Source organism: Mesoplodon bidens (genome assembly GCF_964165515.1).
Source record: "Mesoplodon bidens genome assembly, chromosome: 8".
NCBI classification, from domain to species: Eukaryota; Metazoa; Chordata; class Mammalia; order Artiodactyla; family Ziphiidae; genus Mesoplodon; species Mesoplodon bidens.
Genome location: NC_138165.1, coordinates 62,698,616 through 62,842,794, shown reverse-complemented (window position 1 = coordinate 62,842,794; position 144,179 = coordinate 62,698,616). Strand labels below are relative to the sequence as shown.

At 35.8% G+C, this 144,179-nt stretch overlaps 2 protein-coding genes across 4 annotated transcripts in view; one reads left to right on the top strand and one right to left on the bottom strand.

Moving 5' to 3' along the window:
• The window catches only part of DUSP19 (dual specificity phosphatase 19), a 20,165-nt gene extending 15,645 nt beyond the window's left edge, over positions 1-4,520 (bottom strand). For both annotated transcript variants that reach the window (XM_081242383.1, XM_081242384.1), the window contains exon 1: positions 4,127-4,520. In XM_081242383.1, coding sequence (XP_081098509.1) covers positions 4,127-4,352 — 226 coding nt within the window. In that variant the 5' untranslated portion in view covers positions 4,353-4,520. The remainder of the gene's footprint in view (positions 1-4,126) is intronic.
• Positions 4,521-29,693: 25,173 nt separating this feature from the next.
• On the top strand, positions 29,694-127,585 carry NCKAP1 (NCK associated protein 1). 2 transcript variants are annotated; one of them, XM_081242314.1, is made up of 31 exons: positions 29,694-29,922; positions 46,378-46,488; positions 64,787-64,879; positions 65,075-65,131; positions 65,862-66,004; positions 66,092-66,182; positions 68,817-68,954; positions 69,774-69,822; positions 73,634-73,790; positions 76,811-76,867; positions 79,061-79,157; positions 79,539-79,645; positions 80,375-80,507; positions 82,928-83,009; positions 84,968-85,026; positions 91,220-91,365; positions 93,468-93,600; positions 98,005-98,124; positions 98,767-98,906; positions 99,768-99,899; positions 102,215-102,433; positions 102,623-102,753; positions 102,990-103,087; positions 110,728-110,821; positions 116,331-116,413; positions 116,865-116,945; positions 119,174-119,267; positions 121,741-121,857; positions 122,447-122,556; positions 123,647-123,736; positions 127,442-127,585. In XM_081242314.1, exons 1-31 carry the CDS (start codon positions 29,815-29,817, stop codon positions 127,568-127,570), a joined length of 3,399 nt encoding a protein of 1,132 aa, XP_081098440.1. In that variant the 5' UTR covers positions 29,694-29,814; the 3' UTR covers positions 127,571-127,585. The 2 variants fall into 2 exon arrangements, with proteins under 2 accessions (XP_081098440.1, XP_081098441.1); XM_081242315.1 differs by lacking the exon at positions 127,442-127,585 and adding an exon at positions 124,973-125,893.
• Positions 127,586-144,179: the final 16,594 nt, after the last annotated feature.

Sequence of the window (144,179 nt, the reverse complement as noted above, 5' to 3'; positions counted from 1 at the left end):
ACTTGGCAAATGACTCTAGGTAATAAGCAAGGTTATTATACACGAGAACAACTAGTTAAAATAAAGTGAGTGACACAACTGAAAAAATAGGGCATTTATTATATTAAGATTTCAAGTATTTTACTTTCTTGAATTAGATTCCATTTCTATAAACAACAGTTTTCTCACCTTATCCACCTGGGAAATCTGCCAGCTTCTACTATGTGATTTTAGGTAGGTGGAAGGCCAGCAAGTATGCTGGTTGGCCAATATTCTCTTGGTAATACGAAGCTCACAGGCTCCTTACTGAGTCTACATTCAACTTTACTTAAAAGTTAGCCTATCAAAATATTAACATGGACGGTGGATATGTAATTGTCTGTTATAGTGTAGTCTGTAATTTTTTACACATTTGAAATACTTCATAATTTAAAACTAATTTATCAGTTTTCTGTAGGAAGTCCTATTCATCTCCAGGGGGAGAAATGGGTTCAAATCAGTTAACTGAAATTTGGTGGTTTAATATGCATATTATCTTTTAAAGAATAATTCTACACTGCCTATTTCTTAAAATAGCAAAAAAAAAAAAAAAGAAACATGCATGAATGAAATTCTTTCTTTTTTTACCCAAAACTGTCATTATTATATTTATCAAACCTGTATACTTTCATTATTTCCATTAAATACACACACACACCAAACAGAACAGGTTGGTTATATTCCAGAGTTGGCTGCTATATTTTGAAAATGACTTCCAGAATATGAACATATTGATACAAATTTAGTGTTCTTGAGACCAAAAATCAACTTGTATCACTGCCTTTTCAAACAATAGGAAAATTACATGAGTGTTAATAGTGTGGGGGAATAATTTTAGTCAGCACAAATGGACTTCAGGTAATTGGCTTGTATGTTTCATCTAATACTTGGTAGTATTCAGTTAATTCACATTAATTCTCTCTAAATTCTAGATATAAATATCAACTTTTCTCCAATTTTAAATGATTGCTTTGTGTTTCAGTCTTGCGTTAAAATTTTGTTGGAAAAACACATCATTAAAAGGAATAAATCATTATAACAATGTGTTATTTAAACCTTTGTTTTGAAAAAGTAGAATGTTATCCTTTTATAAACTATCTTAATCAAGATTTTAAAACAAATATCAATTATAATAATTTTATGATTTTAACAGTGGCAACATGAACCTATAATTGTGTTAAACTTAATAGAACTGAATAGCAAATCAATTTTAACAGTATGGCAATTTTTTAAATAACAGAAAAAGAAGTTGATGAATAGGACTACAGCTAAAGAAAGAAGTCTAATAATAATAATAAATTACAGTTATATTTTACATTGACACAAACCACTAATATTCAAGACCTTGGCCAAGAATTATTAAGGAAATATTATAGATGAAGTAACTGATTTAGAAAGTATATTACGTGCTACTGGAGTTGGGACTTCTAACAAGTTCAATGTGTTGCAATCATAATATATGTATCATAAAAAATAGACTACATAAGATCTCCAGAATCCTGTTTCTATTTTAAGGGATCTTTTTTTATGAAAATACTAAATACTGCATAAATTCTGGTACAGCATGTCCTGATTTACAAATCTCTATTTTCATCATTAAAAAATTAAACAAAAAAATTATTACTGAAATAAACCAAAAAGATATTATTACATTACTGAAAAGGGAAATAAATAATATTCCAAAGAGAAATGTTTTGAGAAAATTTGTAGGAGTGAACATTCATAAATGGATAGAAATAGGAGCATAAATTCCTATAAGGATAAGGTAAAATAATACTTGTGAAAGAATTTTACAAAATAAAGAGCTTTACAAATTTAATGTATTATTTGCCTCCTAAAAATACTGGGCTTCCAGGATATCAGAAATCCTCTACAACCTTATAAAGGATCCCAAGATTTTCACCTAGAATTGAAGCAAAGATCTCAAAATGTCACCAGTTGGGACTTCTTAACAGGATGGATACAACAAGAAATAATTGTACCTTTTTACCCAAGAGAAATGGAATTTTTCACTTTTACAGATCAAGTTGGATATAAGAAAAGTCCTAGTGATTTTTGTTGTAAAAATATAATTTGAAAAACCTAGGACAAAAATATTCACTGACTAAGGTCTTTTATCAACTTGTTAGGTAGTTCAAGGGCCTATGTAAGATTTTTGAAATGCAAAAGCTTGGGTGAATTTATGAGCTAACTAAAAAAGACATTATATTTTGACAGCTTTCTATTTTCTTTATTTCCCGCCCAAAACAAAACTTAATTTCATGTAGTGCTCGGTGGGAGCAGTGTTGCTTTGAACAGATGAAGGAAGCTCTTTGAGGCAACCTAGAAACAACCCCTGCATCATTCACGTGGAAGAACTTTAGATGTAACCATCCATAGGGCCCTCGGAATAAGTCGCTTGTAACTGGGCAGAAGAAGGTCTATCTACCTCTCAGAAGAAAGGAGGTTGTACCTGATGAAATTATCCCATTTCCTGGTCCAAAGAGGCGACCATATAAGGACTAGTCTCAGAAGTCCCTCCCAGCACTCGCTCAAGATCCTGGAAGGGCTCCAATGCCAATCTGAGAACACTACCTTGATCAGCTCACTTTGCATAAGTCTAGATAAAAAAATAAGCGAAGTTCATGAAAACTCTGAAAGGGTGAATGATATTTTTAAATTCTACCATAGTTATTTTAAACCATTATTACTACAATGGAAGCCAAATAACCAAAACATGTGCCTTGATATTATTTCCTCTTCTAGAAATGTGCAAATCCTGGGTGCACCTTCCAGACTAGCTAAATGACCCACTTCATTTTTTCACGGGGCTGCAGAAACTAATAGGATATATTTATTTGGTGAAAAGACAGGTCATGTAACAATTCATATAATACATAATACAATAACAACTCATATGTATACTGCAATTGATATGTTTCAAAAACCTTTTCCAACTTCAGGACAACCCTATAAGATAAGCACATACTGTTACTTCAGCTTTACAGATGGTTTTTTTTGGAGGACCAAAGAGAATAAATGACTTTCACTAGCTCATCTAGTTATATGTAGAGCATGGCTAAAAGCCTGGACTCCCTGAGTCAGTCTATGTAACAATGGAGAGCAGGAGTGTATCAGACTTGAGCTTGTGCAAGTTACTTAACCAATCTTAAGTCCAGTTCCCATCTGTAAAATGGAGCTGATGATCCCTGCTTCACAGAGTTTTTAAAAGGAGTGAGATGCTATGTGCACTCCACATAATACCTGGTCATTTCTAACACCCAATTCAGTGCTCTTTTTACTCAGGAGGGGCTTGGCTGTATAAATACTAACAAATCACTGATTTTTCCAAGTCTTAATTTCTCTATTCACAATGAAAAATAATTCAAACCTACTTAAAACACTGTTGACTATTTTTTAAGAATACCATATCATATTCTTGCCAAGCTAACAAGTTTGTACTTTTATAACTGTGCTTCATTTGTTATTTGTGGATTATGCTTTGTATAGGGAATCTGTATTTTCCATAATACAAGAAACCATAAACCATCAGATTCACAGCTATAAAATATCAGTCCACCTTCTCCTTAACACTCCAAAAACAGACACCATGAACAGATGTGGCCACAGGAGGCATGCACTCCATATGGTTTGCAACCCCAGAGCAGGCAAAAAAACATTTGCCTTTTGAAGTAGTAACTTTTCTGTAACTTCAACCCCTGTCACTTGTAGTTTTGCCTAATAAAAGCATTCTTTTTACTTTGATAATCTTTAAGGCTATATCCTTTTATTATCCAAGAAAATACAACATCAATGTGTTATCCTCCAGAGAAGTTATTAAAACAGGAAGAAAGCTTTTAGAAAATTCAAATACCAGGTGCTTTGTGTTACTAGAATCTATGTCTCTTATTTATTTAGTGGAGCAGAAACATCCCTGACTAGCTAGTGTAGCTAGCTAGTGTAAGTTCCATATCCATATTCCATTTCCAAAAGGAAATGTTTCCAAAAGGAAACATTTCAATTTTCCAGCAGTTTAGCTGATAGTACAGACTATTATTATTAGGGAAGAAAACGTTAACTAATATAGTTAAATGAACTCAATAACTTAGTGGCAAATCAATATACTCACCCAGGAGCAACCATGGCTTAATAACACCAACTTGCAGGTCCAAGCTAAGGTCCTGCACATAACCACATCCTTCCCCACTGCTCGGCTCTACTTCTTCCACAACATGAATTCTGGCATCTTTCCATGTTTCTATAATTTTCTTTCCAGTTAGCGTTGTCACCCTGGTGCATTGCTTCCTGAGATTATTCCGGGAGAATGCCTTAATTTCCTGGTTAAGGGAGTGCATTACATGAGCAGTGGCTAAGAACAAACACAAGCAAATCCAGCCAGCACAGTGAACGACCGAACTTCTAGTCTCTTAATGTTCAAGTAACAAATGCAGCCTCAGTGGTTCACTGTCCTGCAGGTAACTGTATCAGCCACACGCCGGGAGTCACGAGGGTCCAGCTACGTTTTTCCCAGCGCCGCAATGTAAGGGGAAATCTGATTGGCCACTGAGAAACGGGCGCCGATTGGATGCTGTTTCTCCTTCCGGTTGGTCGAAAATTAATTACCCTTCAAAGAGTTTTCTTACTGTTGCTATTTAAAGCTAGCTTTATTATTCACACCCAATGGTAAAATATAAGACTTAATGGGAAAGAAGCCTGATATTTCCTCTCTCCTTAAAAGCAGTGGTTTTCTGGATATGTTCGATCGGTGTTGCTTGTGGTGACCTGGGTATCCCTCCCGCTCTAGTACAGCTGCGGAGTCACAGTGCAAACCTTCCTACTGTGCAGAACCGTGCTTGCCCGCCTGCTTTTAGGCTAATCCGGGGGGCTACAGAAGACGTTGAAAGTTATTCCTCGCTTCCTCTGTGTTTCACACGCTTTCTTTCTGATGTTACTGCCAAGAGGAACATTTACTAGATTAAAAACATAAACAAAAAACTGTTGTGCAGGCTTGTAAGGTAACAATTTAAATAAAACCTGCGAAAGTAATTTTCTAATTGTGTTCCTATATTGCAGGTTAATAAGAGCTTAGTACATTTTTTCCCCTGACTTCTCGCCTACATTTTCATTATCAGTAAAACTGCAGAAGAAGTCTTCATGCAATAAATATACACTCTTTATGAGAGGTATTGGCCGCAAGTCTTTTCATAAATAGTTTCAGAAATTGGGGGTGCAAACATCCAAGTTTACAAAATAGATCAATTATAGAACGATTTTGATTAGAAAAAGATGATGTGTTTTACCAAAGAAGTCACAAGATTCCTTTAAATAGAAAATTTTCTTACCCCGCTTAAAATAAAATGCAATTTTATATGGGCTTAGACACAATGTATAAACACATGTATAAAGTGGAGCTGCACTTAGAGAACACTTATTCACAACAATTGATTAAAATTTTTGTTGTTGCTGAAACTGACTTAAAATAAACCAAATTTCTCCATATTGAAAAGAGTGATAAATCAGCCCAGACTAGCTACAGAGCATTCTAAAATGAAGAACTGAAGAACTTTTTTGCATCATTTAAACCACCACGTGTTCATCAAAAACAACTCTAACTCTCATATATCATTCCATGTATTTATCACAAAATGATAAATTTTGATCATAAAATGATCAAAAAATTTACCAGCTATTGAGCACATACTACATGCTAGGTCCTGTGCTTATAAGCATTTTTTAGATTCTTAGTGTTATATGTCAGGTGCTTAATGATGTTTTACACACATTATCCCATTTGCTCTCACCACAAATTTATTATGTATATAGTATTAAATCATCTACATTTTATAGCTGAGGGAACTCAAATGCAGAGAGTACAAATAACATATCCTACATTTCACAGATCATAAGTTTAGACCCACAGGTAAAATTTAGGTTTGTTTCCATCCAATGCCTTAGCTCTTGTTTACTATGGAATACTCCCTGCCCCCAAAATAGTTGTAGTTAACAAATATTTATTGAGCATCTACCATGTGCCAGGCACTGTTACAGTCCCTGGTGATACAACAATGAATAAAAACAAAGTCCCTTCTCTTCTGGAACTTATATCCAAATGGAGGGAGGACATGAATGGTCAATAAATAAATCAAATATAATATAACTATGTTAGGTCATGAAATAAGAGCTAAAAAGAAAAACTAAGTGAAATAAGGTAATAGAGTGAAAGGGCAGTGTGCTATTTACTATAGGTTGGTGAGAGAAGTCTCCTCTGATAAAGTGAAATTTGAACAGAGACTTGAATGAAGTGCAGGAGCCAGCTCTGTAGATACCTGGGAGAAGAGCTTTGCAAGTGGAAGGAATCACAAGTGCTAAGACAGGAGTATACTGGTGAGAGGTAAGAGTTGGGGAGGTTTAAGAAACTGCCAGGTGGCAAATGTGGCTTCAGAGGGTGACTGAAGGGAAGAGTAGTGGGAGAGGAGGAGGTCAGAGAGAAATGGTAAAGATTTGGGATTTTATTCTGAGTGAGATCGGAAGCCACCAGAGAGAACAGAGGAGTGGTGGATCCTGTGTTGTGCTACTCATTTCCCCCTTCAATGAATACCTGCTGTCTGGGAGTGCTGCTGGCTGACTGGTAATGATCCCTTCACGGACTGCCTCAGCTACAGAGGGCTGCCTTGCCTGAGGTAGTACCCTTCATGGAACAGACCATAACCAAGACTGATTGATGAAGGAATATAAAGGCCTGGCTATCTTAGCCCAACTTGAGACAACTTTAAAGGACCCTTCCAGCTTCAAAGGGCAACTTGTGGTTGGCCAAGACTGTCATTGGGCCTGCATAGCCTTTCGACTTCTGTCCACTCCTGACCCTTCCATTCCCTTCTACAAATGTTGATCCCAAAAGCACTCCTTGAAAAAGCCTTGCACGCTAAACACGACCTCAGTCACTTCTAGAGATACCCAATCTGTGATAAGTGACATGGTACTATGTTTATGCTTCAAAAGGATCTTCCTGGCTGCTGTGAGGAGAGGGGGAAAAATGGAAACAGGGAGATTTGTCAGGAGGCTATTACATTGGCCCAGATGGAAGACAGCAGTTACTTGGGCTAGAATGGCTGTAGAGGGGGAGGGAAGACATAGTCAGGTGCTAGATATATATGAGAGCCAAGCCAAGAGGATTTGTTAGTAGACAGATGTGGGGAAAATTAGGATAATTCCAAAGTTTTTTGGCCTGAGCAACTGAAAAGTAGATTTTCCATTTACCAAGAAAGGGATGGTGTGGAGATGAAAAGTTCAGTTTGGGACATGTTAAGTTTAATATGCCTATTAGTCTACCAAATGGAAATGTCAAGTGGGAAGCTATACTTATGAATCTGGACTTCATAGAAGAGATCTCTGCTGGAGATGTAAGTTCTGGAGTAATCAGCTTAAAGATGCCAATTAAAGCCATGACTCTAAATGAGATGATCTAGTAGTGAAGGTTGATAGAGAAGCCTGATATGTGCCCTCATTTAGGGGTCAGGAAGGTGAGAAGGATCCAGCAAAGGAGACAAAGAAGGAGAGATCTGGGAAATAGGAGGAAAAGAAAGAGAGGTTTGAGGGTATAAATAAAGTGTTTCAAGAAGGACAGTGTGATCAGCTGTGTCATATGCTGCTGATAGTGATGGGTGAGATGGAGACTGAGCTCTTACACTAGATTAAAGGCCTCCTCAGCATGACCAGATGCTATGTCCCAGCACTAAACAAACATTATTTGATTCAATCTTCATGACAACCCAGTGAGGGCAGTAATATCTACCACATTTTTACAGAGCAGGGCATTTAATGTGCAAGTTAGTTTCATTTTTGGACACAGAGTTTATATTTGTTTGTTAGGTTCTAGTAGCAAAGATGGTTGAACACAGTTCCATCTTACTCAAAAAGCCATGTTCTTTGCACCACATCTCTGTAATGGATGAGTAGAATTGTTGATTACAGATTGATAGCTGCAGTCCCTGCTTATAATACTGTAATACTAACATGCCTGCAATAGCATTGGATACTAACATGCTGATTCTTAGACTCTATCCCACTCAGCTGTTCATTTTACAGAAGAGGAGCCAAGGTCCAGAGAAGTAAACTGATTTGCCCAATGTCACATCACTCATTGTCCCTGGTCTCTTAACTTAGTATCTAATGCTTGTTCTACTGCATTATATGGTTATCTAAAAAGTCCTTTAAAGGAAAAATTCCTTTTCATTAAGCTAGCCTGAGTGCAGAAGAGTTGGAGTTCTGGCAGGAGAAAAAGAAGAAACAAACCGTTAGGAGACCCAGGCCAGAGGAAGAGGGTAGGAGCCCACCCATGGGAGAGGCATTGCTTATCCTGGGACAGGTTTGGTAAAGGATTGTCCTGGAAGAGGGAGCACATCCTTACAAGGACTAAGGGGTCTAGGGAAAAGGGGAACGTGTGAATTGAATATATCCTGGAATTTGTTCCCATGCCCACCATATAATTTCTCTCTCTTAACAGATTTAAAGTGTCTATGCCAAATGCTATGCATTTTCCTAGTATCTCTAAGCATCACAAGAATCTCACTTTTGGATAAAGTATAGTTGACTGTTGAACAATACAGGTTTGAATTACAAGGGCCCCCTTATACACAGATTTTTGTCAATGAATACTGTACTATAGTACTATACAATTCAAGGTTGGTTGAATCCCTGGATATGGAACTATGGATACGGAGGGCCAACTGTAAAGTTACACTCAGATTATTGACTACTTGGTGGCTCAGTACCCTTAACCTTGCATTGTTCAAGGGTCAACTGTAATTGAAATGCAAAGAGCTAGTAAGCAGTGACTCTTGTACTCAATCTCAGATGTGTTGGATCCCAAGGCCCACGTTCATCCCACTACATTTACACATTCTGACATATCACATAATAAAATCACCATGGAAATATTTAATCTTTATCATCTCAGATATGATTTATATGGGTAAAAAATATTTATAAATAATTAAAAATCCATTTTGCATTGCAATTTTTGGCTGAGTTAGTAGTCTCAATTCTGCATTTCACTGAGAACACAGACACAGCCTGAAATGAATACAGAAAAAAAACAAATTCCTTGCATGGTTATAACACTGCTCCCTTTGCAGTCTTTTTAAAGACATCTTTTAAAAAAATTAGTTCAGTTAAAACAAGTTTGAATGCAAATTTTCTTTATGAATACAATGTCTCATATGAATTTGTTACTGGAGCATTTTGATTACAAAACATAGTTTGCTTATGTATGCGTGGTTATAGTAATAATACAAAAGAAGCAACAAAACAGAAGCAGGAACTTTCTGTATTTCCTTCCAAATATTAATTATTTGTATGTCTGTGGTGATATTTAAGGATCTCATATAGCCCAAAACAAGTGAGGTCTTTTCCAAAGTCTGGAGCAAAAGAGCTTAGGATATAATTCAGAAATTCAAAGTTCAATCTTTTGTGATATACATTTTTTAAAAAGTAGGTGCCACACACTTGTCTAATTCCTTTTTATATTTTCTACCTCCACTCCAAAAAAAAAAAAACCTATTTTTGCTTTCATTTTTGAAATTAGTAACATGCTGGATATGCAGGTTATCTTTATTGCAGCCACGTCTGTGGTTCAAAACCATATAACCAGGAACTAAATTAAACAACAACCATTTATGGAGTATCTGCAATGAGCTTAATACTACACCAACGGCTGTGAAGTTACCAAAAAATGGTATTTCATTAAATTTAAGATACCATTGATTATAAGACACAGCATTATTTTATGTAACACCAGGAAAGAGGAAGTACTGCCAATTACATTGTTACAATGTTTGACATCATTGATGTTAATTAAGATGCATCTTGACTTCAGGGAAGTTAATAGTGTGAAAAAATGTGCATTTTGGAATAGATAAAATTCAGTAACAGTTAAAAATAGATCCTGATTTCTAAGAGCTTATAGTTCCATTTGGGAGGGGAAAAACATCAACAGAGAAAAAAATAAATCACAGAATAAGAAAACCAGTATTAGCAAAAACATAGAAGTGAAAATAATACATGTTTGGGGGGAAACTTTCTGGCTGTTTAAGAAAGGTGCTTCTTGGGAATACAATTTACACGGTATGCTAGGTCTAGATTATGTAAGCCTCAAAAACCAGGTGGAGATGTTTGGGCTTGTAATGTTTATGAACAGTAAGAGTGATACAATAAGAAATATTACTGTACAAGCTGAAGAAAATAGGGGACCAATTAGGAAGCAAAGATAACAACCAAGGTATAAGGGACGTGGCAACTTGGATTATGTTGAAGTCCATAAGAAAAACTGATCGCTCAAAAGGTACTTTTTAAAAATAAATGAAAGTTAATGAAAGAATGAATATAGGAATTGAAGAAAGAGGCTCATCAAAGATGACTTCACAGTTTCTAGCTAGTCACAGTTTCTAGTTAGTCTCATAACCTCTCTAGAGGGTTATGAGTTGTATTTTTACAGAGTGTTGAGGAACACAATTTATTTACTTAGAGCCTGCCACAATGTAAGAATTTAATAAATATTTCACAGATGGATGAGTGAGTGAGTGAGTGAAGCCAGAATATCTGAGTTGAGTTGAGATCGTTCATGTACAGGTGATGGCTTAAAGAGAAGAAATGAATTTCTCAAAGGAGTCAGTTTAGAGAAAGCCCAGCCAAGGACAACATCCTGGGGGACAAATCTTGGGGACCTAAAAAGCAAGTGAAACATGAAAAAAAAAAAATCACATAAGGAGAAGTTATAGGAGCCTGTAGAAAACCTGGGCCATATAATCAAAGGCTAAATAGAGTTAAAAAAATGTATAAAAAATTGCAGAGGGATTCCCTGGTGGCGCAGTGGTTGAGAGTCCGCCTGCCGATGCACGGGATACGGGTTCGTGACCCGGTCCGGGAGGATCCCACACACCGCGGGGCGGCTGGGCTCGTGGGCCATGGACGCTGGGCCTGAGCATCCTGAGCCTGTTGCTCGGCAACGGGAGAGGACACAACGGTGAGAGGCCCGCGCACAGCAAAAAAAAAAAAAAAAAAAAAAAATTACAGAGAAACCAGGATACAGAGAACCAAGACGAGATAATTTGACACAATAAAATGAAATCATGATGATTTTACATAGAAGAGCCTCAATAAAGTGGTAGGGACAGCTGTCAAATTAGAGAGATTTAAGGGATTTAATAGATTGGAAGTGGGGGCAGACAGAGGTCATATTCAGAAAGTGCTAGGTTGTCAATGACAGAAAATTCCATTCCAGGGTGTAACCTCAAGGAATGTTGACCTCCTCACTTTCTGTCAGGAAGTTATTCTTCTTTAAACATCTTTAACTACATTAATTATAAAAAAGGGAAAAAATAAAATATATGTGGCATTTTATTTAAAATGATAAAAAACTGAGAAGAAACATGACCAAATTATTTTAAATCAGGAATAATATGGATCATGTCAACTAAGTTAATAAAATCCTAGAACATTTAAAATACTAAAGGGACTTCCCTGGTGGTCCAGTGGGTAAGACTCTGCACTTCCAATGTAGGGGGCCCTGGTTCCATCTCTGGTTGGGGAGCTAGATCCCGCCTGCATGCCACAACTAAGACCCAGAGCAGCCTAAAGAAATAAATAATAAAATAAATAAATATTTACAAAAATAAAAATACAAAAGAGTGTATCTTGAAATTTAAAAGAAGTAACATTGAGAACTCCCTGGTGGTCCAGTGGTTAGGACTTGGAGCTTTCACTGCCAGGGCCTGGGTTTGATCCCTGGTAGGGGAATTAAGATCCCACAAGCCACATAGCATGGCCAAAAAAGTAAATAAATAAAATAAAATGAAATAAGTAATTTTATGTCAACCAAAAAAACATGATCAGTGGTAAAGCTAACTGAATATGTTTTCCAAAGCACTGGAATAAGCAAACAACAGAAAAATGGTCAAGAAGTTTATAAAACATTTGGATCTTACGTTACATGATCCAGTTTATTAAGGAAACCATCTATTTTCCTGGATTTTTAGATGGATGAATTACAAAGCCATAATACTTCCCCTAAAAATGAATCTTAGTGTCAACATTTAGCTGGACGACGAATTGGTCCAAAGCAAAATGACATGTCATATTTTTATCTTCAATCCTCTCTCAATTGAGTCAGGAGTTCCACATAACTTTTTTTCCCCTAGAAATGTTCCTAAAGAATATTTCTCTGGGGACTTCCCTGGTGGCGCAGTGGTTAAGAATCCGCCTGCCAATGCAGGGGACACAGGTTCAAGTCCTGGTCCAGGATGATCCCACATGCCACAGAGCAACTAAGCCCACGTGCTACAACTACTGAGCCCATGTGCCACAACTACTGAAGCCCATGCGCATAGAGTCCGTGCTCTGCAAGAAGAGCAGTCGCCGCAATGAGAAGCCCGAGCACCGCAACCAAGAGTAGCCCCTGCTCGCTGCTAATCAATTAACCCGCGTGAAGCAACGAAGACCCAACGCAGCCAAAAATCAATCAATCAATCAATTTATATAAAAAAAAAGAATAAATATTTCTCTGGGAATATCCCTATAGATATTCTATGATGATGAATAGTAGAAACTAGAATCACTACACCTATGCACATAGGAGAAAGCGCTCATTCTTTGTAAACAATGTGTATTCAAAACTATGTTAATTACTTTAGGATGAGACTACATAGAGTGAAAGGATTTTTTTCTGTTCTTGGAGAGGTATCTCATTCTATGATAGTTAAGTCCTGTTACTTTTTGGTTTAAAAGATCAAGATGTAAAGACTTTAGATTTTTAAAGACTTGGATTTAATACATTATAAATAAGTATTTAACATGAGCAATAAGGCATATTCAATTGGTGAATTTGAGGGGAAAATACAAATTTCACAAATCTTTCAGTACTGAAATTCAAGAAAGCAGTGTGAGAAGAGCACTAAAGTGAAAGTCAGGGAATAAAGATTATATTACCAGCTTTTTTGCTGATATCAGTTTTTGATTTTATTGCTTTTCAGCTGAAGAACTTATCCCGACTCTAAAACTACATGATACTTCAGTTGGAAAACGGTAGCATTTTTTTTAAAAAAATTAAGAAGCTTTACATGATTATTTTTATGAAAAAACTGTGACGGATGATGTGCTGTTTTATAGTTGTATTTTTTTGTACTTTTTAGCAATTATAAAGTATTTGTTTACAAATCAAATATGTTAAAATAGCTGTCTTGGGGGAAAAAAGCAAAAACATATACTGATTTTGTTTATTTGATGTACATTTCTTATGTTTCTATAAAACAAGTCAAGGTGCATGGCTTCCTTTAAATATACTTCTAAATACATATGCTCTAATTAGCCTTGAAAAAAATTAACTCTGTTATAAGAAAAGAAACACAAATGATGTTGTGTAGCTTCAAAGCTAAATGTGGCTAAATCATCAGTGTATTAAATTCCTTGAATGGTTGAGGAAACAAGATTATTATTGTTATTATTCTAGCTCTAGTCATTATTACAATACTGAATTTAGTGCTTCATGTTGCACCCTATACACAATGAAACCTTTGAAATTTCCAAGAAAAGTAAAAAAAAACTCCAAATTATGGAGAAAAAAAGGTTTTTTATTGGCTACTGTAATTATTCAAAATAATCTCTATCATGATGTTTTGTATTAGATTTAAAATGATGGGGGAAGGCAGGTAACCAACAGAACTGGCCTAATGGTTGCAGGTATTGAAGCTGGATGATGGATACATGGGGGGGTTGGGGGTGTTTGAAAATTGAAAACATTCACTATAAAAAATAAACAAAAAAATAAAAAAAAACTTTTAATCAAAACATATGCCTTTGTAATCCCCTGAAACTGGTCAGTCTCTCAGGAATTTAAGCATCTTAAAATATATATTTATTGGGCTTCCCTGGTGGCACAGCGGTTGAGAATCTGCCTGCCAATGCAGGGGACACGGGTTCAAGCCTTGGTCCGGGAAGATCCCACATGCCGCGGAGCAACTAAGTCCGTGTACCACAACTGCTGAGCCTGTGCTCTAGAGCCTGCGAGCTACAACTACTGAGCCCGCCTGCCACAACTACTGAAGCCCGCGTGCCTAGAGCCTGTGCTCTGCAACAAGAGAAGCCACCACAATGAGAAGCCCGTGCACCACAACAAAGAGTAGCCCCTGCTTGCCACAACTAGAGAAAGCCTGCGTGCAGCAACGAAGACGCAACGCAGCCAAAAATAAATAAATAAATAAATTTTTTTAATATATATATATTTGTTGAAGGAAAAGAAAAGGCAAAAAAAGGAAAGGAAACAAAAGGAAAAAAAAAAGAAATGACATAGCCAAAAAGATGAAGACAGAAAAACACTAGACAAATAATTTTGCCTAGTATTATTGAAAGCTTTGGAAAAGTAACTCAAGAAACTTTCTGTAATATACTCTGGGTTTTTTTTAATGTTCTTATTTTTATATTTCCACTTGAAAGAGTGGTGATATCTAAGAAGTATATTCACACTGTTTATTTTACAAGTTAAATATGTTATTAGTCTTTAAGCTTGGTTTAGACTACAATGTTCTTAAAAAGCAATTTTTATATCAGTATACAATATTACTTATTAAAATGTCTAGAATTTACAGATTCTTACATCACTAGAGATCAGCACTACATGGAATTTTATTATTATTATATTACAAAAAGAGAGGAACAATGTAACTTCAGTATGCATGTGTGCCTGGGCTCATGTGCATCTATGTGTATATATGGCTATTTATGTCTTCGTAACATAGAAGACTCTAACTGAAAAGCTATAGAGTCATCTAACATGTGCTCATCTCCATGGTAACCATTTCTAAGACAAATGCACTTCTGAACAATGGTCCCAAAATAATCTATTACCCAGTTTTGTAGATTTCCATCGTAGCAGCAAAAAATAATTTTGAAAAACTTTGTTCCATTTCTAACCAACAAAAAGAGAGACAACAAACATATACCCAAAACTGCAGAGAAAATATGTTTAAGTGTAATGACAATTTCTGTCGGGAAGTTATTCTTTCTGCCAGGAAGTTACTCAAGATTTCATTTGGTCTGATTTTCATTTTATGGATTATCTATACTTACTGCTTCTCTTGCAACTTTTTGGCTTCCTACATTTGAGCCATTTTTCCTTTCTGAAATTGCTGTGCTATAAAAAGAAAAGGAAGAACTGATCTCCCAGGTCTATTTAGCTCTCAAATTTTACGATTTTCTGATTTCTCTACTCAATTTGAACCATTATGAGAACATGAGTTCAGGAAATAAAAATAATTGAAACCTAAGTCAGGCGATCTTTTCCCCTTACTAGGTTAGATAAAGGAGAGTTTTTAAACTACCATAATGACTGGATTGCCATTCCTACAAATCCTAAATATTTGTCTTGTTTTTCCTATGAAAATTGGCTACATTTTCTTTGCATTAGAATATCTTAACTTTCTAAAATGAGGACAGATTGAAAGGGGTTCTTACATGGGGGAAAACAACTTCAGTAGCTTTAAAGATGCTCGTTTTGCACTCACACCTCCACATCTCCTCTGATGGAGTTTCAGAGTCAAAACCCTCCAAGGAATTGGGAGAATCACGATGATCCGCTGATGGTCTGGGCCAGAGCCTGGTGCCAATGGACAGAAAGGTAAGAAGCAGGAGTTGGTTCTACCCAACCCTTTTCAGTTCCAGGGAAATGGAAAGCTGACTCCCTGGGTTTTGGTATCTCTACTACTTCCCCTCCCATCACAACCTCCACTGACATTAAATTCTCTATGCTCCAAGATTTAGAGGAAGAGGGAGGAGGCAGGTGTCCTAAACTGTTATTCAAGCAGCTTTAGGCAGAATTATGGCACCATACATTTCCTTTAAGAGCAGTCCTTACTTTAAGCCCAACTCTACATGTAAATTCCTTTTAAACTGCTTCCTGCCTTTGGAGTTCCACATCTACTCCCACAGCATTCTTGAATGCTGACTCTCCTTAGCGAAGGGAAACTTCCTCTTCTTCTTATCAGGGAAGACAGACTCCTTACAGCACAACCTGGCCAGACCACCATGAGTATCATTGTCATTTTTCCCCTTAGCAAATATACTAAGTTCTCTTCTGTCTTACCCTCAGTATGAAGCTGCTTCCTGACCAAATCCATGCTTCACAAAGGAAAAAGAGGGACTGGAGAATTTGCATTTACCTTTTGATATAAGTACATTTTAAAAGCAGCTCTTTGTGGTCAGTGCGGCTACATTTTTGGGCTAAACTAAAGGATGATGGGGATTTTAAAAGGATAGAGCAACACCATGGAATGCCTATGAAAGGGAGAGTTTTGACAATGGCCTTTTCAGTCTATGAAAGGGATGGATTTGGCATTGGCTAACCATAGAAGATACGAAGAATCCAGAGTGCAAACTTCATTTTGGTCCCCAGAGGTTAGTGGATTTTAGGCTTCAAAAGTCCAACTCTATCAGCCATTGTCCAAAGTCCAAGTGGCTCTTAAAGCTGCTGTGCCTGCCTTGTCCTGACCCCTTGTTAGACTACCAAGGTTTCAGGTTCCCTTATTTGAAGGCCTATTTGTCTGAATAACTTAATCTTGGATTACGACCTTTAAAGGGGACTGAAAGATAGTTTAGTATTTCACTCACTTTCTCCCTTCTGCTGTAGAATCTGAGCTGAGGAAAAGTATCACTATAATACCTTGAGTACCAAGAGCTTATTGTGTTACTCATATCACATCAAGTTGGTGATGTACTTGGTTTCGGTATAGGGCCTACTCTACCTATAAAGACATACCTTTCAGTTCTCAAAAGCTAATAGAAGACCAAGAACTTTTATCAAAAGCCCCAGCTAGCAGGAGATATACAACAGGTTTTGGTTAAGACATGGATATCCATGTTTTCTTTCATTGACATGAAATTGCTTAGAATTTTCTTGGTGTGGATGTTCTATAACTCCTGTAACTATTCCTTACCATGAGAATTTAGGTTGTGTCTCATCTATTTTATTATAAAAATATCCTTATGCACAATTTTTTTATTTAGGATTTTTTTTCCTTAGGGAATATTTCAGGAGCTGAATATATTAGTATGTATTCATATTTAGAAGGCATGGATATTTTGAATGTTCTTTATACATATGCCCAAATTAATCTTCAAAGGGGTTACAGCGCTGTATGAAAGTGCTCTTTTCACTACAAAAGCAGTTTAGTTTTAAACTTACTTTTTCTTGTTTTCCAAAGCATGGAGTCTTGCTGCTCTAAATTTTAGAGACTTCTTTTTTTCCCACATTGTAAATTCATGAAGAAAATACAGTTTGGATTTTTGTATCTTATAGAGAGAAAAAGGCACTTGATATCACAAATAATACAAAATTATAAAGACTAATATTTCTCTATTTTATTACAGCTTTTTTCTTACAATGGATCTTAGGCTTAATTTAAAATTTAATAAACAAAAATTAAATGAAGAGTATATTAATCAAGCTTTTCAATATAATAAGTTAAATATCCCAAAGCTATAACCAATACTGCCAGCAAAAATACTCTTCTGTGATTCTTTGAAAATAAAAAAAGGATAAACTATTCTTAGACAGAATCAATCAAAATGATTTTGTAATTTTTCTTGTCAATTAGTGCAAATATCTAGTAAATGTTTAACACTAGCTGAAAAAGGTTTTAATAAATAAAACACTATGATTCTGAAAATTATCTAATCTTTTAAAAATTGTTTCTGTTTACACCGACATACCAGTCAGAGAGCTTTTTACATAATCAAATTCCCATAATCAAAGTTGCCTGAGAGCAAAATATATGAAACAAGCACTGGGTGAGTATTACTGTAGACAGGACAGGTAGCACAATGCCTGGTGGCTTCATGCCTGCCAGTCTTCAAAGAATTGTGAATCACCTAGAAGAAAAAAATGTGATTGTTCAGTAGGTGGTTTATCTTTCTCTCCTTCAATCCAGTGACTCAGCACAATGAATGCACTGAGTGCATTCTTCATTTGCTTCTCGAAGAAATCAAGATTTAGGAAGCCCAACTCATACAGTGGTGTATCACATGCTATTAGCTTAGCTTCAGTTTGATAGAGAGATATGTATTTAACTGATCTTAATAAGTTTGACCATTTGGTTTGGCTATTGCTAAGCATGTCACTTTGATATTTATTCTTACAGTCTCCTCTTTTAAAAATGTTTCTAAAAATTACCATCAAGCACCATGAAAATAAAATTAACTTCTGTTAAGAATTCTGTTAATAAGTCCAGTTCCTTTCTGAAGGAACAATAGTTGTCTTTTTAAAATAATTCAAAATGATCTCTTCCAAGAGTTTCTAATTATTTATCATTTATATTATTTATATTCTAATTATATATTATTTATTGCATAAATAAAAGAATTCTAGTTTTGATTACAGACATATTAAAACCCTTTACTGTCAAGTTTAGGAAAATGTTAAGTGTCAAAGCTGAGTAATGAGTACATGGGAGGTCATTATACTCTTTATTCTTTTTATGTTTGAAACAATTTGTAACAAAAAGTTAAAATAAAAAAAATCTTCCCACTAAAGGTAGGAACACCTCTTGAAATAAAAGAGACATAAAAGAAAAAGAAATCTTTCACATAAATTAAACTAATCTGTCTCTTATGGAGAGAAGAAAAAAAACCCTTAATCTTAGTGTTTTGATTATCTTTTTCACATGATCTCATTCCACAAAGAATTTGAGCCACCTCACCTAACTCTGATAATTGTAGTCAAGTACACTGTTTTGTGTCAAACAGTTATTTAGTGTTAAATGATGGTGGTAGTATTTACTATATATTTACTTTTTGCCTACCTGAAAAAGCAATAGCAGTATGAAACTTAGGGCATATCGTACAGTGTAAAGGGGGAAGTTGCCACTAGGCATCGAGGTCAAGAGAGGGGACATTTCACTAACAAGAGTACATTGTCAACATTCAAAGACATATAAATGTCTAGGTATTTGAAAACCTAACCAATACTGGATTTTCTTAGAATTTATTGCTTTTTGCATTTTTGTGATCCTTTCATATATCCTATGTCCCTTTCTTCTTCATGTTAAGTTTTACTTGTTATGAGTCCAGTATGAATAGAGTGTACCAGCAACAGAATTCCAAATGTGCTGCTTTATACAAAGCAGCTTTGAAAGCTGAAAAGCTGGCTGGCTCTGCTTTAGCACCAGACTTCTGAGACTAAATTTATAATTTTTCTGCAGTCATTCTGAGGCAGACTAACTATGGCTTATGTAATGTGCAGAAGCCATAGAATCCCTTCAAAGTACTGTATGTTTCATTAAGGAGGCAGCCAACCCTGAATTACACATAGCAGTAAGAGAAAGGGCTACGTAGGCAAATGATAACTTGCATGTAATTCAAAAATTTAGTGCTAAATAGCAGTTTCCTTTGCACTAAACTGTTTAGTCAAGGTATTCAATTGAAAATAAAACAACTTGGGTTGCATGCTTTCGGTTCTCCTTCCTACCTTCTGTTGGAGGTGACAAAGGTCTGGCAGCCAGACGGAGGCAGATAAAGAGGGAACTTGAGTAATCTAACTATGGTGGGATATTTTGTCCTGATAGAATGTAGATTACAAAGTCTACCCTATCACTTCTGTGGAAAGATTTCCATAGAGTCGGTTGTAATGCATTGAACTGATCAGGAAAGAGATACTTTTTGCATCTCTGGATTATAGTCTAAGAATTTGTTTTTCAACATCTATGTCAGGTTAAACCTGGACATTTAACACATGATTACTTTGGGTATACAGTTGCTCCTACTGTACCTTTTTGGATGGACACATTACAATCCAGAATGGTTCTGAATCTTGTGTCCATGGGTCTTTATACTGGCTTTAGTGAGATCATGAACTCTTTAAAACTGCACTAAAATTTTGTATAATTTTATGGATAGGATGCCTAGTTTTAGTAGACTTATATAAGGTCCATGAGCCAAAGCTAATTAGGAACTTTAGTTAGAACCAAGAATTAATTTGGCCTGTAAAGACCAACATGTAAGGAAAAAATGATTGCAGCTTTGCTTTTGTTTCTGCTTCAACTCCTTGGGGGAAATGAGTAAAGATGAGTTGTTCGCTTCATTCCTTTCTTCTGATTCAATTCAAGAGCTTTAAGTCTATCACACCCTCTCTTAAAACAAGAGAGTGAGCTAGGCTAACTTTGTTATTTCCAGAATTGATTGACTACCAACCTTCCCTTCTGGTGTTTGGAAGTACTGTAGTTTGTAAACCAGTGGTTACATTTTTAGCTAATCTATTAGATAACAGAATGACTACCATTTTTAAAGCTAATATATTAGATAACATAAATATTTTCTATTTAAATCGACTTACAAATATCAAACCATTCTATAATTAAAAGCTGACACAAGAAATTATTTATACGTATATGCTAAAGTTTGTGGGTTTTTTTTTTTTTTTTTTTTGAGTATGTGGGCCTCTCACTGTTGTGGCCTCTCCTGTTGTGGAGCACAGGCTCCAGATGCGCAGGCTCAGTGGCCATGGTTCAAGAACCCAGCCACTCCACAGCATATGGGATCCTGCCCGACCGGGGCACAAACCCATGTACCCCGCATCGCCAGGCAGACTCTCAACCACTGCACCACCAGGGAAGCCCTAAAGTTTGTTTTAACATGCTCCTAATATTGTAAACGTGGAATCTATGATACGAAATAAGTAAAAAATTTGATACTAGCTGGGAAACATGGCTTTCCTCTCTTCACAAACTGAAAGTTAACTGTTCATCCTATCATTTCAAATACAGCACAAATAAAGACCATTGGGAATGGGAGAAATACACAAAGTAATAGTGGAAAATTTGAATAAATTCTGATTCTAAAGTTTTGTTGGGAAAAGAGTAATCAGTTGAACTAATTAGAAATAATGGAAGAAATGGTAAAAATGTAACATGCAAATAATCTGGGTGGGACAGTGAATGTTCATAGTTTTAAAGCAGAGAAACAGTAGCAGTTTCGTATGATGGTGGTTAAGTAACACTGGATTTGAATTTAAGTGGGAATAGAAAGTTGAATTTAAGTATCAGTGAACACTTGACTTATTGTAAACATTTAGACTTCAGTGATGTTTTAATGGAGGGAAATCATCTTATAATGCATTTATAATATTTTAGCATAATGTATATTTTATAATAAGAAATTATTTTATGTCCCTAACATTTGCACATAATCAACACTTAGAAGCTTAATGATTATGCTGTGTGTCTAACATTTTCAGAAATTATTACTTTGAAATAGAATTTGTCAAGCAAAGCAATGTTAATATAATTAGGTAGGTTTTAAAATTTTTTTGGTTAAGTGCTAAAATACAGAGTTAGCTGTATTTTTCCCTAACCACTACTCTCAACTCCTTTGCCACTCTCGCTCTCCATGGCACTCAACTAAAAAAAGAAAAATCTACAACCCTCCATCTCTTTTGTGCCATGTACCAATGTAGAAAATCACACAACTGGGCAGACTGAGGCAGTAATAATAATCACCATAATAGTAGTAACAACAAACATTTATACTCACTGAATTACACAAGGTACAGTCCTAAAAATTATCCCATACATTCCTCAAACAATATAGTGAGATAAGTACAATCATTTCCATTTAAGGTGAAAAACTGAGGTTTAGAGTGCTTTGGTCACATATCCAAGGTCCACTGTAAGTGGCAAAACCAGGATTCAGACCCTGTCAGTCTGACCCCAGAGCCTAGGCTTTTTTCTTTTAACCATTTAAATATATGACATCAAACTCAAATGAACATTCAACAATTTCTGACATATGACATCCTGTTTAGGCTGATGAACTATTTCTAATTTATTGAGAAAATCCAAGATATGAGAAAACTTTCTGATCTTCCACAAACCAATTCTATTGACCTACATCAGTGTACACATCAAGTGGTTAATAGCCTGAGCTCCTCCCCTTACCAGTTGTGACCTTAGGTATAACTTCCTCATCTGTTTAATAGGAATGATATAGTGTTCCTATTTCAGAGTTTGTTATGAAGATAAAAACACATTAATACAGGGCTTCCCTGGTGGCGCAGTGGTTGAGAGTCCGCCTGCCAATGCAGGGGACACGGGTTCGTGCCCCGGTCTGGGAAGATCCCACATGCCGCGGAGCGGCTGGGCCCGTGAGCCATGGCCGCTGAGCCTGTGCGTCCAGAGCCTGTGCTTCGCAACGGGAGAGGCCACAACAGTGAGAGGCCCACGTACCACAAAAAAAAAACAAAACACATTAATACATGTAAGACACTTGGAACAGAGCATGACACATTGCAAGTACTCAATAAATGTTAGCTAGTGTCATTATCCTGTCTTTTCCTGAAACACCCGGTCAACATTAGTTTGGCTGTTTATCATCTGCTTCCCCTTCATCTCTTTCCTTCCTGTTCTGTCAAGGCTTCTGTACCTTTGATTATGCTTTCTCTCTGTACTGAGTTATAATTCTCTCCCTCTCTACAGGATAATCTGACAACTACTACTGAAAATAGATGAAGGACCCTCCCTTGACCCCTCCAGCTATTGCCCTAGTCTCTGGTTCCCTTCACACTCCTGTTCAGTCTTATTTGCCGACTACTCTTCTTGTATCTGATTCTTAAAAGTCAGAGTTCTTCAGGGCTTTGGACTAGGCCCTAGTTTCCTTTTTAAAATACTCTCTCCAAAAGTGATCTCATCTATTCCCTTGATTCCAAATACCACCCACTTTCTGATGATCCTAAATTTACATCTCTAGTCTAGAGCTCTTCTTGGAGGTCCAGTTCAGTATGTTCAATATTCTTCCCAATTTTTGAAAAACTGTTCATCGTTAAGGTAGACTAAACGTAAAATATAAATGGATTTTATGTTCAGCTGGAAGTTGGTTATCATCATAGGCTTAGCTTGTATTCTAACTCAAGTTTTGTTCTACCATTGTTTTTGCCAGTTTTACATGTAGCATTCTAATATTTTAAAAATACTTAAGATCAAACTCCAAAGATCGACCAATAAGTGTAGGTATACACTGATATGTCATCTACTATTTAGGTATAAGTCTAAGCACAATAAATTTCTTTAAAAAACCCCAAAACTCACAAGTCCTTTGTACTGAGAAAAGAACCAAGAAAGTTTAAAACCAATCATAAACTGAAATTGTTCATTACATTAGAGTTTTTCCACAGAAAAAACTGAAGTTCTTTGAGTGACTTTAAAAGGAAAGATAAATCTATCTTCAGTTTGCAGAGCAGAAGCAAATAAACATGTGTGAAGTGCATTATCAAGATCTGGCAGGCTATAAGATGAATTTCATTGGATGTGAATGGTCAAGATCAAGGCTGTAATGAATTTTTCATTGTTTTCTTTTTGAACTTTTTGGATCAGTTCTATTTCTGGCATGTCTTCTGCTGATTACTGGAGACATCTTATGTTTCATTTAGACCTGTCTTGGTTACTCCTTTGCAATACCAAGTTGCAATCTCTGGCTAAGCCTTAACTCCTTATTCATTTACTACAGATATTGGGATACTGTTGCTCCATCTTTTCCCTATTCATTTTCTTAATCATTTTTAGTTGAGTAAATTTTCATACCCTGTGGTCTTTGGATATGTAGGAGAACAGAAGTTTAAGCATGGATTTAGCATATACCTTACTGTCTATCCTTTTTATGACCACAGTTAAACTACAGTGAAATCTCCTATTATCCTTTTTGACAGTTCTTCACCCAAAGTCGGTTCCTCTGTCTTCGGTACAGTCCAACTCTATGCAGTCTTTATTTTTTGTTTTATTTATGTATTTATTTATTTATTTATTCATTCATTCATTTCTTTTTGGCTGCTTTGGGTCTTCGTTGCTGTGCGCGGGCTTTCTCTAGTTGCGGCTAGCGGGGCTACTCTTCGTTGCGGTGCGTGGGCTTCTCGTGGTGGCTTCTCTTGTTGCGGAGCACGGGCTCTAGGCACGCAGGCTTCAGTAGTTGTGGGAAGTGGGCTCAGTAGTTGTGGCTTGCAGGCTCTAGAGCACAGGGTCAGTAGTTGTGGCACATGGGCTTAGTTGCTCCGCGGCATGTGGGATCTTCCCAGACTAGGGATCAAACCCGTGTCCCCTGCATTGGCAGGTGGATTCTTAACCACTGCACCACCAGGGAAGTCCATGCAGTCTTTAAAACAAGTTAAAAAGTAAAAATTCCAGGCTTCCCTGGTGGCGCAGTGGTTGAGGGTCCGCCTGCCGATGCAGGGGACGCGGGTTGGTGCCCCGGTCCGGGAGGATCCCACATGCCGCGGAGCGGCTGGGCCCGTGAGCCATGGCCGCTGAGCCTGCGCGTCCGGAGCCTGTGCTCCGCAACGGGAGAGGCCACAACAGTGAGAGGCCCGCGTACCGCAAAAAAAAGGTAAAAATTCCTTGCAACACTCCATTATTTCTTGTTTACATATGCCTGATCGTTTTCCCCACAGCCTGACCCATTTTTTGCTTTCTGCACTCAGTTTTGTCAGAAGGTAGCAGTTTCACAAAAGGAGGGGATGGAGGACAGACAAAACCAATATATGTCTACGATGCTATTTCTAGGCTATTTCTCAGAGAAACTTCGTCCTACTTTTCTAGTCATACATAGCTACCTGGTTTGAAGTCTGATGTGAGGAAAAATGTTGCATTTGTCTTTAAGAATTAGTGGAGAGAAAGAAAAAAAATTAGTGGAACATTAACTTTGGCAGGGGATATCCTAATCAAAGGGCTTTACCCTAAGAACCCAGGAAGAAGCTCTTCCTCAATTTTTCTTTCTTTTTGTCTTAAATAGGGAAGCAACAGAAGGCTGGGTGATTTAAAAAGGCAAACTGAAATATACTTCATGATTAGCAAAAAGTGTTACAGAAATAATTCCCATTCTAGTTTCTGAAGGAGGCAAAGCTAAAGAAAACCACCTAAAAGACTGGTATACCAGTCTGGGAAAAATATGGCAGAGTCTAGCTGTTAACTGAAGAAAATTTAATGAAGGGACTGTTTATGAAGGTCTAGGCAGAGTTAAGGAACTCTAGCAGAAACTAAGAATCATGTTCACTGATGCACGCCAAATTTATGCCATCCAACTTGTTGTCAGTTACATCACAGTGGTTAAGAATATGCATGAACTTTGGAGTTAGACTGATAAAGAATCTAGTACCAGATTTATCACTTTCTATGAGTGTGACCTTCAGTAATTAAAAACAAAAAAACTGTATTTCAGTTTCCTCACCTACAAAATGAGGATAATAATAGCTCAAAGGATTGTTGAGAGAAGTGATGAGAAAATGTAGCTCAAATAGTAGCACCTGACACAGTGCAAAAACACTTAGTCAATATTAAATCTGATTATTAGTCCTTGTTTTATTCCTAGTAGTGATACTATAATGTTGACCTCAAAAACTGTTATCATTTAGGATAAGGTTTGGCTGTGAGTAATTTTTTTAAAAAGTCCCAGATAAAAGAAGCTTAAATAAAACTTTCTCTTTCAAACAAAATCCAGATGTAGAAAGGGCAGGTTTAGTATGGTAGTTCTGCTCTAAGAAGCCCACTTATACCTTCTATTTCTATGTTCTGCCATCCTTAGTGAGTGGCCAGTCTTCATGGCCTAAGATAGTGGTCATTGCATCCTTGTTTCATGTGGAAGAATGAAGTAAGAAGGGAAGACTGGCAAAAAGAGATCACAGCAGTCTCTTAAGGAAGGTTCCTGAAAGCTTACATCCTAATGGCCAGAACATTAGTCATATGGCCATACTAGGCTGCAAGGGAGACTGGGAGATGTAGTCTTTATTCTATGGAAGAAAGATAAATATACTGAAGGATAATTAGGAATCCTTGTCACAGTCAGCAACTATTTCAAATTTTCTTTATTAACCTCAAGTTCCCAAAAGTTACCTTTAGTTCTCCCATTTTTTTTGGATATTTCTTCTTCTCCATTGAATTTTTTTCTCCTGCTTTAGCAATCATAGGCCTACATATTTTCTGTTCTACCTCCAGCTTTATTTCCCATTGTTTCTTTCATGTACGTAATGAGCATTCCTATTACTTTCCTGCACTTTTTAAAAATCATTTTGCATTTATTAAAGTTGAACCTTCTGCTTAGAATGTCCTTTTCTATAAGTTTTAAAGTCCAAGACTTACTTCTCATTCAAAGCCCAAATGTTCGTTTTAGAATAACTCTTAGGAACTTCAGGTTGGAACTCGTCTCCCTAGGTTTCCCTTGTAGCCCTGTATCTCAGGCCTTACATATATTTCTATTCTCACCGAGAATGTGAGCTCAAGATTAAAATCTATATCTTATACAGTTTTATATCTCCTCCTAGAACAATAGCACTTTGCACAATTTAAGTATTTATTGTTCAATCAAACACATAAGTTTGATTATTATATAGAACAGAAAAATATTCTTTAAATCCATCCAGGATTGTTACTATGAATGATTGAACGTTTTCCAATTAGGATTTTCAAATGTTTACTTTCCTTAGAGTGGGTACCATTATACTTCTCTCAATAAAAAAATAAATTTTCAAACATAGATATATAACTTTTAGTCAGATTTATTAAGATATACTTTATGTACAGTAAAATTCACATTTTTAAAGGTATACTGGTCTATGCTAGCTAACTTTCTATGATTACTACAAATATGAAGCTATCATCTACTTTCTAAATCTCTCTGAAGGCTTATGTTCTGAGACAAACGGCAGAAATCTCTTAACTGAAGAGAAACTATTTGAAAATCTTTAGTACCAAAGGAACTGTGAAGAGAGTGCTTTATATGATGAGGGAAATAAAATCTTCAATCATGCTTTTTATTTTTATTTTTTATTTATTTTTTATTTTTTTCGGTATGTGGGCCTCTCACTGTCGTGGCCTCTCCCGTTGCGGAGCACAGGCTCCGGACGCGCAGGCTCAACGGCCATGGCTCACGGGCCCAGCCGCTCCGCGGCATGTGGGATCTTCCCGGACCGGGGCACGAACCCGTGTCCTCTGCATCGGCAGGCGGACTCTCAACCACTGCGCCACCAGGGAAGCCCGCAATCATGCTTTTTAAAACTTACTTTCCTAATGTCTTTTTTTTAACTTTCCTAATTACTCTTAAAATATTATGCTTTTCCAGAAAACTATAGCAGGAAAAAAATCTACAAGAGGGGGCAATTCTTTTAATAACTTTATATAGACTGATTCACATGGTATGAAAACTGAGAGGAAATATAAAATGACACATACTAATTACACTCGCCATAAAATCATACATGCATGGCAAAATATATGATTATTACCTTAGCACTGACAGTATAGTTTATACTACACATATAGTCAAACTTCCAAAGGGTTGGCTCTTAATAACAAAATGCTTTTTGATGGAAAATGTAGAGAAATGCAAGAATTGTGAATACTTCATCTAGACCTAATATCTTTTACTCGAATAGACATGTTCCATTCAATCTAGGGCCAATATGTCTAAATGTTGGTTATAATAAAAATTCAATAATGGGACTAGAATCCACAGAGTTCTCCCTCTATTGGGTACTCTGAGTTATAAGCAGCTACAAATGTTCAAGTTCATACGGAAACATGACAGTGGCTTTTCTTGAGTGATAGTTGCGTTCAAATTTAATATGGCACCATTTTCTTGTTTTCTATACAGCAGTTTTGAAAAAGTAGAAAATGATATAACCTTTCTTTGGTGTGATTCTGTAATTCTGTCTCTGGTTAAATTTGTCTGTGGTCCCTGAAAAGAGCACATCTTTACTCTCCAAGCCCCTCCCTGGACCCTGTCCTTCCCAGGTCTGCTCTCACTATCTCAGGCTCCAGACTCTTACCTCCTCTAAATTAATATTTAAACTATCAGGTTGGAATGTAACCAGATAAATTAATCCTCCCAACGTGCTAATGAATAATAATATCTCAACAGGTGATCTCTCTGAGGTGTTTGCATTAAAAACCTTCATTCTAATTAAGTTCTGTGTACAGGATTCCAAGCACAAAGGCAGGTAGGACTTTTTGGTGGATTTAGGACTCTAAAGCTTCTTAAATCAAATTCAGTCCGTCTACTGCCTTTCTCTCCTTGATATATTAAAACGAAGATTTCTGTAGGAACTGTACGTATACTAGCTTAAAAAATGTTTCAAAAGATATTCGTCAAGGGGCTTCGGGGCTTCCCTGGTGGCGCAGTGGTGGAGGGTCTGCCTGCCGATGTAGGAAACACGAGTTCGTGCCCCGGTCCGGGAAGATCCCACATGCCGCAGATCGGCTGGGCCGGTGAGCCATGGCCACTGAGCCTGCGCGTCCGGAGCCTGTGCTCCGCAACGGGAGAGGCCACAACAGTGAGAGGCCCGCCTACCGAAAAAAAAAAAAAAAAAAAATTCGTCCCAATTTTCTTTCCCTAAAGTGTTTTGATCAATGCAATGATATTTACTCTTACAGTGTCGTTTATTGAAGGCGGCAGAATATTTTGTCATTCACTTAAAATTAATGAAGATAATATAAAAGATTAATATAGCAAAGGAAATTAGGGCGGAAAAAACCATCAGAACAGCTTGACTCCTCTTTGCTGGAATTCCTCACCCCAGTCAACGACATAAATCCTTAATTTTGCTCACTTTTGGAACCACATCTAATATATTTGACCAGAGGGAGTAGCTTTCGGGTGTGACTGGGAGGAAATTGATCAGGAAAAAGAAAAGAAAGAGAGATGGAAAAGTAGAATGTTGCCAAGAAGGGGTGGGATTTGGGGTGGAGGCCAGAAAATAAAATGGGACCGTTCCTTCATTCATTGAACAAACATTTATTTCTGCCTCCCACATGCCAGAGCCTCTTCTACTGGCGTCTTCTCCGGAAGGGTGATCCTCGTTGACAAATTCCAGATTCTGATTATCTCAGGAACTTGAGTTGCCCTCACTTCCGACCTCCTCTCTCACGAACTGCCTTGAGGCGGGGGAGTCAGGATGGGATGGGGAGGGAAAGAGAGGCGAGGCCCGCCTCGCAGAGCACATCTGCTGTGTTCAGCCGGGAACGTCTGTCAAGCAGTGGGAGAGAGAAGAGCATGGAGCCACCAGCCCACTCTCGGGAGAAACTCGCCAGAAAAACACCCGCCCTACCCCCGCCCCACTCCTCCCCGCGGGCTTCTGCTGGTTTCTTTAGGGAGGTGGTGCGGAAAGTCAACTTTTGGGAACTTGAAGGAGAGGGGTGTGTGGCGAACAGAGAAACGTGACCTCATCAGGTTCCGGCTTAGACTCCCCTGCCGGGATCAGGGGCAGTGGGCGGGCCAGGCCGGGTCGAGACGGGTGTGGGGCCGAGGCCGCGTCCCGAGCGGCTGCAGCAGCGGGGCCGGGCGGGGCGGGCGAGGGCCCCCAGGCGCAGTTCCCTGTCCGGCCTCGCGGGGGCGCCGGCGCGGCCGATCAGGTGACCGAGCGCTCGTCCCGGGCTGCGGGAAGCGGCCTCGTTCTCAGCCGCCGGAGACGCCGCCGCCGCCGCCACACCTAGTGGAGGAGCCCGGGAAGGCGGCGCGGTGGGGGCTGGGGCGGAGAGCGCCGGGGGTGGGGACGGAAGGGCGGCGGGTGGAAGGCAGGAGGTTGCCGAGGCGCGGGCTGCTGAGGGGAAAGGGACCCCGAGGCGTCCGCCGCGGCTCGCTCTGTCACCGGCGCGGGTTAAAGGCTCGAGGGCCATGGGCGCGCTCCCCTGAGGCGGAGGTCGCGGGCGGGAGGGGAAGAGGCCCGACAGAGGTAGCTGCGGAGGCCGCGGGCCGGTGACTGGGTGCGAGGCGGCCGGCGGCGGCGGCGGCGGCGGCACCACCACCACCATGTCGCGCTCCGTGCTGCAGCCCAGTCAGCAGAAGCTGGCGGAGAAGCTCACCATCCTCAACGACCGGGGCGTCGGCATGCTCACCCGCCTCTACAACATCAAGAAGGTGCGCACGGGCCGGCGAGGCCGCGGCGGGGGCGGCGGGTGGGCTGAGGAGGGATGGAGAGCGGGGGAGGCCCGGGTGGTGGGGGCGGCGGGCGGCGCCCGGGACAGAAATCACCGCCTCGCGGCTGCAGGCCCGGCCGGGGTCGCCGGGATGCGCCGCGGCCTAATGCGGAGTCCCGGCGCCTCTCCTGCTGGCTCGCGGGCCGGCCAGGGTCGGAGAGGAGCCATTTCCCCGCTCCCAGCGGCCAGATCAGGCAGGCCCGGCGCGGGGTGAGGGGCGCCTACGCCGCTGGCGCCCCCTCCTCGGCGCCCCGGCTTCTGGAACGGGCTCTACGGGAAAGAGAGGAGGGTGGGTGGGCGAGAGTCTAGGAGGGGGAAAGGAAAACTTGGGTGTTCCATAACTGAGGTCGGATGGTAGGAACCTGGCAGAGATGGAAGCAGTTTTCTGTTTTTGGTTTGTAAGTGCGGGAATGTGGGAAGGGAATGGCTAATCAGGATGAACCCCGCATCCCCTCCACTTTTGCCATTTTATTTTAGATTGCCAAATAAAAGACATTTGAGAGCGTGTTGACGATTTGGAATTATTTCATTTTGAAGGTGGAGAGGAGGGGGAAGTGAGGGTGGAACCAGTTTTCTCCTGAAATACTTCTGGGTTGTGAGTCACTAGAACAGGAATAACAGCCTTCTCTCCCTTCCCTCTTTACTCCTCCTCATCTTAGTTTTTCCAACCATGTCTGGTAATACCAAAACATCATTTCTTAAAGTTCGGCGTCTATACAAAATAAAAACTGTGAATATGTTGCTATTACTGCTGATTTTATAGCGTATTCTGATAATTTGAGTAGATCTAGCTAATAGGCCCATTGAAAGTCTTTACGTGGCTTCAGCAGATTAAGGAATGAGGGGCTGAATTGGAGTTAAGAAAAATAGATGTAAAGATAGAACAAATATTAATTTATCTTAGGAAAGAAAGACCAAAATCCTCTTTCTTTTAAGACAAACTTAAAGTTTTAAAAAATTTGATAAAGAGAAAGTTAAGATTTTTTGTGACAACCTAGATCCTGACAGTTTCCAATGTGTATTTGATGTTATATCTTCGTAATTATTTTTGTTGGCTTTTTATGGCATCTTGAAGGTTTCCTTTTAGTTTAATCATAGCAGTAGAGTTGTAGCCCTTGTGAATTAGGACTTCTGAAGAAAGAATATTTTTAAAAACTTCATATCATGGGGTTCAGTGTAAAACTGACTTATTTGAACAATTTGATGTAGACACTGAATTCTAAAGGAGAAAACTGTCCTGGCATAATAGTGGTAACTTTTGTGTAAAGATAGCTATGTTCCAGTCTCTTACCTGGATGTGAGGATTGGTTGACTTTAAACACAGTGCAATCGGGGTAGTAACTGCAACATGCCTGTTCACTTTGTTACATTTTATGTGGCAGGAGCTCAGGGTCATTGTAAAGAAGCCCTCTGCATTTACCAAAGAGCCTTGGTTGTAAATTTATGTAAATTAGGAATAATTTAATTTTAGATAGTATTACTTATAGGTTGTATTGACCTGAACTTTTTTGTGAAATTATGCTCCTTAACAAACTTGGAAATTGGTTCCTATATGCCCTTTGTGCAAAAAACGAGCAAGTCAAACATTACTAAAAGTTTCTAGACATGTGGTATTGTGGTTAAAGGAAATGGTTATGATGGTTTCCAGAAGAGGAAGTGAGAGTAACATCAAAAGTGATTTGGGTATTTGGGCAAAATACCTTTTTTTAAAGCATTCATTGAACATTTTTGTGGCATAAATACAATCAAACTTTATATATTTCATCTTCATAAATGAAATAAGGTTGGACTAAATTCTAAGCATTTGAATGCTTATAATTCCAGTTCACTGCCTTTTCTCAAAAGCGTGTTTTTTTTTTTCACTTCCTGTTTTGAGAAACTCCAGGCTCTTGTATTATTAAACTAGTAAAATTTAAAATGAGTTGAATGTGATCATTATATCCAAGTGGCTAATATTTTGAATTATTGAAATGTTATATTTCAGCACTTAACGCATTTATAATTTCTTGAGAAATATTTTTCTACCTTCCTTGATTGTGAGTTCTCTCTGGGTGGGGACAGTGTTACTTATTTTTGAATTACTGGTACTTAGGGTCCTACCTGGTCCATGAGGCCTTCAGTTAGGACTTGTTGAAAAGGATGAATACATTATAGTATATTTTATATATATGCAACATATATAAGAATATGTGTATAATCTTGCTCTAATTTTAATAATAATAGCTTTTGCTCTGCTCTCCTTGTGTGATTTTGCATACAAATACATCAGATGGATTTTGAATCTTTTGCCCTGTATAGAGTTGTCTGTAAAGGCTGGCATAGCTTCCTGGCTGGCTAGGATTGAAACATTTGTTCAAAAATCTTGCCAAAAAAATGAGTGAGATGTGTTTACCATGTGTTTATAAGGTTCCTGCTGTTTACATTTTTATGACAGTATAAACCACATAATCTTTTCAATCTCTATCTCTTATACCTCAAAAAAAAAAACTTCTACCGCATAATACGTGCCTGCCAGTTATTATCACATTTTTATTACTGCACGTGTGCATTAGATTGTCTATCAGATCTGATTGCTCTGTTTCAATTGAAAGTCTGCAATGGCAATATTTTAGTGAGCATACACAGTGAAAAATACTTCAGTGACCTAGGTAAAATAACTTTTTAAGTTACTGTAATCAAGAGTAATAGGCTTTAATGCTTATTAGGGGAATGTAACATGGTTTCTGGAAAATGTTTTGCTTTTTAAAATAAAATTTCATCAATTGAAAAATTTTTGAGATCCTTATATGTACAGGTTATGAAAATTTTAAGGAATTTGTAGTCTAATCAGGGATGTAAGGACACATAAAGGAGGATTTTAGGGAAAAGAGGTGAAGGTGGTAGGTAGTTTCACATTTAAATTTATTTATTGCATAATTCCTTAATATTTTTAAAATTAAAAATATGTCTTCCCTTTTATGGACCTAATAATGCTACTCACTTATATAGTGATTTTTAACATTTTCGGGCTACTTTTATATCTGCTACTATGGCATGGCAGGCAGTGTGGTGGTGGTGGAAATAAAGTGTACTGGGCCAGAAGTTAGGAGACCTGCCTTCCAATGTTTCAGTCTGTCTCTGAGAGATTTGTAATATTGGGTAGGTGTCTTGACTTCCCTGAGCTTCATTCTTCCTCATCTGTAAAATGGGGGAAAATTAACTGTGAAAGGAACACTGAAGTTTGTTCCAGCTCTGATTATGTTATCTTTACAAGTAGACGTTAAGGCCTATTTTAAACAGTAACTGAGCTCAGTTTAGTTTTCCTTAATATAGGGATGGTAATGTGTGCTCTGCCTACTTCACAGAATTGTTTTTGTGAAGATAAAAGATAATAACAATGTGAAAACAGTTTAAAACTTCTCTGAATCTAAGATAGTATTTGTTTAGGAGTCTCAGTAACTTTTTGGGGCAACATTTGTTTCTCTGAAATTTTACTGCTGCTTAGCAAACACATATGCCGAAATTCGAACAGAAGACATTTTAGCTGACCTTAAAAATATTTTTTTTCTTGTTTACTCTTTCTTGTTTTTTCTATTTTTTCCTACACCATCACCAACATGAACTTGATAACAACTGATAACAAAAGGTATCAGTTAATACTTTCATATTTTTCATCTTGTTAGATTATTGCTTCAATTTTAAAGGATAGAAAAGGCCTACCCAACTATTGCAAACTTCTTTTTAATGGAGTATTTTTGCAGGTTTCAGTGTACTTTTACTTCTTTATTTGAGGAGTACTTTTTTCCCCACAGTCTTCTCCCTGTGATTTTGGATGAATTTATTTCATGAGGAAAGAAATTAATAGAATAGCAGTGTAAAATTGCAAGTCTTTAGCTGGTATCTACTTATCTAATGGAGGAAAAAAAATGTATGTGAAGGATGCAGTCGAGGTAAAGCAAGGGGAATCAGATTTAGTCTTCCCTTTCAGTGTTACGTTTCTCTTCATTTAGGGCCTTATTTTCTGTGTTGGTTGATCAGGAGCAGAAGCATGTTCCAAAGATTGGGATTCTGGCAAGTTGTAGACTAATAAACATTGTTAGTATGCATAAGATTTTTTTCCCCAGGGAGATTTCATTATCAAGATCCTTAAACGTGTTAAGAAGAAAACCGTCTCTTCATAAATCTGTATTTAAATAATATATATTTACATAAACAAATCCTACTACATCTGTTTGTAACTTTCAAGGAAGCTGCTTGTAAAAATGAAGATTTGATCATTCTGTTTCTTGTTATGCTGGATGGTAGGCTGAGGATTAAGGTCACTGAAAAATTGCATAGGAAAAAAAATTATTTTTTTAAGTGGCAGTGGTAGATTATCCATCTTGTGTTTCCTTTGTGGAATTGTTAGATAACTTAAATATTAACTTTTTTTAATGATTATAAAAGGAATACATGTTTATTGTTGAAAACACAAACATGACTTCAAAAATTCTCTGCCTGCTCATCTCCCACTTTTAAAAATAAGCTGTATATAGTTAAACAATTTTCTGTACAAATGCTGACATATGTGCATGCATATTTTGTATTATGATTAAATTAGGTTCTTCCCAAAAATGAAATTGAAGAAGCAGCATGGTACGGTTTATATATCAATGAAATTAGGGTTCTTAATCTATTGCTTGTATACTTATATTTTAAGAAAATTACAAGGATGGACATATTTAGCTAGCTACATCCAATATGTTAAAAATGAGGGGAGCCAGATGAGAAAGTGTGTCAGTGTTGAAAATTCTTGTCCTTAACTGGCTAGGATGATTAAAAATTTAATTTGTATTCTTTGATAATTTACTAGCAGTGTTACTGTTAAGTAAAATCCTAACAATAATTTCAGATCATGTGCAGTAGATGTACATTTTATGTGTTAGAACTAAATAGTTTTATCTCTTTATTGTTCAACAGAAATAATGTGTAATAAAAGTAATGCTAGCTGCTATTTATTGAGACTCTATTATATGCTGAATTAAAAAAAATTTTTTTTCTTCATAGATCTGTGATGTAGGTACCTATTCTATAGATAAAGCAATTGCATTTGGAGAATTAAATTTGCCCAATTCTTACTCTAAAAAATAAGAATTGGAGTGGCACCATTCTTTCTTAACCCCTAAGTTTGAGCTCTTAATTTATTTTTGCCATTAGATTTATAGTCATTAGTGAAATTTTCGTGGTAGACATAATTAGATTTTGAACACACAATAACCTTAAAGAAATATGCAGTTATATTACAGAAATAATTTTCCTCTTGGACTACTTTTATATGAACTTTGTACGGATTTGTTATGAAAAGATCATTGAGATCATAATTATCAGTATACCAGTGATTATTAAAGACTTCTGTTTAGCTTCGTAATGTATTAAAATGAGAAATAGTTTAGAATTAGGAAATTTAAAATTCAGTTTATTAGCATTTTTTTTTAAGTTTTCTACATACAACAGCTTTCTTTTTAAATTAATTTATTTATTTTTGCTGTGTTGAGTCTTAGCTTCTGTGTGAGGGCTTTCTCTAGTTGTGGCAAGTGGGGACCACTCTTCATCGCAGTGCGCGGGCCTCTCACTGTCGCGGCCTCTCTTGTTGCAGAGCACAAGCTCCAGACGCGCAGGCTCAGTAGTTGTGGCTCACGGGCCTAGTTACTCCGCGGCATGTGGGATCCTCCCAGGCCAGGGCTCGAACCCGTGTCCCCTGCATTGGCAGGCAGATTCTCAACCACTGCGCCACCAGGGAAGCCCTATTAGCATTTTTGAGGACATGTATTTTGTATTTACATTTCATATCATATGCATTTGTCCTTTGTGATTATTTCTAATATTTAGTTCATGACATATTAAAATATACAAACTGAAAGGACTGACCATACAAGTAATACTAAGAAAACTAACAGGAAATTTTGCTTTATACTGGGGGTAGAATATATATAAAGCAGGAAGGAAGGTGTAAACTCAAAGAAACAGTGAAATAGCATTTATCTTCCTTAATTTTAAGGACACATACAATCATTTCCTCACTGAAGATATTGTCTTTAATTTTGAGATTTTAAATATACTTTTTTCATTTTACATTTTGATTTCTGAAGTCAAATGGTAACAGTTTTTTCATTGAAAAACCCTGCATGAGTTATAATAAATGCAATTAAGAAAGTGTAACCAGTAAGCGTGTTTCTTTCTGTCTTGGAGTTTACAAAAATAGCAGTATTCTTTTCTATTCCCAAGGCATATTTCTCTGTTGACTGTTTTTAATATTGTCTTTATTAGTAAATGTAGTAAAATCTTCTTAATTTTGATCCTATTAGGAGTTTGCAGTACTGTAATTATTAGATTTTGATTTACTTAATCTGACAGTGATGAGAGAATCTCCTACTTAATCATTTTGTCACATACTATTGTACTGAAATGTTTTACTTAAATAAGTTAATAAGCTCTTGAATTGTTAGTTTGTCTATGTTGTTCAACTCCACTTGCAGTGATATAAACATCTTCTTGAGAATTGAATGGTAATTAGTAACTTTTATTTGAATCTTTAACATTTTTAATAGTGAATTTTGGAATATATAATGGGTTAAAGGTTTTGAAGGAGTCTCTTGTTTTAAGTAAAAGAGCCTGCCTGTACTGGAAAATACTTTCTTATTGCGTAGTTGATTATTTTAGATACTTGACAGTAATAAACCTGTGTCTTTAAAACTATTTTATACGTCACATGAACTATTCTTTTAGTCAGTACCAAAAACTGGGAGTTTCCTTTTCATTCATTCATTTACTCTGCATTTATTGAATGTCTTCCTGGACACTGAGGAAACAGATAAATTAAGAAATTAAGATACAGTTTCCAATGCCAAGAAATTCATATTGTAGTGGGTGAGAGAGATGTATAGATAACTAACTAAAATGCAGTGTTTAAGTGTGGTTGTGGGTGTCTTAAGAAGGGAGTTAAAGATTCCTGTCTGGGAGAGATGGGAACAAGAGTTAGTGACTTTTGTGCTTGGTTTTGAAGTATGAATAGAAACTTTAGCTGGGCAGTGACAAGGAGTAGCCAGCCAGTCATTATTCAAGATTTCAGACCTTTTTTCTGTATACATTGGAGTATATGAAGATACAAAATATAAAGTTATAAAATCCCCTAGTAATATCTAATGTCCTTCTTGCTGGCATATAGCCTCTAAACTTCTCTGTTATTTTCCCATACTTGTAGCATATTCTGTGGGTTGAGAGGGTTACATTCTAGGTAAAGCTCTGATCCTTTTTTTTTTTTTACTTTGGACTAGTTGTTTAGTCTTTCTGAACTAGGGTTTCTTTATTTAGAAATTGAGGGGGACCAGTGGTTCTTAGTCAGAGATACACGATATAATCATTTTAGAAGGTTTTTAAAAATACATACATCTGGGTCATGACCCAAACCTACTGAATAAGAAAAAGCCCCTGAAGTGGTTCTGATGTTAAGAACCACTAAAATAAGTAAAGTCTAACTTCTTAATACTTCTGATTTCTTTTTCTGATAATTGTTTGCTATAATGATTTAATTTTGTTTTTTGGGGATAACTAAATTTCTATAATGCTAAGCTGCACGTAGACCCTGTACTAGCAAAACCATCTATAGGGTACTTATTTGCTCTCAGTTTCTCTTATGCTTCAAGTTATATTTTTTGGTTTTCGAAGCCATATTAGTCTTATTGATTCTAATTCTTGCAATCTTAGATAGATATTTCAGTTTTCCCACATTTGTGGAATACTCTTTAATTAGCCTTATAAGGTTGAGAATTAAATGAGTTAATTCACATAAAGTGCTAGTATAGTGCCTGGCACAAGAGTAAGAAGTGAATAAATGTTAGCTATTCTATTTCTGGGGCTTGAAACATAGTGGACATTCACTAAGTGTTCATTTTTTTTTCCTATTAATCCAGCTCAAGACCACCTTTAGGAAACATTTCTTAATTATTCCTTTTTACTGTCTGATATTATAGTTTGATATCTACTTACTGCTAATACAAGATAACTATTTGTACTTCAGAAGTATGTTTCTCAGCAGTCCTTTAAAGAGCAGCTTCTTTAGAGTAGTAAAAATGTGACCACATATAACACTTTTAAAAGACTATAACAGAATGCCTTTGTTTTATAAGCTGAAATGTTTCTGTATATGAGAAGCTGAAAAATGTTTGAGAACAAGAAGGACATAGACATCTTCTTGAGAATTGAATGGTAATTAGTAACTTTTATTTGAGTCATTAAAATGTTTAACAATGAATTTTGAAATATATAATGCATTGAAATATTTCTTAAGTTTATGGTTTTCCCAGAACCTGTGCTTAGGAAACAGTAATCATAATTTATATACCTTTAAATCTGCTACTGTTGACTCTAATTAAGAGGTAATGTATAAAATTACATTAATTTTAAAGCATTTCTAATAATTTCAGTATACTTTCCTATCAAGCTTCTTAATCCAAACTGTAGAAGTGGGTTACTTTTTTTTCCTTCCTTTTTTTTTTTTTCACCTACCCCAGCTCAAGGGGGAAATTAAAAGCAGATTGGTTGGCCAAAATATAGGTGATACGAATGAGGGGAAAAAATGGAAAATTAATCAGTAACGATAGAATTTGAAGCTTGTTTTGGTCTTGATTTTCCAATACTTACTGACTGGAAAATTTCACACCGTATTTCATTATTTTTAAAATTAGAAAATAAAAGAATTATACACAAGTTCCTTTTACGGTCCATGATCTTATTGGGTGATGTCCATTTTTCCTCTAGGCATTAATTTCAATTTGCTGAAGACTCAAGGGAGAATCTTTGTCCCTTTATGCCTTCAATTTTGCAAAACCTGCTTTAAAACAGGTTTATTATTTCTTGTTTATTGAGCAAAAGTTAAATTCCTCTTTCTAGCATAAATTGGTCACATTTTGTATTTTTCTCCTCTTTCCTGATATGATTCAGATGAGGCTGATTTCTTTCCTCTGCTCTCAAAAATAGCATTCTCACTCTGATCCCTGGGATTTTGTTCATGGTCTTTTCAATTAAGTTATTGTATTAAAAGAAATCATTTTGTTCTATAGTATTTTGACAAAGGAATGTGTTTTATTGCTGAGTTAGACTAGAAATTAAAAAATAAAATTTATTGAAATCATCGGAATTTTCCTTTAATAGTGATTACTCCAAGAAAAGTTTTGAGCAGCTGAGGTATTGAAAGAATGGAACTATTTTATTTTATTTATTTATTTATTTATTTATTTATTTATTTATTTATTTATTTATTTTAATTTTTTAAATTAGTTTCTGCTTTATAACAAAGTGAATCAGTCATACATATACATCTGTTCCCACATCCCTTCCCTCATGCATCTCCCTCCCTCCCACGGAACTATTTTTATATACATTTTTTGGAGCATATATTTTTATTTTTTAAATTTATGTATTTTTAATTAATTTTATTGTAGTTGATTTACAATATTGTGTTAGTTTCTGCTGTACAGCAAAGTGAATCAGTTTTACATACACATATGTCCACTCTTTTTTAGATTCTTTTCCCATATAGGTTATTACAGAGTATTGAGTAAAGTTCCCTGTGCTATACAGTAGGTTCTTCTTCATTATTTATTTTATATATAGTAGTGTGTATATGTCAATCCCAGTCTCCCAATTTATCCCTCCCTCCCTTCCCCCTTGGTAACCATAACTTTGTTTTCTACATCTGTGACTTTATTTCTGTTTTGTAAATAGGCTCATTTGTACCATTTTTTTAGATTACACATATAAGCGATATCATATGATATTTGATATCATATGATATGATATCATATCTTTGTCTTACTTCACTCAGTATGACAGTCTCTAGGTCCATCCATGTCACTGCAAATGGCATTATTTTGTTCTTTTTTATGACTGAGTAATATTCCATCGTATATATGTACCACTTCTTTATCCATTCCTCTGTTGATGGACATTTAGGTTGCTTCCATGTCCTAGCTATGGTGAGTAGTGCTGCAGTGAACATTGCGGTGTTCACCAAATTATGGTTTTCTCCGGATATATGCGCAGGAGTGGGATTGCTAGATCATATGGTAGCTCTGTTTTTAGTTTTTTAAGGAACCTCCATACTGTTCTCCATAGTGGCTGTACCAATTGATATTCCCACCAACAGTGTAGGAGGGTTCCCTTTTCTCCACACCCTCTCCAGCATTTATTGTTTGTAGATTTTTTTTTTTTTTTTTTTTTTTTGCGGTACGCGGGCCTCTCACTGCTGTGGCCTCTCCCGTTGCGGAGATGCGCAGGCTCTGGACGCGCAGGCTCAGCGGCCATGGCTCACAGGCCCAGCCACTCTACGGCATGTGGGATCTTCCTGGACCGGGGCACGAACTCATCGGCAGGCGGACTCTCAACCACTGCGCCACCAGGAAAGCCCTGTTTGTAGATTTTTTGATGATGACCATTCTGACCGGTGTGAGGTGATACCTCATTGTAGTTTTGATTTGCATTTCTCTAATAATTAGTGATGTACTGCATCTTTTCCTGTGCTTTTTGGCCGTCTGTATGTCTTCTTTGGAGAAATGTCTATTTCGATCTTCTACACATTTTTTGATTGGGTTTTGTTTTTTTGATATTGAGCTGGGAGCATATGTTTTTATTTTTATTTATTTATTTTTAAATTTAATTAATTAATCTATCTATTTATTTATATCTTTGGCTGTGTTGGGTCTTCTTTACTGCACATGGGCTTTCTCTTGTTGTCGCAAGCAGGGACTACTCTTCACTGCTGTACACAGCCTTCTCATTGCAGTGACTTCTCTTGTTGCGGAGCACGGGCTCTAGGCATGCAGGCTTCAGTAGTTGCAGCACGCGGGCTCAGCAGTTGCAGCATGTGGGCTTCAGTAGTTGCAGCGTGCAGGCTCAGTAGTTGTGGCACACGGGCTTAGTTGCTCCGCAGCATGTGGGATCTTCCTGGACCAGGGCTTGAACCTGTGTCCCCTGCATTGGCAGGCGGATCCTTAACCACTGTGCCACGAGGGAAGCCCATGGGAGCATATGTTTTTACTTATTTATTTATATTATTATTATTATTTAAATTTTTATTTTTTGGCCGTGTTGGGTCTTCATTGCTGTGCGTGGGCTTTCTCTAGTTGCGGCAAGCAGGGACTGCTCTTCGTTGTGGTGCATGGGCTTCTTATTGTGGTGGCTTCTCTTGTTGCGGAGCACGGGCTCTAGGTGTGCGGCTTCAGTAGTTGTGGCGCGTGGGCTCAGTAGTTGTGGCGCACGGGCTTAGTTGCTCTGCGGCATGTGGGATCTTCCCGGACCAGGGCTTGAACCCGTGTCTCCTGCATTGGCAGGCAGATTCTTAACCACTGTGCCACCAGGGAAGTTGGAGCATATGTTTTTAAGTAAGTGTTTTTAGTGTTTTGGAATCTTTGGGTACTCAAAGTTAGTAACTGTAAAACCCTGAGCAAGTCACTGAATTTCGGATGCTCTTTTCCTCTCTGTTGAGTTATGGTTTAGATAATTTCTAAACAAAGGTGTTTTGCACGCAACAGCTGCCCAGTAAATGTTCCTTTTATTCTCTACTCTTGTGTCTTTATTGTTTTCCTTTTTAATGATTGTTGCTTTATCTCTTATGAATAGAGAGAGGACTATTTCTATCTATATATTTTTTTAACATTGTGGTAAGGCAGTTCTTGAAAAAATACGTAACATTAACCATATGAAGTTAAGCTGTGGTACGTAATCTATATTGAGACAATCTGAGGAAAGGCCTTGGGAAGGAATTTTGATGGTAGATTGGCAGAAAGATTTGTTTTAAAGTCATATTTAAAATTACATAAAGTCTGATTTTGAGGTTTCTAATCAAAGATGTTTATTTTGTGCCCCTAATAAAATATTACGTGGTTTTCTGAAACATCTTTGTTCTTTATTTTGGGTAATAACGTTATATTTGTGTTTTGTGAAAAAACGAATTAGGAAATACTGAATTGACAATACTGGCATTGAACTGGTTAAATGGAAAATCTTATTTTGATAATTGGGAACTCGCTATAGATATCCAGGTGTTTTGAAAAGTTTTACTTAAAAAAATAGAAGATAATTGTTTAAAACTTGTAAGTACTTGTGTGCCAGGCACCTGAAATAAGCACTTTATGTGCATTTTGTCTTAAAAATCTGAACAGTTTTTTTAAAAATCTGAAGTAGGTAATAATAGTATCCTCAGTTTATGGGTTAGACTACTGAGGCTTAGGTTAAGCAACTTGCCTAAGGTCATGTGGACTGTGATCCACTTAGAGACAAGAATTGTTAATTATTATGTTTAACAGTATTTCCTTTAACACTTGTGTAATTTTATCTGCCACTTTAGTCTTAACTTTGTTGAATTTAAAGATAATTAGAATATTCATGGGAAATAAAGTTCCAATTCTGAAAACTGGAAATTTAAGTATATAAATATTTAAATTTGCTTTAGATCTTCTGGGATTTTAAATTACAGTATTTTATGCATTATGAAATCATGCTGAGTCAAGATAAAGTAAAACGTAAGGTTTTAGTGTGGTGGTTTTTAAAAAAATTCTGTAGTTCAGATATAGTTTCCTTTTTGTCTGGTGAAATAGCCCTTTTAGCCAATTATGCAAAAAAACCTTTGATTGTAGGGCTATTAAGATTCAGGGGTTTAGACACAGTTTTGCCCTCTACTCACCTTTTCTTTTTTTCGGGGGGAGGCAGGGGCGGCGGTTTGCAGGTTAGAAGTACTCAAGAGCTTTATTTAACTGAATTGGTAATTTGTTAAACCTTTTGATTCAATCTTTTTGGTAGTGTTTCTGGAATGTATTAGTCTAGAATGTATTGATAACTAAATATAGTAGTCTATATCATTTTCTTAAATGTGGTATTTCAAAGGGCGATACTTTTAAGAATGAAAGATTAATTTTGTGTAATATTGCTATTGCAGTAGGATAGGGTTTTAGGTGTATCAAGTGCAGGCTGTGTTCTTAAAATATAAGTTGTTATCTTATGATTCCTTTGTCCTCAATGTCATCAAAATGAAATTTTTGAGTTAGAGTGGGGAAGAAGAGTAATCTTTATAAAATGAGACATCTGGTTAGTTGGAATTTTGCTGTACTCTTTCAGTATAGTAGGACATTCTTCTTAACTGAATTATTCAGTATGGCTCTTTGCCAAGATGTACTTACCTAGATGACCTTAGGCAAGTTGCTTAACCTAAGCCTCAGTACTCTAACCCATAAACTGAGGATACTGTTATTACCTAGGTACTTTTAGTTAGGTTTTATTTTTTTCTTGCACTTTTTTTTTGTTTGTTTTGGCCTGAGTATTTGCAAGTGTCTGTATGGGTGTTAAGTAAATAAATCAAGTAGGTTGATTTCAGAAAAAAATAAAATGTCTAGTACTTCTGTATAGTGTCTATTAATCTTATATTTTTTATTGGCATTTTTTGAGTGCTTGTGGTATACCAGATACCTTTAAGAATTCTGCTCATGTACACACATACAGACACTCATGTAATGGGCTTAAAACCTTTTTGGCTACATTGTAATTATTATCACCTAATTAACAGTTGAAGAACCTGAGGCACAGAAAATCACTTGGTTACGTTACAGTTAGGAGCCAGGATTTGAACATGGGCAGCCTATATCCATGTTTTTAACTACTAGTCTAATCTTTTTCTATAAGTAAAGCAAATTTAGTATGTTTAGTCTTGGAGTATATAAAGAAATAAGTGATTGGGGGAAGGAGTTGTAGTCATTATTACTAGTTCTGTATACTCTGATAAAGACTATTCTGTGGTTACTATTCATATGAGACTTTTACTTAGGTAATTATAATTATAGCTATTGTTAACAACAGTTAACAATAGAGCACTATGTGCCAGTCCTTTTGCTAAATACTGTACATGGCTTATCTATCTCTCTTTTAATCCTCATAATTAACTCTATGAGGTAAGTACTGATTTCCCCATTTACACGTGAAGAAACTGAGATTAAGAGATGTTATGTAATATAGTCAAGGTTCGATGGCTAGTAAGTGATGAAAATTGAAATTCAGCGAGTCTTATTCCAGAGTCTGTATTCTTAATCTTTATGGCATACTGCCTCCCAGTGTAGTTTGTTTAGTTATGGCTCACTGAGTAGTGTGGAAAAAGGTAAATTAATTCCAAGGAAAGACGATATAACCATTTATTTTTCCACTGAAATGAAATTCCATTCTTTATGTTTTCAGTGTAATAAGGAAGAGCCATTCATATATAGATATACGTTTAATTACTTGATTAAATTCTTATATAATAAAATTTGTGATCTTTGGAAATGGGTATGATAGTCTATCATATTTTCATTTGTTGATTGCACTAATATTGTTAGGATGGATAACTGAATTTTTAAGTAATTAGAGTATGAAAGATAATACATATCATTTAAAAAGAATTTGGAATCACTTTGGGATTCTGCACTGCCTCAGGCATGTTTATGAAACTTGCTTTTCATTTTATCATTTATATAAGGAAATGCTAATATGTAACTATTTCTATTGGGACAAATTCTTAGTTATGTGGTTCTTAGTCATTCTTTATAGTATAATATTTTTGGGGAAGTAGATTAATTGGAAGATTAATTTATGAGAAATAATATTTTAAGCAAATGATAGTCTACTCTGAGGAAAAGTCAGATATATTTTAATATTTATGATGTTGAAATGGAATTTACAAAATAGCCTCTTATCGGTGTGGTTAAGGATTACAAAGTTCTAAATTTCTTATCTAATTATGTTTGAGAATTAAGATAATTCTTATTACATTCCTATTTCCATTTGGAAAATATAGGAATGTTTGCATTGATTTTTATACTTTGGCTTGGAAAGGAGTTAGTTGATATTTGAAAAATAGTTTTAATTTGAGCTGAAGTGCAAAAGTCATCCAATAACGATTTATTTTTATTCTTGGCTACCGTTTCTTTTTAAGGTATGTAAAATTTCACTGATGGTTTTGCTCCTGTTTTTATAGTTGCATGTAGTTTTTATTTTTCCTTCTAGTATTATTTTAAGTTGATTTAGAAGGAGCACCAAGAAACTGACATGGTTGTACACCTACACAGTAGTATTTAAATATATATAAATAATATAAACTCTATAAATCTATTGTATACTAAAACTTGCTACTTAAAATACCTTTAAAATTATAGCACCATATAGTTCTCATCTTGTTTTGTTATTCATAGTCTGCAGTGCATAAGTTCTCTACTGAAACGTATGTCATAGTTTGACAATCATTGTTTACAAGTAATTTTCTCTCTTTTTATTACAATGCTTCCCCAGCAAGGACAAGTTTGGAAGGTTTGCAAAGCTTTTCACCTTCCCTCTGCCCGCTTGCCCGCTTTCAGATCAGTTTCATGTTTCATAACTTCTCTTTCTGCAATCCACAGCATAGCCATAGTAAATGATGAAAAAACATTAAATTGCAAAACTGTATTTCTTCACACATAATAGTTAACTTTTCAAAGGACACATCCTCTTTAAAGTGCAATAAAAAGAAGTTAAGTAAGAATGTTATAATTTTAGTAATTCCCTAAGAAATAGCATCTCACTAGAAAGCAGTTAATTAAATGCCACAGAATGAAACTGAACAGTATTGAAGATTATTCTGTATTGCTAATAGTTCAGATAAAAAGTTCTTTCTAATAATAATACCTTACACTTGTACAATGCTTTACAGTTTACTAGAGAGAATGCTGTACTGCCGATGTGGTCAAAATGTAAACATTTCCATTTGTTCTGTATTTAAGAGATATAGAATAGGTGTAGATTTCATTGTTTGAAGTGCTGCTGGTATGATGGAAAAAAATGTTGTAACTCAGATGTTCGGAGGAACAGGCAACACAGCTTTAGTGCTGTAAAGACAATTTTAGCAGCTTCCAGTTCTTTTGAACTAGGGCTCTTGTATTAAAATGTTTCAGGTGAATGAGGAAAACATTTTGGAAGAGACATTTAAACATAAGCTTTTATTATATAACACGTAGAAAGAAACATTTCCAGTACTCTATTGAATATTTAATTTTGTAATATTTTACTAGCTTCAAATGAATACAATCCTACCTCAAACCAAGAATTTTTTTTTCTTTTTCTTTTTCTTTAGGTTTGAGCTTTTTCCTTCACTGCTGTTCTGCGCTAACTGCTTTGAAACTTTCCATGCATTTTTTTCAGTAGAAGAACATCTCTGTACTGTCTCCCATTGCATATTTCAGCTGTGACAATCCCTGCACTTTGCCTATTCATTTTGTCACCTGCTCACCAAAAACAAATATCTCCTTAATTTCTGATTACAGATTTGCTATTATTCCGTGGTTTTAGAAGAAGGATGCATTTCACTTTTATTACTGTTGTTTTATAGGCTTGTGGAGACCCCAAGGCAAAACCATCCTACCTTATTGACAAAAACCTGGAATCTGCTGTGAAATTCATAGTCAGAAAATTCCCTGCTGTAGAAACCCGCAACAACAATGTAAGTCATTTAAATTTTTACATTACTTGATTTTAGCCATCTATAGTGGAAGTAGTGGTCAGTATAATGCTTGAAGTAGCTGTTATTTATCTACTTTATATTTAGACATACAAATTGCATACATTGATTAAGGGCTTTTAGAGATAATATTCTTATCTCTGAAACTGGAAAAAAATGAGCTACGTTGCCATTTTATTATAGAAAACATATGATCTTAATTTCTTATATACACTTATTACCTTTCAAATTGCAACAAAGAGTAAGGTAATAGACACATGTGTATTTCAAATATTTGCATGACTAGTTGGGGAGTTTTTTCTTATAGTCATAGACTTAACTTTGTCTTGAAGTTAGAAAATGTCTTCATAGGGCATGTATTGTTTTTAGTAATTAACTCTGTTTAGCTTTAAAATGTATTTGTTTCTCTAGTTTTTTTTATAATTGAGAAAAACATTTTTGAAAAATAATATAACAAGCTGATGGTGTTAGGATCTTTATTATCCCATATTACTTTTCTCAGATGGGAAAATTTTTCATAGTACTCTATTGAAATATTTAGTCTTCCCAATATGTTCACATATCTTTTGGTAATGCAATAACTGCTATGAATAACTAATTTTAGGAAATTGGGGTTATTTTTCACCTTGCTATGGCCTTTTCATTTAAATTTTGTTGACTTGGAATCTTTCTGCATGTCTTCTCTTTTTCCTTTATTTTTTTCTTTGATGGTCTTATGTTATAATTCTTGCTATCTCTTTTCCTTAATGTACAAACTTAGTCTAGAAATTTCCTCTTACATGTGATTTCCCTACTTTTAAGAAGCTCTGCTTAAGAAATATTTTGTCATCTTTTGGTTTCCTAAAATCATGTATGTTCATTGAAGATTTGTATTAGCCTGTTGATTCATCTTTCACTTAAAAATATTTTAATGTAGAGGAAAAATACCAGTCACAATTAACAAAATACATCTGATAAAGTGCTTTCTAAAGAATTAATTTTTAAATGTTTTTATGTTTTTTGTGAGTATGGGTTAATAGAAGTCTTTCTTTGTTTCACAGAAGATTGTGTTTTATCATTGGTGTATTAAGGTATCACAATTACTTCCTGATTGCAAGTGAGTGATTCAAAGCACACATCCTTAAGAACACTGTTATTTGTGTGGAGAACTCTTTTTTAGTTATCGACATTAATTAGCTAACTCATCTGAGAGATTATATACTCACTCTAAATTAAAAAGATTTTATAATAAAATCTGTCTTACATTTAATTTCATATATGCTTCTCTTTCTCATGGCTCAAAATCTCTGTGATATGAGCTCTTCAGAGAATCTTTTCAGTTTAATTTATATACATATATATGTAAATTTTTGAGTGAGAATGAGCATTTTCTTAGAAAATTAGCGAGAACTGATTAAATGTATATTCACTGTTTCATAGCAGTAAAATTTTTTGTTAAAGAATAAATGGAGAATCTTTGTTCTTGATTTGCTGGGCAAGCTGTTTACAATAATGCTGTTGGGGTTTTTTTTGCTTGTTTGTTTTTTAATAGTTTTACTTACCTTTTCAACTTTTGCAGTACAAAATTGATTTTTTAAATAACAGCTTTATTGCAATTTGATTTACATAGCATGCAGTTCACCCATTTAAAGTATACAATTCAGTGGTTTTTAGTATCTCCACACAGTTGTGCATCCAATGCCACAATCAATTTTAGAACATTTTCATCATCCCCCAAAGAAAGCCCAGACCCAACAGCAATCACTCCTGCCAACATCCACACTCCCCTGCCCCTCTGCTTTCTGTATGCCTGCCTATCCTGGAGATTTTATATAGAGTCAAATAACATGTCTTTTTTGACTGGCTTCTTTCACTTAGTGTAATGTTTTCAGTCTATTCAAGTTGTAGCACGTATCAGTACTTCATTTCTTTTTATTGCCAAAAAATATTCCATTGTGTGGGTATATCACATTTTATTTATCCATTCATCACTTGATGGATGCTTGAGTTGTTTCTGCTTTTTTGACTATTATGAATAATGCTGCTATGAATATTTGTGTAAAAGTTATGTGGACATATGTTTTTTATTTCTCTTGGATATATACCTAGGAGTGGATTTGCTGGGTCATGTGATAATTCTATGTTTAACCTATAAAATCAATTATACAACGTTGCTGAATGTTATGACTACTTGTAGAATGTACACTGGTTGTTTTGTTTGCAAAACCTAAGTTCTGTCATATGGTCTTTACAACTATTCTATGTAATGCTATTCTTTTTTTTTTTTTTTAACCTGCTGAAGCACTGCGTAGTTTTTGAGTATTTGGGAAGTTTTGTGATCTTAGTTTTGATTTGGGCCTGCTAAAATCCTTTGAGAAGTTCCTAGCCAGTTTAGCTTAGGAAATGAGAAGTGAGGAGTTTAGTTTTATTGTTATTTTTAATTCTAGAGAAATAGTTAATAGAAGCTTAAGGACAGGTAATGACAGTAGCATCTTGTATTGATAGGAGCTTGCAGATTTCTGGCTACTAAAGCACACTGAAGAAATGGTATTGATATCACAGTTGGTTTTTTTCTTTCTTATTCCTTACTCTTTTCTTATTCTTTGGGCCATTGTATAAATATGTGCTTCAGAGCATGCTTACTTTATCTCAGGGATCAAGAAGATTACTGGTTAGCACTTTTTTGTTTTGATGTATGTTATACAAGCACCACTTGTCCCCAATTTCAGAAAAGGCAGTCACGAAAATTAAGATTGTTTCAGTGAAAAATTCAGCAAAATTTTTGCTTTCAAGTTTCTAAAATAAGATTCTTACAAAAAAGCCAGTCTTATTTTGTAGCCAAAAAGTTGTTGATTTTTGATTGTTTGTTTAGTAACTGCTCCTGCTTCCAGCTCCTCTATACTTTTAAATCCAGTAGAAGTTGGGAGCACTTAGATATCTAGTATACAATGAAGGAAGGCAGTGCCAACTAATAGCAGAATTGGTTACTAACATGGCTTCAGTAAGTGATGATGTTGGACTCTGTCGAGTCACTTTTACTGTCTTGCTTAGGCCCCTTTGTGACCAGTTATAAACTTAAAAACTTTTCCCCCCAATTCTGGACTTAGGGAGAGTCTATACCAAGGAATGTGATTTTGCTTTTTTCCTGGGTCATGGTGTTGAACTAAATGCCCTATAAGCTTCAAAGCAGGTTGACTAAGTAAAATTCATATGAATAAAAGCCATCCAGTTTTATAATTATAACAGACACTTAATTGAGTGTCTAATATGTGCCAGGCTATATATTTTAATAGACTTTATAGATTTTCTTATTTAGTTTAGATTAAGGAAAGCATTTCTGAGCTGAGAGAGTATCTAATTTGTCTATAACATGATATCTTCCGTTATTTTGAAAGTGTAACTGTCAAATGGATTTATGATTTGTTTCTCATAGGTTTCTTATGAGCATATAGAGGGAAATCTGTTATTTCCCTGGATGGAGAAAATAGTAGAAACTCCTTATTTTATCGACAGGTAAAAATTGTTTTGCCCAAGAAATCCTAAAAGCTAATGTTCAGGTGTATGTTAAAACTTTTCTTAAGAAATTTTTTTTTCTAAAATTTAAAAAACTTAATCTCCCTCCCCCTTTCTTCCTATGTTGTATTTACATCGAAAAGCTAGTTTGTGTTTTTAAAACAGTAAAAGTATCTGGCACAAAAGTGTCATTATGGGATTTTCCTCTTTATTGTCCATTTTAGTACAAAATTTTGGACTTGATTCCCAAATTAAGGGGGAAATGATATAAATTACTCTCCTATATATGTTAAATTAGATCTTAACGCCCTAAGAATGAAGACATTGTGAGTAGAGTGGCACAATAATAATATAGGGATTCTGGACTTAGATACAGGCCATTATTGAAATAATTTGAAATTAAGCTTTCAGACTTAGAGGAATATTTTGTGTTATAGATATTGTTTATTTCCTCTTTCAAGGAGCACAGTATTACAAGATACTATGTAATAAATTATATTTTTTATTTAAGTAGCTTACAAATGTCACTCAAGGCAAGACAAAATAAAGCAACTCTAAAGGTGTCGTCATTGCAGTAAGGTTTGTTCAGAGATACAGCATTAGAGTCTGTTTTTAGACACCATTTTATCCCTAGTGCTTGGCAGATAAGAGGCACTAAATAATGATGAGTGAATGAACCTAACTGATATGATTTAATTTAGCTAGCTTTCATTTATTCAAACATTGTCTTAGAACTATGTCAGGATTCAAACTTACCAGCACTTTAAAAAAAAACTTCATTATGTTATTAGCTATAAAAATAATTGTACTTTTTATTTTTAGTAGAGTCCCAGCTTCCTGAAAACATACATGTGTTCTGGGGGTGGGGTGGTGGTATTGGGGATGAGGATGGGGAGGCTCTTGACACATGCACTGTGGTTTAGTCAGGAGTTAGAAGGAAAGGGTAAGAAAACTTACTCGTTCCTAGTCTCTAAATGGGCATTACTTGTCTTATCATGGCTTCCATTATGATGGTAGTATACTGGTTAAGAGGATGGACAACAAACCAGAATTTGAATTTTGGTCTTTCCACTTAGCTGAATAATTTTGGACAGATCATTCAACATCTTAAGGTCTCTTTGTGCTTATCTCTAAAGTGGTGATAGGGACTTTCCTGGTGGACAGTGGTTAAGAATCTGCCTGCCAATGCAGGGGACACGGGTTCGAGTCCTGGTTCAAGAAGATCCCACATGCCACAGAGCAACTAAGCCCGTGCGCCAGAATGACTGACCTTGCACTCTAGAGCCTGTGAGCCACAACTACTGAGCCCACATGCCACAACTACTGAAGCCCGTGTGCCTAGAGCCCGTGCTCTGCAACAAGAGAAGCCACCGCAATGAGAAGCCCGCGCACCGCAACAAAGAGTAGCCTCCACTCACCGCAACTAGAGAAAGCCCGCGTGCAGCAACGAAGACCCAATGCAGCCAAAAATTAAATAAATAAATTGATTAATTTAATTTAATTAAAAAACAGATAAAATAATAAATAAATAAATGGTGATAATTCCAATCTTAAGAAGCAGTTTAATATCTCCTAAAGCACTTAGCAGATTTGTGTAACAAATTGCTTTTGAAAAATGGAAGCTGTTATTTATATTACTTCTCTGACTTTTGGTCTACTTTACTGGCTTTTCTTCTAGCAGCTTTTTCAATGTGGGTATTTCTAAATGACCTTTTTTTTTCACACCCTGCAGTATATATGTATGAAAACATTTTACTTCCATGGCTTCAACTAAGTAATATACTATCAACCAAGTAATATACTAGATACTATACTATCTAGTAATATACTATCTGTAGTTACCCTTTGGACAGCTCCACAAGCTAAATACTAAATATTGTATCCAGTGTTGAATGCATGATTATCCTCCATTTTGTTTCTCTTCCGTGTTCTGTTTTGAGCCATCACCATTCACTTGGTTACCTAAACTAGAACCTTCGGAAACCCCTTTAACTTCTTTTATATAAATTTATTTTATTTTATTTGTGTATTTTTGGCTGCATTGGGTCTTTGTTGCTGCGCGTGGGCTTTCTCTAGTTGCTGCAAGTGGGGGCTACTCTTCATTGCAGTGCGTGGGCTTCTCATTTCAGTGGCTTCTCTTGTTGCGGAACACGGGCTCTAGGCATGCGGCCTCGGTAGTTGTGGCGTGTGGGCGCAGTTGCTCTGCAGCATGTGGGATCTTCCTGGACCAGGGCTTGAACCCGTGTCCCCTGCATTGGCAGGTGGATTCTTTTTTTTTTTTTTGTGGTACACGGGCCTCTCACTATTGTGGCCTCTCCCGTTGCGGAGCACAGGCTCTGGACGCACAGGCCCAGTGGCCATGGCTCACGGGCCCAGCCGCTCCGCGGCACATGGGATCTTCCCAGACCGGGGCACGGACCCGTGTCCCCTGCATTGGCAGGCAGACTCTCAACCACTGCGCCACCGGGGAAGCCCCAGCAGGTGGATTCTTAACCACTGCGCCACCAGCGAAGCCCTGTAACAGAGTTTTGATGATGTACTTTTGTGAAGAAGTATGTGTGTGTATCCTAATGGCAACTTTAAGAAATATTGGTTTTGACCAATTAAACTTTACCAAAATTCAAAGAATTTTAATACAGTGAGGACTAACTTGTATCAATATTCTTTTAAAAATGTATCTTCAACATTTAGTTAATATCTCTTCTACATGTAATAGTCTTTAATTCTGGCTTGAATAAAGAAAGTAAATATAAGAATGAACCCCTCATTAGAAGAAACAACTAAGCCTTGCTTTGATATATTTGAAAAGTATTTGAAATAGGTCAAGTGATGTCAGGGAATTGCATCAGCACTAATGACCTACCTAAACTGGTTTAAATCTTTTTCTTTTTCTTTTTAATTTTTACCATGCTAACATGAATACATGATAATGAATCGAATAGTCTAGAAGAATTTAGGATGAAAAGTGAGTGTATGTAATCCTACCCCACTCTCTCCCACCCTGGTCATATTTCTCAGGGGGAACTTCTGCTTTTAGTATATCTGGAGGTTACCTCCAGAAGAGGAATAGGCTAATTCTTTTATATATTCATTTGCCAACTTTAGACAGGATCTATTAATTCTTTGCTACAAAATATGAAGATTTAGCTCATTAAGTTTCCTCCCCTCATTTACCCTCTCCCCTCTTCCTGATGTTTGATAGTTTTTTTGTTAACATTTTTGGATCATTGGTTACTTCCTTTTTAAACTTTAAATAGTATAATTCTTTATATTTGTACTCTTACCCTTGGTCATTTATACTTTTATGTTGTCAAAATTGTTAATGCTTTCCTTTGGTTCTGTAATCATGAAGTGTTCTGAGATTGAATTATATGCTGATTCTAAAAATTAAAATTAATAAAGACCTGAGTGTTCGGTTTGCATTGCTGCACTCCATTATCACACTTTGCACTTTCTTATAAGTCCAAATAATATAATATGTTTACATTATATGTATTTTCATATATGTAATATCATATATTTATTATCAAAGTGAAATGGATTCTCTCTTCCAGAATATTTCACAGTTAAATTTGTTACATAGATACATTGACTTTCTTGAATTAGTTAAGTGCCTTTATAGAATTTTAAAATTTATCCAGTCTAATAATCGTACCACCTTTCTGTAAGCTTTTTTTTTTTTTTTTCTGGAGCCCACTTTCCTCTAACCCTCTGTCTTCTAACTTCCCTCTTGACAATTTGCATAAGCCTGCTGCATAGCTCTCATCCTGGGATGTATTTCTCTTTATTGTCCTGAGTGTAATGGTTTTCACCTGAACTTTCACACTGAGTTTCATAGAGTTTGGAAATCCCCTGAAATTGTGTACGGAGTTCTTGTGTGAATGTAGTTTTCAGCTTTTGTCATGTTCCCAAGGGTGGTTCTTATGATCCCAAAACACATCTGTTTTAAAATCACCTTATGTTGTGAATCTTGCCCACTCTATATTCTAATCATACTAAACTGCAGTAATACCTTCTTCAGCTCAAGGATGCTGTCAGTTTTTCTGCAAATGAAATGGCCAATGAGCATTATACTGGGGTTTCATAGCATAGTCCCCAAGGAGATGCATTCCTGCCATTTGTAATCATTTATCCATTTTCTTCAAATTTCCTGAAGTTATATCTTGCCAGTTTTTCAGCTATCTTCCAAACGTTGTTAGCCAATCCTTTTGGCTGCAATGGTGATAATGATTTCCTTCATAATAGCAAAGGGTGTTACCAGTACCTAATCACCTGTTGATCTTTAGGTTTTGTTTTCTTGGTCATTTCTTTGAAGGGGCCTTTAGCCATTCTTAACCTGGTATCCTTTTGAGTACCTTTGACATGGTATCTTATTATTGTTTTTCATGACCAGTCTGGTTTTACCTGTTGTCAAATCAAAAGTTATTTGCCAAGATCCAAAATTGAAGACAGCGAAAGAAACTATAAGGGAATGAATAACAGATGTAAAATACTTATTTTCTTTTGTTCTTCCTAGCACTCACTCATCTTGGCTAAAAATGTTTTAAATACGTACAGTAATGGTCTTTAGCCAAGAACATATAGGATAGTATACTGTGTTAGTCCTCATTGTCTGGTGTAGGATAGAATGTAGAAAATGGGGAAATATATTTAATTTCTTTATTTTTTAAAGAAATATTTTATTTTGGGAGAGTATACACTTTCATGGCCATTCTTTCTCTTGCCTCTGGGTCTTTTGTTTATGCTGTTTTTACTATCTAGAACGATCTTTCTCTCCCATATTCTTTCACTAGGATAATTTCTACTTGTCTTTCAGGTCTATCCTTAGATGTCACCATTCCAGAGAAGCTTTTTCTAACTCTTTCAAATTAGGTTAAGTGCTGCTTGTGTATGTTCTCATAGTCCTCTCTATTATTCATTTATTTATTTAAAACATTTACTGGGTGCCTTCTGTTAGCTAAGTCCTGTTCTGGGAGAGGGAATCCAGCAGTAAATAAACAAGTCACTGGGCTTTGTAGAGCTTACATTCTGCTGGACAGAGATAAACCAAAAAAACCCCCAAACAAACAAAAAAACACATAATGCCATATAGAGTTGAGTTCTAAAAAGAACAAAGAGTGATAGTGGGAAGATGCCAGTTTACTTGACCTGGGGAAGGCCTTACTGAAGAGGAGGCAGTATAGCAAAAGATTTAAAGATAGGAGGGAGTGAGGTGAGCTGGGGGTGGAGCCTTCTGTGCTGAGGGAGCAGCAGTGGCAAAGGCTCAGGCAGGAGCATGCCTGTCTTGTTCATGGAACAGGAAGTAGGCCATTATGAATAGAACAGAGTGGTTGGGGAAAGGGGCTGGGAGATAGTGGTAGGAGATGAGGACAGTGATTGAAGGGGTAGACAGATGAGATACGGCTTCCTAGGACATAGTAAGGACTTTGGCTAATTACTCTTGAGTTGAGATGTTATTGGATAAGAGTGGTAGAGGAATGAAATGATATACCTATGATCACTGTGGTTGCTGGGTTGAGAAATAGTCTACAGGGGAACAGAAGTAAAAACAAACTGGTTAGGAAATTTGCAGTCATTGAGAGGAGAGCTGATAGTCGCTTGGTCTAGGGTGGTAGAGGTGAGAAATGTTCAGATTCTGGATGTTTTGAAGATAGAGCCTACGGTATTTGCCAATGTATTGGGTATGGGATATATAAGACAGTGAGAAATTTAAGACCCCATGGTTTTTGGATTGAGGAAATATCAAGATTTACTGGAGTGAAGAAGCAAGAGGAACTGGTTTGGGGTGGGAGTATAGAAGGGATAGTACTCAGTAGCTTGATATTAGATATGTTAAGTTTGAGAGACCTACTAGAAGTCTGAGTAGAGATGTTGAGTAGCCAATTGTATATATAAGCCTAGGGCTCAGGCTAGCATTAAGCTGAGAATCAAGTTGAAGAGGAATTATTGAGAGAGAGGAGAAGGAGTGGAATAATCCTGAGGAGAGTGGGAGAGTGTATTGATGGTGAAAATGGCATAATGTTGCTACTCAGTTATATTTAATGATCGTGAATTCAGGTTGAGATGGAGTCAGCATAGACATAGGCTTTCTCCTGCTGTGGGTTTTATCAGGTAATTATGATAGAGGGAAAGAGGGACAAGGGAGTAATATAATGATGGACCAAAAGAGGAAACCGAACAGGAGAGGGTGTGTTTCAATAAAAAGTTAGTAGGGTGAATGAATAGGAGCTCCCTCCAAGCTCAAATGATGAAGGTAGGGTATTAAGAGGGTATTAGAGATACCAAGTGGGAAGTATTCTTCCACTGATGCCACTTCACGTTATCTCCAAATCTCCCAAGAACAACAGATGTCCAAAAAGGCCAGAAAGAAGTCAAGACAGCTTAAGCATAAACTTTATTCCTCTTTACAGGCCTACTGATTGAGGCAATTTAATATGAGCCACCACTCTCTGTCAGTATGTAATCAATTAACAAAAATAATCCCTGAGTGCTCTCTGAGTTTTAGGCCCTCCTTTAATTTTCCCCATCTTGTTTCTCATCTTCACCACCCTTAGAAGCTCTGACCTTTCTTGTTATGGTCTTTCTCATACTATTGTGTGTGTGAGTTTTTAAAAATTTTTTATAAACCTCTTTCATGTTATTACAAATTGGTGAGGGTCTTTGTCTTGAAGGGAAGGTGGGAATTAATCATTGTAGTTTTTCACCATCTTTGAACCTTACACTTAGAAGTTAGTGTGGTGTAACCAGATTCTAAAACTGGATATTTATCTAAAAAAAGTGAGAGTTACCTGTATATCTAGATATACAGTCCTCACTAGATTGTATGCTCATTTAGGGGCAGGGTCATCATTTTATTCATAGTTTTATCCCCAGCTCTTCCAACAGTGTCTGACAATATAATATCAGGTTGGGGTATTTGTTGACTAAATGAATAATATAATTGTTAACTAAATAATTGTTAACTAAATGAATGAATAATATTATTACAGTAACTTGTCTCTTTTTAGAGGTTACTTTTCATATCACAAGCCTCTCTGAATCACATCTGGGAGCTAGGAAGCAATACCACTAGTAGGAATCTGCTCAAGAAAAATGGAAGTACATTACATGTCCACACATAGATATGTTTATAGCAGCATTCATTGTTCATAATAACTTAAAACTGGAAATAATTCAAATGCCCATCAACTGATAAATAAAGTAAATTGGTAATGTATGCATTTAATGGAGTACTATTTAGCAATTAAAAGAAACAAGCTACCAATACACGTTATAGCATGGATGAACTCCAGAAACATTAGGCTAAATGAAAGAAGCTAGATGTCGAAAGCTTATATATTATTTGATTTCATTTTATAGGGAGTGTCTGGAAAAAGCAAATTTATCGAGGCAGAAAGCAGATCAGTAATTATTAGGGATGGGGGTAAGAATGGGATTAACTGTAAATAGGCACAAGGGAACTTTTTGGGATAATGGAAATGTTCTAAAACTGGGTAGGGTTGGTGGTTGCACAACTCTGTAGATATACTAAAATTATTTAATTGTTCACTTACTATGAATGAATTTTATGGTATATAAATTATACCTCAGTAAACCTGTAAAAACCCAATGATTTTGAGCAACCAGAAATGGTAGTTTATAAAAAATGAAGTTTATTCAGAAATAAGCTTTTTGGTTCTCACTGTGCCCAAGCTTGTTGAGTTTGCTTAGGTAAAATTGTTAACACGTATATTTTCTAATGCATTGTACCTTAAAGGGTATTCTCATCATGAGCAAATGGTAATTGATAGGAAGAGAAATAAAAACTTTAAAAAGTAAAAAGTATAGCCAGCAAGGACTATTTAATGTTGGCATGTTACCTTGCACATGTCAGTAGCACCTGAGGCCATCTTGACATAATTAGCTCAGTATAATTGATTACAATTATGATATCTAATCAGTAAGAAAAGCCTGACTTATTTCTCTGTACCCAGGTTGTGAAAGCAAGCTAATCACATATCTGAAAGACTTTTAAAAAATATTATTAAAATTGAGTGTAAAGGGACTAACTTCATTTACATTTTCATTCATAATGGAAAATGGTACCATTATGTGAGGTAAATTATATTTTCGTTAACACAGTGTGATATCTTTCATACAAAGATGTTAGATCTGACCGACCACACTATACTGGGGCATATATTTAGTGCTTTTCTGGTACTAATGATAAAATTAGTTTCATCAGTTTGCATGAATTTAACCATCTTGTGACCAGAAATCTTAAACTTCCAAGATTTTTCCTGGTGCAAGTTAATGTGCTCAGGTGGTGAAATAGAGATTATTTTAATTTCTTTTATTGAACTTTATATTAATCTTTGTTTCAGTTACCGAGTGCTGCATAACAGACCACCCCAAATCTTAATGGACTTAAAACAACAACAACTTATTTCATATTCTGGGGTTGATTGGGCAGTTCCTCTGCTGGTCTCACCAGCCTTAGGTCACAGCTGCGTTCATCTGGTGGGTGGTTGGGGCATGGGGCCTGTTGGGATAGAGGATGTGGAACCTTTCTTTCTGTGGGATATGTTAGCTTTCTCACACATGACACTTTAGGACAGTGTTCCAAAAAAGAACAAAATGTGAAGCTTTGTAAGTTAAGAGTATCATTTCCGCTGCTTTCCCTTGGTCAAAGCAAATCACAAGGCCAGCTGAGATTGTAAGGGTGGGAAAATAAACTACATCTCTTGATGAGAGGAACAGTAAAGTCCTATTGCAAAGAGGCATGCATAAAACCTTTAATTTTTTTTTTGCCTTTCTGTTCTTTAAAAAACAAAACTCTTTGCTTTTCAGAATTAAACAGATGACAACAATATAAACTTGAAAAAGATCACTTTAGTATATAAAATGATGAGGTTGAATTAGAGTTCTTAGAAGCTTCAATCTGTGAGATTGATGAAGCTACAATTAAATAGAAGTATTTTCTGAGAAGAAAATAGCCTTAGCTTTGCTTATCCCTATACTACTTTTGTCATGGTGTGGCAACTTGAATTTTAAAGTGTATTGAAGAGGTGTTTTGAACTTTGAAATCTGATTGACCTGGATTAACAACTTACCCTTTTCTAGTCTGTTTCTGTATCTGGAAAATGAGGATAAAAATATACCATGACTGGGAAGATGAAAAAAATTCTGGAGATAGGCGGGGTGATGGTTGCACAGCAATGCAGGTATATTTGTACGTGTGAACTGCACACTTATAAAATATGGCTATAATGGTAGACTTTGTTATGTTTTACCACAATTTAAAAAATGAACCTTGCAAAGTTATCATGGGGATTTAGTTGAGTAACAAATATTAAACATTCAGTAATGCTTATTTACTAGGCAAGTGTTAGGATAACTTTCCCTAAAATTTATTTTCTACCTTTTGCTCAGAAAAATGCATTTATGAAATATTGAATGCCAATAGAATCATTTGTATATAATAAAATGAAAGTTCGACAAGGTCCCATGAACCTTTTTAAAAATGACTAATCTTTGTGTTAATTTGGATTTTCATATAATCTTAGGAGATTTGCTTATATTTGATATGAATATGTCATTCTCTTTAAATGTTTCTCATTTCTTATCCTGTAAGGACATAATGATGTATTTTATCCAACAGGGATTTATTCAAGGGACTAAATCACCACTCTGTGTTAGGATACATAAACTCATTTGAGACATGAATTGATACCTGATATTGCATTCATTGATAATTAGTACAATTTAAAAGTTGATTCTATGACTTATGTTGAGAAACTTGAAGATCATTTATTTATTCATTTAAAGTGCATCTACTGTGTGCTAGTATTCTAGACCTTGGATACAATAGCATGAAATAATACAAACCTCCTTGCCTCTGGAATTTCAATTCAAATTAGGATGTTAGACAACAAACAACTAAAGTGAATAAATATGTACTTTTATTTGGAGATAAGTGGTAGGATGAAATAGAAAGCAGGATGAGGAGTAAGAGAGTAACGTGGGTGAGAAGACTATTTTAGGTAAGTGCACAACAATGGCTTCTCTGAAGAGAAGTGAAGTGAAGGACTGAGCTATGTGAAGAAGTAGAGAAGAGCATTCCAGACATGATAAAGAGCAAGTGCAAAGGCTCAGAGGTGGGACCAACCTTGGTGAATTTATTTGGTGAACATAGCACGCAAACCAATATGACAACTACTGAGAGAGGCTGGAGGAGCATGAGGGGAGATGAAGTTGTAGAGACAGGCAAGGGTCCTATTCAGATTTTATTCTGAGACTTTGGTAAGGACTTTGTATTTTAAGTGTGATGGGAAACTATTAAAACTTTTTTAAAACCCTTTATTTTGAAATAATATTAGACTAAAACAAAAATAATACAGTGAGTTCACGTATACTCTTCACCCAGTGTTAACATCTTGTATAACCTTCATTGGAATCATCTCTTCAGGGTAGTGTGTTACCTTATAAAGTCCACTCTTCTGCTGCTATATGGAGAAGACTGAAGAGGCAAGAGCAGAAGTACAGAGATCAGTTAGGAGGCTTCCATATTATAGTTAGTATTCCACATGAGTGTTGATGAGTAGAGTGGTGGCTGGGCAGTTCCTTAAAAGAGGTTTACACAAATAGCCTCTCAGCACTCTTATTTTAAAAAGCCTGGTTTAGGGACTTTTCTGGTGGCACAGTGGTTGGGAATCCGCCTGCCAATGCAGGGGACACGGGTTCAAGCCCTGGTCCGGGAGGATCCCACATGCCGTGGAGCAACTAAGCCCGTGTGCCACAACTACTGAGCCTGCGTTCTAGAGCATGCAGCCACAACTACTGAGCCCTTGCACTGCAACTACTGAAGCCCCCGGGCCTACAGCCCGTGCTCAGCAACAAGAGAAGCCACCACAATGAGAAGCCTGCGCACCGCAACAAAGAGTAGCCCCTGCTCGCTGCAACTAGGGAAAGCCTGCATGCAGCAATGAAGACCCAATTTAGCCCCCCCAAAATAAATAAATAAATAATAATAAAATTAAATAAAAAAGAAAGAAAAGCCTGATGTAGAATATCATACTAAGAAATTGAACAAAGCCTTCCCTGAACCAAACTTGGTTGTTTTTTAAGAGGAACAAAATACTAGCATAGTTTAGGTCAAGAAAAATAATTTATTATGCATAAGCAGTTTCGATGATGAAAGAATATTTGAAATGGGTGAGTAAAGGACTTCAGTCACTTTCCTTTATGTTGAAAATCTGTGAGTTAGCTCTCTTAGTCATTGGTTCCTTATTGTAATTTGCTAGTATCTTTTCTTTGAAAGAATGAAAGCTAGTAAATACTAAATTTCAATCAGTTTTTTAGATACTTATATTTTGTGTAGAAAATGCTTAATTGTACAAAGATTAATTACCAAGAACTTTCATTGCAAAGATATGATCTTATTTTGTGATCTGCGTGGCTATTTATCCTGTTTATTTTGTTTTTACACATTTTACTTAAAATTTAAGAATAATGATCCGCAGTTAGAAGCTTTAATGAAAGCATTGTACAGGTATTTTGCTCATATAGTTAACCCCTGTATCCATTATATGCTTTTAAAGTGTTAGCGAATATTGATAGAATCATTTCTCAAAATTGTACTTTTCTAATGTTCTGTTCTGTAGCATCAAACAATCTATTACTGATCTATATTCTTAAACCATTTCCTACTTTTTATTTACTATAAAACAAAGAGATAATGGGGAAAAAAACTTGTTCTGGATGTTGAACCTAGAAGTTAAATACTTTTTGGTAGTGTCTGCTCTACTTCACTTTAAAAACTAAAATGGAGCATTTTTTTGCAGCTGAAGCCCAGGAGTTGTAGACACTTTTATTCTTTGTTGTTATAGTTGAACTTTCATGCAGAACTTTATAGAATTTATTTTCATTAAATAGGGAACATAATTGTAACTATTTGTAGAGACGTTGAGGGGATTTTGTGAAATACTTGTATGTTATTTGGAGCACTGCCTGACAAAGAGAGCATGCTCAGTTAATATCAGGTCTTATTAGAAGCACTGTGAGTAGCATTGGGATTATTTAAAACAGCTTTATTCTTGCTTATTTTGGAGAAGTGGTCTGTGAGCATCTTCTGTTATTCACTTAATATTTAATGAGCAGCTCCTGGGTGCCAGGCACTGTAAAGTGTTCTCATATATATTATCTTGGCTAAACTGCCCACATCAGCTCCCATTTTGATAATGGGGGTATTAGCCGTGATTTCACAGTAAGAGGTGGGTGTCACTTGCTAAAACATGTCATCTGACACTGACATATAAAGGTCTTTTAAAATTGTCCTGATCACTCATCTGATAGATGTTTATATTGTGTACTTCTTTATGTGCAGAGCTGTTTGATAGGGGCTGTGGAGTTTGATACACTGTCTCATAGTGTTGGAGGTAACTGATATAAGGTAGAAAGTGATATTATTAGAAATACACATTTAGAGTAGGGAGGTGTTATTTGCATTGAGGGAAAAAGTTCAGTCAGGGATGTTTTCTTGAAAGCCAACATTTAAATTGAGTAGTTTAGGAGTAGTAGGATTTGGACACACATGAGTGGTGGAATTTGGACATCTCAAGAGAGGAAACAGTAAAGAAAACATGAGATGTGTATAGAAAATAGTGAATAGTTTGTTTTGGCTACTGTGTATAGTGTGTGAATGGATGTAGGGGAAATTTAGATTGGAAACGTAAATTAGGACCAAATTATGTACGGTCTTAAAAACTTGAGTAGTTATTTTGAACTCAGATATCCTTTAGTTCAGTAAATTTGTTTTAGCCAGTGTAGAGGCTAGTTACATACAATTTGGGGGGAAATAAAATTGAATGAGAAATTGAGACCATAATGAGATTTTACTATTAAAAAGGAATATGGGGGGCATGTGGAATAGTAGAAAGAACACTTTATTAGGAGCATGGATATGAAATTTCTAATCCTGGCCTTGTCACATTAAGTAGTTATATAACCTTGGGAAGATTCTTTTAAGTTCTGTGAGCATTAGCTTCTTAATATGCAAAATGAGAATTTGTATAAAAGATCCTTAAGGCCCATAATAAGGTGGTGACTGTGTCATTTTTTGTCCAAACTAGGACACTGAAATTGAAAGGAGGCACTATTAATAATTAACCCAGTAGCAACCAAATTATACTTTTGCTTTTTATCCTATTATATTATGAGTTTACTTTCACCTGTTACCTTGCAAAGTTCAAATTTAAAGTACTGAAAAGTAGGGGAAAGGATTAAGACATCAATTGTAAATGTTTAATGTTATTGAACAAGGTAAAGGTAGTATAATCTGAGGAAACAGAATCATTTAAAAAGGTGTCTGCTTGATGTTGTGAGTGGTAATGATTAAAAGTGTGCATATAAATATAGAATTGTTTTGAAACATATATTGTTCAAAATAAAGTCAACTACTCCCACAGATAAAGCTAGAACAGTTACATACATCACTATAAGTATATATCTCAGTTTGCCTGGTATACAGGGGAAGTAGAGATACTTCGTTTATGCTTTTTTACATGTCCTCAGGGACTGCCGTGTCTAGGGCGCTTTATAATAGTTGGGTCTACCAGAATGCTGTGCTTGCTGTTTTTTAAATAGTCTTCTAACAGTTTTTTTAATCTCCTGATGTTATGCTCACTATTATAAATTTTCTGACTCATCATAATGGTTCAATACAATTATGTGTAGAGGCACCTCTCCCCCAACACTCCTGTGTAGGTATAAGTAAGAACTGATTGAAGGCCTCAAAACTGTATGGGCTTTGATAGCAAGTTTGATATTTTGAATCACTTTCTCATATTTTCTGGTTTTCTCATGTTCTAGGTGAATTATTTTATATTTAATGTGCATTCAGATCACCTGGGTATCTTTTTAAACGGCAGATTCTGATTTGGTAGGTTTGAGGTGGGCCTGAGATTCTGCTCTTCTAACAGAAGTGGAAGATGTGGAAGTTTCTATTCTATAGACTACATTCAGTATCAGATAGGTTCTAGATGTTTTTCTGGAATTCTGGCAGACTTATGATATATGATGTTAAATATGGCTGGATTCTTTCAGAAATTATATTAATAGTTGTTTTAAAGAGAAAACTTAGGACTTTTATAAATTTAATAATACAGTTGATTGAAATAATATTTGTCTTTTGTATTCACATTTCCTTCTTCATATGTTTACCAGTGTCTTAACTCTAGTTTTGCTTCTTTCTCATTTCTTTTTTGTTGTTTTGGTTTTTGCTTTTCTTTAATGTATTATTGTGTTTTGTGGATCTGGTCAGGGAACCGTTACTGTATTTTATGTTTGTATCTACATTTTATTTTGCATGCGTAACGTGGCTTTGCCTGGATGTTCTTTTTGGTAAGTTCCAAATTTATAAAGCATATTGTTTTTTGTAGTGTAAATTATAATGTTCTTCACCTTCTTTTCTCCCACTTCTAGTAATGTGGTCATGCTCTTGAGTTGTTTTTAGTTTTTTTAAAGAGTTCATTTGATAATTATTTTTTCCTAACACTTTCCAATTTTCCTTAATAGTAGTGCAGTTTGGTACTAATCTGCTTTGATTCGTTTTATAGCCTCACAATGTCAGTTGCTGGTCACTATTAGCAGTTGCTGTCTCAAGTATTTTGGTTTTTTAAAAGAGCCTTAATCATCTAGAAATATTGTCCTAAAAGCTTGTGCTTCCATTTAGCAATCATAAAAGAAGTTTGTAGTAAAACTCAATAATCTTGTTCTCGGTAAACAATGCATTCTAATTTTGTTTTCACAGCAACAGCTTGCACAACTACAGAAAGAAAAATCAGAGATTCTGAAAAATCTGGCATTATATTACTTCACATTTGTAGATGTTATGGAATTTAAGGTATGTATTTTAATGTATAGAATTTAACATTTCAGAGATAGATTGATATTTGTTAATCATATAAATTGTTCTGTCACTTGTAGATAATTAGACTTCTTCTAGAACAAAAATTCAAAATACATTTTATTTGTGTGTGTTTTCTGAATTTAGTAGTATTCATATAGGTAAAAGGTTTAAATAAACTTTTATTTTCAGGACCATGTTTGTGAATTGCTGAATACTATTGATGTTTGCCAAGTCTTCTTTGATATTGTAAGTATTATTTTCAGAAAACTTTCCAATTCTTCTGTCTGTTTCTAATAGAACTAAGGGAATCAAATGCTTTTCTTTAGAGAAAATTTAAATGATTAGTATATAAAGTTTCAGCATTGTTAATTTGGCTCGTATTTTTTAAAGTAAGGAGTTATACTATATTTTCGCTTGTTTATTTGATTGTCATTGAATATAAATCTTATACATATTCGGAAATAGTTGTTAATTTTAGTATTTATTTTAATAGGCCCAATTTTAAAAGGTTACACAAGTAATCCTTTTCTCTATAAAAAGCATACTTGATAAAAATCTTTCTTAATAAGTCAATTTCTAGATATAGGAAGTCAAAGTGAAAAACGTCTCCTGACTTAATGGTGAACTTATTTATTTATTTAATACTCCTTTTTTCTTGCTTAGTGAAATTTGCTTTCATGTTTATTATTTTTCTGGTTTTGGTTATTCTTTTAAACTGTTAACAGTTTGAATAGGGTGATCACAGACTCTGTTTCATCCATAAAATTGTGTCACAAACACAAAACTATTATCTATAACTCCCAAATTTTAGGCATGTTTTTGGTGAAAGGAATTAGATAGAATTTCAGAAATGGGGATAAAACAAATAACTATAGAAAATTATTAGCTTTCAGTAGCTGCCATGAAGATTTTTGTGTGTGTGCTTAAAAGTTTGTGAAATAGGAAGGAGTTGAACTTAATGTTTTTTTTTCCCTAGACTGTAAACTTTGATTTAACAAAGAACTACTTAGATTTGATCATAACATATACAACACTAATGATACTGCTGTCTCGAATTGAAGAAAGGAAGGCAATCATTGGATTATACAACTACGCGCATGAAATGACCCATGGAGCAAGGTAAACCTGCATTATAAAAATCTGTGTGAAATTCCCAATTAATTTTATGGCTTACAACTCAGTGATATTTGATATGTCTGTTTTAAGTGACCGAGAATACCCACGTCTTGGTCAGATGATTGTGGATTATGAAAACCCTTTAAAGAAGATGATGGAAGAATTTGTACCCCATAGCAAGGTAAGAGCTGGTTTTTAGGGGTGCTTCAATAGGCATATGAGATAGCTTAAGGGTGGATAGTTAGAGTGATAAACTACTTTTAAGAAAGAAAATTATAATGAGATGTGAGTAAAAGCTATGCATGGTTTTATCTAATTGTGAACCAGAGAACTCATTAATTAGATTCAGAATAGTGAATAGAGACTCAGGAATATATTGATCCATTGTAGTTTTTAGGTTCAGTATAGTGTATAGAGACAGTGAAGTTTAGTATTTGAGAATGTCTATACTCATATCAGATTGCTTGGGTTCTAATCCCAACTCTGCCAATTACAGTGTAATATTGGGCAAGTTACTTAACCAGCTTCAGTGTACCTCAGTTTTCTTACCTGTAAAAGTGCAGTATTAAATGAGTTACTTTGTAAAGAGTATTTAGGTACATAGTATTTAATAAATTTTAGCTATATTATTATAATTTAGCCTCTTAATGAGAGAAATACTACAGGAGTTTTGTGATAATTTGGCATGTCTTTTATGGTATATTAAAAAAATAGTTCTTAATGAAATAGTTTTGGTTTAGAGTCTTGCCTTTATGGCTTCTCTGAGGGAGGGCTAGTTCCTAAGCACATCAAGGAAATTTACAGGTATCCTCATTATTTATAGATAAGGAAATTGAGGCTGGAGAAATGATATGATGAAGTAAGCCATTTGGTAGCAATAGTGGCAAAACTAGAGCTAAAACCCAGGATATTAGAATCTTGGCCCATTGTTCTCTTTGAATGATGAGAGTTAGACTTTTTTTTTTTTTTTAATTTTATTTTTGGCTGCATTGGGTCTTTGTTGCTGTGTGCAAGCTTTCTCTAGTTGCGGCAAGTGAGGGCTACTCTTCGTTGCGGTGCGTGGGCTTCTCATTTCGGTGGCTTCTCTTGTTGCAGAGCATGAGCTCTAGGCACGCAGGCTTCAGTAGTTGTGGCACACGGGCTCAGTAGTTGTGGCTCGCGGGCTCCAGAGCACAGGCTCAGTAGTTGTGGCACACGGGCTTAGTTGTTCCACGGCATGTGGGATCTTCCCACACCAGGGCTCGAACCTATGTCCCCTGCCTTGACAGGAGGATTCTTAACCATGGTGCCACCAGGGAAGCCTGGAGTTAGACTTCTTAGTAATACAGTATTTTGTATGAATCTACGCTTTTTTTTTTTAACATACAGTTGACAGCAAGAATTTTCCTTCAGTTTTCTTACTCCCATGAAAATTCTGAAGATGCATTTCCAGTTTAATTTCTTTGCATAGCTGTATTATACCTACAAATTTATGTAGGTTTAATGTCTTAGAGTTAGTTGAATCATTAGTTTGAAAGAGGCTAGTAGATGACATTAGTTTTGAAGTAAAACTCAGCATTGTAGATGAAAGTGTCAGGATTCCTCAAAGTGCTGAGCAGATCATTGTTGTCTGTCTCTCTGATTTTGATAGTCCTTTTTCCTCACCTAGAAATGTCTTCCCTACTCCTTTCCTATTTTTCTCTGGATCTGTTTCTAACTTCTTGCCAATCATGTATGGCCTTGTTTTTAGTTAGCCACTTCAAATTTGGTTCTTTTCCCAGTTAGTTGATGAAAATTTCTTTTAAAGGCTGTTGGATCTCTATTTAAGTTCTCCATAGCCATTAGCATATATTAGACAATTAATAATTACTTGAGGAGAATTGTCCATTTGGATTAGACCAGTTTTTCCTAATCTTGATTTTTCCGATGTTCTGTGATATCTCAAGGTTTTGATAGAAAGACCATCATGTATTTGCTAGGATTTGTTAAAATTCAGTTAATTTAATTTAAAAAGCTATTCTGAATCACTTGGTGGAGTGTGATAAGAACAGATTCCTGGGCGTTACTCCCAGAGGTTCTGGTTCAGGCAGAGCCCTGGATTCTCTTTTTCTGAACAGACTTCCCTGGCAATTTATGTGCAGCCAGATTAAAGAACCACTCTTACAGAATCTTTAGGAAGGAGGGGTGAATAGCAAAGAATAGTTAAAAGCAAGCAAGAATCAGATGAGATGAAAAATTAAATACCTAGATGATAAAGCTATAATTAATAGACCAAATGGCAAATAGAAGTTAAGTAATTTATTAAGATAAAGTACAGTGTGTTATTTTTTGTTTGTTTGTTTTATTTTTTTTATTTTTATATTTTTTAATTTTTTACAGTGTGTTATTTTTAGAAGGCATTCTTTGAAGAAATATGAAACATGTTGAGCTCTATTAACACTTGGTCATGTAACCTTAATGTCTTTTTCTTTCAGTGAGAGCTATTGAGTAGAAAGTGATGCACAAAATGATTACCCTAGACTCTCTACCCTTTTTGGAATAAAGATCTCAAGGTTGCCAAACATTTTCACCTTAAGAAAGTAACATGATTTCTTGAGCTAAGCTTTTGCTGAGGAATGCAGAATCTATGTAGCTTCATGAAGTTAAAAAAAAAAAATCTAGAGGAGGATAACTGGAACCCACCTCAAATATTATATGGAGCATAGTTGTAATTACGCTCTTGTTGTTTTACGATGATACAGTTAGAAACACACAGCAGTTGTGGCTGGAATTTAAATGGAAATTGAAAAAAAAAACGATTTTATTCCTCAACTTTCTTTTTTTTCTATTTAATTAGTCTCTTTCAGATGCACTGATTTCTCTTCAGATGGTGTATCCACGAAGGAATCTTTCAGCTGACCAGTGGAGAAATGCTCAATTATTGAGTCTCATCAGTGCACCCAGTACAATGCTTAACCCTGCACAGTCTGATACTGTATGGTTCTGTATTTTCTTTTTTGAATGAAAATAGTAAAGTTGATTTTTTAAAAAAAATATCAGTTAAGCAGTGCTATTGCAGTTTTTCTTCTAATTAGTATTAGCCTGTCAGTGAAGTTTATTTATTGTAAAATGCTCAGTATTTAAATCATACCATTTAGTTTTTGTATTTCTAGATTCTGATGCTAAGTTAGTAAAATTAGTAGTACGAGTATTTTCTTTTAAGGTTTAAAAATTTGCTTTGCCTTATTATGGTAGAAAATTTGGAAGATTCAGAAAATTATAAAGAAGAAAACAAAAATCATCCCAAATCTCACCAACTAGAGAAAATCGCTGTTGTATTCTGTTACATTTCTTTTCAAGCTTTTTTCTGTGTATATGAACAAAGATGTCATGCATATGGAGAATATACACACATAATTACTGATTTGAGTGAGACAGTGAACATCGAGGTACATAAATCTTTTCTTGACTAAAATTTTATCCTTTGGAATACTGCAAACTCTGCAATAGACTTGGGAAATTTGGAAGTAGTCATTTATCAGATTGAAAACAATTTAGCAACAGTATTTTTTAAAGAGAAGTTTCAGGGTGTGTAAATGTGAAAGAGGCACAGCTTTCATTGTCCTTTATGGACTGCAAGTATAAATATAGGTTATAAAACTTTCGTCCAACTTTTCAAATATGTTGTGGTGGTATTTGAACCAAGAGTTGAGTAGTCAGACTTCTCAGGAGGAAGAGAAGGAGGAGTGACTCAATACAGAATATTTTTTAAAGAATTTCTTTAAGCCACAAATTTATATTTTCTCTTTTTAAGATGCCTTGCGAATATCTCTCTTTGGATGCCATGGAAAAATGGATTATCTGTAAGTAAAATTGGTTAGTTTTTGATTACCCCTCAGGTTTAAGTTTTAGAGAAAAATAACAGGTAACATGTATTACTTTTGTGCCAAGCACTGTGCTAAGCCTTCTATGTACATTACCTCATTCAATCCTTATACTCACCCTGTTAGGGTAGATGGTCTATTTTATAGATGAGGAATCTAAAGTTTAGTCCACACAGCTAGTAAGTGACAAAGACAGAGAACCCACACTAAGTCCAAGGCTAATGGTCTACATTATATTTCCTTTCAACACAGCCATCCAAACTAAATTTTTATTTTATTTTTAATGATTTTCTTCATATTGCATTTATTCAGTTATGGTTTTTGGTCTTAATTTACTTTAGTATATGTAATAGATGACTCATGTTTGCATGGGAGATAAAATTACTTGTTTGCACTCCTAGGAAGTTCACAAACTATGGGAGAAATAGACACACAGATATAATGTAAATGAGAATTGCTATAATATTTTTTCTACCACCCCAGGTCCACTGGCAGAGGGGAATAATTTTGAGAAGTTTGTGCTTTTTATTTCTTATAGTTCTTGTTTCTTAATTTATTAACATTTAGGTACTACTTGATGACTTTTTATTATACTGTTTCTAAAACTGGTGAAGGACCAATTTTTCTTTTTTAGTGATTTTTAGATTGATACTTTTATAAAATACAGTGGAACTGAATTACTGGAATTATCAGAAATAAAGTAATAAGCAAAGACAAAATAAAAGCCCACATTTTAATTATTAGATTCAATTTAATCTAACAATTTGATTGTTATTAGGTTTCTACTTATAAATTGCTGTCAATGAAAAGTTTTCTGAATGAAAGTTTCTAAATACTCTCAGTTCTATACTTAGTCTCAGTATGCACTGGCAGTTTGAGTAGCACTGTTAGTATGAAAGAGGAAGAATTTAGCACACACTCCCTGCCCTTAGCCATTTTTATTAATTATAATTTTTACATTGATCAGGTTTGGATGTTTATATTTTCTTTTATAATGGTAGTTAAGGTTTTCGTGCTTTGTTGATTTAAAAACACAACTTTCAGAGTATTGATTTTGCTCAAAAGTATAGTGATCCTTGACTGTTTTATGTTTATGAATGTGTGGATAAAGAACTAGTGTGATTAGTAGAGTTAGGTGGCATGAGTGACCTCTAGCATTAAATAGGACTGTTTCCCCGCAGTCTTTACCTTAAAAGGGAATGCTGAATGCAGGCTTTGTGTAATGATCAGGGATGTGAGTCAGAAGGCAGACTACCCTAAGGGGAGGATACCTGGGCATGGAAAAGGCAAACAGATTTGGGATAACCACAGTTGCCAAAAGTAAGGAATGTTTACTCAATTTTGCTGCTTTCATTTATTTGAGCCTTGAGTAGAATTAATAGAATTAGGTCAAACTGTGCACTTCTCTTTGACACCAATTCCCACTCTAGGACTTTCTATAGAAGATGGTCTACTTTCTTTAGAGCTTTGCTCTAGATTAGTTCAAAGGCTAGCAGCATCACCTAGGAACTTGTTAGATATGCAGAATATTGATCTCTACCCTAGACCTACTGAATGAGAAACTCTGAATGGATCCCAGCAACCTGTGATTTAATACGCCTTCCCAGGGATCCTGCTAGAAAGCTGAAGTTTCAGAGTCACTTGTCTAGATTATAGCCTAGGACCAAGCATTGTTGAGGGTCTGGAATGTTGAGGACCCCGCTCTTTTGAATGCAGTTACACAATAACTTATCCTGATATTCTTTTCAGGGTCAGTTCTTAATCTATTAATTACACTAAGAGGACTCCTTGGGAAAGACCTCTTTTTAAATTGACAGTACAGTCTTTCTTTCTTCAAAGATTTTCTCCAACTTTCTTGTCTAGTATTGGTCTTCTATCTTGTTTTCTAATATTTTTATGGCTTAAAAAAATTTTTTTTTCCTGTCCTTTTATTGAGACCTTAGTGGGGAAAGGAGGTTAATGTGTGCTTCAATTAATAAATTGTCTTCCTAATCTTGGGCTATTTTAAATTAATTTACCTTTTATTGATCTTATCATAAGCAAATGAATATATCTTAATGTATAATGTGACTCATATCTTAAAAAAGTAAAATATACAGTAACCCATAATGAAACTGATAATATTCTCAGAGAAATTTTATTATCAACAGCAATCTTGTGAATCTAAGTATACATTGAGGTACAAAGCACTAAGTGAAATTTCATTGTACTAAGGGGATTAGAGTATAAAAAGTCAGTACATGGGATTTCCCTGGTGGCACAGTGGTTAAGAATCCGCCTGCTAATGCAGAGGACATGGGTTCGAGCCCTGGTCTGGGAAGATCCCACATGCCATGGAGTAACTAAGCCCGGGCACCACAACTACTGAGCCTGCTCTCTAGAGCCCGTGAGCCACAGCTACTGAGCCCGCGTGCCACAACTACTGAAGCCTGTGTGCCTAGAGTCCATGCTCCGCAATAAGAGAAGCCATTGCAGTGAGAAGCCCGCGCACCGCAACGAAGAGTAGCCCCCCCACTCACGGCAACTAGAGAATGCCCGTGCACAACAGTGAAGACCCAACGCAGCCAAAAATAAATAAATAAATAAACAAATTTATTAAAAAAAAAAAAAAAGTCAGTACACGAGGCAAAAATTTTTACAAAACTTCTTTTAAGGATTTTTAAAATTTTCATACAGTATGTTCTATGTCTTTGGTTACGTACTAGATCAAATAATTAGGCTTGCATTTAGGGGCCCTGTTGTATGAAAAACATCTTAATATATTTCAGGAAATTTAAGGAAGTTCAGTGTACTTCTGTATGTATGACTTCTCAATATATGCTTAAGAGTTACCTTGCTTGTATAGTGACCCTTTAAAAGGAAGTTTGAGCTAAGAATAAAAGACAAATGGCAAGTTAAATGTTAACGATTCAGGAGTTTAAAGATGAGAGTGACTATTGAGAATCAGAGGGAAATCTCACAGAAAATAGGATTGAATTTGTAACTGGCCAGTACGGTACCTAGTTTATAATACGCACTCAGTAATGTTGAAGGAATGAAAGATGAGGTTTTATGGCCTAGAATAGAGCGCTAGGGAGGACATCAAACGTACAGCATTACACATTTAAGTAGGATTTCTAAATTAGATGACAGAAGGTAAAAGATACTCCAATTCATATGATAGAGAGCAGCGTAATATATTGAAAGAATATTGGACTTTAACAGTAACTGCTTGAGGCAAAGTCTAGCTCTAATACTTTATTAGTATAACTTTAGTCAAGTCATTGACCTTCATTTCTTCAATTATAAGAAAAGGATACCACTGGTTCTTTCTACACTATAGGATAATCATGTCAAAGGACTTATTTAGTAAAAACTACAATTTGCTATGAAAATGTGAGATGCTATTTAATTTCTTCTAGAGATTTAGCAGAGTAGATTAGCTTTCTTTTTCAGTTTTTGTAACAACTGTAATGATTATTGTATTATGTGTAAATTGGTAGCTTCTGATCTCTGGCTTAAAGTATCTTTTACTCATTTTTTAAAACCACTTCCTTCTCAACCCAGAAGTGACATTTTTTCCCATTTCATCAGTGTAGGTTCAAAGCACTGGTTTTGCAGAGTACAGAAAATTATAATTGAAAAAGAGAAATATTGCTGGCATCTTGTATGTATATGTATTATTGTCACTTAAAAGCCTCAGTTTAGTGATTTGTTAATGTTCCTTTACTTTTGAAAAGCTACCCTGTAACTGAAATAATCTAACTTTGGAATGCTTTTATATTTGCACTTCTTTTTCATTTGTTTAAAGTTGGATTTATTTTGTGCCATGGGATCCTAAATACTGATGCAACAGCACTGAACCTTTGGAAGCTAGCTCTTCAAAGTAGCTCTTGCCTCTCTCTCTTTCGGGATGAAGTTTTCCACATTCACAAAGCTGCGGAAGACTTATTCGTAAACATACGCGGGTATGGCATTTTCAATTTCTTTGTCTTTTTTGGAGAAGAGTAGTGAGTGGAATATCTATTAAAATTTTGGAGATAGAGAAGGATCATATTATACAAGAAGATATAGCCTATACCAACTTACCAGTCACACCAAGTTGTTTTTAGCAATGATCCTGATATTTTTTACAGGTAAGTCACAGGTTAAAAAATCTAGTGTTCCTGCCCTTTCAAAATGTACATTCTAGGAGAAAGAAGATATGTACTGTTTTGCATATTGTAATATGGTTTTAGACATAAATATTACTAAAAGGACAATGTACATTTTAAGAGCTGAAATTTTTAGAAGTGCTATTTTACAAGTGTATTTTAGAATATCTTGCATTTAGAAAAGTATATGAATCAATCAAAAACACTTCATTAAATTATTATAACAAGTACAGAAGTCAGACACTGCAAAAAGGAAATCATGTTTCCTTATAATAAGGAAGTATTCTAAGTGATTCATTCCCTGTAACACAAATGATCCTCAAATTTGTTTTCTTGGAATTTTTAATGCCTGCATTTGTTGAATTCAGACTTGGTTATAAAATGTTTTGAAATTAGGAGCATCTAAAATATCCTGGGGTCCCCCAAACCTGAAAATATTGAATAATTGTGTTGGGTTTGTCAGCTTCATAGAAGTGAGATTTACCTACATTTATTTCATATCCAATTCAGTAATGTCCTAAAGAAATTGAGATTTAAAAAAATCTATTAGTTATTAAAACATAAAGCTATGTCTAGTACTGACAGTTTAAGCCACTATACTATCTCAAATTTTAGTGTGCATGTGAAGTACCCTGGGATGCAAATTAAAATCCAGGTTCCTGGGCATCACCTCTAACCTTCTGTATCTCCTTTATCTGTATCTTAGAGAGATTAAAGAAATCTGCCCTTCCCCCACCCCCCGTAGTTTACTGAGGTAAATTTACAAGCAGAAGAATGCATAAATTTTAGGTGTACGGCTCAACAAGTTTGCATATGAATACTCTTGGTGACCACTTAGATGAAGATATGGAATATTTCTGTTATCCCCAGAAAATTCTCTTGTGCCTCTTTCTGATCAGTACTGCCACCCCTGATCCCTCTCCCTCTAGCCTTCTCAAGTGATCACTGTTTTGATTTTGTCACCATAAGTGATTCTGACATTCTCATGCAGGTAATCTCTCAGTCATAGTATGAGAAACAGTACCCTCTGTATTTTTCAACTCTTAGTTCACCTTTTATTATATAGGGTGGAGTACCTGGAAATATCCTGTGTCGTTGTGGGCGTTGTCATTTTCTGATTGATTCAGTTCAAAAATCCTGAAACTTACGTGATGTCGTAGCATACTGACATCCTTTCTGTGGAATTATATTTAAATATATGTAAACATTTAGAACCAGACAGTCTCCATATATTGAGTGAGCATATGGTACACATGGTACAGATAAGTTTAATGGCATCATGAAACCGATTGTCTTTTTGTTACGCCTTTTTTTTTTTTTTTTTTTTTGTTACGCCTTTTTTTTGGTCCATGCCACATGGCTTGCAAGATCTTAGTTCCCTGACCAGGGATTGAACCTGGGCCCGCGGCAGTGAAAGCCCTGCATCCTAACCACTGGACTGCCCGGGAATTCCCTTGTTACACAAATTTTTGTTAAATTTACCATTTAAGAATCTCTGTGTTTAGGGACTTCCCTGGTGGTGCAGTGGTTAAGAATCTGCCTACCAATGCAGGGGACACAGGTTAGAGCCCTGGTCTGGGAAGATCCCACATGCCACAGAGCAACTAAGCCTATGCGCCACAACTACTAAGCCTGTGCTCTACAGTCCACAAGCCACAGCTACTAAAGCCCACGTGCCTAGAGCCTGTGCTCCACAACAAGAGAAGCCACCACAGTCAGAAGCCTGTGCACAGCAATGAAGAGCAGCCCCCGCTCACCGCAACTAGAGAAAGCCCGTGCGCAGCAACGAAGAAGACCTGACGCAGCCATAAATAAATAAATAAATTTATTTAAAAAAAAAAAGAATCTCTGTATTTAAAGTTGAAAAGTTTTAATTTTTTATTAAATCGTGAGTGATTGATCCAACTTAAAATGTGAATTATTATAGTAATTACAAGTCAGACCACAAGTATAAAAGCTCATTATTTATACAGGTCAGTGATTACAGAATTAGTGTATTTTGGACATTTCCCTAAAGAACACAAAAATCTTAGCATACTTAATTTAGAAGTTGAAGTCCTTGGTCTAAGTGGTTTTAGCCAGGTTGTCAGGAAGATAATTTTTCTCTAACATTTTAGGAATTTTGAGTTTTTGCGTTTAGTAGTAAGGAAATTAACATATTTATTAGCGTTTATTTCTCAGATGGCACCTTTAAACTGTTTGATGTTGGTGTTCAGTTTCTTTTATTTAAATGTTTTTAATTTGAAAAAAAAAGTGTTTTTTTAAAAATGGTGAGTAAAAATCACCCATAATTCTGTTCCTTAAAATGATTTAAAGTAGTCAAATGCTTTCCTGCCCCAGTTTTCTCCACCACAAAAGCCGTATTCCCAAACAGTCACTAGTATTGATCACTAGTATATGTCCTTTGAGAAATTTTTTTATGCTTACGAGATAGCATAAAAAGTCAAAAGTGATAAAAAGCCAGAAATAATAGCTTTGTCAGTACTTCCAATTTTTGGAAATCACTGCTAATTATATTAGAAGTATAATTTTAATGTCTCTATTGGGGGTTTAAGGAAGTGTATTTAATAAAATAAAAATCTGCATGGTAAACTTTAATTTTATTACTGGATTTTAATATAATATGAGATTTATTTTTCTAGGAAGAGTTGATTGGATACTTAAGGTGCTAGAAAAGGAAGTGGATAGACTTCTTCCGTGTATTTCCAGTTGGAAGGCCAGTTTTTCTTGTTGATAATAAGACATTTTTAATTGACCAGTATTTGACTAACTTATTTTTACTGCTATTGACCAAATTAAGATTAACATATTTCCTTTTTTTTTTTTGCTCTTAGCTATAATAAGCGTATTAATGATATAAGAGAATGCAAAGAGGCAGCTGTGTCACATGCGTAAGTAGTTCTAACTTACCTGTGGAACTTCTAATCAAGAATTCTTAAAGCATTATTTTGTTGAAGTGAGTGCAGATTAATGGTGTGTAACATACGGTCGTAGAAGTGAAGGACTTTCAACCAATGAGGAATAAGTTTATAACCTCTGTATCTGTACCAGAGTACAGTGTATTAACACCAACATCTCTGTATTGGTGCTAATGCAGACAGATTTTAAATATTTTTGAATTGTTTTTAAAAATGCTCTAAGGAATACCATACAGAGGACTTTATTTTGGTATCATTCAGTTCTCTTATTGCCACTATGCTTTGGTGCCAATACTTTGCAAGTTATGATGATTTTTATGATACTTCATGAAAATTGACATATCTTTACACTCTCCCAAATAATATTTACTTTTCAAAGTATGTTAATCCCATATCTTCCCCAAATTTTAGTAAATATATAGATAAATTAGAAATTAGTGTATTTAAGATGTTTGAACAACTTTTCAATTTTCTCATGAATAATTTGATATTTCATTTAATTGTTATGTATGATATACTTGTATAGAATAGTTTCTCCAGTAAGTCTAGGTAATGTAGAGATAACATTATCTGATCCATCAGTATTTCTATAAGGCAGAGAAAAGATTAGCACCATTGTCACAGGTAAAAATATAAAACCACAAGAAGTTTTAGAATTTAGGTTTAGGCTCTAAAATGGATATTGGGAATTTAAATCATCTTTATTCATTGCTAACTGTAGTATATTATTTCCCGTGCATTTTTTCACTTGAATAAAGTGCTTATATTATTATAAAATCATTCTCTAGTACAAATAACATACTTTGGAATGTGTTAGAATTTCTTTCCTGACATACAAAAATACATATGATTATGACTTATTCATGTGTTAGACCCTAGGCAGATATATGGTGTCTCAGCTATCTTTTATAAAGATTTTTTCAAAGTAAGGCATTTTTATTCCCTTTATTTATTATATAAAACAGTTATAAATAGTAAGGAGTAGTAATTCTTATCCTTCATTAACACGTGCCATAGTACTCCATATTTTCTCTCGATGTTAATATTCCTTGCAGCGACCCTGTGTAGTAAAATAATCAAAACATTTGCCCACTTTCTTCTTAGATATTACACCAGATGAGTTTATTATTGTCTGTTAAAAGAGAGATTGTCATTAGAATTATACTGACATTGTGAAGGTACTGTATATTAGGCATCATGAAAGATGTATTTTTTGAGTCAGGTGTCATCATCCCTGCTTTATAGATGAGAGGCTGAAACTTAGAGAGGTGGAACCTCAGGTCACATAGGCAAAGATTGGGTTTTAAAGTATCTTCTAAAATTAATCTATTGTGTCACAGCTTAATTTCTGGTGTTGCATATTTCTTCTATCAATATTAGTTTTTTGGCATATGGTGTGTGTGTGGCCATTTATTATTTGCAACTATCTAAATTTTAAAACTTTTTTGGAATGGTGTATATTTTGAATAGTATGAGGAATTGGAATTTTTAGAATATTCTGTGATTTTTTTTCCTTGTTAATGTGTGAGAATAAATTTTTCTAATTTGTATTTTATTTTTAAGATACCTAGTACCTGAATATTTATGATTATCCTTTCCTCATCTTTCTGTTTTTGAACAGTAACATCAAATAGATTTCATCCCAGTACCTTAATTGAATATAGCTTTTATTTAGTCAGTTTTATATATTTAATAGGAATATACTTAATAAAGGAGGATATAGAGTATCAGATATTTATTAAGTTATATTTATTGATTCTATGTGGGGGTGACAAGTGTATACAATAGAACAGTGCTTACTTTTGAGGATTTCACAGTCTAGTTTATAGAGTGCTAGTCTATATGGTACTAAACTGGCAGAAATTATTCAGAAATAGACATCTGTATATTGGGAAATACTTCTTGAAGGATTGGTTTTGAAGTTTGGGTAGGATTTTGATAGCTAGAGAGAAGAAAATAAGCATAGTTTAAAAAGCAGCACAAGAAAGGCAGGGATAAAGATGAGATTGGAAAGTCACTTAATGACAAACACATAGAAGATATTTGTAAGGGCTTCTGTTTCCTAAGAACACTTTGGAAGTTGACCCTGAAATGATGTTATTTAATTGCCAATAGTCAGTTTACTAGAAACAGATAAACTGTAATGGTGGGTGTCTTTCCCTGTAGTGGTTCAATGCACAGAGAAAGACGCAAGTTTTTAAGGTCTGCACTGAAAGAATTGGCTACTGTCCTCTCTGATCAACCTGGCTTGCTAGGTCCCAAGGTAATTGATTTAATTCTTATTTCAACTACAATAAGTGTGTCATATTAAAATTAAAAATTTTTTTTTCTTCTCTGTGAAATATTACTAAACTTTGAGTCAGGGACTACATAAGAGGATTTTATATTTAGCTGAGAGTGGATTTGCTGACTTGGCACTCGTAAATCATACCTTCCTGCATTTTCCTCACATCTTGCTTATGTGCATGCTTTCCCTGATACATATTTTGAAGTTTTCCTCTGTTTTCTCATTTCTGTCTTTTAAAGTTGGTATTATCAGTTTTGCTAATGACTTTTCACTTGGAGAAAGATTATGAATACATTTTGTTTTTAATCTTTGCATGAGAGTAAATAATGTTATTATTATTTTTTTAATATCTATCAGGCACTTTTTGTTTTTATGGCATTATCCTTTGCCCGTGATGAAATTATCTGGCTACTTCGTCATGCAGATAACATGCCAAAGAAGAGTGCAGATGACTTTATAGATAAGTAAGTTAGCAACATTTAAAAAGTATATTTTTTGTATATTTTGATTTATGGGCTATGGAATTTGGGGACTAAAGTAACATTTTTAAAAACTTTTTTAAGGCTTTTCATATTTATCGTAATGGAGGGAATATTTATATCGTTAGGTGATATGAATTACAATGCAAAGTCAACTTTAGCTTTGAATTAGGGCTTTAAATGTTTTCTCTTTAGTACTCTAGGTGGTCAGAGAAGTCTTGTTTGTTTTCTTGCTATAGTATAGTATTTCTTATGGAATTCATGTTTCAAAATTATGTACTACACAAAAATTTGAATAAGAATCCTAATGGAGTTGCAACTGTGTCATCTGTAATATCTTTCTCTCATTTTAGTCCATGGTCCCTCAATACAAGTTAGATAAATGAATCCGAGAAATAAGAGCATACAGAAAAATCTTACTTCTCCCTAATACTGTAATCTTCTTTCATTTATGATTTTTTAATGATGTATTTATGAGGTGTCCTCTTTTTATTTTGTATTTTCCTTTATCAGTCTTTTATTCTTAGCTTTTTTTTGCTTTCCATGATTTCTTTATTTATATGAAATAATATAAAAAATTAGTTGACATTAAATATTTAACAATGCTCTTTCTAAGGAAAAAACTTAATGTAGCAATATCAAAGGCATTTCATATTTTCCTTGATAACAGTGAATTTAATTTTTGAAATATTTTTCTTGAATTTTTTAAAAAAGGCACATTGCTGAATTAATATTTTACATGGAAGAGCTTAGAGCACATGTAAGGAAATACGGACCTGTGATGCAGAGGTATTACGTGCAGTACCTTTCTGGCTTTGATGCTGTTGTCCTCAATGAACTTGTGCAGGTAAAAAATTATGTCATAATCTCCCTTTTGTTCCTTATTTTCCTCCTCTCTAATAACTGATTCGTTTGCTCAGTAAACATTTACAAAAGTAATCTTTTGCCAAGTGGTGAAGATACAAATGTAAATAAGTCATGGTCATATTTTGTCAAGGGGATCATCATCTAGAGGGGCAAAAACATTTTGTTGTAGTCCAATGTGATGGGCATTATGCTTACGTGTGTGTAAAGCTTATAGTGAACACATGCAGGGAATAATTCTTTATCTTGGGGGTGGAGGGGCACAGTAACCAAATTATAGAGGGTCTTGTAAAAGAGGAGGTTAGTCATAAATCAGATTTAATACTTAGGAAGATCACCCTGACTCAGTGTTGGCGATAGATTGCTGGGGGCCAAGTGAGGATGCAGAGAGATCAGAAGAAAAATTACTGTAGTAGGCTAAGTGAGAGCTATTGAGAGCCTGAACTTGGGCAGTGACTATCGAGATAAAGAAGAGTTGATGGAGACATTATAATTGATAATTAAGTATTAGAGGAAAACAGAAGATAAATCTTTTTGCATAGTGTGTTAGGGAATGGCCAGTAAAAAAAAATTCATCTAGATGTCGTAGTTTAATAAAATGTCCTAATTTTATTTTCAATTTGGATTTTCCTCTATTGATTTTTGGTCTTAGCTTTTTTTCATTTTTTTGCTTTCCGTAATTTCTTGATTCAATCTTTTTAATCTTAATATAGATTTCTTTTTATTTTTATTCCAAATAAATTGAGTGTAAGGAAAATAATATTTCAGTGTTTTCATTTTAAAAAATCACAGATGTCTATAAACTACTATAAGCTAACATACGGTACAGAGGAAGAGCAGCACGAATTCTCCTTATATTAAGACTACTCTAAAACTACTCGTTCTCCACATAAATAACCATACTTTGAAATCCGAATTTTCTTTCAAACCTACCTAAAAATGCAAATAAAAAAAATTGTTCATGTAATTGTTTACCCTGGATTATATACAGCTTATAGTTTACTATCCTAAACTAGTTTATTTCTTTTATCCACTAGATGGAGCTCATATGCTTCCTTTAATAATGTCTATTAAAAGGGGGAATAGAAAAGCTGATTTTATCCTTAGTGTTATTGCTTTGCTGCAGTTTTTTTTTTGAATAGTTATTACTTACCAGATAAACCAAAGGCTACTGTGCTATCATAATCTAAAAAAGTAAACCAGACTCCTGGTTTCATGGCATTTTGAAACTTACTATGACTAGTTAGATATTTATTAATAAATTTTACCAATTTATGTTAAAGTGTTAGAATTTTTAAGTCACTCCATGTCTTTTGGTGTCTTTTATATAAATTGGATTTTAACAATACTGAGAAAATTAATTTTTTATTTTTTCTGGGATTATAGTAATAGTAGTAGCAGCAGCAATAATAATACTAATATTAATAATTGGCAAATTTATTGATAGTATATTACTTCTGTACAACAACTTTGTGATGGTAGGTTTAGTGAAGAAAAAAGACCTTATGTAACTTGATCAGTATTGCACAGTTCATGAGTAATAGAGCCACTACTTGAATTCAAGTCTTAACTCAAATGTCTGAGCTTTTTACCACCCACTTCTGTTGTAAAGTATATGCATAGTGTTTTTAACCGTTTGTTAGGATTTAAATTTAGAACTAAGATTAACCTGTTAAAATAGTTCATTGTAATAGGTATTAAATTTTTTTAAATTGTGGTAAAATATACATAACATAAAAGTTACCATTTTAACCGTTTTTAAGTGTACAGTATAGGACATTGTGTACATTTACATTGTTGTATAAGTCTTAATGTTTTGAAAATTATTTATGTTTTTTGTGAGCTAAGCATCCACTTTTTAAAAAGTTAATCATTTAGCATCTACTTTACATGCAGTTATCAAATATTCACTTTTTTTAGCCAGTTTGAGAGGGATTTTTTTGGCCGTAATTTTGTTGTTTATATATGATGAAAATCATCCATTTTTAGTGTACTGTTTGAATTTGGGCAACTGTATACATTCGTGTAACATCACCAGTCAAGATGTAGAGCATTTCCAACACTAAAAGTTTTATTCTGCACCTTTGTAGTTGATTCCCTCTCTAGACCCCCAGCAACCCCTTGTCTGCTTTTTGTCACCTTTTGCCTTTTAAAAAAGTTTTTCCTATAAATGAAATTGTCATGATATAATTTCTTTTTTTTCATTTCTTTCAATTAGCATAATGTTTTTGAGATTCATCCATGTTATTGTGTGTATCAACCTTCCATTCCAGAAAGGAATGTTTATTGCAGAAAAATATTCCATACTATGGATATGCCAGTTTGTTTATCCATCTACCAGTTGATGGACCTATGAGTTTTTTTCCCAGCTAGATGTTTTTATCATTATTTTTTGATTTTCAGAATCTTTCTGTTTGCCCTGAAGATGAATCGATCATCATGTCCTCTTTTGTGAACACTATGACTTCTCTAAGTGTAAAACAAGGTAATAAGTCTTTTAAATAAAAACATATTTTCTTGTAATCAGGTTTCAAATTAGATTATTAAGGAGAGGATTTAGCAGTTAGTTTTTACAGAATTACTTATCTTATTTTTGGGCATATTTAACCTGTTCTCTTTTGTTTTAACTTTGTTCATTCTGAAGCAGAGTTTTCCAAAATGGATGTGTGATGATTATAAAAATCATAAGAAGTATAGCTTAACATTTCTTATTATTCAGCAGGGGGAAGAAAGCATTTTGTAATATAAAAAAAATAAAGAAAAATGAGCACCCCACATCGTAACAAAGTGCATATTTGGTCCAAGCATTACCTATGACAATAATGGATACCATTAATAAAATGGTTAATCTGGGCAGGCACTTTATATGTATTATCCTATTTAATCCTCATCAGTGTTAAAAAGCTGTTATTACTTTTATTTGACAGATTTGGAAACTTAAGGTTTGAGGGTTAACCTCTCAATTATTTAACATGGTTTGCCCACACTCTAACAGATGTTAAATACTACAGTAGGATCTTAAGTTCAGGTCTGTCCATCTCAAAAGTTGATGTCGTATAATAGACTGCCTCTCCATTAGTTGAATACTCTATTCCAGTAGACTGATATGATGTTTTAGTTTTATAATCTTTAAGTAAAAGGTATCAGAAGCCTTGAAAATTTCTGAGTAATAAATTTATTTAGTTTTATTAACCTTTATAGTTATCACACTTAAGTAATGAATCTACTGTAACCTTGCCTGGTTGTGTTTGGTTTATATAAAGTTATTTTGTGGAACTTCAGCGTGCTATCCAGAGTTTCTATTCACAAGATTCCTCATGCTCTATTTTAGGTCCTTTAAATTGACATGTAAGCAAAATGAGAGTCACAGGGTTTAGGAGAGAAGTCTGTACTTTACACTTCTCTTAGCATAACTGCCTCCTTTATCATCATCTTTATAGGATATGAGAATTATTTCACTCTTACCTATTAAATTATTTTTATTTTTAAATTGTAAAATAAACATAATATGAAATTTACTACCTTACCATTTTTAAGTGTACAGTTCAGTAGTGTTAAGTATACTCACATAGTTGTGCAATAAATATTCAGAACCTTTCATCTTGCAAAACTAAAACTCTAAAAAGTAACAATTCCCCATTTTCCTTTCCCTCCAGCCCCTGGATCCACTATTCTACTTCATGTTTCTATGAATTCGACTATTCTAGATACTTCACATAACTGAATTGTACAGTATTTGTCTTTTTTTTCACTAACTTATTTTACTTAGCATAATGTCCTCAACATTTGATCCATGTTGCAGTATGTGGCAGAATTTGTTCCCTTTTTAAGGCTATATAATGTGCCATTGTGTGTTTATATCACATTTTGTTTATCCATTCATCTGTTGATGGACTTTTTTTTTTTTAAGATGTTGGGGGTAGGAGTTTATTAATTAATTTATTTATTTTTGCTGTGTTGGGTCTTCGTTTCTGTGCGAGGGCTTTCTCTAGTTGTGGCAAGCGGGGGCCACTCCTCATCGCGGTGCACGGGCCTCTCACTATTGCGGCCTCTCTCGTTGTGGAGCGCAGGCTCAGCAGTTGTGGTTTACGGACCTAGTTGCTCCGCAGCATGTGGGATCCTCCCAGACCAGGGCGCGAACCCGTGTCCCCTGCATTAGCAGGCAGATTCTCAACCACTGCGCCACCAGGGAAGCCCCTGTTGATGGACTTTTTGGTACTTCCACCTTTTGACTGTTGTGAATAATGCTGCTGTAAACATTAGTGTACATATATCTTCAAGACCATGCTTTATTCTTTTGTATATATGTCCAGAAGTGGAATTGTCTTAGCTCTTAAATTTTAAAATGTGATTATAGGTTTGTATAATTACATTATTACAAATTATATTAATTACAAATTAATTACATTAATTTACTTTGTAATCTTTTTTCTATTATTGTAGTTGAAGATGGGGAAGTATTTGATTTCAGAGGAATGAGATTAGATTGGTTTAGATTACAGGTAAGAATAATTTTCATTGTCATTCTGTTATTGAATACCTTAGTTAACATGAAAACATAACTTAATATGAAAAAAGTATTCATTATTGTATACCTATCGAAAAGACTCCTTTTGTATAACTAACATAGTCTTTACTTCACGGAAGAAACTTTTTTTTATCGAGGTATAATTAACATGAAACGTTCTGTTAGTTTCAGGTGTACAACATAATGATTCAATATATAAGTATATTTTGAAATGATCACAGTAAGTCTAGTTAATATCCATTACCACATGCAGTTACAAAGTTTATTTTTTCTTGTGATGAGTGAGAACTTTTAGGATTTACTCTCATAGCAACTTTCAAATATATAATACGGTGTTACTAACTATAGCCACCATCCTGTATGTTACATACCCAGGACTTACTTATTTTGTAACTGGAGGTTTATATCTTTTGACTATCTTCACCCATTTCACCTAACCCTGACTCCCTGCCTCTGGCAACCACCAATCTGTTGTCTGTATCTGCAAGTTTGGTTTTTTCTTTTGTTCATTTTGTTTTGTTTTTTGTTATTTTAGATTCTACATATAAGTGAGATCATATGGTATTTGTCTTTCTCTGTCTGACTTCTTTCACTTAGCACAATGCCTTCAAGGTCCATCCATGTTGTCACAAATAGCAGGATTTCCTGCCTTTTTCATGGCTGAATAATATTCGTGTGTGTGTGTGTGTGTGTGTGTGTGTGTGTGTGTGTGTGTGTCCCACAACTTTTTTTATCCATTCATCCATCAGTGGACACTTAAGTTGTTTCCATGTTGTGGATATTGTAAATGATGCTTCAGTGAACAAAGGGGTGTAGATATCTTTCTGCATTAGTGTTCTCATTTTCTTCAAGTAAATACCCAGACATGGAATTGCTAGATCATATGTTAGTTCTATTTTCAATTTTTTCAGGAACCTCCATACTGTTTTCCATAATGGCTGCACCCATTTCCATTCCCACCAGTGATGCACAGGGATTTCCTTTTCTCCACATCCTCACCAACGCTTGTTATTTATTGTCTTTTTGATAATAGCCATTGTAACAGGTGTGAGTTGATGATTAGTAATGTTGAGCATCTTTTTATGTACTTGTTGGCCATCTGTATGTCTTCTTTGGGAAAAGATCTATTCAGATCCTCTGCACTTTTTTAATTGATTTGTTTGTCTTTTTGCTATTGAGTTATATATAGAAGACACAATTTGTATTAGCTGTTAAATCTGGATAAGTATATTTCTCACTTATACCAATATAAAAGTTTTGAATACAGTATCATAATTTTTACATAACTAGGTTTTTGGGCCACGTAGTCTTTGTTATAACTACTCTGCCATTGTAGTGTGAGAGCAGCTTTATTTAATATGTAAACAAATGGGCATAGTTGTGTTTCAATAAAACTGTTTATAAAAGCAGGCAGCTGGCTCACAGACCATAGTTTACCATCCCCTGATCTAGTGCTAAAAGCTTCATTTTTCTGAAATGCAGAAATAAATGATATTAGACTTTAAAAGTTTTTATTCAATATATAACCATCACATAGTTTTTAAGGACTTTTTAAAATTTGAGCCTGAAATTTTTGTATGTACTGTAAATTTAATGATAGCATTTAATTGCCCCTTAAATATTTCTAGTAATTATGGGGAAACTGTGGCATGGTATTTTCAATAACTGTATATTTAAAAATAATAATAATATGTTCTCATTATAAAAGTCAAAAGTATCCAGAGGTAAAGTAGAAAAGGAAAATTTGCACTTTTCCCAGTTTCATTCCCCAGAAATATTAACTTTTAATAATTGGCCTATGCAGTATCCTTTTAGGTGTTCAAACCTATAAATGAGGTTATACTGTATACTGTTCTGCAACATAAAAGATTTTTAAAGTGTTTTAATTAAAAGTGAAAATATAAGCACCATGTGTTTGAGGAAGAGATTTTTAGATGAATACAGTCTCAGGAAGCACTCATAGAAAGAGCATAGTTTTCTGGCAGTCTGCTTAGTTCCCTGAGGTGCTTTTGCTTTTGTTAGGTTCTTTCCTTCCAGTGTCAAAATATATAGGCGGGCTTCCCTGGTGGCGCAGTGGTTGAGAGTCCGCCTGCCGATGCAGGGGACACGGGTTCGTGCCCCGGTCCGGGAAGATCCCACATGCCGCAGAGCGGCTAGGCCTGTGAGCCATGGCCGCTGAGCCTGTGCGTCCGGAGCCTGCGCTCCGCAAGGGGAGAGGCCACAACAGTGAGAGGCCCGCATAACGCAAAAAAAAAAAAAAAAAAAAATATATATATATATATATATATATAGGCACTTTTCTGTCTCTTGCTCTGTGTTCTACAACAGCATATTTTTAGAACTTAAGATTTTATAAATTAAGCCACAGTTTTAAATAACTTGCCTGAGATTGCAGAGCTGGTTAGTGGGAGATCAAGGAAAGAATACTTGAGATACCACCATCCCAAAATGTTTAATGTGTATATATTATAGGTTATTTTCTTCCAGTTAAAAATAAAGTTTAGAAATTAACATTTTCTTGTTTTAAAAAATGCTCTGAAACAATACATAAGCAGTGCTTATAAAAGGAATGAAAATAGAAGTGGAATTACTCTGCCAAAGGATATACACATCAAACATTTTAAAAGTCATTGTCACAAAGTTTGAACTGCTTTCAGTCTCTTACTCTTAGTTTGTGGGAGTGCCTAAACCAACATTTAGGTTCAGAGAATTTTAGAGATTTAGATGCATTTCAAATTTACCCTTATTAAATAAATACTTCCAGGATTCTTAAACTTATTCATTTGAAAAATTTACTTGAGAATTTTACCTTTGTCCAGTGCAATCATACAGCAGAATATAAAGCATTTGAGTGAGCATTAGAGATATAGAATTGATATATCCCTGTGAGATTTTTAAATTTTACTTAGCTTATAAATGCAACACTGTAATGACATTGCTATCTCTCTTCACATAGTCTTCCTTCTTTGTTTATCTCTGTATCCAAATTTCTTTTTTTTCTTTTTTTTTTGCGGTACGCGGGCCTCTCACTGTTGTGGCCTCTCCCGTTGCGGAGCACAGGCTCCGGACGTGCAGGCTCAGCGGCCATGGCCCATGGGCCTAGCTGCTCCACGGCATGTGGGACCTTCCCGGACCGGGGCACGAACCCGTGTCCCCTGCATCGGCAGGCAGACTCTCAACCACCGCGCTACCAGGGAAGCCCAAATTTCTTCTTTTTATAAGGACGCTGATCATATTGGATTAGGGTCCACTTTAATGACCTCATTTTAACTTGATTACCTCTATAAAGACTCTACATTCTGAGGTATTAGGGATTATAATTTGGGGGGGCATAATTCAACCCGTAACATTGCTCTTAACCAGGATTGTGACATGCAGTCACTCAACCCCTTTCTATTGCATAATAGATTCTTATTTTTTAGTGATAATAGGTCAGAACATACCAAGGAAGGAAATAATGGGACATAAAACTAAGTCAGAGAAGTTTTAACAGGGAAAAGGGGGCAGAAGTGCGAGGTGGGTGGCAGTGTCCAGAATCTAGGAGGTTTGCAGAGATTATTAAGAGCGGGTCAGCAGTGAGGGTTCTAAGACTACAGCCTAGACCAAGTATTACTACAAGAAGGAAAATATCAATATCTTCACAAAAGATATGAATGATCTGAGTTTGATCAGTGATCTGGTAGAAGGACAAGAGTTATTAGGTATAAACATATGGCCAGAGAGAGATATCCTGAGCTCTATAGATATCACTTCTTGAGTAGAGCAGGGCTAGAAGGATAAGCATTTGGGGGAATGTTATAATATGCTTTGTGCCTTCACTGGAGTCTTTGTAGTCTTAAAAGAAGAGTTCTCCTTCTCTATATGTATTCTCTGCCATTTTTTTCTGCTTCCTAAGGCATCTCATTCCACTGTGTCTCATTAGTCCCTTAAGCATCTTCAGTCACTCTTTCATTTAGCTTCTTCTCTTCTGCCTTCTAATTTACTTGGGTTGTTCAAACCTTAGACTTTTATTTAAACGAATTCTTTTTTAGTAATGTATGTTTCTTCTTCCATTGTTGTCAGGCATTTCAAATTAGTGTTTTAAATCAAATTATCTCATTTTGTCACCATCTATTTCATCTGAATTTATTTTCACAGTGATATTTTAATTCAGAATTTTTAAAATGAGGCTCAGTTAATGGAAGTCTTTGTTGAACTCATGGCCACTACTGGTTTCTCTTTATACTTTAAATCTGATGAAAGGTAAATTAAACTTCCGTTAGACTTAGTTTGTGATGAATGTCCAGAATATATCTTGCCATTAGATTATTGCCATCATATTCCTCATTCTCTCCCCTTTACTGGCAGACACAAACAACAAAATATAAAACTGCTTTGTGATGTGCCAGCCTCAGTGAATGGTAATTTCCTCCATGTAGAAGCTGAGATTTCCCATTGTAGAAGCTGAGGTTTGATTTTTATCCTACTTAAAAGGCAATAATTATTTAGTCTCTTAATGTTTCATGGGTACTAGCAGAAGACATAGGGGTCTTGGATCAGAAACAAAGGACTTAATTCACTGCGCAGGACGTAGCATGAACATCAGTATATATACATCATTTTTCCCTTGCTTCCGTGTCTCATGTGGGTAGTACAGAGAGACCCAGATGAATGCTTTGCATTGGTCATGTCTTGCAGCTAAGGAGGACTGAGTTTGAGGAACCCTCTGTTTTGTCATCAACAGTAAGCATACTTGCTCTTTGTTACAGAGGGACACATTTCTTTATTTCTCAAGTTTGATAGATGCAGATATAACCCCCAGAAATGGCCTGGATAGTGAGTGGTCTGGGCCTTGCGTTTTTGACATATCCAGCAGGGCGTGTAGGCACATATATGAGATTTATGAAAGAATGTCTCCTTAAAGCCAGAACCCTGGCCATCATCCATAATTCTCTGTTGCCCATCACATCTAGTCATTCCCAGATTAAACACTTTTGAACTGTACGACCCTAGAGCATAGCATAATCCTGTCTGGATTATTGCCACCACTTCCTCCTAACAGATCTCTGCCTCCTGTTCCCTTTCTGCCCACCTCTCTCTGTTTCCCCTTCCACAAAGAATAATCTTTCTAAACAATAATTAGCCATCACACAGAACCTTCGGTGGTTCACCAAAAAGTTTAAATTCTTTAACATGGTATTCAAGGGTCTGCAGGATCTGGTTGAATCTCTTCTTTCACCATTTCCTTTCTCTTCTTTGCACTCTAACCACAGCCATAGTGAGAGGTGTTTTGTTCTGTAGGCACCCCTCCTATTCTTGTTCTTCACCCTTCTGAAATGTCCACCATCCGTGGGCAGGTTTCGCTTTCTGTGAGTTGGTACCTCTTTAGTGGAATTTCTTTCCCTCACAGCCTACCCTGATGGTTTCGGTTAAGACCTATTGCCTTTTTGGTCAACCTACACTAATTTTACCATCTTCACAGTGGTTTTCTAGAATCCATCAGTTAATACAGTGTGTTATGTTATCCAGTTTTTAATGGTTCAGTATAATCTAAAACCTCCCTGAATCAACATGTGCAATACCTACTTTCATCTTATTGTTTCCTATATATGTTTTCTCTTGAAACAGATTGAAAACCTCTTTTGGTAGGGACACCGTGACAATTCATTGTTTTATACTTTTGATGTTGTAACTTCACTTATTTTGGGCATTCAAGATGAATGACCCATGTATTAGATTCTGTTTTATGGACAGTATTTCAGTTTATTTAAAGAAATTCTTTTTTTTTTTTTTTTTTTTTCTTGTGGTACGCGGGCCTCTCACCGCCATGGCCTCTCCCGCTGCGGAGCACAGGCTCCGGATACACAGGCCCAGCAGCCATGGCTCACGGGCCCAGCCGCCCCGCGGCATGTGGGATCCTCCCAGACCGGGGCACGAACCCGCGTCCCCTGCATCGGCAGGCAGATTCCCAACCACTGCGCCACCAGGGAAGCCCCTTAAAGAAATTCTTGATAGGAATTTCAAGTTTGGGTCCCTGTAGACAATTTTTAAAAGGCGATGTTGCTCATAATAAACTTTAAGTATTTTTCAGTAGTGGGTGTTTTTCTTTTTTTCTTTCCCCCCGTAGACTTGGTCTATACCTAAAGTCATTACCTAAACTACTTTTGTTTTTTGCTTTACTTTTACAGGCATATACTAGTGTCTCTAAGGCTTCACTTAGTCTTTCAGATCACAGAGAACTTGGAAAGATGATGAATACAATAATTTTTCACACAAAAATGGTAGATTCCTTGGTGGAAATGTTGGTGGAAACATCAGATCTCTCCATATTTTGGTATGTTGTAATTTTCTTTAAATCAGAATTTGAAATTTTTATTATCCAAAGGTATATTTCTTGATTATTTTATGTTAGTGTGGTGCTTAATACAGTTCAGTAATAGACTCTTAAGAATAAATGGAATAGTGGGCAACTTGCCAATAAAATGAAGTTTACCAAGTTGGGATTTTATATCTATTTTTCTCTATAAGAGCAACTCTTACTGATGTGAATTTATTTTTTACACTTTCTTTGAGGAGGTGAAAACAGTCACTTCAGATTGTGGAATTAGACTAAAGGAAAAAAGTTTTGGATCTGGGTTAAATAGAGCAAACATTGGAAATTAAATAGCACATAATTTCACTCTGCAGTATTAATTTAGACATTAATATTATGATGATGTGGTGACTATTCCCTCCATTGTGCTCCACTCTCCTTTGCTTCTTTCATTTAGCTCTTTTGTTATACTTAGTACTTTACAACTCTTTTTCTCCCCCACATAATATGGTTCTTTTTAAATTTATTTATTTATTTTTGGCTGCATTGGGTCTTTGTTGCTGTGCGTGGGCTTCCTCTAGTTGGGGCGAGCAGGGGCTACTCTTCGTTATGGTGCGTGGGCTTTCCATTGTGGTGGCTTCTCTTGTTGCAGAGCACGCGCTCTAGGTGCACGGGCTTCAGTAGTTGTGGCACACGGGCTCAGTAGTTGTGGCGCATGGGCTCAGTAGTTGTGGCGCATGGGCTTTGTTGTTCTGCAGCATGTGGGATCCTCCCAGACCAGGGCTCGAACCCGTGTCCCCAGCATTGGCAGGCAGATTCATAACCACTGCGCCACCAGGGAAGCCCCATAATGTGGTTCTTGAAGAAGGTCATGTTTTTGTTTCCTTAATGTCTAATATAGTAGGTACTTAATAAATATCTAAATGAATAAGTGAGCTTGATTGTAATAAAATTAATAAACAGTGGTGTCAGGACTCAAACTTAAGTATTCTTACTCCAGAGCTGTACAGTAACAACTCTGTTTCTGCTTCCTGACTTTTTTTCCTTTAGGGAAGCTGATGGGAATAGTCTAGTAGATCCCTTTAATTCTAAAATGCTGAGATAGTCTCAGTAGATAGTGATAGTAGTTTCTTTGTATTGAATAGAGATAATTATGAAAAGCTTCTCGTTGCTTTTATTTTTGGGGAAAAAAACAATCTACACTGATTTTTGCAGTTTGTAGTATGGCTTTAATTAGCAGTGTTACAGAAGAAATCCAAATCGCTAGGCGGGGAAGACATAGGGATCTCTTAATGCAACTCCTGAAACACAATTATCACATAACAAGTTTGTAAGAATTTTAAGGATTATTTGGAACCCTATCCTATTGTCTGACCCAAAGGCTACCTTGGAAAGAAAATGGACCATTTTACGTTCAGGTATTTTTGAGGTACAGAAAGGTTCCTATTGCAAAAGAAGGATACAGCAATCAGAAATTCCTCTTCTCTTTCTTGGAAATAAAGGCACTTTGAATAATGTTTAAAATTTGCAAATTTTCAGTCATTTAATTAATTTTTATCCATATTTTCTCTTAACCACATTCTTACTTTGTCATATCCAAGATAAAGACATGTTTACGACGACCTCTGTTTGTCTTCATTATTCCAAGATGTACTATATTTTATCACCTCACATTCTTTTAGATTTAACATCTCTTAAATCCGGAAGCAATTTAAAATTGATGGTGTGTCATTGTTTAATTGACAATGTTTTTCTTTCTTAGTGGTACATAAAATAATGGTGTTTCTTACAATTGATAGTGACTTAGCTTTGATAAAATTTGATGATGTAAGATTTGAATGTCATATATTCATATGCCATAGATATGGTTTATCTTCTCTTTAATTTTTTTATTTAAAAATGTGTTAATGTTATATAAATAATATTTTTATTACTTTGAAATGATTATTGGTGTGTAAGAGATAACTCTTTGGAAAAATAACTTTTCTCTTCCTAAGAGAATAAATGCTACAGTTGGTAATTTTTACTCACTTGAATCAAATTAAATTAATTATAAGGTACTGTTTCATAAAATTTTAATTTTAACTATAAAAATTGTGATTCTAATTTTTGTTTCCTTATAGTTTTTATAGTCGTGCTTTTGAGAAGATGTTTCAGCAATGTTTGGAGTTACCCTCTCAGTCAAGATACTCAATTGCATTCCCACTACTTTGCACTCATTTTATGAGTTGCACACATGAACTGTGTCCAGAAGAGGTAATTTCAGAGTAGTATTGTGATTTATATGGTATGCAGAATAAACTACTCCAAACATAAAGCTGACCGAATGTTCACAAAGACTCACAAAGTCCTACTTATCTAATCTAGCTGCCCACTTAATGCATCTCTATGCAGAATCAGAAGAATGCTTGAATAGATATATGATATAGACATGTATTTGAATAATCAGATAAATATACATCCATGTTTATAAGAACATATCATAAAGTTACTTGGAATTACCTTTATTAAAATAAATAGAGTCAGGTATTAATATTTATGGTAAAGTTATATAGTGATTGATTTTTGAATGCTTAGTTTTCCTCTGAAACGCTCACTGAAAAGACTTGAAAATTGGAGAGATTACTGACTAAACATAAACATTTCAAAGAAGAATTTCACTGACTTGTCAATATAATAGATACAGTAAGCACAATCCAGATTTGCTGGTATTTGTAATATATTCACATACAGGCACACACAGTTACTGAGTAATTGAAATACTTAAGTTTTACAGATACCAAGTATCTATCAAAAATGTACTCTCAGTATTTCTTCTAATCTTGCAAGAAGAAATATCACTTTGTATGGTAAGAATATATATTAAAATTAAATAGTATTTTAAAAAATAATTTAACTTAGTGTTGAATCCCTTTACTTAGAGCTGCAGAACGTGTCAAAAAGAAACTTAAGAATAGCAGCATTATTATTACCTTTAAGCATTAAGTAGTATCTGTTGCAGATTGTTTTTCAACATTCCATTGGAAGCAAACTCAGACAAAAATTAGCCTGCAGGAAGTTTATTAGGGAGTGCTTTTAGGATTAATACCTGTGAGGATATAATACCACCAGTTTTAATAGATTTGTAGATTTTTTACAATTAAAAGATTTTTTCCCCCAATCGTGACACCTAAGATATACTGTCAGTTTTTCCTCACCATCATCCTTCCTATTAATTACCCATCAAGTCCTCTTAATTTTATTTGTGTGGTATATTGTAGTTCAGCTTTTCACTGTTTTTCATCTGTACTGCTAAATAAGTTTTCTTCCTTCAATATCTGCCTTAAAGACTAACACAATGCCACCAGAGTGCCTCTTTCCTTCTTAAAGAGCCATCAGTGGTTCTCCATTGCATATGGAGAAAGTAAAAATTTCTTAGGCATTTAAAATCCTCAACAATTTGATCTCTACCCCCATTCTTTTTTTTTCTTTTGTTTTTTTGTCTTTAAGAAAAAAAAGTATATAAACATAAAAGTGTCATTTTAAGTATTTTAAAATGTATAGTTCAGTGACATTAATTACCTTTACAGTGTTGTGCAGCCTCACCACTGTTCATTTCTAAAACTTTCATCACCCCAACCAGAGACTCTGTATACCCTTAAGCAATAACTCCCCATCCTTCAGCGTTCCATTGGAATGGTATACTCCAGTCTGCTTTCTGTCTCTATGAATTTGCCTCTTCTAGAGAGTTCATATAAGTGGAATCATACCATGTTTGTCCCTTTGTGTCTGGCCTATTTCATTTAGCATACTGTTTCAAGGCTCATCCGTGTTATAGATATATCAGAACTTTCTTTTTATGAATGATAATAATCCATTGTATGTATATATCACATTTCGTTTATCCACGATATACTCACAGTCTTCTACTTTCCACTCCCTACTGTAACTATCCCACCTTAGGTAAACTGTACTAATTTACTAGTCTACTTTTTGGCATCTTAGAGGCTTTTTCCTCATACATAAAATTCATTTCACTACACCTCTACCTGTCGTACTCTTACTTTTTCTTCAGTGATCAGCTTAAATCCACCTCCTCCAAAAAGATTTTCAGCATTCCTCCAGTTAAAATTTGTCCCTCCTTAACCATATTTTCATACCACTTTCATCATTATTTTATCTAGCGTCATCTAACCCATATCATTTAATGTTTCTACCTCATTTTTTTAGTAAAGTTATGGTTCCTTAATGGGGTAAGACTCAATTCTTACCAAAAAATTATAACAGGTAATTAATAGTGTGTTTATATTTATATAGAGCCATAAAATTTATACAGCATTTCTTATCTTTTGTTGCATTTGATTATTACAACAAAGTAACAGCATAGTCAGAACTACTGATAATTTCTGGTGGACTGATCCCTATATTCATATAGCTAGTAAGTGGTACTTTTCTGTTTTTCATTTAGCTAACTTGTTAAAGCCTGTTATATTCCAGCTGTGCCTTCTTAAACCTGTGATTGAAAGGATGCAAAGACACAGTCTTTACCCTAGACATATCCGTGATCTGATGATCTGTGTTGTGGTAGAAATATACATGGGGCACTCTGGGAACATTGAGGGAATTCACCTAAGGGTGATGAGGGAATTCACCTAAGGATGAGGAAAGAGTAAGTTGGTGTGCACAGTTAATAGTTCTCAGTGCAGTCTTGCTTTGTAATTTTAGTTTTAGCCATTCATCTCATTTAGATCAGAAAGGTCATAGAAAAGGCCTCTAGAACAACTTCTTAATTCTGAGCCTTTATTTTAAGCTGTAATACTTACAGTGAATTTGAAGAAAGATGGTACCTTTTGAACTAGATTTGAAATTCACACCCTTCTGGGTCAGCAGGATTCCCAGATAATGGTAGCCAGTACTAATGAGAAACTAATTATCGTGTTGCTATAACTGTACCATCCAGTAGAGTAGTTCACTCATCTTTTCGAGTTTCATTGTTTAAAAATCTTCCATATGCTAATGTCTCCTAAATCTATATCTGCAGCCCACACCTTTCCCTTCGAGTTAGATTTTCTCTATATCCTGCTGCAACTTAGGTATTTTTAGCCATCTGAAGTGTAACATGTCCAGAATAGAATTATTGATTTTCCACATCTATCCCAACTTGAAGCCTTTCTGTTTTTAGCTCTGCCTTTATATATGTATATATGTTCAAACTCCTGCCTCTTCTCACCCTTGAACAAGCCACATCATCTTTTGCCTGGATGATTGTTATTGTCTCCTAAGGGGTCTCTTTGCTTCCGCTATTATCCTGTTCTCAGCATAGAGCCAGAGTTAAGAAATCTTAGTTGTTTTCCTTCCAGTCTTAGCATTTTTGAGCCATTGAAGGGAAGTAGTGAAATCAGATCTGTATTTTAAATAAGTTAGTCTAGTAAGTTTGAAGCAGTGCTAGTTCAGAGTTCTTTTTTTCAGGAAGAAGGAATAGCAAGGGATGTTTTATCTTTCCAGAATTCGGTTAAATAAAACGCAAATGTTTATAATTTGAAATTTTTCCTTAAATAAAGTGAACCATTATTTAATTGTATCTGGTCTGTAGATCCCTTTAGGTTTTGCTTCCTATTCAAGTTTTAAAGGGCATTTAAAATACATTATAAGGTGGCATGGTACATCTAGGAACAGTTATTTTACATGTTTAAGTATTTTTATATTCTTTTATATTATCTTACATTTATTTCAGCATAGAAATAATGTTTGTAATGACTGCATATGTTTGTTGTATTATTATGGAAGATCAGGGAAGGAAAACTTATAAAAATCTGTCTCCAGAAACTAACACAACATTTTAAATCAACTATACTCCAATAAAAATTTTTTTAAAAGCTGTCTCTTTGTAAGTATTACAACTGTATAGTGCAAAGTTGTACAGCATTATATACTCAACATTCCAGTTACCATTGACAAGAAAATCCCATTAAACTATTGCAACACCCACCAAAACTAAAATGATACAGAATTCTGTAGGCTAGAGATAGATTGATTTGAGTGAGTGTATGTATATACATATACGTATATAATCTCCCAAACATTAGATATAATGTTCTTTTTTCCCCTGTTGTGTTCAGAAAATGCATTCATGGTCAGCTTTTTCTTTTTCTCTTCTGGGATGGGGAGTTTGATTTTAGAGAGTTGAATGCCTTGTGAATTTGTTTGTTTTACTGAGTTGATATCTAATGATTTTATTTAAATATTTTAACATTTCTGTTTATACACTACAAAATTCTGTGTTTTCAAGGTTTTTGTATATAATCAGGTGAGATCAGAAAATATAACTCTAAATCTGATCTTTCGTATTGTGTGTTTGATATTTTAGTATTTAAGAACTGGATATAGGACATTGGAATTTGAAAATTAATAGTTTTTCATGTTAAGGAAGACACTGATCCTTTCAGATTCCTTGCAATCATAATTGTATAATCACCAGGTACTTATTTTATGTCAGTTGTGTGCAAATACAATACGGTAGGTTAGTTGTTAAGAGAGATAAAAGAAATCTATAACATCTCCCATCCTCGCTCCTTATTGTAGAATAGGTTTGAACCTTATTTTCCATGTTTATTTAAAAAGTGTTTGAATTCAAAGTACTTTCTTATAATTTTTATTATTGTTACTATTTTGCTTTAACAGAGACATCATATTGGAGATCGCAGTCTTTCCTTATGTAATATGTTCCTCGATGAAATGGCCAAACAAGCTAGAAATCTCATCACTGATATTTGCACTGAACAGTGTACTCTTAGTGACCAGGTGATAATTTAAATGTTTCCTTACAGATAGGAAAATTGTGTAGGAAGGCAAGAAAATGATCTCTTAGCTAGTTTTTTTCCATTTTTTAATTTTATTCTCACACTCTCAGTAAATCTCATTACCTCATGTTGTGAAGCTCCATTATTAGGTTTTTTAAAAATTCCCTCTGTCCTTAGGATTACAGTTTAAAATTAAGCTTCTAGCTTGGCATTCAAGTCCCTTCCTAAGGTAGCTCAAACCACTCTACCCTGTACTTTATACTCCACTACCTAGTCATTCTAACTAGATTCTGAACACATCATGTCCTATCATAGTCTTGGTCTTCATAGGCCATTTTCCTTTCAGTAGAATGTTCTTTCTTATTCCTCATTTGCCTGGTATTTTTTAACTTGTCCTTTAACTGTAGCTTTGATATAACTACCTCTATGAAGTGTTTCTTCACACCAGATTTACCTGTTTCTGTTTTTCACCAAGCTGAGTGGGCTCTCCAAGCTGGCTAGGTAAACTCTACATCTCACCTATTACCTCTCTTCTTAGTGCTAGCATATTTGCCACATAGTCTGGATTTAGCTAAGGTTTGTTTCAGTAGTTAATGTTTTCAAAGTAATTGGTTTGTGTGATTTCATTTCTTTTTAAATTTAGTTGCTGCCCAAGCATTGTGCCAAAACCATCAGTCAAGCAGTGAATAAGAAGTCAAAAAAACAGACTGGTAAGAAAGGGGAACCTGAAAGGGAAAAACCAGGAGTTGAGAGCATGAGGAAAAACAGGCTGGTAGTGACCAAGTAAGCCATCCACTATTATCATATCTTGTTGTTACAGGTAGAGGAGATTTTTTTCATTTTTTGTATGGCATTAGTACTGAGGAAACGCTGGTAATTGTAAATTCTTCATTTCCCAGTTGTTAATTTTTTTGACCTTTGTGAACTTGATTAGCCAGTAAGTGCTTATTTCATCTCAAAATACATATTTTGGATTTTTGAAGAAAATACATGTAATAGATGTCATTTGTCTTTACGTGTTGAATATTGAAGGCCAAGAATCTATCTAAAAATTTGGGGGGTATACTATAAGCAGTCTGTAATTTTCAGTTTATTTAAAATCAGATGTCTGACACTATCTTGGCATCTTGTCATATATTAGAAAATACTTGATGTCCTTTTTTTTTAATGGGTATATTAGACTAGATAGCATTCAGTGCTGTTTGCTTGTAGGGGAGGTATAGATGAGCAATAATAGGTGAATACTTTTTGTCTAAAGTAAATTTCCTACTTCCTTGCTTCCTATGTTGAGCAAGCTATTGGCCATTTTATAGACAGCTTTCTTCCTCCAGAACAGAAAGTACAGTAGGAGTTGGAAATAATTCTTTATGAGTGCAGAATAAGCTCTTTCTTGTATATTAAGTCAGTATAGTCACCATCTGAATGAAGAAACGAATGGTGCCATCTTTAGACAATTGCTCTCAAAGGTTAGTGATACCCTTAGAGATTCTGAACTTGTCAGTTCAGATCTTAAGAGAGAAAAAATCGACTTTGCAGTTATTATTCCCAAATAAAGTCTGATATGTTTATAAAATTGATTTTGTATTGCTGTGATGAAATGCTAAAAAAATTTTTTTTATTTACTGTTTAATAATATTTTTTCAGCCTTGATAAATTGCACACTGCACTTTCTGAGTTGTGTTTCTCTATAAATTATGTACCAAACATGGTGGTTTGGGAACATACCTTTACCCCACGAGAATATTTGACTTCTCATCTGGAAATCCGCTTTACTAAGTAAGAAAGAGTATAAACTGTTTTTGTTTATTGGTTTAGTTAATGTGTTCGTTATATTTATTCTTCATATCTATGCAATGTTTACTTTTATGAGGGAAAGCATTAGTAGAAATGGTATATAAATGGTATATAAATTAGTAGAAACGGTAGTATAAAAAATAATGAACTGGGAAGTATAAAGAATGGTGAACTGGGAATTACTTAAATTATCCAGATTCTTATCTCATATTTATTAACTAGTTGTAACACTGGACAAGCCAGTTAATCTCTGTGAGTCTTAACTTCCTTGTAAGAAAAAGGGAGAAGATTAGAGCAAATCAGTGTACTTCAGCGGGCAGGTGGCAACCCAGTAGGATCATGAAATCAGTTTAGAAGGTTGTAGTCAATATTTAAAGGAAGAAAGAAGAAGGAGGGACGTAAAGAAGGAAAAAGAAATAGGAAAAAAAATCAGTGCATTGCATGTAGTAAGTAGAAATACTGCTTCATGAAACTGTTTATGTATGTGTGTACTGTGTTGTGTTGCTTAGATACGTATCTTATAGTGGATCACAGTCAAATGTGTGAAAACCTCAGGGTAGATGAACACTTAAGTCTTGTGAATTCCAACGTATGCTGTTATGCCAGTAGAATTCTAGACTCTTGAGGCGCTCAATTCTAATTTTATAAGTTACATATATGTTTCTTGAAATGATATTTTATGTAACAAGGCAGAAATCTTTTAATTTTGTAAATATTGCTTCAGCCTTTTTCTAAAATTACATACTTATTTATTAAAGAAAATATTGATTCAACATGTTTTTCTTGAAGGCCTTAAGGCAATTTATGAAACAAAATTTTGCCAAAGGTTTTTCAAAAAGTTTGGCAAAAGGTTGTAGTCAGTAACATGTGTTGGTGCCATATGCATAACATTGTGTTTGTTAAGTACTATGAGTAGTAATGAAACGGTATAAAGCTTAGAGCTTCGACAATTATAGAACAAAGTAGAATATTTAAATGGGCAGTAAATTGAGTGTTAAGTCATCAGCTGAGAATAGTCCAGTGTTGAGCAAAAACTATCTTTTGCTCTTCTTTAGTAAGGTAGGCATCCTGAAAGTGAAACCCAGACTGCTCCAGTATTTAGACCAAAGGGAACGCCTTCTGGTATTTATTGCTCTCAACTGGGTGGGGTAGGGAGTGGTGGGTGGAAGGTAGGGTTTAGTTTACAGCTCCCTTGTTTTCCTTCTGTAAACAGTCTGGTCCATTAATCCATGGAGAAGCAGATGTTCTTTTTACCAAACATCTACTTAGTGATCAGGATCAAGGCAAAGCTATATAAACTTGTTTACCTGGGAAAGATTTTTATGCCAGGACAAATAGCTTGTGAGTATTAGTTTGATGATTTTTGCTGATAACTTGAGCACAATCTTAGGACTTAGGGGCTGTGTACAAGGATAGCAGTTTTTGTCTTGAGTTGTTCTTCTGGGACTGTTACTAGTGATGGGGTTTGTCTGGTGTCTTTAAGGATTCATCCTTACAAATACAAGTCTAAGATCTGTGTAAATCTAATGCTCAGGGAGTTTTAAAGAAGGTGGCTAATGTGGGAAAAGATAGTTTAGGAAAGTATTTTCAACATTTGTTTCCTTTTAGGCTTATACAGTTTCTTGGGATATAAACCAAACAGATCTGTGTTTTATATGGTGTGAGTGATTATTGTACAATAAAACTTTTGTTGTTGCCATGCTTTGATTGTCATGCATTTTGTTGAGAGGTAGCACTAAGTCAGGCAGGTGTGGGGTCAAATCCTAGACCCACTACTTCCAAGCAAGGTGACCTTGAGCAGTTTACTTGAATTCTACACCTTAGTTGTTTTTTTTTTCCCCCTCTATGCAATGGTGGTGATAACTGCATAGTAGGGTTATTAAATATGAAGATTGCAGGTAATATATATAAAGCCTAAAAAACTACTGGCACATAACAGTGCCAAAGGAATTCAGGCTATGGACTAAATAGTCCACTGTACTTGCTGGAGACAGCAAGCATATCATGTTAAAGGAATTTTTTAAACCTCTTTATTCTTAAATAATTTTTATTACTGATGCCCTTAGTATTTTTTTTAATCACTTGCATTCCCATTTCCTTATACCTTTTAGGTGTATATTCTTTTTTAAAGTTGTTTCTTTGGAAGATAAACATAGTAGTAATTTCATGAACTTGTAACAAAGTGTATTTAAAATTTCATTGCTTATTTAATATTAGAGATCAGTAGATTGAATGGCCTGTTTATATAGATACAACAATTAGAACTTTTTAATTCTTTTTTTAACCCCCCCCACCAGGTCAATTGTTGGAATGACTATGTATAATCAAGCCACACAGGAAATTGCAAAGCCATCAGAGCTTCTAACAAGTGTAAGAGCATATATGACTGTACTCCAGTCAATAGAAAACTATGTGCAAATTGATATTACAAGAGTATTTAATAATGTGCTTCTTCAACAAACACAACATTTAGACAGTCATGGAGAGCCAACAATTACAAGTCTGTACACAAATTGGTAAGGAACATATTTAGAAATTTGGAGTGATATAAAGTTTATTTGTAATGAATGCCTTCTGAAAGGTTTTTTTTAATGGATAATTGCTCATTCAAGTTATTATTCAACTTTAAAATTATATGCAGTAATGTATACCATTAATAAATTTTGAATTAATTTCTCCATTTGTAAATTTACTTTTCACCTTAGGTATCTGGAAACTTTGTTAAGACAAGTCAGCAATGGTCATATAGCTTATTTCCCTGCAATGAAAGCATTTGTGAACTTACCTACAGAAAATGAGTTAACATTTAACGCAGAGGAATATTCTGACATATCAGGTGAATAATACTCTGATGTGTTTTAGAGAATGAAGAAAGCTTGATTCTTTTGGTTTTGATTCTGTTATGACTATTTTCATTCAACTATATGGATAATCATACATTGTATCTTAGACTTAGCTTTGCATTTGTGTTCTTATTTATTCTACTGACTTTTCTTAGGGTTTTCCATTAATAATTTGCTTCTTAAAATATTTGCTCTGTCAAAGTATAAAATTAATTCCATTTCCTTTCAGAAATGAGGTCGTTATCAGAACTCCTAGGCCCATATGGTATGAAGTTCCTAAGTGAAAGCCTTATGTGGCATATTTCGTCACAAGTTGCTGAACTTAAGGTAATATAGTCTTTATTGATTTTAGCTTTAAAACATTTCAAGAATATGAGCAGCAAGCCTAGAAGCCTCAGGGGACAAATTTCTCATCTTTAATTTACTTTCTTGTGTTCCTTTCAGTATGAGATAATAGAAGAATTATGGTCCAGTAATTTAGCTTTTGCCAACGATTTTTTATTTCAGACTGAATAAGCAGATGCTTCTAGAACTGTTTGTATTTTTAGTGCTTCTTTGCCATTTAATGTGGTGGGTTGAGTACTATGATGTGATAATAAAAACTAGTCTATTCATATCTATGAGAATTCAAGATATCTGATGTCCTTAACAATGCTGCAAGGCCCCTAGAGGATCTGGCCTTCCACTTTTTCTCACCTTTTACACTCCTCCATCCTGGCTGGCCTACTTGCTATTGTGTCATCTCAAAATACTCTTCACTAAGATACTGTCTCAGCTTGTCTTCTCATAACATTCATGTATTTTCAATTATCAGAATATCCCTCCTTGAACACACTTAAAAATAGCAACCATTACTTTTTATTCTTTTTATCCAGCTTTATTTGTATTTTACTTGTGACCTTTCATGTCATGCATCTTATATCACTCACTAGAATAAAAACTCAATTATAAACTCTCTTAAAACCTTGGTGCTAGGGCTTCCCTGGTGGTGCAGTGGTTGAGAATCTGCCTGACAATGCAGGGGACACGGGTTCGAGCCCTGGTCCAGGAAGATCCCACATGCCACGGAGCAGCTAGGCCCGTGCGCCACAACTACTGAGCCTGCGCGTCTGGTGCCTGTGTTCTGCAACAAGAGAGGCCACGATAGTGAGAGGCCCGCACACCGCGATGAAGAGTGGCCCCCGCTTGCCACAACTAGAGAAAGCCCTCGCACAGAAACGAAGACCCAACACAGCCAAAAATTAATTAATTAATTAATTAATTAATTAATTAAAAAAAACAAAAAACCTTGGTGCTAAATTAGCGTCCAGCACATAGTAGTGCTTGGTAAATACCTGTTGGATTCAAAAATAAAAATAGGTAGCTTTCCTTACTCTTTACTTTGTTCTAGGACTTTTCTAAGCTCTTTATATATTTTTTATTAACTCCTTTAAATCCTTAAAACTGCTATTGTCCCTATTTTACAAATGAGAAAAGTAAGACCAAGAAAGATTAAGTAACTTGTCCAGGCTCACATGCTAATAAGTGGTGAAACATTTAATTTGAATCTATATAGTCTATCTGGCTCCAGAGCTTATACTAGTACCCTACTACACTGTCTTGAGAAATGCAAGAGATATTAGCAGTCAGCTAACCCACCCTTATCTGATGCCGAAATATACATTTTTCTGGGTGGATGATTTGGTCTTCTTGAAAATGAGGCAGTCTTATCAATTACTGCATATCTCTAGTTATGTTAATATCTAAATAGTAATTTTTGATTGGTCCTCATTCTTACATCAAGAGGTAGAGACTGCCTCTAACAAGATGACCCTTCACATATTTAAAAACTTTTGTTGGTATTATCTTTCTCTTCCCTAGGTGAAGTATATTCATATTTAGTCTCACTCTCTTCTGTTACAAATTCTATCTTATTGGTGTCACTTTTAGAGGCTGGTGCCCTGAACTGAGAATAAACTTCAGCTAGAGATCTCAGTAGTGAGGGTGCATCTACTTACCCTGGACACCATACTTACTGATACAATTTAAGATAGCATCAGCACTTTACATAGCTATACCATCCTGTTTTCAACTTGGAATCATGTACCTTTTTTTCCCTTCCCCCTTCCTCCTCCTCCTTTCCTCCTTTCCCCTTCCTTCTTCCCCTGTCCCCCTCCCCTCTTATGTTTTCATATTCAGACTTGAACCAGGCTTTCTACATCTTGTATTTTGTATGATTTCGTTTTTTAGACCTTTATTGTTGTTCCTTTAATAATTTATGTTGTTAGATATTGTTCATTATTTCTGGATATTTTTTCAGTTCAGATTTTGTCATAGTCTTTCAGTAATCCTTTTATAAACTTAGCTGTCTTAGCTGTGTCCTCAGGTATCAATGTTATCAAATACATTCCTATTCTTTAAAAGAAGTGGAAGGAGCTTATGTTTTAACATTTCTCTTTTGTATCTTGGAATATGGAAACCATATTTTCTTTCTCAGATATTAAAATTTAATTTAAAGTTTTTTAATACTGTGAGTTTTTAATACTATGAGTTTTCTGACTCAAGAGTGTTATTTCTTGGCTGGATTCTTTTTCAAATATTTGGTAATATTAAACCTGAGTTAAAAAACTAGACAAAAGAAACTTTTTGTGTAAGAGCTTAGATTTATTATCTTTGGAGATACATGGGTGTGAATTAGCTTGGGTTTCTCATTAAATGTAGTATACCCCCAAACCAAGATGGTTTAGGATACTAAAACATTTTTTTCTCTAAAACTTTTGATTTTAGTAATCTATGTGATTTTCCTTAACTTTTCTTTTTACCTTCATAAAAACTTGCCTATTTTATTAATGATTTAATGTTAGTTGTAAGACTTTTAGAAAATCACATGATTATGTTTTGGTATTTAAGGGCTTTTTATTTTTATTTTTTGCTTCTCAAACACTAAATCCTGATTTAGTTGAGTATTTTTCAGAAGTCTTCTTCATGTGGTCAACCGTAAATATGAAAACTTCACATTTCTAGCATTGTGCCCATTATCATTTAGATTTCTGCAAAACAAAGCTAGTCCTGAGGATTTAGTTTTCTGGAATTGCATAGTGCTTTACAGTGGTTTTCTTAGAGATCCTTCTTAATAATCCCAAGTTGTAATTCAGATTTCTCTGAATTTATTATTTTTTTTAAATTAATTAATTTATTTATTTTGGCTGCGTTGGATCTTCGTTGCTACACGTGGGCTTTCTCTAGTTGTGGCGAGGGAGGGCTACTCTTCATTGCAGTGCACGGGCTACTCTTTGTTACAGTGTACAGGCTTCTCATTGTGGTGGCTTCTCTTATTGTGGAGCATGGGCTCTAGGCACGTGGGCTTAGTTGCTCCGTGGCATGTGGGATCTTTCCCGACCAGGGATCGAACCCATGTCCCCTGCATTGGCAGGCGGATTCTTAACCACTGAGCCACCAGGGAAGTCCCTCTGAATTTAACTACTTGTATATTATTAAGAACTGGAGGTGTTATTTGTGACTTTGTATTCTCAGCCTCTGTGTACTGAGGCATACTTCAATGTGTATTCTTATAATTTATTCCATAAGAAATTTTATCATAATATAATGGTGTTTCATATAGACAAGTTCAGTGTGTTTTATACTGTTCAGTATGTTTTATATCTCATTGAGATAAATCTCCAAAAGTACTTGTCTATCAGTGCTGATTCTAATTGCTTTGCATTTTTCAGTGTCCTATAAAATTACTTTCCTTAGAATAATCAAATTTATGAAATTACAGAAGTAAAATAACATACAGATTGCTGCTTCCAGTACTGGTAGGCTAGGTTATTTAGATCAACTTTTCCCTTAAGGACAACTTTTTTGAAATGTATATATACACATATATATATATATGTATATAAAGAGAAAATTTTCTAAAGAAGAGCTAAAAGGGCAGTGAGGTGTTTATTCTAGGCTAAAATCAAGGAAAGCCCTGGAAGCCACTGTACTGATGTGAGGACATTCGCTGATCCAGAAGTAACATTTGTTAAGATTCAGCTGAGTCTTGGTGGTCTTGTGGAGCAAGGGGCTCCGTAATCAAAACCCAAAGACTGCCCAGAGTGGGAGTGGAAAGGAATTCTGCTTAAATTCCCTTTCACCCTCTTTACATAAATACCCCAAAGAGTTATACCTTCAGGGTAACAGTGAACTGGAAATGATTCACAGCCCCCCCACCCCCAAGATGTTCAGCCCTGTTTGTGTTACTCTTTTTGTCTTGAATCTCAAGTGTAGAACGTGGATTACAAGTGGTCCTAGATTAGTAGTGCCCCAAGGTGCTTGGCAGATGCTAAAAAAAATCCTCTCTGGAGAAAGGTATCTTCATCCTAGGATTCAAGTGATTCCTGCAAATAATTTTTCACATGCAGTCACCTCCAGCTGAAGAGTGGAACTCTGTTGGAGATTAGGGGAGGGAGGAGGGAGGAGGTCTAATACATCTGGCTGGCTATTATGATTCTTAGGTCGTTCTCCCTTTCTCTCTGGCCACCTTCTGTTCCTGATGTTCCTGAATGTAGAGTCCTCCTTGTCAGCATCACTTCTTAAGATGGTGAGGAGAAGTTGGGTGTGTAACGACCCCCTCCCCCTTACAGACATGTAATAACCCTCTTGTTATCAAGCCCAAGTCTTCCTTTCTATGCCACTGCCTACAATTTCTGAGTCCTACCTAGGCCCTGAGGCTTCCATTAGCTTGCCTTCTGCATAGTGTCTCCCCTACAGGAACTTAACTGCTCAAATTTCCCTTCTCCACTTATTCTTTGCTCCAGTTTTCATCTTCTAGAATTTGGTGGCATCTCTCATTAAGTCTTCTTTCTTCTGTTGTCTCCTTTGTTACCAAAGATTTATGCCTTTTTATTTTTTTCCTATCGCTTCAGTGTATTTCTGGAAGAAACAGAGTTTAGACATACATACAGGGTTCTCTACATTTAGGCAGCACTTCCATGTAGTCTACATACTTGTTTGAACATTTCTATACGACAAATTTCTGAAAGTGGATCATTTTTTTTCTGATATTGTCAGATATCCCTCAGAAAAGATTGTAACTCACACTCTCCATATTAGAGCATGATGATGCCGAAATAACATTTTAATCTTTATGAAATTAGTGAATACAGTGTTTTGGGGGAATTATAATATTTTTAAGATAGTTCTGTAACATCTTAGCTTTTAATTTTCTCTATTTTTATTTTTTATATTTAATCTAAACTGACATAAACTAAATATTATGTGGCTGCATCTTCTTTTTATCTTAAAGATTACCTTAATTGATTGTTTCAGTTCCTGTTTTAGCTGAGGACCTTTTTTATTTCAGAGTAAATGTGTGGGCCAATTAAAAAAAAGGAAATGTTCTTTATATTTAATGGTTGTGAGTAAATCGTGTGTCACACATAGTCAACACTATGCACATGTACTAATGATAAAACGTGTTTATTACTTTCTGGAGAAGAAAACAACCAGTGTCTCCATTCCTACTAAAATTCTTGGGGTGTCTCCTGTGGAGTTGGGCCCATCGAGTCAACTTCTTCCAGTCTTGCCAGTTCTTTCAGTTCTTCTAGTTCTTCAGAGTCCTAGAAGGATGAAGTAAGAAATTTAAATATGAATTGTGCCAAGAATTTAACACTTTCTAACAGAAAACCAACATTTTTTTTTAGTAGTCTTGATTCGTTTCACTTGATTAGTCTCAGTTTGTTCCAAACCATTTAGTTATAATTCCTAGTTCCAGCTTTTGGGCCATTTGTCAGAGATATTAATCAATGGCTTTAAATGTATAGAAAGCTCTGTTTCAGGGTGCAATCAAGGGAGAAAAGAAATTTATATAAACTATACTTTTAAGAGGAGACATCATTAACTTTTTTTTAAGAGTAATGTGCAAACAAATAATTCGGGGTAATCGTTCTTAAAGCATGGTCCCCAGATCAGCAGTGGCAGCCTTGCCTTGGATCTTAATAAAAATGCGCAAGTTTTGGTTCTACCTAAGACCTGCTAAATCAGAACCTGTGGAGCTAGAACCCAACAAGTCCTCCAGATCATTCTTCTGCACACTGCAGATTAACAACCATTTCTTTAGGGATTAAGAGCATGGATTTTAAAATCAGGCATACCTGAATTCAAATTCCAAATTCCACTGTTTAATATCTATAACTTTGGGCAAGTTATCTAACTTCTCTGAGCCTTAGTTTTCTCAGTTGTGAAATTGGATTGTCACCTCCCTCATTTGGATCAGGATAAATGGGATTGTTTGTAAATTGCCTAGTAGAGGAGCTTAAAAATGATTACAGAATCTTACTATTAAATATATACAATTATTTATTGATTGTAAAACAATTATCCTATATTAGCATTTCTGAAATTATACATGTCTTATAGTCATATGATTAGAAAACATTGTGGCAGTTTAATTGGTAGAGTTTTTTTCTTTTTGTTAAAAATTTATTTATTTTATTTATTTATTTTTGGCTGCATTGGGTCTTCGTTGCTGTGTGTGGGCTTTCTCTACTTGCGGCGAGTGGGGGCTACTCTTCATCGCGGTGCATGGGCTTCTCATTGCGGTAGCTTCTCTTGTTGCGGAGCACAGGCTCTACGTGTGTGGGCTTCAGTAGTTGCAGCATGCGAGCTTCAGTAGTCGCGACATGCGAGCTCAGTAGTTGTGGCTCACAGACTCTAGAGTGCAGGCTCAGTAGTTGTGGTGCACTGGCTTAGTTTTTCCGCGGCATGTGGGATCTTCCCAGACCAGGGCTCAAACCCATGTCCCCTGCATTGGCAGGCGGATTCTTAACCACTGCGCCACCAGGGAAGCCTGAGTTTTTTTCTTAATGGCACATTAGATAATGGTGCATTTAAAATTCATCGCTGTCTTTGATTCACTGATACATGATATTATGTTCAAAGTGCGTGAGCACGGTCAAGGTTGGGCATATATTTGAGCTATACTGATTGATGGGACAGTATTGAATTGGCCTCAGAGAGAGCAAGTAGTCTAATTAGACACTGTAGAGGTTGAATTTAGCAAATAAATGTGACGGGAGCTGAACATCTGAATGAGAGCATAAACAGAAATGATCTCAAGTGGAACATAAGCAAAATTCATACTAGTATAGGAAAATTTACTTTTATAGATTTTCCATGTAGTTTTTCATGCTCCCCTTAAATCAGTTGTCATCAGCCTTTGGCTTGTAACACAACCACTATGGCACTTTAACAATATGCTTGCTACATACATCTCCACACCCAGACCTGCTGAATTGAGATATCCAGGCTTTCCAAATACATATACCCACTATCTCTGCCAGAATAAAATTAATTATATTTGTTTGAGTTATAATTTTTAAATGAAATTACTTTTCCAGTATTCTTTTTAAGAAAAGCATTATTTAATGAGTTATTCTTAACTAGCTATCCTTCACTCTCTTCCCTTTTCTCAGTGGTCCCTGAAATAGGAGGTAGATAGTTGACATTTCCATTTTGTGCTAGGAAACATTGCTCTGTTCTCTGTGAAGTGGTACCATACCCCTACAAGTTTTTCTCCCTCTGATTATATATATATATCCAATGATGAACTCTAGGCTATCTTTAGCCAGCTTTAACTTTAGCAAGTTCTTTTTGTTTTAGTTGGAATTTATTGCTCTCTGTATCCACTTCAGTGTCTGCTTTTTATTACTGGTGCTGTTCTGTGTCTAAGTAGAAGATAATCCTTTATCCTACTACTTATCTTTATTGCTTTTTCCTGAACTCCTCCCTTCTTGAATTTGCAAACTGAAGGAAAACATTAATTTTATGTAAATAATTTTTAAATTCTTTTATGAAAGCCATAACAAAAACATAGCAGAGAGCATCTAGATTTCATGTATTATTTTTCCTACTTGCTAGATTGTAATTTCCAAGCATGTTCTTATCTCATCAAAATAAGGAGGTCTATGCCTGACCTAGGATCTTTCTTTTCTTTTCTTTAGAAACTTGTGGTGGAGAATGTTGATGTGCTAACACAAATGAGGACCAGCTTTGACAAACCCGACCAAATGGCTGCACTCTTTAAAAGATTATCGTGTGAGTAACTCATGATACTTTTTATGAGCATTCAGAACACCTTGACACTCAGTATTTAGCTTTTGCTCAAATTTTATAAATATAAATAGTAAGTTATGAAAAGTACTCTTCAGTAATGAGGAGAACTAAAAAATTTTTGCAGTCAAAGGAACTTTTTTTAAGTGAATGGCTTACCTGTTTCATAATTTTTTTTCTTTACCATACTCTTCGTACCATGTGTCAAATATTTGATATCATTATCAATTAGTTCATGAACCATTAAATTAAGTACAATAAATCTATATTAATTTAGACTGAAGGAGTTTAACTTTCGAGTCTGTAATTTTCTGAATATCAACTTTATCGAGGTATTGCTTATGTAAGTAAAATGCACACATTTAAGTGAACGGTGTGATGGATTTTGACAAGTGTTGTATACATCCACATAACCATTACCACAGTCAAGATGTAGAGCAGTCCCGTCACCTCAGAAAGCTTCTCATGACTCTTTCTAGTCAGTTTCACACCACTAGACAGTGACTGATCTGATTTCTATCACTGTAGATTAAATTTGCCTGTTCTAAAACTTCATATAAACAGAATCACACAGTATATACTCTTTCGTATATATTGTTGAGATTCACCCCTCTGTGTTAAGTGAATCAGTACTTTGTTCCTTTTATTGCTAACTAGTATTCATTGTATGAAAACCTGAGCCTACAACTTAAAAAAATGTCTTCTTGATACTGATTCTTTGTGGGAGATATGTGAAATAGCAGTGAATATTAAGTGTTTATTAAAGTATGTTTAGCCAAGTACCTATTTTAGGTGTATTTGAATTAATTTCATTTGATTTTTGTCCTTGAACTCAAAGTTGTAATTAAAAATTATTTTAAAGAAATCCTAAATAAAATATTCTCCGTGTTTGAGAAAACCAGAGAGTTTATTTTCCCAAATAAAAAAATAACCCTGAAGTAAATTAAAGATGCATATATTTTATATACTTCCCCTTTGATGTTTTTCTTTTAAATGTTTAGCAGCTGTATCAAATTTTATAAAACTATAAAATGATTTAGAGAATCACTTTATTAGGCTATCTTATCCTGCTTTTAAAAATACAAACTTTGGGACTTCCCTGGTGGCACAGTGGTTAAGAATCCGCCTGCCAATGCAGAGGACACGGGTTTGGGCCCCGGTCTGGGAGGATCCCAGATGCCGCGGAGTGGCTGGGCCCGTGAGCCATGGCCGCTGAGCCTGCGCGTCCAGAGCCTGTGCTCTGCAGCGGGAAAGGCCACAACAGTGAGAGGCCCACGTACCACACACACACACACACACACAAACTATACTATAGGTTGCCTTTTAGAACAGATCAGTGGTTGCCGGAACTGTAAAGGGAAAGCAGCAAAGGAGTTTTTTGGGGTGATGAAATTGGTCACCACTGTGGTGATGGTGGTAACACAGATCTACACATGTTGAATTTTTCCTAGAGCTGTACACTGAAAGGGGGAAAAGTCAAGTTTACTGTATGGAACTTTAAAAAATGAAATGAAAAAAAGGAAAGAGGAAAGATTGACTTGATAGCATTATAGGGAGGAGGAGTGTGAATAAATACTTAGTAAGGGGAATTCCCTGGTGGCGCTTTGGAATCCACCTGCCAATGCAGGGAACCCAGGTTCGATCCCTAGTCCAGGAAGATCCCACATGCTGCAGAGCAACTAAGCCCATGCACCACAACTACTGAGCCTGCACGCCACAACTACTGAAGCCCACATGCTGCAACTGCTGAGCCCACGTGCTGCAACTACTGAAGCCTGTGTGCCTAGAGCCCATGCTCTGCAACAAGAGAAGCCACCGCAATGAGAAGCCTGTGCACTGCAACTAGAGAAAGCCCGTGCGCGGCAACGAAGACCCAACACAGCCAAAAATAAAAAATTTAAAAAAAAATCTGAGTAGGATATTATTTTTTAAATCCTTGTCTGATCTCTTTTGTTCATTGTTTTTTTTTTTAACGTCTTTATTGGAGTATAATTGCTTTACAATAGTGTGTTAGTTTCTGCTTTATAACAAAGTGAATCAGCTATACATACATACACATATATCCCCATATCCCCTCCCTTTTGCGTCTCCTTCCCACCCTCCCTGTCCCACCCCTCTAGGTGGTCACAAAGCACCGAACTGATCTCCCTGTGCTATGTGGCTGCTTCCCACTAGCTATCTGTTTTACATTTGGTAGTGTATATATGTCCATGCCTCTCTCACTTCATCCCAACTTACCCTTTCCCCTCCCCATGTCCTCAAGTCCATTCTCTACATCTGTGTCTTTATTCCTGTCCTGCCCCTAGGTTCTTCAGAACCATTTTTTTTCTTTTTTTTAGATTCCATATATATGTCTTAGCATACGGTATTTGTTTTTCTCTTTCTGACTTACTTCACTCAGTTTGACAGACTCTGGGTCCATCCACCTCACTACAAGTAACGCAATTTTGTTTCTTTTTATGGCTGAGTAATATTCCATTGTGTATATGTGCCATATCTTCTTTATCCATTCTTCTGTCAGTGGACACTTAGGTTGCTTCCATGTCCTGGCTATTGTAAATAGAGCTGCAATGAACATTGTGGTACATGACTCTTTTTGAATTATGGTTTTCTCAGGGTATATGCCCAGTAGTGGGATCGCTGGGTGTATGGTAGTTCTATTTTTAGTTTTTTAAGGAACCTCCATACTGTTCTCCATAGTGGCTGTATCAATTTACATTCCCACCAGCAGTGCAAGAGGGTTCCCTTTTCTTCACACCCTCTCCAGAATTTATTGTTTGTAGATTTTTTGATGATGGCCATTCTGACTGGTGTGAGGTGATACCTCATTGTAGTTCTGATTTGCATTTCTCTAATGATTAGTGATGTTGAGCATCCTTTCATGTGTTTGTTGGCAATCTTTTGTTCATTGTTATACTATATACTTATATGTTCTAGTATGTTTTACTTTATTATTATTTTTATTATTTTTCACATTTCTTTAATTTTTAATACTCATTTGATCACCCAGCTGGCCTTAACCCTACTTAATTTCATGCTAATAAAAAACATTTTGACTGTGTCATCTGGTTAGAAGCAACTAATCTACTACAGTGTTCAATGCATGGTTACTGTTACTCTAACTCTTCTATTCGTGGATTTGAAACAAAATCTTTTTTGTGATTTGGAAAAAGAAAAGATTGGCTTGAGAGTGACTTATTTAGGGGAATAGAGAAAGCTATGCTTTGAGTTGAACTGTTTTCCAGAATACTCTCTTTTGTCTCTGATCTCTTCTTTACCTTTGTGCTGCCTTTATCCCATATACAGAAATTGATTTACTTTTGTAGCAGTTTGATTTTCGTAGTCAACAAACACATTCTTTTAAGTACCGTAAAAAAGAAAAAGCAATATAATTTATTAAAAGTAGCTCTGGGGAATTCCCTGGAGGTCCAGTAGTTAGGTACTTTCACTGCCATGGCCCGGATTCAATCCCTGGTTGGGGAACTATAAGATCTTGCAAGCCACGTGGTGCGGCCAAAAAAAAAAAAGTAACTCTGAATTGGGAGACAATCTGAAATTAACTTTTAGTTTTTGGAATTTCTGACTATGTGACTTGAGCACATTTATTTATTAAAACAATATGTTAAACAAGATTTCTTAATGTGAAGTTTCTCAGAACTTTTAATGCATTGTTATTGTGCATATTCAAGAGGAGGTTATAGATACAGTCTTTGCAAACTTCATTAAATTCTGGGTAACATCCTTTGGGAAGTGTATGATTATATCACACTACTTATTTTCTGATTGTTCACCTTATTCTCTGCATTCTTTTTTCTGGGCTTGCTGTCTTGGTTTTTGGACTGGAATGCCCTTTTGTTCTCACTCCTCCTTTATGCCCATAAATTGGATGACATATTCTCCGAGAAATATTTTCTTTTACCCTCGTTTCTTCTCTCCTTATCTGGATAGTAACAACTTTCTAGTCTCATTTCTTGAATACCCATTTTATTGAACATCTTCTGGTCTTGTGGGTCTTAAGCACTCTGCTGAGTGCTATAGATAGATAAAAAGATTAATAAGACTTTGCTCCTGTGGAATTTATAACATGTTTGTGCCTTACATGATTTTGTTAACACTTTTAATTCTCATCACATTTTGGCTTGTATTATGCCTTTCCATGTGTATTAATAAAAGATGCTTATGGTAAAGGTTTACAACAAACCACACAGGAGATAGAAAGTCAAAACAAAATTCTCTCCAGTCCTGCTTCTCAAAGGTGTAACTACAGTTAACAGTTTTCTATACATCTGTTGAGAAATTTATTATATATATACAAATATGTGTGTGTGTGTGTATATATATGTATATACATATATACCTTCTCTCATATAAATAGGATCATATTTTCTTAGTTTTCTTGACAGTCCATTTAGACTGTTATTAAGGTCTAGATTATTATTTTGTTTATATTTGTTTCTTATTATATAGTACAATGACTTGTATATGGGGAGTAATTCAATAAATTTTGTTTTTTTAAAATACGAAGGTATTGATCCTTCTGATTCTAACCTCTCTTGATTTTATTTAACCAAGTTTTGATATTGAATATAATAGCAATAAATTTCAGAATAATGTTCTCTAACCAAAATGTAAGTGATCAAATCCATTCATAGTCTTCAGAAACCTGGTCTTACTGCTTATGATCTCAATAGTCATTTTTTGTTTCTGGACTCTCTAGACCTCAACAACTTAATTTAGCATCTCGAAGTTCCAGGGCCAGTTGATTTTTTTTCTTTTTTTTTTTTTTGGCTGCGTCGGGTCTTACTTGCGGCACACAGGATCTTCATTGAGTCATGCAGCATCTTTCGTTGTGGTGCACTGGCTCCTCATTGTGTCGCGTGGGCTTCTCTCTAGTTGTGGCGTGCAGGTTTTTTTCTCTGTAGTTGTGGCACGTGGTCTGCAGAGCACGCGGGCTGTATAGTTTGTGGCGTGTGGGCTCTTTCATTGAGGTGTGTGAGCTCAGTAGTTGTGGTGCATGGGCTTAGTTGCCTGGAGGTGTGTGGGATCTTAGTTCCCTGACCAAGGATTGAACCCTCATCCCCTGCATTGGAAGGTGGATTCTCTACCACTGGACCACCAGGGAAGTCCTGCCAGTTGATTTTTGAGGATCCACTCTGATCAGCTTCTTCTTTTTCCCCTAGTCTCTCTCTCCTTCCTCCTATCACTACCATTAATGTGATAGGATTATACAGGTGGCTACTTGCATGATTGTTTCAGGATTCTGATGAACCGTCTAAACCATTTTAAAGAACAGAGTGTACTCCACTGGAAGTAAACTATAATTTCCTAATTTTAATATCAGTTTTCAGTACCCTTGCCTCTTTAATCACTGGTTGTAATCAAATTGTTTTTAATTGTTCCTTTTATCATGGGGATTTTATGACTAAGAGTTTTCTCCATGGTTAAGAAAGAATCCAATTCACTCTCTTCTTTTCTCCCTTTCCTTCACATTTAGCTGTTGACAGTGTCTTGAAGAGGATGACAATAATTGGTGTAATTTTATCCTTCCGATCATTGGCACAAGAAGCACTTAGAGATGTAAGAAACCATTATGAGTACATATCCTATAGCCAAATAATCCTTTTTAATTTCCCCGAAATTTAAAAGTAACTTTAAAAATTTATAGTTGGCAGTAAATAATTAAAATTCCAGTTTTCATTGTTTATATGAAATAAAGCATATAAAAATTATGGTTACTTAAACTCATTTTTTGTTTTGGTATTGAAATTTAGGGGATATAACTTGCCTGAATATTGTGCTACTTTTTCAACTTTTTTCTTCATTAAAGCATTTTCCATTTTGACTATACTTGGTTTGACATCAAATACATTCCGTTTATGTGTATTGTAGTACTTTAGAAAATCACTTGAAAATAGACAAAGTAAAATAATTTTTATGCAAACTAGAAATAATTGAATGGTAATATCTCATAAGTTAGAGGTTGCTTTTTAAAAATAATTCTGCATTCTTAATTTGTTTTCCTGCCTAGGTCTTGTCCTACCACATTCCTTTTCTTGTCAGTTCAATTGAAGATTTCAAGGATCACATTCCAAGGGAAACTGATATGAAGGTAATAAAACTTCTATTTGGATTTTACAGTTTCTAAAATGACATATTTAACTTACATATGAAGTAAAATTTAATAAATCCTAAGCTACTATAAAGTTTATATTTTAGAGTGATGGGTTAGCATGCTTCCCTTTGAAAATGCATCTTAGAGAGCTCAGCATCAAAATACTATATAGGCATTTTGAAAGTCAGTCTTCCTTGATCACCTATAGCAATGTAAAATGGATTAATATCAATCACCTTTTCCTTAAACTGATAGCTGTTTATACATGGTCATAAGCAGAATGAAAAAGATAAGCCAGTGAAATGAGAGTTGTTTTGTTTTAAATAAAGCTAATTTCAGTTTTTAAAAATTGATGTTAAAAAGTCTTATAAAAGGATGTTAATTATAGGCTATAATTTTTAAAAATAGTATCCTGTTTTAATCAAATAAATATAAGAAGGTTGGTAGCCTTACCAGAGTCCACAGGTTTTGTTTGTTTTGTAAATTTATTGATCATGAAATACAGCCACTGACTTAATCCCAGCAAAGATTTACCAGTGGTTACACATCTAGTAAGTGACCTATCATATCTATATTTTCTAAACTTTAATGTTTCTTGGAAAGATTATTTTTTGTTTTGCATATTTTGAAAAGCTCTGACTTGAAAAAGTTATTTCTAAACTTTTTGTATGGTGTTCAAGTCTCAAATTTATTTTTGTGGCTTATCTTCCATTACTTGTTCCATCCTTCTCTCTCTCTCTTCACTTTCTTACTCTATCCCTCTCTTGCATTGGGTCCTGTAAGATGACCAAATCTCGTGTGCATTCTCACATTTTCTACTTTGTTCTCTAATTTATTCTTCCTGAAAATACTGACTTCTTCTATTTTTGCCTTTTGAAATCCTGCTCATCTTTTAATGCCTGATTCAATTGCCATCTCCTAAGAAATATTGCTGGATCCCCAAGTGATCATTTCATCTCTTCTTTCTTTTTTTTTTAGTATTATCAGAGAACCTTTTGTTTGTTCATTGTAGAATTAAATATATTCTGCCCTGTATTATAGTTGTGTTTTTACGCTTAAATTTATACTAGATTGTAAACTTTTGTTGTTGTAATAATATGAGGGCTAACCAATTATGTAGGTAGTTTTTTGGTTTTTTTTAAGTTTTGGCTGCGTTGGGTCTTCATTGCTGTGTGCGGGCTTTCTCTGATTGCGGTGAGCAGGGGCTACTGTTTGTTGCGTTGCGCGAGCTTCTCATTGCAGTGGCTTCTCTTGTTGTGGAGCACAGGCTCTAGGCACATGGGCTTCAGTAGTTGTGGTGCACCAGCTTAGTTGCTCTGCGGCATGTGGGATCTTCCCAGACCAGGGATCGAACCTGTATCCCCTGCATTGGCAGGTGGATTCTTAACCACTGTGCCACCAGGGAAGTCCCATGTAGGTAGTTTTTAACTGAGTTATTGAGCGGAGTATCCTTAAAATCCATATGTGATATCAAAAGAAATTAGTCATTTGAAATTGCTTTATCAGGTTTTAAATTAGTACTCCTTTAAAAATCTATTATAGTAAGTAATTTACTGTATTTATAGATACAATATGATTAGCCATTGAGCCACTATAATTTTTTTTTTTTTTTTTTTTTGCGGTACGCGGGCTTCTCACTGTTGTGGCCTCTCCCGTTGTGGAGGACAGGCTCCGGACGTGCAGGCTCAGCGGCCATGGCTCACGGGCCTAGCTGCTCCGCGGCATGTGGGATCTTCCCAGACCGGGGCACGAACCCGTGTCCCCTGCACCGGCAGGCGGACTCTCAACCACTGCACCACCAGGGAAACCCATGCCACTATAATTTTTAATTAAACAAGTATGGACATAAAACGTAAGGCCAGTAATTTTGATTCACTTTTGTTGTTTTTTTCATATCTGTTAGTTTGATCTTGACCTTACACTTATACTTCCAAGAAAAATAATAGCTTTAGAATGATTCTGTTGGAATTGCCACAGAAAGTATACAAGTTTTGTTTGGCTTAGTAGTGTCAAGTTATAATCAGCAGTGCACACACACAAATACTAAATCAGCTTGTTCAGTGTAGTTAGTTGTGCTGTAGTTCCTTCTACAGCCAAGTTTCTGAAATTCTCTAGTGTTCTTGTAGGCAGACTCTAATTTAAACACTATACCTTTTCTTACTAAAGTGAGATTTCTCAGAAATTTGTTAGAATATTTCTTACTCTATAATTCTTATATTTTTTAGGTTGCAATGAATGTATATGAATTGTCATCAGCTGCTGGATTACCTTGTGAGATTGATCCTGCCTTGGTGGTAGCTCTTTCCTCACAAAAATCAGGTAAAATGCAGTAGTAATTATGTAGTAGTCTTAGTAAATAACCAGGACAACACAGATATAGGTATGATACTTATCTATTTGTTCAACTGCCTGCTTTATATCAAGGGTTTTTTTTGTTTGTTGTACATACAGATTAGATATTTAAGTCATAAGACTGTATGAGGTTATTAAGCCCATTTAGTGTGCAAAAATGAAGAGGATCAGAGTCTGAGTCCTGGTACACTCTCAAGTTTAAGAGTTCAGGGAGAAGAGGAAGAACTACCAAAAGAGAAATTTGAGAAGGAAGGATCTGTGAAGGAGAAGAAAAACCAGTAAAGAATCGCTTCGAGGAGAGTGGAAAGGGAATGATCAGCTCTGTAGAATTAATACGTGTGACAAGAGCAGTGTTGGTGGAGTCTTAAGAGGCAAAAGGCTCATTAAAGAGGGCTTAGGAGAAAACAAATTAGAGATAATGAGTATAAAACAACTCTCTCACAGAGATTTACTGTAAAAAGGGGAGCAAAGAAGTAAAATTATAGTAGCAGGAGGCAAGAGTAAAATCAAGAGAACGATATTTTTCAGATGAGGAAATAATAGCATTTGTATGCTGATGGAGATGGTCTAATAGACAGAAGCATTGTTATCTAGAAAAGGGTGTCTTGGGAATTCCCTGGCAGTCTAGTGGTTAGGACTCAGCTGTTTCACTGCCAGGGCCAGGGTTCAGTCCCTGCTTGAGAAACTAAGATCCCGCAAGCTGCTGTGCAGCCAAACAAATAAATAAAATGTATAGAAAAGTAGAAAAGGGTGTCCTATATTAATTGGACTAGAGCTACTTACCATAAAGAGTCTGTGCATTATTATGTAATATTAAATGTTCAGAATATTTTAAAATCAGCCCTTTGAAATGTGGTACACAGAATTCTCTAGATATTTCTAGATTTTTCTACAAAGTAAAAACATTTCATCTGCTTCTGGTACTAAAATACCTTCCCCTACTTCCTTGAATGTAACATGGTGTTTGACTGAGTTCATCAGTTCTTTTTTGATTTGACATTACTTTTGTTTCATCATTTGTGCAGTATGTTAATTATAGTCACATGGATAATTACTATAATTACTTGATTTGCCACAGCTATATTTTACATAATCAGCCAGACTTTTTTTTCCTGAAATATAGTTGATTTATAGTGTTGTGCCAATCTCTGCTGTACAGCAAAGTGACTCAGTTATACACATACAGAGATTCTTTTTTTTTATATTCTTTTCCATATGGTTTATCACAGGACATTGAATATAGTTCCCTGTGTTATACAGTAGGACCTTGTTGTTCATCCATCCTGTATATAATAGTTTACATTATAGTTTAATCCCACATTCCCAGTCCTTCCCTTCCCCACCCACCTCCCCGTTGGCAACCGGAAGTCTGTTTTCTATGTCTGTGAGTCTATTTCTGTTTTGTGGATAGATTGATTTGTGCCATATTTTAGATTCCACATATAAGTGATATCATAAGGTATTTGTCTTTCTCTTCCTGACTGACTTCACTTAGTTTAATAATCTCTGGTTACATCCGTGTTGCTGCAAGTGGCATTATTTCGTTCTTTTTTATGGCTGAGTAGTATTCCATTGTATATATGTACCACATCTTCTTTATCCATTATCTGTCGATGGACATTTAGGTTGTTTCCATGTTTTAGCTATTGTGAATAGTCATGACCAGCCAGATTTTTAAAATATATTCTGGCTCTTTTCTTATGTTCAATGCTTAGTTATATGTGCTGATAAATAGTAAGGTGACTAGAATTTCCCAGGTACCCGATAAGTTAAGTACCTAGATAACCCACAATTTTAGTATATGGATACAATAAATATTTTAGATAAATTATTTTACAATAAATATTTAAAACCTTAGGACAATACTAGTTATATTCATTTATGACTGGTTTCTCCTGTCTTCTAAAATGGAGAGGTTAGAAATCCAGTTTACTTTCCACATTTATCTCTTTTTAATAGTACATTTCACTTCTATCTATTTTAGAAAAAAAACAAGAGTTTTTTGGATGATTTTGCAGAATAAGTTATGACATAATTTTCTCTACTGAAACATAGAATTTTCCTATAAAGTAATTTATTATTAGTTTTCAATTAGGAAATTTTAGGATTCCAGTTATTCTAAACATATTTTTAGTCCTGTAACTAAAACTGTATTTAGTTACAGAACTAATATTTTTAAATCTTACAGTTAAAAAAATTTTTTTTGCTTTATTGTTTTATTACAGGTCCTTGAAATATGCCTAAGGACTTGATAATAGCCAATAGTAATGTGTTTTATTTCTATTCATTCTGTATTTCTTGTAACAAAATTGTAATCAGTTCTATAGAGACTCAGTAAAATACACAAAAATTAAAATACGCTTTTTCTGGTTTAGATGATCAACTCTTAACTAATCTTGACAGAAATACCTTGACTTTATTTTTAATTTTTATCCCTTAGAAAACATAAGTCCAGAAGAAGAATATAAAATTGCCTGCCTCCTCATGGTCTTTGTGGCAGTTTCTTTGCCAACACTGGCCAGTAATGTGATGTCTCAGTATAGCCCTGCTATAGAAGGTAATAGTGGTTTAAAATTGTTTGGGCACTGGAAAAGTTATGAGTTTTGACATAGTAGGTACTTTTCAAGTAATTGATTTTTTTTATAATAAAAAGTGGGTTAAGTTCTGCCGCTTACTAGTTGTATAACCTTGAATAGTCAGTTTTTCTTTTTCTAAGCCCCAGTTTCGTATACACATATGAAATGTGTATATGTGAACCTGTGGGTGCCTGAATGTGTGTGTGGCAGGGGATGGTGAAGGGAGTATCCAACTCTTAGGATTATTTTAAGGATTGAATGAGGAAATGTTTGTAAAGCAGCTTAGCACTTATTTTTTAAGTTTCCAAGACAATATAAAACTGATATATGGTTTCTTTTAGGGGTTTTTGAAAATGTGCCTGTTTAATACAGATATAATTATTTGTTGTTCTCTTCTACACTGTTCTTAAAAGCACTAGTTCTCATGAAAGTGAAGGGAGAGCAAGCAAGGCAGGTTATGTTTCAGCTCTGTTTTTAATCATGGCACTATTTATGTAGATTATGAAGTCATTAAAGATTTGATATTTGGGGGTCACACAGAAACCACAAACCATATTTGTGCTTTCTCAGGGCACTGCAACAACATACACTGCTTGGCCAAAGCCATCAACCAGATTGCTGCAGCTTTGTTTACAATTCACAAGGGAAGCATTGAAGATCGGCTTAAAGAATTTCTGGCGGTGTGTATAATCAAACAAAACTCATGACAATTTTTAGAGAAAATTAAAAATCGTAACTATGAAAGTGTAACAAAGTAAATTCTCTTAATTAATTAATTAATTAATTTTTGGAATAAGGAATAAGTAATGATAGGGCATTGAAATCAAGGAATAGCATTTTTTCCTTTTACTTAGAAGTCTCTCATTTCTACAGCTCTGCAATGTGACTTTTTTTTTTTCTAAGCTGATGTTTGGACTGCCCTAGAATTTTGCCTAGAGTTTGAAAGAGGAAAAAACAAAACAAAGGAAAATTGAGGCAAAGGATGAATGTATCCCTCTAAAAGGATGTATTTTACTTATTTCCATTTATTTGGAGAAAGACTGTTAATGGAAACAAACTCAAAAGTAAGAATACTGTTCACTGCCAAAAGAGGGTAGTAGTGCTAACTCTAGCCTCATGAAGTATAGCTTTTAGTTTCTATGGTAGTGTAGCTCTTCCTTCCCTTTATCAACTTACCTTTTTCATATTTTAATTAAAAGAAAGATGCAGTGTGGTATAAAGAACACTAGAATTTTTGCTTCCTTTTAAGTTATAAATCCTATTAGCTTTTAAAAATTTTTTTTTAATTTTTAAAGTAAATGTAGTAGCAAACTAACTTGAGGACAAAATAACATCTATTTCAAAGAGAACAGTATTAAGAGTTAAAATTTTTCTTTTCATTTTCTTTATTTCCTTTATTTAAGACTTAATGTCTTAATCTCATTGTGGTCCTGTTAACTCGAACTCAATGTGAAATTTTCTTCTTATTTGGGAATTAAGAAATATAGTTAATATAGTTACTGGTAAGAGAAAAAGCAACTTAAATCGGTTTTTTTAAAAAAGACTTGTTCTGAAAAATATCAATTTTAAAGACCAATAAGAATATTTGATTACATTTATTATCTTTGTATCTGTTTATACCTTGATAGCTCTTAAATTGTTGCTTGAATGTAAAGAACCTAAGCTCACCTTATGATTGAAATGTATTGCAAGTTGAAGCATACTGAAAATAAGTGGTGAACATTTTATTTTAAAAAACTTATTTATTTAAAATGTATGTACACTTTTAAGCTTGCGTCCTCCAGTCTACTGAAAATTGGCCAGGAGACAGATAAAACAACAACAAGAAATAGAGAATCTGTTTATTTACTGCTAGATATGGTAAGTCTTATTTTAATTTTTGCTAACAACAAAAAAGTTCCAGTCATTCCTGATAGTCTTTTCTTGATATTTTAGTCATTAAATTGTAATAAGAGCTGATGTATTTTTTTAAACGTCTTTATTGGAGTATAATTGCTTTACAATGGTGTGTTAGTTTCTGCTTTATAACAGTGATGTATTTTTTTTGACCATTTATATTCACTCCACCCAAGCCACACACTTTCTGATAATTGCTAAATAGACTGATATCACTTGTACTTTACCATATGGTAATCGCATCAGAAAACAATAGAATAAAAGATCACCATTACATATAGAGTATTCTTTTTTTTTTTTTTTTTGCGATACGCGGGCCTCTCCCGTCGCGGAGCACAGGCTCTGGACGCGCAGGCCCAGCGGCCATGGCTCACGGGCCCAGCCGCCCCGCAGCATGTGGGATCTTCCCTGACCGAGGCACGAACCTGTGTCCCCTGCATCGGCAGGTGGACTCCCAACCACTGCGCCACCAGAGAAGCCCCCGAGTATTCTTTTATGAATAGTTTTTCAACCTATTGGGAAACACTCAGGTTTTGTATTTTCCTAGTGTATCAGTTTGAACTCTTTTCTGAATTTTCTGTTTTTTGACTTCATCCCACCCATCTAATAACATTTCCTGTAATTTTCTGTGCCTCGTCAGTTCCTTCTCTTTACTGCCATGAAGCCACCTGTGCTTGTTTCTACCATGTGATTCTTTCCTCACTTAGAATAATTTCCTTTATCTGCAGAGGTCTGTGTCTATCCTAATAATGATTCAGCATACCTTGAAGCTAGAATCTTTTTTCAGATAGACTTGCTTGATTACTTTGGCCTATGTTAATTTTTCTTCTCTTTTGAACTCTCTGGAACTTAACAGCTTTCCACTTAATCATAGATGGTTTCATGTTTGATTTGGCTTTTTAGCTTAATGTTGGGTTCCAGTTAGACTTGATGATATGGACCACATTTTAAATGTGATATATTGTTGAGGGCAATGCAAGTGCTCAGTATTTCCTGTTGATTTATTGATTTAATTGAAAAGTAGTGATTTAAAATGTTTTGATAGCATACACTGTGGCACATTCGCATTTCAGATTTTAAAGTGAAAGGAAAATTTATGTCTATTCCCAATAACGGCAATATAAAATTGTGCTTTACTAGTTGTCAGTAAATGTTCCCATTATAAATAAGTTGAATTGATGCATTTTTGGAATTTTTCAGATTGTGCAGGAATCCCCATTCCTGACAATGGATCTTTTGGAATCTTGTTTTCCTTATGTCTTGCTGAGAAATGCATACCATGCTGTCTACAAGCAAAGTGTTACATCTTCTGCATAAAATATCTACTTATTGAAGACAAGCACGCATTTTTGTTGCCTCGGTTTTACCTGTAAACTGTGGAACTATTTTACCTTAAGGCCTGAAAAACAGTTTTGTGGATTATAAATTTCTTTCATACAGTTGTGTTTTCTGATCATTGATTTCTTAATATCGTTGTACTTCAGTATACTTGGTTGATTTAGGTTGCACATTCACTGAAATTATTTCAATAATTTTAGAGTATCATTTGTTTGAAAAACATGAATTCTCTATGTTTTTGATATTTGATATGAAAAAAAACCTTTGCTTGTTTATTTCTGAAAAAGAATTGTATTTAGTGATTATTTTAGATAGTGATATTATAGCATTCATCTGTGTGTAAATTATTTCATATAGGGAAGAGTTCTGACCTGTACCTATTATGGTTCTTATTGAAAACAAAACTGGATGTGCATTTCTGTGATGTTATGAATACATTTCTACTTTATTTTGAAACATTTGCCAAACTAATTACTATAACACTGTATAACATTAAAAATGTTAAAGGACTGCTTAGCATTAGAAGCAGGCTGTGTCCCAAAATTCTAAAACAGCAGCAAATGTTGTTGCTTGTATAAAGCCTAATGATAATTTTTAGACTAATTTTCATGGTGCCCTGTTGGCATTAGCACTACCATTGAACCCTGCTGTATAATAAACAATCTTAGACATTTATCAACTGTTGATACAAATGTTAGTCCCTAACCACTTTTTATATGTTTTAAATTTTTGAAATTCAAGTGTACCTGCCATAACATAAAATAAACACTAGACTGTATCACATTTTGAATGATTTCTTTAATTTGGGATCCTCAGAAATTTACTCAGTAATATGAAAGTTTTCATTTAAACTTAGTTTAAAATAAACTTTAATTTATTCTAGGAATGTCTAAGTAGCATGTTGATACCAGGTCACCTATTATAAGATTTGTTTAAATGTTTTGAAAAACATTCCGCTAGAAAAAATATTAAAATTAGAAAATAAAATTCCATAGCTTTTTTGGTGGGGGGATGGGTGCGCTCCCCAGATCTTAGTTCTCTGACCAGGGATCAAACCCGCGCCTCCTACAGTGGAAACGTGTAGTCCCAACCACTGGACTGCCAGGGAAGTCCCTCCATAACATTTTTTAAAAATTAAGAGCTAAAAGGAAACTTGTGTGCCATCAACTTGCTAATTTTATCTGTGAGCAAGTGGACAGATATATTTGAAAGATTGGGGGAAAAAATGGAATGATCATAGAATTAGTGAAAATGTTGAGAAGTACTGCATCAGTCAGTAATGAATGGGAAAGACATAAAGGGCCTATTGCTTGGCAGTTGTCACGGAGGGCAGAGCAGCTCATTTAGTTTGAAAAGTAACCAGATGTCTTGCTCTTTGATTGGCATTGTAAAGACTGTTTCTCAACAGCTGTGTATCTGGATATCATATAGAGCTTCTGTTGTTCTTCTTATATATACACCCTGGTAACTCATGTTAAGATAAAAGAAAGCTCCTGTGAACTTAGTTACAATTTTTTGTTGTTCAGATACGGGGATGAAATTGAAGTGCCACAGGGTTATCATATTTCTACTTTGTGTTTGACTTCTCCAGTCTGTATTTAAAGCAGGGAATAGTTGTCACTATCTGTTGAAAATTTCCAGTGGTTCCATGAGGATTTTCTAAAAGGGAAGGAATTTTTAAATGGAATATTTTAAACTTGAAATAGCCTAAATACACAGGTAACAGTTGAAACTAAGATTAAGTGCTGTTTGCTTTGAAATATTAGGATCCTAGAGTGGTAATAACTTGTCAGTAATGATATCCTCAGAGGTACAATAGGCATTTGAGTATATACACTTTGATTGGGGTGATATGTTGAAGGGTATAAGGATGTACATAAGACATAATTTACCCCTCTTCAGGCCAAGAAAAAAATTGCTCTTTTATAGTCATGTGAAGTTTACCTTGCCCCAGTTTTTTCTCATATATTCAAACTGACTGACTGACTGGTGTCCTGTGTGATTGCTTTCTGCAGAGTCTTTCTACCTCCAAAAAATAAATAAATTTTAACATTTTTAAAAATAAAGTTAAAAGTAAATTGGCTACTATTTTTAACATCTTGTTTTTCTTTTCTTATTTTCTTCTGAATTTATACTACAACATACTGTTTTTATTTTCTCAACAGTGATGTCATCATACCATGTATGGTTGCCTGTAATCTACTTATTTCACTCAAGTAGAAAAGGATCTTTGATATTTATATTCTTTTTAAAGCCTTCATGTATACCATAACTAGTTTAAAAGATTCATCTGAATGAACATTTAGACAGATTTCTTCTTTTTCATTACAGGTGTACCTTGGAGATATTGTGGATTCAGTTCCAGACCACTACAATAAAGTGCATACCACAATAAAGCAAGTCACACGAATTTTTTGGTTTTCCGGTGCATATAAAAGTTATGTTTACACTGTACTGTAGTACGTTAACTGTGAAATAGTATTATGTCTTAAAAAATGTACATACCTAAATTTAAAATGTTTCATTGCTAAAATAATGCTAACCATCATCTGATAATGCAGGGTTGCTACCAGTGTTCAATATACAAAAACCACAGTATTTGTGAAGTATAGTACAGCGAAGCGCAATAAAATGAAGTATTCTTGTATTACAGTATATTGTATGTTAGTGAACTTGGACTATTACCTCCTGAGGATAATTTCTCACCAGTAAAATTGCTTGGTGGAAGGGTATATACATTTTAAACTTTGATACCTATTAAATTTCCCTCCAATAAGATTATATCAGTTTTAGTCCTGCAATTGTGTGAGGATAATTTCCTCCTATAAGTAAACTAAATACCAATTTTACTTTCATCTTTTCCTCCTTAAAAGATGAAACATAAATCTTGTTTTAATTTGCATACGTTTGCTTATTAGTAAAGTGGAATATCTTTTTTTATGTTTACTGTTTTTTAGTGAATTATTCATTTTCATTCTTTTTGTTGTTTTCAAGTGGAGTGGTCAAAAGATTTTCTCTTAAAATACTAATAGAACACATTTGCATGTATAAGATTTTTTAGTGCATGTATTTAGGATTGAAAACACCCCCATACAATGTTGAGTATAGTGACATGACTATTCAAATATACTAACAGTGCATAGTAATTAAAGTTAGTATACAGCTACTTTGATTACTGAATTTTAATTGACTTTTAGAGGTAGAAAACATTTATTTCCAAATCCAAGTTAAGAACAGCATTGATATAAAAAGGGTATATACCTGTTAAAGACTGAAAAGATGTCCAGTTTAAATATATGAACTACAGAGTAGATTGAAATTATACCAAACTCTAATTCCTTAATTCTAAATTTATACTATTAAATAGGTGTTGTAAATGACATAATAAGCTAATTCCAAAAGCTGCTCTTTGTGTGTTTAGATACTGTATGTAGGAAACTATATACCAATTATAACCTCATTTCTCAGACATGTCATTTTGAAAGCTTTATCTTTCTCAAGTAAAAACGTCTACCAATCAGGAGGTAAAAAGTTGTAAGGCTTTCCTTGCCTTTCATACTAATAGCCTGGTATACATAATTTTCAAAAAAGAAAAAAATCATTTTCCCCCTAAATTGATGTAATTAATACTAACCTTTTAAATTACCAATAAAATAGCCAGTTAAGTTACACCCTCTAAAGTTAATTTGTAAAACTCTTTATATTTTAATGTGCTTGCTAAAATTATATTTGTATTACCCATTCCAGCCCTGACTTCAGTTTTTGGAAAGTTTTCCCATTTTACAAAATGTTTTGGAACCTAGGTAAAGTGACCTTTTTGTTATTAAATATACAGAGGAAATAGAAATCTATACCATATATTATTTTAAATGTAATTAAGAAAGGAAATCACTGCCCTACCGGTCCTTAATCCATCTTTATTTACTGTAATCATTACCTATTTAATAGATTGAACTAATGCAGGATCTCTGGTCACAAAGTGTCCTCTGTTCAGTCAATTTGAGAGCAGATGTCTGAACTGTTGGGGATGAAAAAGATGTATAAGATCTTGCCCCTGCCTTCCAGGAGCTTAGAGTGAACTTTGTACTGTTTTAAGTCATAATTTAGTCAGCTGTTTATTCTGTTGTGCCAGTGTTGCCAGTTTCTTAAACTACCCCCCCCCATAGGAAAATATTAGAAGTTCACTGCTATAGGGCTAGGGCTCTGGTATCTGTTCAGGAGAAAAGACAGTTGGGAACTTAGAGGCAAGAGAAGGTTGGGTCCAGAAAAAAAACTCAGAGCCTGGCTTTATGGGTTATAATTGGCACAGTGCTGTGCTGATAGCTGTGAGATGCAGTTGTGCAAGTGTTGGCTGGGTGAGATCAATGTAGTTTAAGCTAGCAATACCCCTACCAAGTCTTTGTGTTTCCCCAGTTATTAAAACAGTACCTCAAGAGTTAAAAATGAGTTGCTCCTTCCTTTCTGCTAGACTCTCATTCCTTTTGTTTCTCCAACTTATCTCTTAATTTTTCCATCCTCTTTTCCAGAGGTAACCATGGAACTTGACACACGTGCTTCCCATGACTTTCATTCTGGATCTTGGAGTTATAGTCATTGTCACTTTTACTAATCATTTTCTTCTTTTCCGTTCATTCATTGATTCAGCAAATAGTTACAGTTGCTTGGGTATAAGGGTGAGCAAAATAAAGAAGTTTCCTCTTTACACATTTTAATGATGGTAGACAGTAAAGGAGCAAACTTCTGTTAGTGATGGGGAAATATCCAGGATGATGAACTGAGGAGTGGAAGACAGAGTTGCTTGGGGGCAGTACTTTAGAAAGTGTCATCTGGGAAGGCCTGTGTAAGAGAAACATGAAGGATGAGAAGGAACCAGAAGTGGACAGAACAGTGAAGCTAAAGGCCCAGAAGACAAAAACAGTATATATGAGAAGTAGAAGTACACAAATTAGCATTTCTGTCAGAAGGAGCACTTGACAGAGCCTCATTTGGCTAGCTAGCGCTTTTCCTTTTTCTGGTTTGCTCGTCTTCCTTTGTTCTTTGATTGTATATTAAGAGTTCACAGATCCAGTCAAGGTAGGTTGATTATAAAGAAGGAAATGAACTGAATTCACTGATGCTGTGGCATTGATCTGAGAATGGTAAGGTCTATTACACACCATCAGGTTTTCTAAACCAAGCCCAAGTTCTGTCAGGCAGTGAACCTTAACATTCTAGTTAATTTACATGAAATCATGCCAACCCTTCTATTATAATACTTGCCTTTGGGAGATTTCAGCTGTGCTATTTGTAAAGACTTGTGAATGAATAATCCTTAAAGTAGTGTAACTCCTTATATCTGTTCTTCATCTCTTTTATAGCCACTTGAGCATGAACCATCATTTCATTTGATGGTCTTGGCCTGAATTCCCAAATAGACATCTTGCCCTCTTTTTTTAAAGGTATACCATGACTTCTGTCTTTGGGGAAAAGAATCAGTTTGAAATTTTAAATGTTTTAATCTTTAGTGAGAAATGATTTTTGAGTTATTTGGTCCTGTTGAATGGAAAGGAAAAATATTTATTGACTCTGGTGTTATTTTCAGAGTGGAAAGTTTCTTTAAATGTATTAAAATTGCATTCTTTATTTTATGAACCAAACTTTCCATACACGTTGCTGTAGTTAACATTTCAAGCATGCCTAACTGAAATGTTTCATTTCCAAGAAAAGTTTTCATTTCATTTTGACCTGAAAATAACAAAATAAGATAAATTAGTAATCTAAAGTCAGGAACCTAGCCATAGAGGGCCATATCTCATTTCTGATTAAGTGCACCCACTTGACCCTTAACTTTCTACTACTTTCTCTTCGGAAGTAAGATGGATGGACAAGTCTTGGTGTAGGTTCTGGTCAACCTCTTACATGAGGTTCACAAACCTGGAAAGTGGGTGAGCTGGAGATAGGGTATGCAACCTTGCTGACTGCCATGTCTTAACTGTGGTATATGGCTGAGTCACATTTATAGTGCACATATTGACCAAATGCTCAATGGTTGATTCTTGAAATTAATATTTGGCCAAGGCCTAAGTTGAAAAGTACCATCATAGTATACAAGTTCTAAAATACATGAATAAATTTTATTCAAAAATTATAATTTTATTACATCAATTATATTTTAACTTTTTAATGTAGTTCAGAATCATTAATTTCTCACTTTTGTCAACTGCTCAGTTGCTCCCACACTCATGTTAAACTACTTATTTAAGGTACTAAATAGTTACTTTCAAGTGTAGAGCAGAGACCAACTCATGAGGAAGTTTCTATCAAATTATTATTTGCTTTTTCTCCATTAGTAAGTTAAAAGGTATTTCCTCTTTAACTCCTGGATTTAAAGTTTTGGGGGTCAGTGGTGATGATACAATTTTATTAAAGTATTCTCACAAACTGAAACTTTATGCACAATTGGATAAAGTTATCAGAAACCTTAGATATGTTGCCCTTGTTTATTTTTTTTCTAATGTTTTTGCAGGGATTTACTGCATCACACATTTGCTTGAGAAAACAATTGTCAGTAAATGTTGGTTTTAGAAATCTGGCACTGGAGTGATGCGACTAGCTCTCAAGATAAAAATATTGCTTCTGAATTTCAAGTTGCATATCATCTTTAGTTGCATGTATGTACACCAATTTCAGCATCTTCCCTGCAGTAGAAGGAGAATCTTTACAGCAAGCATCATGTAAGAAATACTTGCATTCTAAAGGCACATTCACACTTAAACTGGTGGATAGAATTCAACATGTAAAGCACATAGGGAGATTCTCACTCCCAAGTTACATCTAAAATGTTTATTTGAAAGTGAACAAAACATTCAATGATTCATTATAAATCAAGATGCCATACTAATTAGGTATGACCAGAACCTACGTAATCACATAGTCATTGATTATACACAAGCTGTGGGTACCAGAAAGCAATCTGAAGTAGGCATTCAACTGTTAAACCTTGCAAAGGCTGAAGTTGAGGAGCAGATAATATACAAGTTCCCAGGCTGAAGCTGAGCTTCAGTTCGTTCCTAGTTCTTACCTTCAGCCAAAACGTACAAGGATCCTTGTATGCAGCATGAAGCAAGGCCCAGCTGGCAGAACTTGAGGTGGCAAACGAAGAGAAAATTTGATCTTGACTGTTAATAGGGGGTTTGTCCAAACTGAAAATGTTGGCTAGAGGAATAATGAGAGCTAATGTTTATTGAGAGTTCACTATGTACTAGACACTGTGGTATAAGGTAAGTTTTATCTAATTTAATTCTCTGTTGCTCATTTCATTCTCACAATAACTGTATGTGATGGTTATCCTCATTACCAGTGTGGAAACACAGACTCAGGGAAGGTAAGTAAGCTGTTCAGACTCACACTGCAAGGAAGTAGCAGGGCCAAGATTTAAATCTGGCCCAGAACTGTTCTTTTATCAGTACTTTGTCTCTCAGATACGAATGTGGGCTTTTTTTTTTAACCTAATTGTGTTTAAAGCTGCTTAGCACTAATTTAACTGCAGCTCAAGGAGCAGAAGAATAACCTTTACTCAGTGCTTATATTGTGCCACTCTTGATACTAGGCATTTTCATGTCCCTTATCTCATTTAATCTCTTAAACCAAATTACTTAGTAAGGATTATTTTTTCAGTTTTCATAAGTGAATGGGAAACTGTTTTACAGCCTTAAATCCCTTGCCCCAGTGTCACAGAATTATTGAGTGACAGCACTGAGATTAAAATCTACAGCTGCTGGATTTCTAGCCCATACTACTACTGTATTGTGCTCTTTCCCAAAACACTGAAAAACATTCCCTGGGTAAATAACAGTGAGAAGCTAACCCAGCTGTTTTTTTTCATTTTTGTTTTTGAGGGTTTTTTTTGCTGGGTTGGGTCTTCATTGCTGCGCGCGGGCTTTCTCTAATTGTGGCGAGTGGGGGCAGCTCTTCGTTGTGGTACGTGGGCTTCTCATTGCGGTGGCTTCTCCTGTTGTGGAGCACAGGTTCTAGGCACATGCGCTCTAGAGTGCAGGCTCAGTTGTTGTGGCGCACGGGCTTAGTCGCTCTGCATCATGGGATCTTCCTGGACCAGGGCTTGAAACTGTGTCCCCGGCATTGGCAGGTGGATTCTTAACCACTGCGCCACCAGGGAAGTCCCAAAGCTAACCCAGCTGTTGAAGTGAGGTCCTACTTTGGAATATTCAACACTTGGCCTAGCATTAGACTTAGTGTAGGGAGCTCTGTAAACATGACTGATTAAATGATTCTGCGTTTTTGAAAGATGACCTTATTTTTAAGATAATGGCTAATACTTGAATGAAAAACCCATTATGCAGCAGTGATTGTAAAGGAACGTTTTAGTATTTTACAACTGGATAGAGCCTTAGAAATTATCTACTTCACCTTACTCAAGGGTTAAGTAAGTAAACCAAAGTTACTTAGAAAAAGACTATGGGATTAGAATACTATCTTCATGATTCTTGGTGTAGTGCTCTTCGTGCTGTGCGGTGCTGCTGCATATATGCTTGTAGTTACATAGTCATAAAGTCTTAATCATGATAAGCTGTCACTGGTTCTTGGTAGGATTTCAGGGGTGGATGTGAGGTATGATGCCATGTCATCAAATTAATCTGGGATTTGAATCCAACTCTGTCACTTAGGGATGATTTGCTTGACTCTTCTGAGTTTGTTTCCTTAAGTGTAGAATAGGGATAATACCTACCTCAAGGACTATTGTGAGAATTAAAGGAGATTATGTATATAAATCAGTGAGATTGGGGCCTGCCACATAGGCATTCAGTTAATGGTGGTTGTTTTTCTGATATTATTCGGCTATTTGGTTTTGCTTATAAAATTGCCTTCTGAGAGTTCCATCATGTTTTTATGAATAGTATAACATCACAATTTACATTTGTGAGAATGGGACATCTTCGTGTCAGTCTATATTCTAGCTCTGGTTTGAAAGTTGTTACGTTGTCTTAAATGTGAAAGTTTTTTTTTTTTTAAAGACTGCTCTATACTGTTTTACTTTATACTGATTTTTATATACTACATACAACAGAGGTAAAGCTTGTACTTTCAGATATCATTGCAACATCCAGAACAGTTTCAACAATTGCTCATTGGAAGCCTCTGTACTTTTCCTCATGTTTCCTACCTCTGGAAATAGAATGTTCTTTTATATACTGGCTGCAAATCATCACCTCCCTTTTCCTTAGCACATCATCCTCTGTTTCTTTTGAACCTTTTAGGTAGCTTTATTATAGTACTTACTGAATCACAGTGTATTTGTTACGTGTCTGTGTCTTCTTCAAGTCTGGGAATGCCTTAAGGTCAGGGTCCATGTTTATTTCACCTTTCAGTTTAGTCATCCCCCCAACCCTGCACAGCCCTCAGAAAATGTGCTGTGAGGTGGAAAAGACTGTTGGCTAGACAGATACTATAGAACTCCATTGATAATGATACCCATTGCTTCATCATGGGAGCAAGTGGTTATTTTTCTCTTTGTTATTGTGGAGGAGCAGGGCACCATTAGTTACAGGTAGGTGGGGTTTCTAGCACCTGGAATGAACATAGCTCGGTGATACAAAGAAGTGGTTTCTGTGATTTCTCCTAATGAGGTGATTCACATGTCTGGAGTATTTGGGGGGAAAGATGAGGGATCTGAGCTGCTTATATATCGATAAATAGGCATAAGGATGGGAGCATTGGTGGGAGATCAAAAAGGTGTTCCATGTTATAGGAAAATGATTTTTTTAAATTTGGAAATTAAGTGAAATGCCAAGGACAAAGTAGGACCATCAGAGAAATTACAGAGTGACTGCTCAGGTCACTGTTCTGAAATAGAGAAATGATCCTTTTATTCTGGTGACTTACCTCTAGCTAGAGTCTGTACTTCATAAAAGAGGCAGGAGCTTTGAGACACTTAATTGTAATCTTATCCCTTTGCAGAAATACCTCCCATACTCAAGCAGGTTTGATGGTCTTATGTCACTAGGCACAAGGATTAGCAGACCTTGAAATGTTATCCTATCAGTATAACTTCACATCTATTCTCAAGATTGCACTGGCAATTAATTCCCTTGGCAGCTGATCACACAGTGAGGACTGACCAGGCTCATAGGCTTCCAAGACAGCCGAACACCCTTGAAGAATAAATGCCTCTGCCACTGGAGGTCACGGCACCCAGAAAGTGATTAGAGGAAGCAGCTGATGACCTCTCTAGTGAGTTCTGCTATTCCTGTCATATCCAAGCCCAAGTCCAAGGGTTGCTGGCAAGTTGACCAATACCATGACTCCCATCTGAAAGATAGACCACACAACCCAACTCTATTAGCCCTAAGCCACCCAGGCTTCTAGAAAAGCAGTCTGCATATTGATTCTATACAGCCTGTGACAGTTGGAAGATAGGTGTGGTGTTTCAAGAACAGCTTATGAATCCCTCAGGCCACCCTATGTAAACCTATCATAGGAATTTTGCTTTGCTTCATGTATTAACCTCATTGTACCATTGAGGTAGAGATTCCTAAAAAAGTGTATACAAGGTGAACCCTATTAAAATAATGAGTTTAACTCTGCGTGTGAGAAGGAGGACACCGTGAGAGTACCTGTGTTCTTGGGGGAAACACCCAGGTGGAGGTGCTCACCACATGCTCTGACATAACTACCTGCTCCCAACATGAAGCAAAGGGCATCTTTACCAACGGATTTCTGTAACATTTGTCTAGCCGTCAGCCTTTTCCTCCTCACAGCATATTTTCTGAGGGAGAAATGTATTAAGAGGGGTTTGTTTCCTTACCTTTTCAATCTTGAAATTAATAGAGCCCTTCGTGTAATTCTAAATAGCTTAAGATCTAAAGAGAGTCAGAAAAGAGAGAATACTGTGGCACTTTTCAAATGTGTAGTATCGTCAACAATGGTTATTGTGGACAACGGGTTTCTGAGAGTCTCATTTTCTGTTTTAGCTGTTTTAATTGATTTTTCAAAGATTAATTTGATAAGAGTTTTCATTTTAAAAGTAATGCTTGAGTCGGGAAATTAAAGAAACAAATTTCCAGCTTTAATTCTACTCCTTGCAGCATTGTATATCTTTCCAGAGTCCCAAACCTCAGCAACTATTATTTCATCTCTCTCCATTTTCCTTCTCAATGCCACATAATACTAAAATTAAAAGAAACAATGTATTATGTCATATCCTAGCAGCGGTTCAACAAATGTTCTTTACCTACTATGTGCCAGATAGCAGGGGCAGAATGATAAAACTAAAAATACAGTTTAACTAGTCTGTGGTGACCTGCCCTACTCACAGCTTCATCTTGGAGAGATATTCCTAATGGGGGCTCCCTTCTTCTGTGATTATGGATATGTGAATGCATTAGAAAATTAGTTTGATATCATTAGCAAAACGTGTTAGGGTTAGGGTATGTGTTATGGCACGGGTTAGTGTTTGTGTATGGGTTAGGATTAGGGTACCGGTTAGGGTAAGGGTTAGGGTTAGGGTTAGGATTAGGGTACGGGTTAGGGTAAGGATTAGGGTTAGGGTTAGGTTTAGGGTTAGGGTCAGGGTTAGTGAATGGGTAAGGTTTAGGGTACAGGTGAGGGTACGAAAACGTGTTAGTGTTAGGGTATGTGGTAGGGCATGGGTTAGTGTTCGTGTACGGGTTAGGATTAGGGTACGTGGTAGGGTAAGGGTTAGGGTTAGGTTTAGGGTTATGGTCAGGGTTAGCGAACGGGTAAGGTTTAGGGTACAGGTGAGGGTACGAAAACGTGTTAGGGCAGGGGTTAGTGTTCGTGTCCGGGTTAAGATTAGGGTATGGTTTAGGGTAAGGGTTAGGTTTAGGGTTAGGGTCAGGGTTAGTGAACGGGTAAGGTTTAGGGTACAGGTGAGGGTACGAAAACGTGTTAGTGTTAGGGTATGTGGTAGGGCATGGGTTAGTGTTCATGTATGGGTTAGGATTAGGGTACGTGTTAGGGTAAGGGTTAAAGTTCGTGTACGGGTTAGGTTTAGGGTACGGGTTAGGGTCAGGGTCAGGGTTAGTGAACAGGTAAGGTTTAGGGTACAGGTGAGGGTACAAAAACGTGTTAGTGTTAGGGTACGTGTTAGGGCATGGATTAGTGTTCGTGTACGGGTTAGAATTAGGGTACGGGTTAGGGTTAGGGCTAGCAAACGGTTAAGGTTTAGGGTAGAGGTGAGTGTACAAAAAAGTGTTAGGGTTAGGGTATGTGTTAGGGCATGGTTTATTTTTCGTGTACGGTTTAGGATTAGGGTACGGGTTAGGGTAAGTTTTGGGTGAGGGCTAGGTTTGGGGTTAGGGTTAGCGAACAGGTAAGTTTTAGGGTACAGGTGAGGGTATGAAAACGTGTTAGGCTTAGGGTACTTGTTAGGGAACGGGTTAGTGTTCGTGTACGGGTTAGGATTAGGGTACGGGTTAGGGTACGGGTTAGGGAACGGGTAAGGTTTAGGGTACAGGTGAGGGTATGAAAACGTGTTAGGCATAGGGTACGTGTTAGGGAACGGGTTAGTGTTCGTGTACGGGTTAGGATTAGGGTACGGGTTAGGGTACGGGTTAGGGAACGGGTAAGGTTTAGAGTACAGGTGAGGGAACGAAAACGTGTTCGGGTTAGGGTAAGGATTAGGGTTAGGGTTAGGTTTAGGGTTAGGGTTAGCGAACGGGTGAAGTTTAGGGTACAGGTGAGGGTACGAAAACGTGTTAGGGTCAGGGTACGTGTTAGGGCATGTGTTAGTGTTCATGTATGGGTTAGGATTAGGGTACGGGTTAGGGTAAGGTTTAGGGTTAGGGTTAGGGTTAGGGTTAGGGTTAGCGAACGGGTAAGGTTTAGGGTACAGGTGAGCGTACGAAAACGTGTTAGGTTTATGGTACGTGTTAGGGCATGGGTTAGTGTCCGTGTACGGATTAGGATTAGGGTACGGGTTAGAGTAAGAGTTAGGGTTATGGTTAGGGTTAGGTTTAGCGAACAGTTAAGATTTAGGGTATAGGTGAGTGTACGAAAACGGGTTAAGTTTAGGGTATGTGTTAGGGCTCCGTTTATTTTTTGTGTACGGTTTAGGACTAGGGTATGGGTTAGGGTAAGGGTTAGGGTTAGGGTTAGGGTCAGGGTTAGGGTTAGCGAACGGGTGAAGTTTAGGGTACAGGTGAGGGTATGAAAACGTGTTAGGTTTAGGGTACGTGTTAGGGCATGGGTTAGTGTTCGTGTATGGGTTAGTATTAGGGTACGGATTAGGGTAAGGGTTAGAGTTAGGGTTATGGTTAGGTTTAAGTTTAGGGTCAGGGTTAGCAAACGGGTAAGTTTTAGGGTACAGGTGAGGATACGAAAACGTGTTAGGGTTAGGGTATGTGTTTGGGCACGTGTTAGTGTTCTTGTACAGTTTAAGATTAGGGTACGGGTTAGGGTAAGGTCTAGGGTTAGGGTAAGGGTTAGGGTTAGGGTTAGGGTCAGTGAACGGGTTTAGGGTACAGGTGAGGGTACGAAACTTGTTAGGGTTAAGGTACGTGTTAAGGTACGGGTTAGTGTTAGTGTACGTGTTATGATTAGGGTACGGGTTAGGGTAAGGGTTCGGGTTAGGGTTAGGTTTAGGGTTAGGGTTAGGGTTATGGTTAGGGTCAGGTTTAGGGTTAGGGAACGGGTACGGTTTAGGGTACAGGTTACGCTCTGACAACAGGTTAGGTAAGGGCACGTGTTAGGGTATGTGTTAGTCTTAGTGTATGGTTTAGGATTGTTCATAAAGCCCCTGGAATGGCGAACACAAACAGCAGAAATGGTAAAACGAGGTGCGCTTTAGAAACCTTTCCCGATCACACGGTGTACCAACCTCTGGGTTACCCATGCATGTTTTAGCTGTAGGAAGATTCCCTAAAACCTGGAGAGTTGGAACCCATGGAATGGATATCACACAGTATTGCTTTAAAGGGTCTGAATTTGCTCTCCCAACCTCACCAATCCTCTCAGCCCCAAGTGTCCAGCCTTATGTCTCATCCAGCTCTGGGTGTAGATGTGGTCAATCCAGGTTGCATCACAGCCCCTAAACGAATTTTGTAAGAATTTCTCACTCTTTCGCTGTCTTTGTGTTTTGTTTTTGAAGTTTATTTTTATAATTAAGTTTAGCTGGTTTTCACTGCTGTGTTTATGCCGCTCTACATACACTTGATTCCCTTATGGAGACATATCAATACATAGGTTTTAATATTGTTACTAGTCAGATATATTCCTCTTCGGTGAATAGGGGTTGTTGTGTCCAGTTCATTGAGCAAGGAGTAGGTCTTGTCTATTACATATTTGGTATATGGAATGGTATCTGTGCTAATTTCAAACTTTGGTTTTACGCATCACCCCACATCACCTTTCCCCTTAAGCAGGCATAAGTGTGCTTTCTAAATGTGTAACTCTGTTCTCTTTTGTAATTCAGTTCATGTGTAGCCATGTTTACATTCCCTCTATAAGTGATATCTTACGATAAGTTTCTTTTTCTGTGTGACTTATTTCACTTAGAATCATCGTACCTAAATCCACTCATTATGCTACTACTGGCCTTATGACATTGATTTTATGGCTGAGTGACATTCCATTGTATATAAGTACCACAACTTCTTTATCCATTTTTTTCTTTCCTAGGATATTTAAAGTGTACCGAAGTCGCGGTTCTTGTAAACAGAGCATGCCTAAATTTTGGGGTGGCTGTGTCTTGTGGATTTTTAGTTTCCCCAAAATATATGCTCATGAGTGGAAGTGAGCTATGCTCTGTAGCTCTGTTTTAGAAAGCAACATACAGTTCTACAGAGTGGCTATTGGCAGTTTACATCCTGCCCATCAGCGTAACAAGGCTCCCTGTTCTCCATGGCCTGTCCTGCATTTGTGGTTTTTACACAATTTTTGGATGGCCCTTTTGACTGGAGGGAAGTGACACTTCTATGTAGTGTGGATTTGCATTGCTTGATTGCTTGGTTGGCCAAAAAGGGCGTATGCGTTTTTTCCCAAATATATTCAGGAAAAAACGCATACACCCTTTTTGGCCAAGTGCAACATTGTCGAAGTTCTGCTGCTTTTCATGTGCTTTAAAGGCGACTCCAATCTACCTCTTGAAATCTGTTTCCTGCAATTCTGCCTTGCATTCAGATCCTCTTCATTGCCTTACCTCAATATATTTTTGGACGTTAGTTATCATTTATAACTCTGCAGGTTTGTGAATTGCACTGCCCCTGAGCTCCATTTTTCAACTCGCTTTTTTGTGAGCTGGCTGCAAAACTGCAGGATTGCTTCAGGCCCTATTCTGGTTCCGGTGAGGCAGGCTGAGCCTTTGGTTAATTCTTCTTCCTTAATGGAAATCACAGTGACATGTGCCTGTCGAAACTCCTACAGCTAGTCTCTTATTGGTTTCCCCTCTTCCCGTTCATCCTCCACACAAATTGCAAACTGTGTGAAACAGGAGGTTAAAGGTGCTGATTCTCCAAGTGGGGAGATTGTTATTAACGTGGCTGGAATGCACCCCCGAGCACCAGGAGATCAAAAATGAGGTGCATTTTAAACACCTTTCCCGGTTACACGGTGTACAGTCCTCTGGGTTTCCCATGCATGTTTTCACTGTAGGAAGATTCCCTTGAACCTGCAGATTTGGGACCCATGGAATGGGTACCAGGCAGTATTACTTTAAAAGGTCTGCATTTCCTCACCCAACCTCACTAATATATCTTAGCACGAATAGTTTCCAGCCTTATATCTCATCCTGCTGTGGGTCTAGATGTGTTCAATCCATGTTGCATCGTAGCACTTGAACAAAAGTTGTAAGAATTTTTCTCTGTCTCACTCTTTTATTTTTTTTAATTTATTATTATATTGGTTACAGCTGATTTTCAAAGCTCTATTTTTTGCTGCTGTACATCCACTTGATTCACGTACTGAGAGACATCAATAAATTCTTTTTCAGATTCTTACCAGTCGTATATATTATTTTCTGGTGACTTGAGTGTGCTGAGTGCAGTTCTTTGAGGTACCGTGTAGGCCTTGTCAATTATCAATTTGGTATTTGGAACGGTATCTTTGCTAATTTCAATCTCCTGGATAATGCCTCACCCCTCCCCACCTTTCCCCTTTAGCAGCCTTATGTGTGTTTTCTACATATTTGACTATGTTTCTGTTTTGTAATTTATTTCATGTATAGTGAGTTTTGATTCCACCTTTAAGTGACATCTTATGATATGTGTCTTTTTCTTTCTGACTTATGTCACTTAGAATGATCGTACGTAACTCCTCCGGAGTTGTTGCAACGGGCCTTATTTCATTGATTTCCAGGTGAGTAATATTCCACTCTACATAAGTACCACATCTCTTTTATCCATTTTATCCTTCCAGGGACATTTAGGTTATATCCAAGTCGAGGCTCTTTTTAACAGAGAGGTGGTAAAGGTTGGGGTGCCTGTGTCCTGTCGATTTTTGTTTTTCCCAAGATATACGCCCATGAGTGCAAGTGCCCTATGCTCTGTAGCTCATTTTTTAGATGTTTTAGTAAACACAGTACACTTCTCCAGAGTGGCCATTGGCAATTCACATTTCCACTCTCAGCCTCACAGGGCTCCCTTTTCTCCTCGCCCTGTCCTGCATTTTTGGTGTTTACACTTTATGAGGATGGCCCTTCTGACTGATGTGAAGTGATACATTTTGTAGTATTGATTTCCAGTGCCCACCTGTTTTGTTGGCTAAAAAGGGTGTATGCCCTTTTCTTGAATATATTCAGAAAAAACGCATACGCCCTCTTTGGCCAGCTGCATCGTTGGCGATGTTCAACCCCTTTTCTTGTGCTTTAATGGTGAGTCCTTTCTACCTCTTCAAATCCGTTTCCTGCCATTCTCCCTTGCTTACAAGTCCTTTTCGGTGACTTACCCCAAGACATTTTTCAATGATAGATATTTTCAACTCTGCAGTTTCGTGAATTTTAGTGCCGCTGAGTTCCATTTTTCAACTAGTGTTTTTGGAAACTGGCCACAAAACAGTGGGATTTCCTCAAAACCTATTCTGTTTCCATGGGCAATCCTAGCCTTTGGTGAATTTGTCTTCCTGATTGGAAATTAGAGTGACATGTGCCTGTCCGAACACCTAGGACTTGTCTCTCATTGTTTCTCATCCTTCCGCTTCAATCTCTGGACAAATTCCAAACTGTGCGCAACAGGATGTTGATGGTGCTGACATCCCCAAGTGAGGAGATTGTTAGGAGTGACGCTGGAGGGGTGAACCCGAGCACCAGGAGATGAGGAGATGAGGTGCCTTTTCCAAACTCTTCCCGATCAAATGGTGTACCATCCTCTGGGTGTGACAGGCATGTTTTAGCAGTAGGAAGGGTCCCGTGCATGTAAGGAGAACACCAGGGATTTTTCCAAATCAGTGCCTCCCCGAACCCCAAACTGGGGAATTTTTAAGCTACGGCTACACGTATGTTCATTAAGGGCCTTGGGAAGTAGGCAGAGTCCGAACTTTAGATGATTGAAGTCTTCAGGGTCAGAAGTGCTCATCATCAGCTTCCCTTAGGTTACATTTTATCTGTCGTTGATAGATGATGTCGATAAAAAATATCTATTCTTTTTCAGATTATTTCCCCTTATAGGTTATTGCAAAATATTGAGTGTAGTTCCCTGTGCTATACAGTAGTTCCTTGTTGATGATCTATTTTATACATAGCAGTGTGTATGTGTTAATCCCAAACTGTTAATTTATCCCTCCTCCCACCTTTCCCCTTTGGTAATAATAAATTATAAGATTTTATACTTCTCAGAAATGGGGGAGCTGAAAGAGAGGTATCATTTTCAATGGAAAAATATTCAAACCAAGATTGAAACTTCAGCCAAGAGTATTAGATGTACATCCTTGGAAAGAAATCACTTCATTTCTCTAATGTTGACCTGACAAATAAGACAAACATCTTCACTGAACTTGCTTATAATAAAGTGATGGAAATATCAAATGGAAGTCTTAGAAACATCTTATTTTACCCGAGCCTTATACACTGCTCTATGTTAATTACAGTTTGGCCCACACATCTCTTCATTGAAGTTACAATGTTCTCAATTTCTGTTACTGATCCTCCAGAGTGGGCCCCAACAAGGGTCCCCCTGCCCAGTGTCACTGGAGCCAACAGATCAAGACTGAGTTTTGTTCAGAAACAGAGGAAACTTTATGTTTTGGTCAGAGAACGGAGAGGTGAGAGCGTGAGCTCCCCCGCGGGCTGTGGGCTGGGCTGCTGTGTAGGGATCCCGGCAGCGTCAGCGGGAGGGAGGGGGCGGAGCTCTCGAGGGCCGGGTTGGCTGCAGCTCAGGCTCTATGTCACGGAGTCTGCATGGGGCCCCAGGAGCTGAGGTGTCGACCCAGCCACTCTGCACTAGGAAATGGGGTCTGAAGTACCGGCTGTGGGACCTCTGCATGCGGAACCCTAGGAGCACGTGAAATTAGACAAAGCACAAAGGAAAAAAAAGGTTAGACTTTATTTTATTGCCCAAATTCTATTTTTATCTCCCAGGAATTTTTCATGGGCTTTGCCGGTGACAAACCCCTCCTCCGCCTTTTGTCCCGTTCCTCATTCTTGGGGTGCTGAGGGTGCAGACCCCTCTTTTGTAACTGCTTCGTGCTGAGTTGGGAGTCCTCATAACGGGGGGAGAGGGGCAGAACTTCTCCCCAGCAGCCTCCAGGTGAGGTTGATTGTCCCCAGGCCTCCTGACTCACTGCTTATCCGCCTGAGCACCAGCATTGGAAGTGTTATAGATTCTAATGACCTTTAAGGGTCCAGGAAAGAGATGCGCAGAGACGTTGTGGGGGCAGGTTTTACCCCGCCCCACATTTGTTCGGCCACCTTAGGCTGATGGTTTCTGTCAGCCTAGATGCTCTGACCAGTAGTCTGCGCTTTCTTCAGTTAGGCCCCTGAATTAACGTACAAACAGCACCAGGTGTCAGAGCCCTGCCCGCTCAGCTCCCAGACAGTCCAGGGTCGGTGGTGATCCAGGACCATGACGGCCACTGAGTCAACGGCCTTTTGAAGTAGCCAGGAGTCCAGCCGGTCTCATTGGCC

Bases quoted from the DNA above. Each gene is read 5' to 3' on its own strand.
- NCKAP1 (XM_081242314.1), top strand. From the start codon at position 29,815: ATGTCGCGCTCCGTGCTGCAGCCCAGTCAGCAGAAGCTGGCGGAGAAG. The intron at 79,646-80,374 runs GTAAGTTAGCAA...TTTTTAAAAAAG, and splicing joins GCAGATGACTTTATAGATAA to GCACATTGCTGAATTAATAT. The intron at 83,010-84,967 runs GTAATAAGTCTT...CTATTATTGTAG, and splicing joins TTCTCTAAGTGTAAAACAAG to TTGAAGATGGGGAAGTATTT.